At 46.3% G+C, this 144,179-nt stretch overlaps 1 protein-coding gene across 1 annotated transcript; it reads right to left on the bottom strand.

The window, feature by feature from the left end:
- Positions 1-50,593: 50,593 nt before the first annotated feature.
- LOC138663782 (oocyte zinc finger protein XlCOF6-like) lies at positions 50,594-106,574 on the bottom strand. Its single transcript, XM_069750116.1, has 7 exons — positions 106,533-106,574; positions 101,190-101,324; positions 100,888-101,067; positions 100,681-100,804; positions 100,526-100,614; positions 100,239-100,329; positions 50,594-52,510 (listed from the first exon to the last, which is right to left on the bottom strand). Exons 2-7 carry the CDS (start codon positions 101,259-101,261, stop codon positions 50,916-50,918), a joined length of 2,151 nt encoding a protein of 716 aa, XP_069606217.1. The 5' UTR covers positions 101,262-101,324; positions 106,533-106,574; the 3' UTR covers positions 50,594-50,915.
- Between the last annotated feature and the right edge of the window lie 37,605 nt (positions 106,575-144,179).

Raw genomic sequence — 144,179 nt, forward strand, 5'->3', positions numbered from 1 at the left:
CGGTAATTATCAATATTTACATATGATGTAGCTGCACGTAAAATGTTTTTTTATCACTATATACCTTTATTATGTTTCACAGGAAGCTGAAGCTGAATCTGCCGAGGGACTCTCACAAGGAGACGAGAGGGGTGGAGAGACACAAGGAGAGGGCGCACAGAGTGTAAGTTTTGTCAAAACAGCTTCACGCATCACTGAGCAACCAACACATAAAAACCATGACATCATACATAACAGTACACATGCAACATATGCATAACTTTAACGTAATTCTTGTTAATGTTTTCCAGTCTGCTGCACAGCAAGATCCTCCCAGCCGCTCCCGGAGCCGACGTTCTCGTGGCCGCGGTCGCCGTCAGGTGTGTGGTTTTTTTTTGGGGCCTCTATTATAATCTTTTTTGGATTCAGTGTAGTAATGTTCTTGATTTTTTTTTTATAAATATCAACAGCGCGCTGCCGATTCAGACACAGAGGACACAATGGGCATCGATGTTGACCGTCTTATTGAGGATGTCCACGAACGGCAGCCGCTCTGGCATATGGGTGACCGCCGCCATGCAGACACATATGTGAGACGTCGGCTTTGGGAGGAAGTATGCCTTAATGTTTTGCCAAGGTGGGAGGACCTTGATCCAAGCCAGCAGAGTGAAGAATGTAAGTATGAAGTTTACATTTATGTTTTGAACAGAATGAAATGCGTTATAACTAACACTTGATTGTATTCTTGTCTTTACAGGTGAAAGGGTTATGAAGCGGTGGCGGTCACTCAGAGATCGCTACAAGAGAGAGTTCAACAAGGAGATGCAGGCCCCGAGTGGCTCAGGACGCCGAAGGACAACATACAAACATGGGCCGGCCCTGTCCTTCCCCCGTGAGAGTATGCTGCAAAGAGTAAGTATTCAACAGGGCATCGAATGACCAATTGTACCTTCCTTGTTTGGTTTCAGTCAGGGCTTTACCTCAAATCAATATTAATTGTTATTTGTTGTCTATTTCACAGCACCTTCTCCAGCCACCAAGCGCCTGCAACAACCTCGGACCCCTCTGTAGCGATCTCTCAAGAGTCCGTCACCGAGGGCCACGTCGGTAGGCCACATCCCTCTGACCCTTCATCTGGCCCTTACGGTACCTCTACCCCATCCACAGCCACCAGCGGTGGAGCAGCATCGCAGCCCTCTTTACTGGAATCTGCTGGTCCAGACGTAGTGTTCCCTTTACCACACCCCTCTGATCCTGCTACCTCTAGACCACCATTAGGTTCGTGGTGGCAGCAACAGAGGGGTCCGGAAAGGAGCTATGCTCCTGAGTTCTTGCATCTGAATGCATCCTTTCAAAACTCTTTCAAGATTTTGGGAGAGCAAGTGACTGCTGGTTTCAGCATGGTGTTGATTAAAAAAAAAAGGGGAAAAAAGGAAATTGACATTGTACCCTAAAAAATTTAAAAAACAAAAAATGCAAAAAAAAACAAATGTTGACACTATTTGGTGAGTCAACCAAACTTTATTACATATTTTCAAATGTTTGTTATTAATTTAATGTTTCAATAAATTATGTTTTTGGTTGAAAAAATAATTGCTTATGGTGGGTTCATTTGATATGTTTTTAATAATTGTGAATAAAAACACCCCACACGTTTGAACGTATAAACATTGGGTTTATTACACCACATATACCAAAGTGTATTTAACTAATTATGAAGTTGGTGGTAATAAAAAAACATAATACACAAACATTTATCACCAAGAACTGAAATAAAAGTTCACACAATGTTATCTTGCCATGGCACCCTACCCACAGGTGAAGCAAAATACTCAGCAAAGTTGTCCCTCATTCTGGTAACAGAACCGGCAGAACGTACAGAGCTGCTGTGGTAATCCCACAGGGTGGTCTCCAAATCCTCATCATCCACGGAAACGGGCTCCTTGGAAAGGACATAGTTATGGAGGACCACGCAGGCCTTCACAACCTCATCCACAGTTCGTATGTGCAGAGTTATGGCGGTGAGCAGTACGCGCCACTTTGCAGTGAGAATGCCGAATGCACACTCCACCACTCTACGTGCTCTAGTTAAGTGATAATTGAACACTTTTGTCGTTCTGGTCAAGTTTCGGCTAGAGTACGGTTTGAGGAGGTGTGGGGACAACTGAAAGGCCTCATCACCCACACAGACATACGGCATAGGTGGTCCTGTTGTTCCTGGGAGTGGTCTGGCTGGTGGAAAGTCGTATGTATTGCCTTACAAACAACGGCCCATCGGTGAAGTTTTGAACACTTGGGAGTCGTTGGACCGTCCATAGGCTCCAATGTCCACAGCCAGAAATTTGCAGTTGGCATCTGCTATGGCCATGAGTACGATAGAAAAGTACTTCTTGTAGTTGTAGTACTCCGAGCCTGTTCTTGCTATATGGATGTGTTTCCCATCCACTGCCTCCAAGCAATTAGGGAAATGGCACACTTTTTCAAACTGTTCTGCGCTCTGCAGCCAGATGTCCCTTGTTGGTTCTGGAATGTACTCCATGTGCAAGGTATCCCATATCGCCAGGCAGGTCACTTTCACTATTCCTGAAATGGTCGATATTCCAAGTCGAAATTGGTAGTGTAGTGACGTTAGGGATTCTCCTGTAGACAAGAAGCTGTGAAAAAGCAAGACAAGAGTAATAAAAGATTGTAAAGACAGCTAAATGACATTTGAAAGCAATTTAAATAAATTTATTTATTTGTTTGTAACCAATTTAAAAATGCCACTTTTTTGGGGGGTGAGGATGTTGCAGTGCACATTAAACATCAACATTTTTACATCTCTGCATACATGGGCCCATACATGGTAAATATTTACATGGTCCAGAAAATGCAACGCTGTGTACAGCGCTGTATTTTGGGGACCATGCTCACTGCTGATGTTGTTTTCTATTCGTTAAAATATGTTGGCATGGCATTACATATGAGCAATTTAATTAAAAAAATTTAACTTACCGCAGGGTCACCATCAGCCACTCCGCCGGTGTAATGGAAGACCTCATGCCCTGAGGGGCAGAGGGACGCCGAGGCATCTACCCGTTTGGCTGACTTTGAGGTAATTTACCCATCCCTGTACAATACATGTTACTTTTTGGAGAGAATCATGTGCCACACTAGAGGACTAGCGTAGCTTACCTCTAGATAGTATGGATAATGTGAGTACACTATGATAAGATGGTTTTCTCATTACATGCACTATACATCTAGGTTGTTATGTATATATGGGATGTATCCAATTGGTATATATATCATGCCTATATGTCATGTCGGCCCACTGTTTGGGTTTAGCCTATGGCAGTTTTGTCCCTCGTTTATATGGTCCAGTACCCTCTTTTTCTACAGACATACTTTTATGAGTACCATGGTCTGGTTCACTTTATTTTGTGTGATCAAACCTTATGTGAAATATTAGTTGTTATGGTACCAAGTCCCCCAGTTGGGAAGGACATTGATAGTTAATTATTGAGCGAATCATTGTGAATATACGACTTTTGTACGTGCAGTGATTCCGCATGTGTTCAATGAACCGTGCGGAATCATCGCATCCTATACATAGACTGTATAATTTATCTTGCAGAGACTGAGCGTCTCCACAAGATAAATAGACATGCGGATAATAAAGACGCGCCACATGTGCATATACGCAGGTCTGCCACTGGCATCTTTGAACGCCTAGTGGAGATGAGATTTCATAAAATCTCCTCCACTATGCTGTAACATCTGGCCGCTGCGGATTGGATGCTGCTGCTGTACGCAGCGCCCAATCCACAGCATTTCCTGACCTTGGAAACATACCCTAAGGCCAGGGTCACACTTGCAAGATACTCTTGCGATTCTCTTGCATGAATTCCCAGCACTGCCACCAGCACTTAGACCGGAGCGTTTGCCTGCATAGAAATACATGCAGCTGCACACTTCGGTCCCGAGTGCCAGCAGCAGTGACGGGTATTGAGGTGCAAGACTCATATGAGTTTCTTGCAAGTGTGACCCCGGCCTTAAACGCAATATCTGTTTAATTTAAAAAAAAATTGTGTGAGTTCCCGCGCAATTTTCAAAACCAGCAGAGGGAAAGTCAGTGACTGGGGGCCAATGTTTATAGCCTGGGAAGGGGATAATGCCCATGGAGCTTCCCAGGCTATTAATATCAGCTCACAGATGTATATTTAGCCTTTACTATTAAATAGGGGAGCCCCCCCAAAAAATTGCATGGGCCCCCCCTATAAGTATTAACCAGCAAAGGCTATGTAGACAGCTGCGGGCTGATATTAATAGCCTAGGAAGGGGCCTTGGATATTGGCCCCCCTGGCTAAAAACACCAGCTCTCAGCTGTCCCATAAATGGCACATCTCAAAGATGTGCCAATTCCAGCACTTAGCCTTGCTCTTCCCACTGCCCTGTAGCGGTGGCATATGGGGTAATAGTTGGGGGGTTGATGTCACCTTTGTATTGTAAGGTGACATCAAGCTCGGCTTAGTAATGGACACCTAACACCTATGCATTACTAATCCTATAGTTGTTATAGGTTAAATAAAAACACAGCCAGAATAAAATCTCTTAATTAAATAAAACACAACAGAGTTTGCCATCTTTATTGTACTCCTAATCCATGCGATGCCCTCAATCACCTGCAAAAAAAATAAAATAATAAACCAACAGTATAATCCCTGTTCCGATGTAATCCATTTAATAACGAGTGTCCACGACGATCTCCCCTGTCACATTAGGAGATGTGACTGCCCTCCTCGGTCTTCAGTGACACACTGACAGGAGACAATGGCTCCTGCAGTGTTATCACTGAGGATTCACTGGAGTTCATATTCTCACTTTACGGCACTGCTGCATGAGAATTTTCCCACACAGCGGTGCCGCAAGTGACAGGACGAACTCCAGTGACCTCTAGACGGTGGAGGGATACACTGTGGGAGGATACCTCCTGTCATTTTACACCGGAGGCCCCTGGAAAGCAGTCACATATCAGGATGTGACAGCTCTACACGGGAGATCGTCGTGGGACACACAGACACCCGCACACAGACACACATCTCTGCTCAGACACAGTCTCCGCCCACACACATAGTCTTCGCCCATACCCTTTTCCTCCTCCCGATCTGCAGCGTTTCTCACAGGCAACACTGCAGCAAAACCTCAGATCTTTTTAAACCTGTGGTTTTGCTGCAGATTTGACTGACACAATGGAAGTCAATGGGTGCAGAAATGCTGCAGATCCGCAAAATGAATTGACGTGCTGTGGAAAATAAAACGCTGCAAATCCGCACTGACTTTTCCGCAGCATGGGCACACCAATTCTGAATTTCCCATTGACTAACATTGGTTGTGCACTACATGCGGATTTTATGCAATTCCATGTGTCCAAAAACGCTGCGGATCCGCATCAAAATCCACAACATGTGCACATATGCACATAGCATTAGGGTGCATCACCCAGTTGTAATCAAGGTTACCTGGTTAAGGGCCCACTCAGAAATTTCGCCTCCCTGAACAAAAACCTTAGCTACACCTCTACCTTAACCTCATCGTCAAGGAACAACTGGATTTGCTTGTTAACTGGTTAGGCCCAGAATCAGTGGAGCACATGAAGACGATAAAAGAACTTAATGTGGACCATTTAGATGCAGGTCTTGTTGCAGCATGGCAGGGAATGGAACAAACCTATGTCAGCTCAGAAACCATATACAGTGGGGCAAAAAAGTATTTAGTCAGTCAGCAATAGTGCAAGTTCCACCACTTAAAAAGATGAGAGGCGTCTGTAATTTACATCATAGGTAGACCTCAACTATGGGAGACAAACTGAGAAAAAAAAATCCAGAAAATCACATTGTCTGTTTTTTTAACATTTTATTTGCATATTATGGTGGAAAATAAGTATTTGGTCAGAAACAAAATTTCATCTCAATACTTTGTAATATATCCTTTGTTGGCAATGACAGAGGTCAAACGTTTTCTGTAAGTCTTCACAAGGTTGCCACACACTGTTGTTGGTATGTTGGCCCATTCCTCCATGCAGATCTCCTCTAGAGCAGTGATGTTTTTGGCTTTTCGCTTGGGAACACGGACTTTCAACTCCCTCCAAAGGTTTTCTATAGGGGTGAGATCTGGAGACTGGCTAGGCCACTCCAGGACCTTGAAATGCTTCTTACGAAGCCACTCCTTCGTTGCCCTGGCGGTGTGCTTTGGATCATTGTCATGTTGAAAGACCCAGCCACGTTTCATCTTCAATGCCCTTGCTGATGAAAGGAGGTTTGCACTCAAAATCTCACGATACATGGCCCCATTCATTCTTTCATGTACCCGGATCAGTCGTCCTGGCCCCTTTGCAGAGAAACAGCCCCAAAGCATGATGTTTCCACCACCATGCTTTACAGTAGGTATGGTGTTTGATGGATGCAACTCAGTATTCTTTTTCCTCCAAACACGACAAGTTGTGTTTCTACCAAACAGTTCCAGTTTGGTTTCATCAGACCATAGGACATTCTCCCAAAACTCCTCTGGATCATCCAAATGCTCTCTAGCAAACTTCAGACGGGCCCGGACATGTACTGGCTTAAGCAGTGGGACACGTCTGGCACTGCAGGATCTGAGTCCATGGTGGCGTAGTGTGTTACTTATGGTAGGCCTTGTTACATTGGTCCCAGCTCTCTGCAGTTCATTCACTAGGTCCCCCCGCGTGGTTCTGGGATTTTTGCTCACCGTTCTTGTGATCATTCTGACCCCACGGGGTGGGCTTTTGCGTGGAGCCCCAGATCGAGGGAGATTATCAGTGGTCTTGTATGTCTTCCATTTTCTAATTATTGCTCCCACTGTTGATTTCTTCACTCCAAGCTGGTTGGCTATTGCAGATTCAGTCTTCCCAGCCTGGTGCAGGGCTACAATTTTGTTTCTGGTGTCCTTTGACAGCTCTTTGGTCTTCACCATAGTGGAGTTTGGAGTCAGACTGTTTGAGGGTGTGCACAGGTGTCTTTTTATACTGATAACAAGTTTAAACAGGTGCCATTACTACAGGTAATGAGTGGAGGAAAGAGGAGACTCTTAAAGAAGAAGTTACAGGTCTGTGAGAGCCAGAAATCTTGATTGTTTGTTTCTGACCAAATACTTATTTTCCACCATAAAATGCAAAAAAAATGATAAAAAAACAGACAATGTGATTTTCTGGATTTTTTTTTCTCAGTTTGTCTCCCATAGTTGAGGTCTACCAATGATGTAAATTACAGACGCCTCCCATCTTTTTAAGTGGTGGAACTTGCACTATTGCTGACTGACTAAATACTTTTTTGCCCCACTGTATAGCTGTAATACACTCCGGTGGTTTGTTCAATAAATGTATTTATTGAATAAACCACCAGACTGTATTATAACTATATCTGGATTCGTTTTGTCACAACAGCGCGGATATCATCCACACACATTTATTATAACGTCTCTGAGAGGTTGTTTTGCCGACCAGTGGATCTGCAGCAGCTGACATCTACAGTACATGCTTTTACTCTGCAACAACAGGTGAGCAGTTCTCTAACACTGATTGGAATAATCTGTGGGATAAGACCCTATTTGTGCTTTTTTGTTTCCTATCATTCTGCTAGCTCAGAAACCATAGAATGTGCGTTATTTAACCCCTTTATCACCAAAGGTGGTTTGCCCATTTGTAAGGAGACAGACCGGTCTGCGGGTACCTGTATTCAGCCGGGTCCGGAACTGTCAAGGCTGTGTCCCATGTTGCCCAGGGGAAGAAATAGGGGACCTTAAAGACACAATAAGTTTGATTACTAGACTGTTGTTACATTGCAATTTCTCTTTTTCAAATTAACTGTTTTCTCCCTGCGAGGAGTTACTCTATTGTTCCAAGTAAATTGCTAATTTTTTAACCCTTGCTCTGCCTCCCTTGCCTCATTGCATCCCGCAACCTGCTTACATTTGATGTAGTCTTCAGGATGCAGTCTACGAGTGCAGAGGCAGCAGAACAGGTGGTCATGGGTGCACCAAGGGCCAGCTTGCCACTGGGGGCCATGCTCAGCAATCTCCCAAAGTTTACGGGGAGCAATTCACTGCTGTGGGAAAGGACTGAGGGGGTTAAAGGTATGCTGAGGATGCACCATATGACCCCAACTATGCAAGCAGAGATTGCTGTGATGGCCCTGGATGGGAAAGCTAGATGTTTTGTGATGTTTCGACTCCCGCATGGGCGGAAACACCTTCACAAAGTTGTTGCAAATTTTGGAGGAGATGCATGGGGACCCCACTGATGTCGGAGAATTGCGGATGTGATTGTTTAGCCACATTCAAAGGGAGGGGGAAACTGTGACCCAATATATGAATGTGTTGCAAGAGGTGCATGCAGAGGTCGCTAAGCGGGACGATGTGGGTGTGGGACCCCCTGATGTGATCTTGAGAAACCAACTTGTAGCAGGCCACAGGGATGTGCTGCTTAAGCAAGCTTTGCGGGAGTGCCTGCCTCCTAATCCGCGCTTGACTTTCTTAGGAATTGGGGCTGAAGCGCACACGTGAGAGCAGGAGCAGGGGACGGCCGCCTCGGCAGGGAAGGTACGGAGCAGGGAGCTACCACCTTGACTGCGGCAGAGCCAGGATGGGACAGCAAGATCTAAAAGGAAATACAGGAAGTGCGGGAAGAGTGGTCTGGCCTCAGAAAGGCCCCCCTGTGGCTCCAAATCCATCCAGAGACAGGACTTACCCCGAGCCTCACTTACCTACTGCACAGCGTCAGGAGATGGGGCAACCCCGAGAAGAGAGAAACCCGATCTGTTTCAAGTGTGGTGACATTGGACACTATGCCTGAGGATGGGCAAGACGGGGGCGACCACCTACCCAGCGGCCGTTAAACTAGTCGGCTCTGTGGCTGGGGGATGTTGCCCGGAGCCTGAACAACCAAGAGGAGAGAAGGCAGCCCCGAAAGTTAATTTCCCTGAGCCCCCTCGTGTGGACTGAAATGAACGGTCGAACCATCCGCTGTCTAGTTGATATCAGTTCCCAGGTGACCACCAAGCCCAAAGCGTATTTTAGACATCATTTTTCTGAGGCGGCATGGCCCGAGTGGGGTCCAGTGATCAAGTTAATGGAGGCCAATCAGTTGCCCATCCCGGTAGCAGGGGTGGTCTGGATGCAAATTATAGTGTGCCGCAAAGATGTGGGCCGGAAAGGAGTCGTGTTGACCACCAGGGACCCTGGCAATGGCCTTGCAGTGACCTTGGGGATGAATATGCTGAAAGAATTTGGAACTCTTTTGATCAGCGAGTCGCCAGATGCTTTTCTGGACAGATGGAGCCCACAAACCCCCCAGAGGAAGATGTTACAACAATTGATTTGAGTTGCCCAGGCCCAAGAAACATCGAGTGAGGGGAAAGTATTAGGAAAAGTGATAGTCCCTGCCACTGCTAAACTCGTTCTACTGGAGCGCCCCCAGACACAGGGCCACGAGTTCTCGGTACCGGGCCTCTCTGGTTCGGTTCTGAGGCTGTCACGGTGGCTAGACCCGGTCCGCGACCCTGCTAAGGGGCGTCCAATAAAGGTGGTGCAGTCTGTCAGGGGTTCGTGACGCCACCTGTGGTGTTCAGTCAGAGTGACCGACGCTGCTGTGGGGTCCACTGGGGTGATGGAATGGCAGCTGGATGGTATACCTTCCCACAGGTGAAGTATGTCCCCAGGGCTTCCCAGTAAGGTAGATGGTAATGGTGTAGGGTGCAGTCAATAACGAGGACACAGGGTTGCAGTCTCTTTACCTCTTTACTGAAGACTTCAGGATCCTCAATCCAGAGCACGCTTAACAGGGCTATCTGAGACCGGCCGGTCCTTATGGGCACATCCAGAGTTTACTTCGCAGATGGAAATCGTTGCCTACCACTAGTGCCTGTGTGTTGTAGTCCTACCCTGCTGAGCATTTGGAATAGTCCTCACAACTGCTGTTCTCGTTCGTTCGTTTTCTACAGCTCTCTCTCTCTTTGGTTCCAGATGTTTCTAGTTCAACGTCCCCCAGATATGTTATGGCTAGGACGCACCCGTATGACGGGAAGACCTGGAGGTCTTCCGGGACCCTAGAGACGCCCCTCTCCCACTGTTGCCCCCTATGTCTTCGTAGCTGTTTAGGTGAGACAGCCAACCTATAATTAACTGTCCTAGTAAGGCCTAGAGTCAGTTACTCCCGCGGTGTTCCGGCCACCGGCTATGCGCCTCAATAGGATGTTGCCTCGGTCTCACGGCACGACTCCTACTGGTACTCCTTTGTGCTTGATCTCGTTTACACTGTTCCACAATATCCTTCCCTTCGTGTCTCTCTCTTGGATACCGCCGCAGGGTGTGCAGGCGCGGTTCCGTTACGTTCTGCTCTGTTCGCTAGGCACCTGCCAGGTTCCCACACCTGACAGGGACCCCCCCGTGTCTTCTCCCTGCAACGCCCCCTGTCACGGGATGTTGCCTGAATCCAACCCAGTCAGCTTCTAACTAACTTCCTCCCCAACCCCTAGTTTTACCAGTGTGAGGAGTGGCCCAATAAATAAAGCCTTTTGCTCCCCCTAGTGGCCGGAGTGTGAAGTGTAATGTGTTCTGGTGATACCTGGTCAGGAGAACTCTTTTAGTGCCATCAGACATACCATCACTCCCCTTAGTGGCAGAGCGTCATACTGCAATGACCAGGTCTCTGGGGTGCTGCACTACCACCTGCTCAGACTGTGCTCACACTGCATGTACAAGCCTGTACACCACTCGAATGGGTGGAAGTCCAGATAGAGCCAACCATGATGGACCAAATACCCTCGGGACTCTAGGACTTGCTAGGACACTGGCCAACACCCATGAGAACAATCTTACTCTCTCGCCCAAGAGTGAAGTGGCACAGGTGCTGGGCTTGCCAAAATAACTGGTGCAACCAGAGGCCATCCAGGTGGCAGTAAAACAAGGAGACCCTTGGACTGTAGCCATTACCATGACCCCGGAGCACTCGTCTGGAAGCATGAAGGATCTTGGAACAGAAGCGGGCTGAATTGATGGGACTCTCACCGCAACAAGTGCAACAGGTGGAAGCTGTGCTGGAGCGTTACTGGGATGTCTTCGCCCATCATGACGACAACTTTGGATGTACTATGGATATGGCCAGCAAGATACCCACAGGAAGTGCTGCACCGATCCGGGAGAGCTATCGGCAGAATCCGCCGCACTTGTACAAAGAAGTGAAAGAAATGTTGGCCCACATGCTGCAGAGTGGAGTCATCCGGGATAGGCAAAGCCCGTGGGCAGCTACCAGCTACCAAGGCCTTCTTGGGGCTTACAGGTTACTACCGAAGGTTCGTGAAGAATTTCACTTGTGTCGCAAATCCGCTGTTGGAACTTAAAAGGGGTGCTGTCTGGTGCAAAGAATCGGACCATTCAGTGGGGAGATAGTCAAGAGGAAGCCTTCCGAGCCTTGAAGATGTCCTTGACTAAGGCTCCAATGCTCAGCTGCGCAGAGTTTTCCCAGCCCTTCATTCTACACCCTGATGGAAGTCTCCATGGTCTGGGGGCTGTGCTATCACAAATGCAGGAAGGGAAAGAACGAGTAATTGCCTGCGCGAGCCGGTCCCTCCACGACTCAAAATGGAACCCGGACAATTACAGTTCCTTCAAGTTGGAATTGCTGGCATTAGTGTGGGCAATGACTGAAAAATTTGCTGAATACTTGTAGGGGTCCGAAGTCTTGGTGCGCACCGATAACAACCCCCTGGCACACCTAGGAAATGCAAAACTGGGGGTCTTGGAGCAACGATGGGTGGCCGGCATGGCAACGTAGTAATGATATAATGTTGCATATCGGAAAGGAGCTGAGAATATGAATGCTGATGTTCTATCCCGAGTGACTCATGAGCGACTGGTATGCAATCGAGATGAAGAGTTGGAGTCAGAATAGATTCCTGGCTTCCGGGATCTCGCCAGGTCGTTGGCGGCGACGCAGGGACAGATCGGAGAAGCGTCTGGAGAACAAGTGCTAGGACGACCTCTAGATGACTGGGTGTGGCTCCAACAGGAATATAGGGAAATTGCCCAATTGAGACAGTGGGTGGCTTTGAAGCGACTCCCCAGCCGGAATGAAAGAGATGCTCTGTCCCCGGGGACCCAGCAGATTGTCAGACAGTGGGAAAGGCTCCAATTAGAAGACAGCTTGCTGTATAGAAAAGTGCAGTTGGTACGGGAGTTGGGGATCACCTGTCAAGACTTCATCTGAGTGTACGGTTGCCAGAACAGGATTTTTTCCGACCAAAGTTCGTGTTTTCAAGGCTGAGTGATGGAGGAGTTTCATCATCTGTACCAGATTGAAAAGTCAAGGATGACACCTTATCATCCTCAGGGGAATGGAGCATGTTAAAGCTTCAATCGGACACGAATTCAGATGCTGAGAACATTGGAGGAAGATCGGAAGATAAGATAGCCTGAGTACGTAGCTGAATTGGTCTGGGTGTACAACAACTGAGAGCGCAGTACAGCTGGATACACTTCGTATACCTTGCTGTTCAGGCAGAAAGGATGGGAGATCACAGAGTTGGAATTGGATCCAGAAGAAGACTTCCCACGGATGGGGTGTCTTCCTGGGTCCGAGAACATCGACATCGGCTGCAGACTCTTCATCGACTGGTGCAACCACCATGAAGCACCACCCCTTTGAGGGACAGCTCTTAAGGCAGGAGATCGAGTGCTGGTCTGAGACAAGCGGCCTCTGGGCAAGTTAGCAAATTGATGGGAAAGACCCCGTATCGGGTGCAATGCCTAGTTGGAACCGATGGTCCTAGAGGGGGTGCCTACCCGAATAGTCCACCGTAGCATGTTGCGTCCTTTTCTGTCTCTGGACCCTGGAGAAGAGAAGAGAGAGTCAAGCCCCACCGAAACACTCACTCCTGCGGTTCTCGATTGTGATGAGGAAGAGCCACCAGCATCGTTCTCAAACTTGGATAGTCTGCCACCCGCCAGTCCAAGAGAAGTGCGTAGGCCTGAAACCTCAGAGATGGCTGGTTCTTTGGAAACGGACGAGCTCCCGTCGTCCACCACTCAACCTAGCTCCACCACTCAACCTGAACCACGCTGTACTAAGCAGGCGACAGCAGGAATACCTCCCACTCGTTATGAACAAGGTCAGTTTATTTGGCAGTGAATTGTTTGAGAAATGCAGGAGTGTGAAGGTCTGATGAAGGAACTCTCGCCTATGGAATGGTGAGCTAAAGGAGAGGAGGAGTGTAAGGAGGTGGAGCGGGATGCAGGTACCTGTATTGAGCCAGGCCCAGAACTGTCGAGGCTGCGTCCCATGTTGCCCAGGGGAAGAAATAGGGGACCGGACATGCCCCATGACCCAGGATGAGGGGGCGTGTTTAAACCAGAAGCAGAGCTGAAAGCGCGCAAAGCTGCAGTCCGTTTCCCACCGTCAGGGAGAATTGGAGAGCACCGTACACCCAGCTGAAAGCGAGACTGCGCTCGCAGGGGGGAAACGAGCGACGAGTGCAGGACATTAAGTTGCCATCTTCCCTGCCGGCCAAAGTGCAGCAGCCCCAGCATGACACCGGGATTTTGGCAGCTCTCTTTGCTTTAACTGCACAGGCTTATGGACTAGGGGCTCAGCGGGTAAAACCGGTGACCCACAGAAGTTGGAGCATAATAAGTGGGACCCCATCTCAGGACACTCCACCGGCTGTTGCCAGTACAACTCCCAACGGATAACCTGCAGCTGAGGACCTTAAAGACACGATAAGTTTTATAACTGCACTGTTACATTGCAGTTTCTCCTTTTCAATTTAACTGTTTTCTCCCTGCGAGGAGTTACTCTATTGTTTCAATTAAATTGTTAATTTGTTAACCTTTGCTCTGCCTCCCTTGCGTCACTGCATCCCGCAACCTGCTTACACATTAATGACCAGGACAATTTTTACAATTCTGACCACTGTCACTTTATGAGGTAAAAACTCTAGAACGCTTCAACGGATCCCGGTGATTCTGAAACTGTTTTTTCGTGACATATTGTACTTCATGATAGTGGTAACATTACTTTGGTATGACTTGCATTTTTTTGTGAAAACTGAAATTTGGCAAAAATTTTGAAATTTTGCAATTTTCCAACTATGAATTTTCACACCCTTAAATCACAGAGAGATGTCACACAAAATAGTTAAGATGAGTAATATGATTCTGGCTTTCCTTTATCTATATTGACTTTTTATTATCAGATCTCACTATTGAGATCATGTTCTGTCATCTTGAGGCCTAAAGGTACCTTCACACATAACGATATTGTTAACGATATCGTTGCTATTTGTGACGTAGCAACGATATCGTTAATGAAATCGTTATGTGTGACAGCGACCAACGATCAGGCCCCTGCTGGGAGATCGTTGGTCGCTGAATAAAGTCCAGAACTTTATTTCGTCGCTGGACTCCCTGGAGACATCGCTGGATCGGCGTGTGTGACACCGATCCAGCGATGTCTTCACTGGTAACCAGGGTAAACATCGGGTAACTAAGCGCAGGGCCGCGCTTAGTAACCCGATGTTTACCCTGGTTACCATGCTAAAAGTAAAAAAAAACAAACAGTACATACTTACCTACAGCTGTCTGTCCTCCAGCGCTGCGCTCTGCACTCCTCCTGTACTGGCTGTGAGCCGGAAAGCAGAGCGGTGACGTCACCGCTCTGCTTTCCGGCTCCCAGACAGTACAGGAGGAGAGCAGAGAAGCAGAACGCAGCGCTGGAGGACAGACGGCTGTAGGTAAGTATGTACTGTTTGTTTTTTTTAACTTTTAGCATGGTAACCAGGGTAAACATCGGGTTACTAAGCGCGGCCCTGCGCTTAGTTACCCGATGTTTACCCTGGTTACCAGCATCGTTGGTCGCTGGAGAGCGGTCTGTGTGACAGCTCTCCAGCGACCAAACAGCGACGCTGCAGCGATTCGGATCGTTGTCGGTATCGCTGCAGCGTCGCTAAATGTGAAGGGGCCTTTACTACTACTACTCACACCGCATTCTTAATGGGATTGCTATAACGGACTTTTTTGTACCATCGATTCATTGTAAATGTACATATTTTGTATAATACAGATTTTCTATGTTACAGTAGGGTAGTGCAACACTAATGTACAGGTACCATGCATATCTCAATATAGCACCTGTATAGTACTTTGTTATTTTTGCCATCCTAGAAATCTGACCAGTTATTTTTAACTGGTCTTTTTCCAGGGCTATCCCAATACTATATGCGTTTGAGATTGTTATATACTATCGCTATATATATATATTGTAGGGATTGTACTCGCTCAGGTGCAGCGGATGACACTCTGGAGGCACGTTTCATTAAAAGGTCACAGGTTTATTGCTCCATAAACCACATAGCAACAGGAACAACAGGTAAACAGTCTTACTTCAGACAGTTGAATCCTCAATGTATAATATTAGAGCTCCGCTCTCTCTCAGACCTGTAGGCATACAGGCTGTGCCATGTCCAGCACATAGGCTCTCCAGCCTAAATATGGTCTCTGTGTGCTGTTCAGGACGTCTGTCCCCACTTAGAACCGTCCAACACACAGGTGTTATGCACCTGGTGGTTAGGAGCACCCGGAACGACCTGATGGTTAAACTCACACAAGACAAGCTCTGGGAAGTGGGAACTCTGCTCACCGCAACCCCTAATCCTATCACACAACTAGAAATAACCGTGGAGTGTACCTAACACGGCCTAGATGCCTCTTCACAGCCTAAGAGCTAACTAGCCCTAGAAATAGAAAATAAAGCCTACCTTGCCTCAGAGAAATTCCCCAAAGGAAAAGGCAGCCCCCCACATATATTGACTGTGAGTAAAGATGAAAGTCACAAACACAGAAATGAAACAGGTTTCAGCAAAGAGAGACCCGACTTACTAAACAGACTGAGGATAGGAAAGGTATCTTTGCGGTCAGCACAAAAAACTACAAAAAAGACCACGCAGAGTGTGCAAAAAGACCTCCGCACCGACTCACGGTGCGGAGGTGCCACTCTGCATCCCAGAGCTTCCAGCTAGCAAAACAAAATCATGATAGCAAGCTGGACCAGAAAACAATGAACAAATAATAACTAACAGGGACTTAGCTTCTGCTGGAGTAGACAGGACACCAGAAAGATCCAAGAGCGAACTGAACCAGTACAAGAACATTGACAGCTGGCATGGAGTAACGATCTGAGTGGAGTTAAATAGAGCAGCCAGCCAACGAATAAACTCCGTCACCTGTGGAAGGAACCTCAGAAGCAGCAGCACCACTCACAGCCACCAGAGGGAGCCCATGGACAGAACTCGCCGAAGTACCATTCATGACCACAGGAGGGAGTTCGATAACAGAATTCACAACAGTACCACCCCTTGAGGAGGGGTCACCGAACCCTCACCAGGGCCCCCAGGCCGATCAGGACGAGCCAAATGAAAGGCACGAACTAGATCGGCAGCATGAACATCAGAGGCAAAAACCCAGGAATTATCTTCCTGACCATAACCCTTCCACTTGACCAGGTACTGGAGCTTCCGTCTCAAAATACGAGAATCCAAAATCTTCACCACATACTCCAACTCCCCCTCGACCAACACCGGGGCAGGAGGATCAACGGAGAGAACCATAGGCGCCACGTATCTCCGCAATAACGACCTATGGAACACATTATGGATGGCAAAAGAAGCTGGAAGGGCCAAACGAAATGACACAGGATTGAGAACTTCAGAAATCTTATACGGACCAATGAAACGAGGCTTAAACTTAGGAGAGGAAACCTTCATAGGAACATGACGAGACGACAACCAAACCAAATCCCCAACACGAAGTCGGGGACCAACACAGCGCCAGCGGTTAGCGAAACGTTGAGCCTTCTCCTGGGACAATGTCAAATTGTCCACCACATGAGTCCAAATCTGCTGCAACCTGTCCACCACAGTATCCACACCAGGACAGTCCGAAGACTCAACCTGCCCTGAAGAGAAACGAGGATGGAAACCAGAATTACAGAAAAAGGGCGAAACCAAAGTAGCCGAGCTGGCCCGATTATTAAGGGCGAACTCAGCCAAAGGCAAGAAGGACACCCAATCATCCTGATCAGCAGAAACAAAGCATCTCAGATATGTTTCCAAAGTCTGATTAGTTTGTTCGGTTTGGCCATTTGTCTGAGGATGGAAAGCCGAAGAAAAAGACAAATCAATGCCCATCTTAGCCCAAAAGGAACGCCAAAACCTCAAAACGAACTGGGAACCTCTGTCCGAGACGATGTTCTCCGGAATGCCATGCAAACGAACCACATGCTGGAAAAACAATGGCACCAAATCAGAGGAGGAAGGCAATTTAGACAAGGGTACCAAATGGACCATCTTAGAGAAGCGATCACAAACCACCCAAATGACCGACATCCTTTGAGAGACAGGGAGATCTGAAATAAAATCCATGGAAATATGCGTCCAGGGCCTCTTCGGGACTGGCAAGGGCAAAAGCAACCCACTGGCACGAGAACAGCAGGGCTTAGCCCGAGCACAAGTCCCACAGGACTGCACAAAAGAACGCACCTCCCGTGACAAAGAAGGCCACCAAAAGGATCTAGCCACCAAATCTCTGGTACCAAAGATTCCCGGATGACCCACTAACACCGAACAATGAACCTCAGAGATAACTCTACTAGTCCATCTATCACGGACAAACAGTTTCTCCGCTGGACAACGGTCAGGTCTATCAGCCTGAAATTTCTGCAGAACACGCCGCAAATCAGGGGAGATGGCAGACAAAATTACCCCCTCTTTGAGAATATCCGCCGGCTCAGGAACATCCGGAGAGTCAGGCACAAAACTCCTTGACAGGGCATCAGCCTTCACATTCTTAGAGCCCGGAAGGTACGAAACCACAAAATCGAAACGGGAGAAAAACAGCGACCATCGAGCCTGTCTAGGATTCAACCGTTTGGCAGACTCGAGATAAGTCAAATTCTTGTGATCCGTCAAGACCACCACGCGATGCTTGGCTCCTTCAAGCCAATGTCGCCACTCCTCGAATGCCCACTTCATGGCCAACAACTCTCGATTGCCAACATCATAATTGCGCTCAGCAGGCGAAAATTTTCTAGAAAAGAAGGCACATGGTTTCATCACCGAGCAATCAGAACTTCTTTGCGACAAAACAGCCCCTGCTCCAATCTCAGAAGCATCAACCTTGACCTGAAACGGAAGTGAAACATCTGGCTGGCACAACACAGGGGCAGAAGAAAAACGACGCTTCAACTCCTGAAAAGCCTCTACAGCCACAGAGGACCAATTGACCACATCAGCACCTTTCTTGGTCAAATCAGTCAACGGTTTAGCAACACTAGAAAAATTAGCGATGAAGCGACGGTAAAAATTAGCAAAGCCCAGGAACTTCTGCAGGCTCTTCACAGATGTCGGCTGAGTCCAATCATAAATGGCCTGAACTTTAACAGGGTTCATCTCGATAGTAGAAGGTGAAAAAATGAAACCCAAAAATGAAACCTTCTGAACTCCAAAGAGACATTTCGACCCCTTCACAAACAAGGAATTTGCACGAAGGACCTGGAACACCATTCTGACCTGCTTCACATGAGACTCCCAATCATCTGAAGAGACCAAAATATCATCCAAATATACAATCATGAATCTATCCAGGTACTCTCGGAAGATGTCATGCATAAAGGACTGAAACACAAATGGAGCATTAGAAAGCCCGAATGGCATAACCAGGTACTCAAAATGGCCCTCGGGCGTATTAAATGCTGTTTTCCATTCATCGCCCTGTTTAATTCGCACAAGATTATACGCCCCTCGAAGATCTATCTTGGTGAACCAACTAGCCCCCTTAATCCGAGCAAACAAATCAGACAGCAGCGGCAAAGGGTACTGAAATTTGACTGTGATCTTATTAAGAAGGCGGTAATCAATACAAGGTTTCAAAGAGCCATCCTAATTGGCCACAAAAAAAGAACCCTGCTCCCAACGGTGATGACGACGGGCGAATATGACCTTTCTCCAAGGATTCCTTTATATAACTCCGCATAGCGGCGTGCTCTGGCACAGATAAATTAAACAGTCGGCCCTTAGGAAACTTACTACCAGGAATCAAATTAGTAGCACAATCGCAATCCCTATGAGGAGGTAGGGCACCGGATTTGGGCTCTTCAAATACATCCCGGTAATCTGACAAAAACTCAGGGACTTCAGAAGGAGTGGAAGACGAAATTGACAGCAATGGAACATCACCATGTACCCCCTGACAACCCCAGCCGGACACAGACATAGATTTCCAATCCAAAACTGGATTATGGACCTGTAGCCATGGCAACCCCAAAACGACCACATCATGCAGATTATGCAACACCAAAAAGCGAATATCCTCCTGATGTGCAGGAGCCATGCACATGGTCAATTGAGTCCAGTACTGAGGCTTATTCTTGGCCAAAGGCGTAGCATCAATTCCTCTCAATGGAATAGGATGCTGCAAGGGCTCCAAGAAAAAACCACAGCGCCTGGCAAACTCCAAATCCATCAAATTCAGGGCAGCGCCTGAATCCACAAATGCCATAACAGAATAGGACGACAGAGAGCAAATCAGAGTAACGGACAAAAGAAATTTAGACTGTACCGTACCAATGGTGGCAGACCTAGCGAACCGCTTAGTGCGCTTAGGACAATCGGAGATAGCATGAGTGGAATCACCACAGTAAAAACACAGCCCATTCCGACGTCTGTGTTCTTGCCGTTCAACTCTGGTCAAAGTCCTATCACACTGCATAGGCTCAGGCCTATGCTCAGAGAATACCGCCAAATGGTGCACAGCTTTGCGCTCACGCAAGCGCCGATCGATCTGAATGGCCAAGGACATAGACTCATTCAGACCAGCAGGCGTGGGAAATCCCACCATGACATCCTTAAGGGCTTCAGAAAGACCCTTTCTGAAAATTGCCGCCAGGGCACACTCATTCCATTGAGTAAGCACAGACCACTTTCTAAACTTTTGACAGTACACCTCCGCTTCATCCTGACCCTGGCACAAAGCCAGCAAGATTTTCTCTGCCTGATCCACTGAATTAGGTTCATCATAAAGCAATCCAAGCGCCAGAAAAAACGCATCAACATCACGCAATGCAGGATCTCCTGGCGCAAGGGAAAATGCCCAGTCTTGAGGGTCACCACGCAACAAAGAAATAATGATTTTTACTTGTTGAACGGGGTCACCAGAGGAGCGGGGTTTCAAAGCTAGAAACAATTTACAATTATTTTTGAAATTCAGGAACTTAGATCTATTCCCAGAAAACAAATCAGGAATTGGAATTCTAGGCTCTAACATCGGATTCTGAACCACAAAATCTTGAATGTTTTGTACCCTTGCAGTGAGATGATCTACACAAGAGGACAGACCTTGAATGTCCATATCTACACCTGTGTCCTGAACCACCCAAAGGTTAAGGGGAAAAGAAATACAAAACACACTGCAAAGAAAAAAAAATGGTCTCAGAACTTCTCTTATCCCTCTATTGAGATGCATTAATACTTTGGGCCAGCTGTACTGTTATGGACCTGGTGGTTAGGAGCACCCGGAACGACCTGATGGTTAAACTCACACAAGACAAGCTCTGGGAAGTGGGAACTCTGCTGACCGCAACCCCTAATCCTATCACACAACTAGAAATAGCCGTGGAGCGTACCTAACACGGCCTAGACGCCTCTTCACAGCCTAAGAGCTAACTAGCCCTAGAAATAGAAAATAAAGCCTACCTTGCCTCAGAGAAATTCCCCAAAGGAAAAGGCAGCCCCCCACATATATTGACTGTGAGTAAAGATGAAAGTCACAAACACAGAAATGAAACAGGTTTCAGCAAAGAGAGGCCCGACTTACTAAACAGACTGAGGATAGGAAAGGTATCTTTGCGGTCAACACAAAAAAACTACAAAAAGACCACGCAGAGTGTGCAAAAAGACCTCCGCACCGACTCACGGTGCGGAGGTGCCACTCTGCATCCCAGAGCTTCCAGCTAGCAAAACAAAATCATGATAGCAAGCTGGACCAGAAAACAATGAACAAATAATAACTAGCAGGGACTTAGCTTCTGCTGGAGTAGACAGGTCACCAGAAAGATTCAAGAGCGAACTGAACCAGTACAAGAACATTGACAGCTGGCATGGAGTAACGATCTGAGTGGAGTTAAATAGAGCAGCCAGCCAACGAATAAACTCCGTCACCTGTGGAAGGAACCTCAGAAGCAGCAGCACCACTCACAGCCACCAGAGGGAGCCCATGGACAGAACTCGCCGAAGTACCATTCATGACCACAGGAGGGAGTTCGATAACAGAATTCACAACACACAGGCCACTCTGCAGTGTCCAGCCAGGACACATGGAAGTCTGTCCACTCTTGCAGACTCCCAAACACACTCTCACCACATGGGCTACACACACCTCTTTACATAAGTGTAACCACACCCAGATACCTGTCACATGGCCAGTCAGGTGAGTGTGACATCACCACAGGTCCTTCAACACAAAACCATCTTAGGTATTCAAACACGCCTCTTAGGGTGGGTTTGTAGGTGACTGAACCCACCCATCTCTCCAATCACCTGGAAGCCTTCCCAATGTAAACAAATCCCTCAACAGTAGATCTGCTTGAGCAAAACATACCCAGGCTTCCATCACAGGGCCACCCACCTCTGCGATACATACCGTCCATTAATCACATGACCTTTAGCCACGCTACATACCTCCCCCTCTGCCTAAAGCCGTGGGGCTTGGCACTTGTCCTAAACTGACTAGAGACCCCTCTGTCGTCCCTGACAGTCAAACCGTCTCTCCAAGTCAGAGCCTGTTACTGAACCCTTTCGTCGGCATTCGTCATCCCTTTCCATCACATCCTTTGATAACGATGACCCCTTGTCATCTCGTCTGCTATAGGGTTTCCCGTTTAGGTCACTGACCCCTGAACTAACTGAGGAGTCACTACTTCTAACTCTTCCATCTGACCACCTTTGGTTCTCTCTCGGTTCTTGATCTCTCCTATTGTCTTTCTTCGGAGAGCAGCTCTTCACTTTACCTCTATATCCTCTGTTAACTTCTGCTTGAGGACTTCCAGTCTTTAGAGAACCTCTTTGCCTCTCTAGACCACGAGTTGAAGGTGGTGGCAACCTGTTTGCCAATCCTTGCAGCTCTATCTTGATCTGCTCCCTCTCACGTCTTAGCTGCTCTATCTGTTTCAGGTATGCCACACGATACGCCAGGAGCATTTGGATATTCCCAAGGCTCTCCATGGATCCGACGACAAGGAATGGAACCATCTCATCTTCACCCACGACCTGGGCTTCATCATCAGCCGGAATGCTCACTCTCATAACACCGGACCTATTCACCATCTCTTGCATCACCTTGCCAAATCTTCCAATGACTTTCCCCACCAGACCTCTGGGCACTTGCACGACATCTTCTACAATACCCAACCGACTTTGAGCTTCTCTTGCTAGCTCCAGACGTCGAGCGGCTTCCTTATTCTTCAACATGATCATTTGTTTTGTGCGGAGGCATTGTAAATGCATCTCTCTCAGGACAGCCACCCGCTTCACTGTGACTTCTTTAGTGGACAGTATGACCAGTTGATGGGTCTCAGGTGCCCAGTGCACCCTACACGCGTCGACCGCCTTTTTAAACACTTCATGCACCTCCTCACTGGCACACGCTTCTTGCATGTCTTTGGGTACGTCTATTACGCACTTGAAAATCGAAGTCAGCTTCTTGGTCATATCGTTGGACCTCCTCGTCCTCAGCGTCAGCGCAGTTTTTCAAGACTTCGATGTCCTTTGTTCGGCCATTTGCGGGGCACTTCCCTTGCTGGATTTCTTCCTCCGTGGAGGCCCCTTCTTTGGTCAGCCTCTCCAGCTTATTCTCATTCACCGCGATCAAATCGGGAGAGCGCAACAGTCTGATTTCCCGGTCATCTGTGGATTTCTGGAGAACTTTATCTTGCTCTTCTACCAAGCAGCGATGCTCATCCTCTCTCTGGAGAAGCTCCTGCTGATTCTTCTCTTGGGCCTCTCTGAGCACCTCCATATCTTTTAATACAGCCTTATTTATGGTTTGACATGCTGACAGGTGACCTCTGAGCTCAGTGACTTCATTTTCCAGCTCACCCACTCTGTGCTCAATCACCTCTCTCAGGACCCTTTCTCGCTCAACTATTTCTTTAAGCAGCTCTATCTCATGGTCCTGCTCTCTTTTGGCCAGCACATGTCGCACCATCACCTCTTTAATTAGATTTTCAGATGGGGTCTCTTGCCCACCCACACTCTGTCTCTTCAGAGTTCCACCTGTTTCCTCAGCATCAGGTACTTCATCATACTGAGCCACTTCACTCTTTGCGGGCATTGCAGATGTGGGTCTGCTACAGGTCTGTTCTAACCCCAGCTCGTCACTAACCACCTCAGTGCTAGGGTTTGTCAGAGATAAAGTGACCCCCTCATCAAGGACAATAACGTTATCTGCACCTGACCCTGTCTGTTGTGAATTCCGCTCTTGGGCTCCCTCCGGTGGTTGTAAATGGCACTTTTGTGAGTTCTGCTCTTGGGCTCCCTCTTGTGGTTTCTAGTGGTATGGCTGCTCCTTGGAGTTAGCTATCATCAGCTGCCTCCACTTATCGTCTCTTCTGCTCTGCTATTTAGGCCTGGCTCTTTCTTCAGCCAGTGCCACTTTTAAATGGTTCCTGGTTGGATTCACATCTCTTTGGAGTTCCCTGTTATCCTGACCAGTTCAGCAAAGCTAAGTTTTTGCTTGCTCTTTTCTGTCCATAGATTGTGGACTTATCCATTCTGTGCTTTCTATGTTTGTCCAGCTTATCTGTATGAATTAATTCTGTCTTGCTGGAAGCTCTGGGAGGCAGATTTGCCCTCCACACCTTTAGTCAGGTGTGGAGATTTTTTGTAAACTCTGCGTGGATTTTTGTAGTGTTTTATACTGACCGCACAGTATTCCATCCTGTCCTATCTATTTAGCTAGACTGGCCTCCTGTGCTCATCCTGGTTTCATTCTGTGTATGTCTTTTCCCTCTCCACTCACAGTCATTATTTGTGGGGGGCTAATCTATCCTTTGGGGATTTTCTCTGAGTCAAGATAGCTTTCCTGCTTCTTTCTTTAGGGGTAGTCTTAGGCTGTGACAAGATGCCTAGGGAGAGTTAGGAGCATTCCACGGCTACTTCTAGTGTTGTGTTGAGCTTAGGGACTGCGGTCAGTACAGTTACCACTTCCTTCAGAGCTCGTTCCATGTTGCTCCTAGACCACCGTATCATAACAGTACAAGTGGCCAAAAATGAATTAAATGCATCTCAAAAGAAGGAAAAGAAAGTTCTGAACCATTTTTTTTTCTATGCTCTGGTTTGTCTTTTTTTTCCTCTTGATATCTGGGTCGTTCAGGATATATGCTTTGGCATGGATGTTCAGGGTTTGTTTTCTCGTGTGGATCAACTTGCTGCAAGAGTACAGAGTATCCAGGACTATGTTGTCCAGACTCCGGCTTTAGAGCCTAGAATTCCTACTCCTGATTTGTTTTTTGGGGACAGATCCAAGTTTCTGAACTTTAAAAATAACTGCAAATTGTTTTTTGCTTTGAAACCCCATTCTTCTGGTGATCCCATTCAGCAAGTAAAAATCATCATATCCTTGCTGCGTGGTGACCCTCAAGACTGGGCTTTTTCTCTTGAAACAGGGGATCCGGCATTATTGAATGTAGATGCATTTTTTCAAGCGCTTGGATTATTGTATGACGAACCTAATTCAGTGGATCATGCAGAAAAAACCCTGTTGGCCTTGTGTCAAGGTCAGGAAGCGGCAGAGTTATACTGCCAGAAATTTAGAAAATGGTCTGTGCTCACTAAATGGAATGAAGAGGCTCTGGCTGCTATTTTCAGAAAAGGTCTTTCTGAAACCCTTAAAGATGTTATGGTTGGCTTTCCTACGCCTGCCGGTTTGAGCGAATCTCTGTCTCTAGCCATTCAGATTGATCGGCGTCTGCGCGAGCGCAAAGCTGTGCACCATATGGCAGTATCCTCTGAGCAAAGTCCTGAACCTATGCAATGTGATAGGATTTTGACTAGAATAGAATGGCAGGAATTCAGACATCAGAATAGGCTGTGTTTTTACTGTGGTGATTCGGCTCATGTTATCTCTGATTGCCCTAAGCGTACTAAGAGAGTCAATAGGTCTGTTACCATTAGTACTATACAGCCTAAATTTCTGTTATCTGTGACCCTGATTTGCTCATTGTCATCCTTTTCTGTCATGGCATTTGTGGATTCAGGCGCTGCCCTGAACTTAATGGACTTAGAATTCGCCAGGCGCTGTGGTTTTTCCTTGCAGCCTTTGCAGAGCCCTATTCCTTTGAGGGGTATTGATGCTACACCCTTGGCCAAGGATAAACCTCAGTACTGCACACAGATGACTATATACATGGCTCCTGCACATCAGGAAGATTGCCGTTTTCTGGTGTTGCATAACCTGCATGATGTTGTTGTACTGGGATTTCCATGGTTACAGGAGCATAATCCGGTGCTGGATTGGAAAACTATGTCGGTGACTAGTTGGGGTTGTCGAGGAGTACATAGTGACGTTCCTTTGATGTCAATTTCCTCTTCCCCCTCTTCTGAGGTCCCTGAGTTTTGTCGGATTTCCAGGATGTATTTGATGAGCCCAAGTCCAGTTCCCTTCCTTCGCACAGGGATGTTGTGAATTCTGTGGCTGAATTCACTCCTGTGGTCACAAGTGGTACTGCAGCTTCTGAGCTTCCTCCCTCAGGTGTTCTGGTGAGCTCGTTGGCTGCTTTGTTATTTAACTCCACCTGATTCTGTCTTCCTTGCTCCTTGTCAATGTTCCAGTGTTGGATCTGAGCTTCTGGATCTTTCCTGTGGCCTGCTGCTCTGCTTAGATAAGTGCTTTTTGCTTTTGTTGCTTCTTTTTCTGTCCAGCTTGTCATTTCGTTTTGCTGGAAGCTCTGAGACGCAAAGGGTGTACCGCCGTGCCGTTAGTTCGGCACGGTGGGTCTTTTTGCCCCCTTTGCGTGGTTTTTTGCTTTAGGGTTTTTTGTAGACTGCAAAGTTCTCTTTGCTATCCTCGCTCTATCTAGAATATCGGGCCTCACTTTGCTGAATCTATTTCATCCCTACATTTGTCTTTTCATCTTGCTAACAGTCATTATATGTGGGGGGCTGCCTTTTCCTTTGGGGTATTTCTCTGAGGCAAGTCAGGCTTGTTTTTCTATCTTCAGGCTAGTCAGCTCCTCAGGCTGTGCCGAGTTGCATAGGTAGTGTCAGGCGCAATCCACAGCTGCCTTTAGTTGTGTTTAGGTTAGGTTCAGGTATTGCGGTCTACAGAGATTCCACGTCTCAGAGCTCGTTCTATTGTTTTTGGGTTATTGTCAGATCACTGTATGTGCTCTGATTGCTGGCACACTGTGTCACTGGATTGCCTACATAACAGTACAAGGAGCCAACCTAATGATTCTCAATAGAGGGAAAAAAGAAGTTCTGACATCATTTTTTTTTCTCAGCTCTGTGTTCAGTCTTTTTTTTCCCCTAGACATTTGGGTGTTTCAGGACACAGGTGTGGACATGGATATTCAGGGTCTGTGCTCTTCAATGGATAATCTCGTTACACATGTACGAAGGATTCAAGATACTATTGATCAGAAATCTATGTTAGAACCAAGAATTCCTATTCCTGATTTGTTTTTTGGTGATAGAACTAAGTTTCTTAATTTCAAAAATAATTGTAAGCTATTTCTGGCCTTTAAACCTCATTCTTCTGGTAATCCTATTCAACAGGTTTTGATTATTATTTCTTTTTTGCGCGGCGACCCTCAGGACTGGGCATTTTCTCTTGCGCCAGGAGACCCTGCATTGAGTAATGTCAATGCGCTTTTCCTGGCGCTCGGATTACTTTACGATGAGCCTAATTCAGTGGATCAGGCTGAGAAAAATTTGCTGGCTTTGTGCCAGGGTCAGTATATTGTCAGAAATTTAGGAAGTGGTCAGTACTCACTCTGTGGAATTAATCTGCGCTGGCAGCTTTGTTCAGAAAGGGTCTCTCTGAGGCTCTTAAGGATGTCATGGTGGGTTTTCCTATGCCTGCTGGTTTGAATGAGTCTATGTCTTTGGCCATTCAGATCGGTCGACGCTTGCGCGAGCGTAAATCTGTGCACCATTTGGCGGTATTGTCTAAGATTAAACCTGAGCCTATGCAGTGCGATAGGACTATGACCAGAGTTAAACGGCAAGAACACAGACGTCTGAATGGTCTGTGTTTCTACTGTGGTGATTCCACTCATGCTATTTCTGATTGTCCTAAGTGCACTAAGCGGTTCGATAGGTCTGCCGTCATTGGTACTGTACAATCCAAATTCCTTCTGTCCATTACCTTGATATGCTCTTTGTCATCGTATTCTGTCATGGCGTTTGTGGATTCAGGCGCTGCCCTGAATCTGATGGATTTGGATTATGCTAAACGTTGTGGGTTTTTCTTGGAGTCTTTGCGGTGTCCTATTCCATTGAGAGGAATTGATGCTACACCTTTGGCCAAGAATAAACCTCAGTACTGGACCCAGCTGACCATGTGCATGGCTCCTGCACATCAGGAAGTTATTCGCTTTCTGGTGCTACATAATCTGCATGATGTGGTCGTGTTGGGGTTGCCATGGCTGCAAACCCATAATCCAGTATTGGATTGGAACTCTATGTCGGTATCCAGCTGGGGTTGTCAGGGGGTACATGGTGATGTTCCATTTTTGTCTATTTCGTCATCCACTCCTTCTGAGGTCCCAGAGTTCTTGTCTGATTATCAGGATGTATTTGAAGAGCCCAAGTCCGATGCCCTACCTCCGCATAGGGATTGTGATTGTGCTATCAATTTGATTCCTGGTAGTAAATTCCCTAAAGGTCGATTATTTAATTTATCCGTGCCTGAACACGCCGCTATGCGCAGTTATGTGAAGGAATCCCTGGAGAAGGGACATATTCGCCCATCGTCATCACCACTGGGAGCAGGGTTCTTTTTTGTAGCCAAGAAGGATGGTTCGCTGAGACCGTGTATTGATTACCGCCTTCTTAATAAGATCACTGTGAAATTTCAGTATCCCTTGCCATTGTTATCTGACTTGTTTGCTCGGATTAAGGGGGCTAGTTGGTTCACTAAGATAGATCTTCGTGGTGCGTATAATCTGGTGAGAATCAGGCAAGGAGATGAATGGAAAACTGCATTTAATACGCCCGAGGGTCATTTTGAGTATCTAGTGATGCCGTTCGGACTTGCCAATGCTCCTTCTGTGTTTCAGTCTTTTATGCATGACATCTTCCGTGAGTATCTGGATAAATTCCTGATTGTTTACTTGGATGACATTTTGATCTTCTCAAATGATTGGGATTCTCATGTGAAGCAGGTCAGAATGGTTTTCCAGGTCCTGCGTGCTAATTCTTTGTTTGTGAAGGGATCAAAGTGTCTCTTCGGTGTGCAGAAAGTTTCATTTTTGGGGTTCATCTTTTCCCCTTCTACTATCGAGATGGATCCGGTTAAGGTCCAAGCCATCCAGGATTGGACTCAGCCGACATCTCTGAAAAGTCTGCAAAAATTCCTGGGCTTTGCTAATTTTTATCGTCGCTTCATCTGTAATTTTTCTAGCATTGCCAAACCATTGACCGATTTGACCAAGAAGGGTGCTGATTTGGTTAATTGGTCTTCTGCTGCTGTGGAAGCTTTTCAGGAGTTGAAGCATCGTTTTTGTTCTGCCCCTGTGTTGTGTCAACCAGATGTTTCTCTTCCGTTTCAGGTCGAGGTTGATGCTTCTGAGATTGGAGCAGGGGCGGTTTTGTCACAGAGAGGTTCTGGTTGCTCAGTGTTGAAACCATGTGCTTTCTTTTCCAGGAAGTTTTCGGCTGCTGAGCGTAATTATGATGTGGGCAACCGAGAGTTGCTGGCCATGAAGTGGGCATTCGAGGAATGGCGTCATTGGCTTGAAGGAGCTAAGCATCGCGTGGTGGTATTGACTGATCATAACAACCTTACTTATCTCGAGTCTGCCAAGCGCTTGAATCCTAGACAGGCCCGTTGGTCGTTATTTTTTGCCCGCTTCGATTTTGTGATTTCGTACCTTCCGGGCTCTAAAAATGTGAAGGCGGATGCTCTGTCTAGGAGTTTTGTGCCCGACTCTCCGGGTTCATCTGAGCCGGCGAGTATCCTCAAGGAAGGAGTCATTGTGTCTGTCATCTCCCCTGATTTGCGGCGAGTGTTGCAAAAATTTCAGGCGAATAAACCTGATCGTTGTCCGGCGGAGAAACTGTTCGTCCCTGATAGGTGGACTAGTAAAGTTATCTCTGAACTTCATTGTTCGGTGTTGGCTGGTCATCCTGGAATCTTTGGTACCAGAGAGTTAGTGGCTAGATCCTTCTGGTGGCCATCTCTGTCACAGGATGTACGTACTTTTGTGCAGTCCTGTGGGATTTGTGCTAGGGCTAAGCCTTGCTGTTCACGTGCCAGTGGGTTGCTTTTGCCCTTGCCGGTCCCAAAGAGGCCTTGGACACATATTTCGATGGATTTCATTTCTGACCTTCCCGTTTCTCAAAAGATGTCAGTCATTTGGGTGGTCTGTGATCGCTTTTCTAAAATGGTCCATCTGGTGCCCTTGGTTAAATTGCCTTCCTCCTCTGATTTGGTGCCTTTGTTCTTCCAGCATGTGGTTCGTTTGCATGGCATTCCTGAGAATATTGTTTCTGACAGAGGTTCCCAGTTTGTTTCAAGGTTTTGGCGAGCCTTTTGTGGTAGGATGGGCATTGACCTATCTTTTTCCTCGGCCTTCCATCCTCAGACTAATGGCCAGACCGAACGAACCAATCAGACCTTGGAAACATATCTGAGATGTTTTGTTTCTGCAGACCAGGATGATTGGGTGTCCTTTTTGCCGTTGGCTGAGTTCGCCCTTAATAATCGGGCCAGCTCGGCTACCTTGGTCTCTCCATTTTTCTGCAATTCTGGGTTCCATCCTCGTTTCTCTTCAGGACAGGTTGAGTCTTCGGACTGTCCTGGTGTGGATTCTGTGGTGGACAGGTTGCAGCAGATCTGGACTCAGGTAGTGGACAATTTGACCTTGTCCCAGGAGAAGGCTCAACTTTTTGCTAATCGCAGACGCCGTGTGGGTCCCCGACTTCGTGTTGGGGATCTGGTTTGGTTATCTTCTCGTCATATTCCTATGAAGGTTTCCTCTCCTAAATTTAAACCTCGTTTTATTGGTCCGTATAGGATTTCTGAGATTCTCAATCCTGTGTCTTTTCGTCTGACCCTCCCAGACTCCTTTTCCATACATAATGTATTCCATAGGTCGTTGTTGCGGAGATACGTGGCATCTATGGTTCCATCTGTTGAGCCTCCTGCCCCGGTTTTGGTGGAGGGGGAATTGGAGTATATTGTGGAGAAGATTTTGGATTCTCGTGTTTCTAGACGGAAACTCCAGTATCTGGTTAAATGGAAGGGTTATGCTCAGGAAGATAATTCCTGGGTTTTTGCCTCTGATGTCCATGCTCCAGATCTTGTTCGTGCCTTTCATGTGGCTCATCCTGGTCGGCCTGGGGGCTCTGGTGAGGGTTCGGTGACCCCTCCTCAAGGGGGGGGGGGGTACTGTTGTGAATTCTGTGGCTGAATTCACTCCTGTGGTCACAAGTGGTACTGCAGCTTCTGAGCTTCCTCCCTCAGGTGTTCTGGTGAGCTCGTTGGCTGCTTTGTTATTTAACTCCACCTGATTCTGTCTTCCTTGCTCCTTGTCAATGTTCCAGTGTTGGATCTGAGCTTCTGGATCTTTCCTGTGGCCTGCTGCTCTGCTTAGATAAGTGCTTTTTGCTTTTGTTGCTTCTTTTTCTGTCCAGCTTGTCATTTCGTTTTGCTGGAAGCTCTGACACGCAAAGGGTGTACCGCCATGCCGTTAGTTCGGCACGGTGGGTCTTTTTGCCCCCTTTGCGTGGTTTTTTGCTTTAGGGATTTTTGTAGACTGCAAAGTTCTCTTTGCTATCCTCGCTCTATCTAGAATATCGGGCCTCACTTTGCTGAATCTATTTCATCCCTACGTTTGTCTTTTCATCTTGCTAACAGTCATTATATGTGGGGGGCTGCCTTTTCCTTTGGGGTATTTCTCTGAGGCAAGTCAGGCTTGTTTTTCTATCTTCAGGCTAGTCAGCTCCTCAGGCTGTGCCGAGTTGCATAGGTAGTGTCAGGCGCAATCCACAGCTGCCTTTAGTTGTGTTTAGGTTAGGTTCAGGTATTGCGGTCTACAGAGATTCCACGTCTCAGAGCTCGTTCTATTGTTTTTGGGTTATTGTCAGATCACTGTATGTGCTCTGATTGCTGGCACACTGTGTCACTGGATTGCCTACATAACACAGGGACTGTGTTCCCTAGGGGCCGACTTTTCAATCTGTCTGTGCTAGAGCATGCCGCCATGTGGAGTTATGTTAAGGAGTCTTTGGAGAAGGGGCATATTCGGCCCTCTTCGTCACCATTGGGACCGGGTTTCTTTTTTGTTGCTAAGAAGGATGGCTCCTTGAGACCCTGTATTGACTATCGTCTTCTTAATAAGATCACGGTCAAATTCCAATACCCCTTGCCTTTGCTTACTGATTTGTTTGCTCAGATTAAGGGGGCTAGTTGGTTTACTAAGATTGACCTCCGAGGGGCATATAATCTTGTTCGTATTAAACAGGGTGACGAATGGAAAACTGCATTTAATACGACCGAAGGCCATTTTGAATACCTTGTGATGCCATTTAGGCTCTCTAGTGCTCCATCTGTGTTCCAGTCTTTCATGCATGATATTTTCCGCAATTATCTTGATAAATTCATGGTCGTATATTTGGATGATATTTTGATTTTTTCCGATGATTGGGAGTCTCAGGTGAAGCAGGTCAAGATGGTGTTCCAGATCCTTCGTGATAATGCTTTATTTGTGAAGGGGTCTAAGTGCCTATTTGGAGTTCAGAAGGTCTCTTTTTTGGGTTTTATTTTTTCTCCCTCGTCTATAGAAATGGATCCTGTTAAGGTCCAAGCTATTCATGACTGGATCCAACCCACATCTGTGAAGGGTCTTCAAAAATTTTTCGGCTTTGCTAATTTCTATCGCCGTTTCATTGCCAACTTTTCCAGTGTGGTTAAGCCCCTTACTGATTTGACGAAGAAAGGCGCTGATGTGACGAATTGGTCCTCTGAGGCTGTTGAGGCCTTTCAGGAGCTTAAACGCTGATTTACTTCTGCCCCTGTGTTGCGTCAGCCGGATGTTTCTCTTCCTTTTCAGGTTGAGGTCGACGCTTCTGAGATTGGGGCAGGGGCCGTTTTGTCTCAGAGGGAGTCTGATGGTTCTTTGATGAAACCGTGTGCTTTTTTTCCAGAAAGTTTTCGCCTGCGGAATGCAATTATGATGTCGGCAATCGGGAGTTGTTGGGTATGAAGTGGGCGTTTGAGGAGTGGCGACACTGGCTTGAGGGAGCTAAACACCGTGTTGTGGTCCTGACCGATCATAAGAATCTGATTTACCTCGAGTCGGCCAAGCGGCTGAATCCTAGACAGGCTCGATGGTCCCTGTTTTTCTCCCGTTTTGATTTTGTGGTCTCGTATCTTCCGGGATCTAAGAATGTTAAGGCTGATGCCCTCTCTAGGAGTTTTTCGCCTGATTCTCCTGGAGTCCTTGAGCCGGTTGACATTCTTAAGGAGGGGGTGATTCTTTCTGCTATCTCGCCTGATTTGCGGCGGGTGCTTCAGGAATTTCAGGCTGATAGGCCTGACCGCTGTCCAGTGGGGAAGCTGTTTGTTCCTGATAGATGCACAAGTAAGGAAATTTCTGAGGTTCATTGTTCAGTGTTGGCTGGTCATCCTGGGATTTTTGGTACCAGAGATTTGGTTGCTAGGTCCTTTTGGTGGCCTTCCTTGTCGCGCGATGTGCGTGCTTTTGTGCAGTCCTGTGGGACTTGCACCCGGGCCAAGCCTTGCTGTTCCCGCGCTAGTGGGTTGCTTTTGCCTTTGCCGGTCCCTGAGAGGCCCTGGACGCATATTTCCATGGATTTTATTTCGGATCTTCCTGTTTCCCAGAAGATGTCTGTTATCTGGGTTGTTTGTGACCGGTTCTCTAAAATGGTCCATCTGGTACCTTTGCCTAAGTTGCCTTCCTCCTCAGATCTGCTTCCATTATTTTTTCAGCATGTGGTTCGTTTGCATGGCATTCCGGAGAATATTGTGTCTGACAGAGGTTCTCAGTTTGTCTCTAGATTTTGGCGGGCCTTTTGTGCTAAGATGGACATTGGCGTTTCATCCTCAGACTAATGGCCAAACTGAGCGAACTAATCAGACCTTGGAGACCTATTTGAGATGCTTTGTGTCTGCTGATCAGGATGATTGGGTGTCTTTCTTGCCGTTGGCCGAGTTTGCCCTTAATAATCGGGCTAGTTCGGCTACTTTGGTTTCACCTTTCTTTTGTAATTTTGGTTTTCATCCTCGTTTTTCTTCTGGGCAGGTTGAGCCTTCTGATTGTCCTGGTGTTGATTCTGTGGTGGACAGGTTGCACCAGATTTGGACTCATGTGGTGGACAATTTGACGTCTCAGGAAAGGGCTCAACGTTTTGCTAACCGCCGTCGGTGTGTTGGTCCCCAGCTTCGTGTGGCAGATTTGGTTTGGTTGTCTTCTCGTCATGTTCCTATGAAGGTTTCTTCTCCTAAGTTTAAGCCTCGGTTAATTGGTCCTTATAAAATGTCTGAAATTATTAATCCGGGGGTTTTTTCGTTTGGCTCTTCCAGCCTCTTTTGCATTCATAATGTTTTCCATAGATCTTTGTTGCGGAGATATGTGGTGCCCGTTGTTCCCTCAGTTGACCCTCCTGCCCCGGTGTTGGTTGAGGGAGAGTTGGAATATGAGGTTGAGAAGATTTTGGATTCTCGTTTTTTTGAGGCGGAGGCTTCAGTATCTTGTCAAGTGGAAGGGTTATGGCCAGGAGGATAATTCTTGGGTTGTTGCCTCTGATGTCCATGCCACCGATTTGGTTCGTGCTTTTCACTTGGCTCGTCCTGATCGGCCTGGGGGCTCTGGTGAGGGTTCGGTGACCCCTCCTCAAGGGGGGGGAGGGTACTGTTGTGAATTCCGCTCTTGGGCTCCCTCCGGTGGTTGTAAGTGGCACTTTTGTGAGTTCTGCTCTTGGGCTCCCTCTTGTGGTTTCTAGTGGTATGGCTGCTCCTTGGAGTTAGCTGTCATCAGCTGCCTCCACTTATCGTCTCTTCTGCTCTGCTATTTAGGCCTGGCTCTTTCTTCAGCCAGTGCCACTTGTAAATGGTTCCTGGTTGGATTCACATCTCTTTGGAGTTCCCTGTTATCCTGACCAGTTCAGCAAAGCTAAGTTTTTGCTTGCTCTTTTCTGTCCATAGATTGTGGACTTATCCATTCTGTGCTTTCTATGTTTGTCCAGCTTATCTGTATGAATTAATTCTGTCTTGCTGGAAGCTCTGGGAGGCAGATTTGCCCTCCACACCTTTAGTCAGGTGTGGAGATTTTTTGTAAACTCTGCGTGGATTTTTGTAGTGTTTTATACTGACCGCACAGTATTCCATCCTGTCCTATCTATTTAGCTAGACTGGCCTCCTGTGCTCATCCTGGTTTCATTCTGTGTATGTCTTTTCCCTCTCCACTCACAGTCATTATTTGTGGGGGGCTAATCTATCCTTTGGGGATTTTCTCTGAGGCAAGATAGCTTTCCTGCTTCTTTCTTTAGGGGTAGTTAGCTCTTAGGCTGTGACGAGATGCCTAGGGAGAGTTAGGAGCATTCCACGGCTACTTCTAGTGTTGTGTTGAGCTTAGGGACTGCGGTCAGTACAGTTACCACTTCCTTCAGAGCTCGTTCCATGTTGCTCCTAGACCACCGTATCATAACACCTGTCTCTTCCTCATCATCTTTCTTCTCAGAGGGTATAACTTGTCCCGCTTTTCTGCGGCCCCCGCGATGTGATGAAGATCTGTGGTTTTTACTCGGCTCCTCCTTACTGCACTCCTTTCCCTTTGTGCTCAAGTCACAGTCTGAATAGGAGTCACCCCCTCTCACTCTGTCATCCTGGAACAGCAATTCCCCATTTAAACACGTGTCAGACCCACACTTTCTTCCAGTCACCCGGAACTCTGGACTATCGACCTTAGGTGTCCCTATCTCCTTTTCACACATCACACAATCCGTAATCACTACAGCCGCTTGTTGTGGTGGGGCTTCAATATGACCATTCCGTCTCTCCTCTGAACAACCCCACACTGCATCAACTTCCCATATGTCTTCAAAGATCACAAAGTCTCGGCCCCTCTCAAAGGGGTAAAACAAGTCTGGTGTTATACTGCCATCTTGGCACTTTACATTTTTGGACATATCAATGATCACTCTGTCCACAGTATAGTCAACAGTGACCCCATGAATGCAGCGAACATTGACCTTGTTCTCAGTTAGACAGAAGATGAGAGGAGTTCCTGTCAGAGTCACCTGACTCTTTGAGTCCAGCAGTCCAGATACTCCTTCTTGGTGTAACATAACAGTACACACCTGCGCCCTGTCATCAAACGGGAAGTCTATGCCCGCATTCTCCACCAATTGTAGGGATTGTACTCGCTCAGGTGCGGCGGATGACACTCTGAAGGCACGTTTCATTAAAAGTTCACAGGTTTATTGCTCCATAAACCACATAGCAACAGGAACAACAGGTAAACAGTCTTACTTCAGACAGTTGAATCCTCAATGTCCATATTAGAGCTCCGCTCTCTCTCAGACCTGTAGGCATACAGGCTGTGCCATGTCCAGCATGTAGGCTCTCCAGCCTAAATATGGTCTCTGTGTGCTGTTCAGGACGTCTGTCCCCACTTGGAACCGTCCAACACACAGGCCACTCTGCAGTGTCCAGCCAGGACACATGGAAGTCTGTCCACTCTTGCAGACTCCCAAACACACTCTCACCACATGGGCTACACACATCTCTTTACATAAGTGTAACCACACCCAGATACCTGTCACATGGCCAGTCAGGTGAGTGTGACATCACCACAGGTCCTTCAACACAAAACCATCTTAGGTATTCAAACACGCCTCTTAGGGTGGGTTTGTAGGTGACTGAACCCACCCATCTCTCCAATCACCTGGAAGCCTTCCCAATGTAAACAAATCCCTCAGCAGTAGATCTGCTTGAGCAAAACATACCCAGGCTTCCATCACAGGGCCACCCACCTCTGCGATACATACCGTCCATTAATCACATGACCTTTAGCCACGCTACAATATATATATATATATATATATATATATATATATACTAGCTATTGAACCCGTTCTACGCCCGGGTGGCGAGCATTTATATTGGTATATGGTCTCCATCCTGGTATGTGCTGCTCCATCCTGCGTCCCCATCCTGTCATGTGCTGCACCCATCCTGCGCCCCCATTCTGTCATGTGCTGCTCCCATCCTGCTCCCCCATTCTGACATGTGCTGCTCCCATCCTGCACCCCCATTCTGACATGTGCTGCTCCCATCCTGCGCCCCCATTCTGTCATGTGCTGCTCCCATCCTGCGCCCCCATTCTGACATATCTTGCTCCCATCCTGCGCCCCCATTCTGACATGTGCTGCTGCCATCCTACGCCCCCGTTCTGTCATGTGCTGCTCCCATCCTGCGCCCCCGTTGTGTCATGTGCTGCTCCCATCTTGCGCCACCGTTCTGTAATTTGCTGCTCCCATCCATATGCCCCATACGCTGCTCCATAAAGGTTTATGGCCCCCATAAGATGCTCCATATTATATGCCCCGTACACTGCTCCATAAAGGTTTATGGCCCCCATAAGATGCTCCATAGTATATGCCCCCGTACACTGCTCCATTATGGTTGATGGCCCCATAAGATGCTCCATAGTATATGCCCCCGTACACTGCTCCATTATGGTTGATGGCCCCCATAAGATGCTCCATAGTATATGCCCCCGTACACTGCTCCATTATGGTTGATGGCCCCCCATAAGATGCTCCATAGTATATGCCCCCGTACACTGCTCCATTATGGTTGATGGCCCCCATAAGATGCTCCATATTATATGCCCCCGTACACTGCTCCATTATGGTTTATGGCCCCCATAAGATGCTCCATATTATATGCCCCTGTACACTGCTCCATTATGGTTGATGGCCCCCATAAGATGCTCCATATTATATGCCCCCGTACACTGCTCCATTATGGTTGATGGCCCCCATAAGATGCTCCATATTATATGCCCCCGTACACTGCTTCATAAAGGTTTATGGCCCCCATAAGATGCTGCATGGTATATGCCCCGTATACTGCTCCATTATGGTTTATGGCCCCTATAAGATGCTCCATTGTATATGCCCCCGTACACTGCTCCATTATGGTTTATGGCCCCATAAGATGCTCCATTGTATATGCCCCGTATGCTGCTGCGATATATAAAAAAAAAAATACCATACTCACCTATCGTCGCTGGGCGCTGAGTGCTTGGGGGCCTGAGCATGCGGGAACACCGGCGCTCTGTGGGGGTCAGGTGCCGATATCGCCGCCAGCTCAGGCCCCCCAGCATTTGCTATACTCACCTGTTTGTCCCGTTCCAGTGCTGCCCGCCGCTTCTTCCGGCTCCTCTGGCTGTGACTGTTCAGTCAGAGGGCGGCGCACATTAAGCACGTCATCGCGCCCTCTGAACTGTGAACGTCACAGGCAGAGGACCGGGACACGGAGACGGAGCCGCACGCAGCGCTGGAACAGGGGACAGGTGAATATACTTACCCTCCTGGAGGTCCCTGCCTCTCCTTTGGAGATCACGGTGTGCATTCAGTGTTTACGCATACTGCGATCTCCTGGGAGCGTCACTCTGTGGGGTCCAGACTGCGCCGGCGCTTGCGCAGTCTATAAAGGCTTCGGACAGAGTGACGCTGCCAGCGTTATATTATATATATATATATATATATGTATGTATATATGTATGTATATGCATATATATATACTTACCATGGTACTTTATTCATCCTCTACTATCTACCAGCACATTCACTAGGGGGAACCCCTAATGTGACCTCATACCTTCCCTTTTTTCACATTGGTCCACTCTGTACCCTCTAACTATAGGTCTTTATTTAGGTACTAGATGGTGGCCCGATTCTAACGCATCGGGTATTCTAGAATATGCATGTCCACGTAGTATATTGCCCAGCCACGTAGTTTATTGCCCAGCCACGTAGTATATTGCACAGTCACGTAGTATATTGCCCGGCCACGTAGTATATTGCCCAGCCACGTAGTATATTGCCCAGTTACGTAGTATATTGCCCAGCCACGTAGTATATTGCCCAGCCACGTAGTATATTGGCCAGCGACGTAGTATATTGCCCAGACACGTATATTGCCCAGTGACGTAGTATATTGCCCAGCCACGTAGTATATTGCCCAGTCACGTAGTATATTGCCCAGTGATGTAATATATTGGCCAGTTACGTAGTATATTTTGCCAGTCATGTAGTATATTACCTAGTGACGTAGTATATTGCGCAGCCACGTAGTATATTGCCCAGTCACGTAGTATATTGCGTAGCCACGTAGTATATTGCCCAGTGACGTAGTATATCGCACAGCAACGTAGTATACAGCACAGAGCCACGTACTATATTGGCTATTAACGTAGTATATTGCCCAGTGACGTAGTATATTGCCGAGTGATGTAGTATACAGCACAGAGCCACGTAGTATATTGCACAGCGAAGTAGTATACAGCACAGAGCCACGTAGTATATTGGCCAGTCACGTAGTATATTGCCCAGCTACGTAGTATATTGCCCAGCCAGATTTGTCACAGGTGAAAAAATTAAAAATAAACATACTGTATACTCACCTTTCCGAAGGCCCCTTGTAGTCCACGGCAGCTTCTGGTCCCAGCGTTGGTATGGGCGCAGGACCTGTGATGACGTCGCGGTCACATGACCGTGACGTCATGGCAGGTCTTTCTAGCGCAGGCGCGCAGGGCCTGTGATGACGTTGCGGTCACATGACCATGACGTCATGGCAGGTCCTTGTCACGCATGCGCGCAGGGCCTGTGATGACGTCGCGGTCACATGACCGTGACCTCATGGCAGGTCCTTCTGACATACCATCTTTGCCACCGGAAAGTGCAGCGGAAGATGGCGGCCGGCGCCAACGACTACGGAGGGTGAGTATAGCAGGGGTTTTTTTATTATTATTTTTAACATTACATTTTTTACTATTGATGCCGCATAGGCAGCGTCAATAGTAAAAAGTTGGGGACACACAGGGTTAATAGCGGCGGTAACGGAGTGCGTTACCCGTGGCATAACGCGGTCCGTTACCGCCGGCATTAACCCTGTGTTAGCGGTGACCGGAGGAGACTATGCGGGCGACAGGCACTGATTGCGGGGAGTAAGGAGCGGCCATTTTCTTTCGGACTGTGCCCGTCGCTGATTGGTCCCGGCAGCCATGACAGGCAGCTGGCGAGACCAATCAGCGAATGAAGAACCGTGACAGAAGGACAGACAGAAAGACGGAAGTGACCCTTAGACAATTATATAGTAGATACCTAGGGGAGACTAGGATCAGTCACCGCACGACTAGGGGCACCATTTTTCATCGTCTTAGGGTGCCAACTTCCACAAGCAGGAAGTTACGCATTAAGCCCCAGTTATAGGGACAGAACGTTTCCCACTCCGGCCTTTTGTGTGTTTTGAGGTATTCTGGTTGTATTTTGCATCTACCTCACTCAGTCCTACCTTCAATATATATGGAGGCTCCATTGCTGTTATATTTATTGTTGAAATCCCTCTACTGTGCATCTCATACACCCTGGACAATCTGTTGTACTTATTTTCTTCCCTGCAGTTGAGGAGCCAAGCATCAGAGATATAGTCGACTTTCATCTGTCCTTGAATTGGGGCTTTCAAGATTAGGTTAGGGACAGTAGACGTGATGGGTGCGCAATTTCTCATCTCTTTAACCCCTTAATCCCATATGACGTACTATCTCGTCGAGGTGACCTGGGACTTAATTCCCGAGGGGAGCGCGGCCGATCGCGGCCCGGTGTCAGTTGACTATCGCAGCTGACATCCGGCACTATGTGCCAGGAGCGGTCTCAGACCGCTCCTCGCACATTAACCCCCGGGACACTGCGATCAAACATGATCGCAGCATTCCGGGCGCATAGGGAAGCATTGCGCAGGGAGGGGGCTCTCTGCGGGCTTCCCTGAGACCCTCGGTACAAGGCGATGTGCCTTGTACTCACCAAGGCGATGTGCTCACCTTGTACCGAGCGTCTCCTCCCTGCAGGCCCCGGATCCAAAATGGCCGCGGGGCTGCATCCGGGTCTTGCAGGGAGGTGGCTTACCAAGCGCCTGCTCAGAGCAGGCGCTGGTAAGCCAGGAGCGGAGCAGTGTATGTCAGATCGCTGATCTGACATAGTGCATTGCAAAGTGTCAGATCAGCGATTTGACCTTATAACATGATGCCCCCCCCCTCCCCTGAGGCAATGTTATAAAGTAAAAAAAAAAATATTTAGATGTCTAAAAAAAAAAAAAATTCCTAAATAAAGAATAAAAAAATATTGTTCCCATAAATACGTTCCTTTATCTAAATAAAAAAACAGTAAAAGTACACATATTTAGTATCGCCGCGTCCGTAACAACCCGAACTATAAAACTGTCCCACTAGTTAACCCCTTCAGTGAACACCGTAAAAAGACGAGGCAATAAACAACACTTTATTATCATACCACCAAACAAAAAATGGAATAGCACGCGATCAAAAACACAGATATAAATAACCATGGTACCGCTGAAAACGTCATCTTGTCCTGCAAAAAATGAGCTGCCATACAGCGTCATCAACGAAAAAATAAAAAAGTTATAGTGCTCAGAATAAAGCGATGCAAAAATAATTCTTTTTTCTATAAAAAAGTTTTTATCGTATAAAAGCGCCAAAATATAAAGAATGATATAAATGAGGTATCGCTGTAATCGTACTGACCCGAAGAATTAAACTGCTTTATCCATTTTACCAAACGCGGAACGGTATAAACCCCCCAAAAGAAATTAATGAATAGCTGGTTTTTAGTCATACTGCCTCACAAAAATCGGAATAAAAAGCGATCAAAAAATGTCACGTGCCCGAAAATGTTACCAATAAAAAGTCTACCAAAATATGGAAAAATTATAGCTCTCAAAATGTGGTAACGCAAAAAAAATATTTTTGGGAAAAACCCGCTATAAAAGTAAATCAAACCTCCCTTCATGACCCCTTTAGTTAGGGGAAAAAAAAAAATGTATTTATTTCCATTCTCCCGTTAGGGTTGGGGCTAGGGTTAGGGTTGGGGCTAGGGTTTGGGTTAGGGCTAGGGTTAGGGATTACATTTACAGTTGGGATTAGGGTTAAGGGTGTGTCAGGGTTAAGGGTGTGGTTAGGGTTATGGTTGGGATTAGGGTTAGGTGTGTGTTAGAGTTAGGGGTGTGGATAGGGTTGGGGTTATGGGTGTGTTTGGGTTAGAGTTTTAGTTAGAATTGGGGGTTTCCATTGTTTAGGCACATCAGGGGTTCTCCAAACGCGACATGGCATCCGATCTCAATTCCAGCTAATTCTGCGTTGAAAAAGTAAAACAGTGCTCCTTCCCTTCCGAACTCTCCCGTGTGCCCAAACAGGGGTTTACCCCAACATATGGGGTAACAGCGTACTCAGGACAAAGTGGACAATTTGGGTCCAATTTCTCTTTTTACCCTTGGGAAAATAAAAATTTGGGGGGCTAAATAAACATTTTTGTGGAAAAAAAATGATTTTTTATTTTCACGGCTCTGCGTTATAAACTGTAGTGAAATACTTGGGGGTTCAAAGTTCTCACAACACATCTAGATACCAGTTCCTTGGGGGTCTTTCCAGTTTGGGGTCACTTGTGGGGGGTTTCTACTGTTTAGGTACATCAGGGGCTCTGCAAATGCAACATGATGCCTGCAGGCCAATCCATCTAAGTCTGCATTCCAAATGGCGCTCCTTCCCTTCCGAGCTATGCCATGTGCCCAAACGGTGGTCCCCCCCCACATATGGGGTATCAGCGTACTCAGGACAAATTGTACAACTTTTGTGGTCCAATTTCTCCTGTTACCCTTGGGAAAATACAAAACTGGGGGCTAAAAAATAATTTTTGTGGAAAAATATTTATTTTCACGGCTCTGCGTTATAAACTGTAGTGAAACACTTGGGGGTTCAAAGCTCTCACAACACATCTATATAAGATCCTTAGGGGGTCTACTTTCCAAAATGGTGTCACTTGTGGGGGGTTTCAATGTTTAGGCACATCAGGGGCTCTCCAAACACAACATGGCGTCCCATTTCAATTCCAGCCAATTTTGCTTGAAAAGTCAAATGGCGCTCCTTCCCTTCCGAACTCTGCCATGCGCCCAAACAGTGGTTTACCCCCACATATGAGGTATCTGGGTACTCAGGACAAATTGTACAACAACTCTTGCGGTCCATTTTCTCCTGTTACCCTTGGTAAAAAAAAAGAAATTGGAGCTGAATTACATTTTTTGTGGAAAAAAATTAAATGTTCTTTTTTTTTTAAACATTCCAAAAATTCCTGTGAAACACCTGAAGGGTTAATACACTTCTTGAATGTGGTTTTGGGCACCTTGTGGGGTGCAGTTTTTAGAATGGTGTCACACTTGGTTATGTTCTATCATATAGACCCCTCAAAATGACTTCAAATGTGATTTGGTCCCTAAAAAAAATGGTGTTGTAAAAATGAGAAATTGCTGGTCAACTTTTAACCCTTTATAACTCCCTAACAAAAAAAAATATTTTTGGTTCCAAAATTGTGCTGATGTGAAGTAGACATGTGGGAAATGTTGCTTATTAAGTATTTTGTGTGACATATTTCTGTGATTTAAGGGCATAAAAATTCAAAGTTGGAAAATTGCAAAATTTTTAAAATTTTCGCCAAATTTCCGTTTTTTTCACAAATAAGCGCAGGTAATATCAAAGAAATTTTATGACTGTCATGAAGTACGATATGTCTTGAGAAAACATTGTCAGAATCACCGGGATCCGTTGAAGCGTTCCAGAGTTATAGCCTCATAAAGGGACAGTGGTCAGAATTGTAAAAATTGGCCCGGTCATTAACGTGCAAACCACCCCCGGGGCTTAAGGGGTTAAAGGGTGCCAACCTCCGCAGTTAGGAAAGTGTGTAAAAGACTTCGTTGTTGGGGACATATCACCTTTCTGACCTTTCATGATATAGCACCTTGTACTTTGGCACATTTTCAGTGTTCACACCTTCTTAGGATTATTCTTTTCATGTTTACTTAATAAAGGTTATTTTCTACATAATGGTTTATTTTGTGAGCAGTTTGACACCCTTACTTTATCGCTTTTCTGTTAGCGAGATAAAGGGCCGAGGCAGAAGAGGCTCCATCTCCAAAATCTACAAAACAGGGAGGATTGGCAATTCGGAATTTCCTTGTCTATTTTTTTTTTATTTGGGAGCTTGGAAACTTCTTAATCAGAAGGTTTGGATGAAATGGGCAACTCATCAGGTTCCATGTCTTGTGTTGAAGGGAATCAGTTCCCAATGATGGAAAGGGAACTAATAAATGGATCACATCAGATGTTCCTACAATGAAGGAACGGATCGTAGAGCTAACTAGGAATGTCTAATATGAACAGGTTTATTACTGTAGTGTAGAGAAATTACAGACTTTGATCAGACATGGAGATTGTGCGCTGAAAGTAACACTAATGAATGGCAGATCGCTGAGATTGGGAGTCAGGAAGAAGAGGGAAGAAGATATTTGCGGTATTTTCATTAAGGGTGGTGGGAAGGGCTGATGTAATTGTCCATATAGTGCATACACATATAAATATTTAACAATGTGAATTATTGAATGCACATAGAATATTGGTTTTTATTCGCTTATTACATGAAAAACATTAGCAATTGCAGATATTTTAAATACTAATTATATAATTCTAATTCTGTATTTTTTGGACTGTAAGACACACTTTACCATAAGACGCACCCCAGGTTTACACAGTAGAAAATAGGAAAACATTTTTCCTACTAATTAAATTTTTTCCTGGTGTACGGTGGAGGGTCAATATCACTAATTGTAATGCACTGAGGTAGAATAGGGAAATAATAAATCTATTGTTAGGCCATGTTCACACAGTGCGTTTTTTTGCCGCTGCGGTTCCGCAGCTGTTTTCCATGCAGGGTACAGTACACTGTACCCTATGGAAAACAGGAACCACTGTGCACATGATGCGGGAATCGGGAAAAAAAGCCGCGCTGAATAGCCGCGGTAAAAAAGAAGTACCATGTCACTTCTTTTTTCGGAGCCGCAGCGGTTCTGCACCCATAGACCTCCATTGTGAGGTCAAACCCGCAGTAAAACCCGCAGATCAAAAATATATCTGCGGGTTTTATTGCGGTTTGTGGTGCCGAACCGCTGCAGCAGGAAGTGCGGGGAAGCGGGCGGAAGTGCGTGGGCGGAGTGTGGCTGCCCCGATCCCACCCCCCCATGCTCCGATGCCCCCCCGTGCTCCGATGCCCCCCCCGTGCTCCGATGCCCCCCCCCCCCGTGCCCTAATCTCCCCCCCTTATACTTACCCGGCCTCCCGGTGTCCGTCCGGCCGTCTTCTCCCTGGGCGCCGCCATCTTGCAAAATGGCGGGCGCATGCGCAGTGCGCCCGCCGAATCTGCCGGCCGGCAGATTCGTTCCAAAGTGCATTTTGATCACTGAGATATAACCTATCTCAGTGATCAAAATAAAAAAAATAGTAAATGACACCCCCCCCCCCCCTTTGTCACCCCCATAGGTAGGGACAATAAAAAAATTAAGAATTTTTTTTTTTCCACTAAGGTTAGAATAGGGTTAGGGGTAGGGCTAGGGGTAGGGTTAGGGGTAGGGGTAGGGTTAGGGGTAGGGTTAGGGTATTTTCAGCCATTTTAACCCTAAAAAACTTCCTAGAAAACACACAGACTCTGCATAGAAAACTGCATAAAAAAAACGCATCAAAAAACGCATCAAAAAACGCACCAAAAAAGCACCAAAAAAAGGACCTGCGTTTTCTGCAAAGAGCTGCGCTTTCAGTCCTGAAAAAAAAAGGATGGAAATCAGGAACGTGTGAACATACCCTTAGGGTTTCTCTGCACCACATGTTACATGTAGAAATGACAAAGAACACATTGGCACTCACGGGCTGTGTGCAGGTTGAAGCTGCTGGTGTTTTGACAGGCTCTTTGTGCAATCCTGTCTAAATACTGCATGCACTTAAAAATAAATCATAAAGTTACCTGCTGAAATGTGAAAGATAGTGCGTGTAAAGTGCGGACCAACCCTTTGCTGGAATCTACACATGGATTGCAGTACTTTCTCTTTCCTAGATGAGTGTGGCTTGCATTCCTGTTGTCCTGTACTAAAGCAGTCCTCGTGGAGCGGGCGGTATGCCGTGGGAGCGTTCTCCCATTGCTATGCCTCCCTTAGTGCTACAAAATGATACAAAAATGGCGTGCTCAGGCCGGAAGGGATGCGGGGGGCATGGTACTGGTGACGTCAACTGCCCTATCCAATGGGCTCGTAGATGGGCCGTAAACCGATGCGTTTCGGAGAATGCAGTCCTTCATCAGGGTGTGGTCCACCTGATTGAACCATCTAGATATACCCCTGCGTACCCCCCACCGCTAGGCACTAGTGACAGATGGAAGCCCCTAGGCGGAGTTAAATGCCTTAGTCATTAAATGTATGGTGGAAATGGGATAAAGTACATTATCACTTGATTTATGGTGAGAATAGGAATGACAACCGTGTTGCAATCCAAATTTACAAATCCTGCTAGAGGCCTTTTATATATTTACTAGATGGTGGCCCGATTCGAACGCATCGGGTATTCTAGAATATGCATGTTCACGTAGTATATTGCCTAACCACGTAGTATATTGCCCAGCCACATAGTATATTGCCCAGCCACGTAGTATATTGCCTAGCCACATAGTATATTGCCCAGTGACGTAGTATACAGCACAGAGCCACGTAGTATACAGCACAGACACGTAGTGTACTGCCCAGTCACGAAGTATATTGGCCAGTCATGTATTATGCACCATATCCCTGTTAAAAAAAAAAAAAGAATTAAAATAAAAAATAGTTACATACTCACCTTCCGGAGCCTCCGGATCGAAGGGGCCGTTACCGATGCTCCTCGCGCGCTCCGGTCTGAAAAGTGCATTGCGGTCTCGCGAGATGATGACCTAGCGGTCTCGCGAGACCGCATGTCATCATCTCGCGAGACCACAATGGAGCTGTCACCGGGGTGTGCTTCCTGGCCCTACTGCTACATCTCAATAATACATATATGATTTAAATTAAAAAAAATACATGTAACTTTTTTACTTTATTATTAAAAAACTTTTTTTTCCCCCAAAAAATGTTTGTTTTTAAACATGTTTTCTTTTTAAAACTTTTTTTAATCCGGAAAAAAATTGGTCAAGAACATCCTTTCCTATAATAAAGCAGATTGCTCTAAAAAAAATTAGTTTTTAATTTGTATTTATTTTTTGTTTGTGTAGTTTATGAAGTTTGTATTTATTTGTTTTTATTTTGTATTATTTATTTTTCATGTTTTTTTATGTTCTGTATGTACTTTATGTAGCTGTGTCAAAAAGAAATGATTATTGCAAGGCTAAAAGAGACCAACACAAAAAATTTAGGAGTTTTTTTTTTACAATGGTACTTGGTGGAACCCATTTGATTGAAGAGATTTAGGTGCTGAAGGATAGAAAATTGGGGGGGAAAAAGGGATTTTGTCCAAAAATGTAAGATCGAAGCCATGATGAGTCTATGCGATCTCTCTTTGCACGTATGTTGGGGACAGTATAATACAGACAAAATGGCTGTCCACCCAGTCAGCGTAGGGCATTAACATTATTTACAATTTGCCAAAGAAGGCAACTGATCGCTAACTAAAGACGGTTAACAATTAACTTTTAATGAACTATTTAAAGAATAAGATTAAAGGTAAGTTCACACAGGGCGTTTTTGCTGCTTTTTTTTTCTGCAGCAAAACCTGATCATCTTGACAGGAAAGAAGCTGTGCCAAAACAGAGGTTTAGGTGCGTTTTTGCTGCATTTTTTCATGCGTTTTTTTTTCTCTTTGTGCATGCCAATAAAGTTGAGTGCACACAGAGGAAAAAAAACAACTTCCTGAAGATAGATAGAATGAATATATAGAATAGATAGATTGATAGAATAGACACATTACCTGCGATATCCTCTTCCCTGCCATTTTCCCACGGTGCAGAGGTTACCTCAGGTCAGGCTGTGAGGGAGCGCATGCTCGGTGACGTCACCGCTCGTTACTGAGCCTGCGCCCGCTGCGTCTCAATCATTCCCCAGTAGCTTACAGCCCATTGCAGCCGCATTAGCAGCGCTCCTGCTTGTAAGCTTTATCTCCCCCAGATACTCCCCCAGAGTGGGACACTCAGTATATTGGACTACGACGGATCAGGGAGTATACTGTACTTTTACTTTTTTATTTTATTTTTATTACAGAAGACCGAGGGTTTCCCTTTGGAATGGCAGAACAATAAAAAGATGGTCAAAACTGTGTGGTGATTTATTTAATTAAAATACTTTTTTTCTGCATGTGTGTGTTTATTTAACCCTTTAACCGCTATAGGATTAGTAATGGATAGGTGTCCTATTGATACCTCTCCATTACTAAGCCGGCTTAATGTCACGTTATAATAGCAAGGTGACATTAACTCCTCATTACCCCACTTGCCACTGCTACAGGGCAAGTGGGAAGAGTCGGGCAAAGCGCCAGAATTGGTGCATCTAATAGATGAGCCTTTTCTGGGCAGCTGTGGGCTGCTATTCTTAGGCTGGGGGCCTATAACAATGGCCCCTTACCAGCCTGAGAATACCAGCCTCCAGCTGTGTGCTTTAGCAAGGCTGGTTGTCAAAAATGAGGGGGAACCCATGCCGTTTTTTTAAATTATTTATGTAAATAATTTTTTTTTAAAAGCGTGAGGACCCCTCTATTCTTGATAACTAGCCTTGCTGCAGCCCCCAGCTGGGAGTTTTGTCAGGCTGGTTATCAAAATTAGGGGGGAACCCACACCGTTTTTTTTATTTATTTATTTATAGTGCAGGTGGGGCAGATGAAAACTTCCATCCGCCGCTCCTGCTATCACTGTAATTAGCGGCTGTAGGTGTCAGATGATGGGAACAGTAGTCCCATCAGCTGATACCAGTGATCGGAGGTGAAGTTTACACCTCAGATCACAGCTTTCAGAAGACAGCGGGGAGCCACGGCTCTCTGACCTACAGGGAGGATTTCATGCAGCATGCCATCTAGATGTAGCAGAGCCGATTGAAAAGTCAACCTCGCATATTTGCAGCGTTTTTTTCACTATCCATTCAAGTCAATGGGTGGAAAAACGCTGGAAAAACGCTGAAAGAAGTGACATGCCCTATGTCAAAAAATGCTGCAAAGCACAAAATACTGATCAAACAAAAACCCAATGTGTGTGCATGAGATTTCTGAAATCTCAGAGGCTTTGCTGGTACCGTAAAAAGCAGCTGAAAATTACCATAAAAAAAGCAGCAACAAAAAGCAGCAAATACGCCCTGTGTGAACTTACCCTTAAAGATATGACAGTCAGTGTGTATGACGGGACATCGGGATATAACCCTTTTTTTCCACTATGCTCACAATATAGTAAGTCCCTATATCCCACACTAGTGAGCATTGATAAGTAGTGTTGAGCGATACCGTCCGATACTTGAAAGTATCGGTATCGGATAGTATCGGCCGATACCCGAAAAATATCGGATATCGCCGATACCGATATCCGATACCAATACAAGTCAATGGGACATCAAGTATCGGAATGTATCCTCATGGATCCCAGGGTCTGAAGGAGAGGAAACTCTCCTTCAGGCCCTGGGATCCATATTAAAGTGTAAAATAAAGAATTAAAATAAAAAATATTGTTATATTCACCTCTCCGGCGGCCCCTGGACATCAGCGGGAGGATCCGGCGTCCGGCACGGCTTCTTTCTTCAAAATGCGCGCCTTCAGGACCTGTGGAATGACGTCCCGGCTTCTGATTGGTCGCGTGCCGCCCATGTGACCGCCACGCGACCAATCAGAAGCCGCGACGTCATTCCTCAGGTCCTAAAAGGCGCTCATTCTAGGACTTTAGCTGAGGAATGACGTCGCGGCTTCTGATTGGTCGCGTGGCGGTCACATGGGCGGCACGCGACCAATCAGAAGCCGGGACGTCATACCACAGGTCCTGAAGGCGCGCATTTTGAAGAAAGAAGCCGTGCCGGACGCCGGATCCTCCCGCTGATGTCCAGGGGCCGCCGGAGAGGTGAATATAACAATATTTTTTATTTTAATTCTTTATTTTACACTTCCGATACCGATACCCGATATCACAAAAATATCGGATCTCGGTATCGGAATTCCGATACCGCAAGTATCGGCCGATACCCGATACTTGCGGTATCGGAATGCTCAACACTATTGATAAGTATTAGCTTGGTGCGGCCGCTACCAACTGCCCTCTAATATTGTTCCCAATAACACAGAATGACTGAAGCTAGTAAAACCTTTAGATTTTTTGCCCTCATGAAGAGGTCGTGTGAGACCTTGAAACGCGCGGACCTATAAACCTTTACAATAAAATACTATTGATTTCACCTTGCCATCGAGCTTCCTTCAGCATCACACTGAATGACACCTCCTTCCTCTTCTTCATTTCTCCAACAATGGCAACTTAAAGCCTTTATGAAGGAATTGCTGTTTGAGATGTTCTGTCTCGGTATTATAATCTTTCATATTAGTGCAATCTCACCGAATTCGTGTGAACTGGGCTTTATGGATGTTGGTTAGCCATACTGGTAAATGGCAACTGCTAATGTGGCTAAAGCTAATGGAATCAACCTATTTACGATAGCACTTAATTATCAGACGATGTTGTTCTACACAAACATTCTTTGTATATACGTCATATTTACCTATAACGTCAAACTACGGACATTAATGAACACTCTGCAGTGCACATATACACACAACACTGCACATTTACACACACACTCAACTCTGCTACATCTGCACATTTACATACACTCAGCTCTGCTACATCTGCACATTTACATACATTAACAGTTCCTTCAGTTCATGTGAAAGGTCCTGTAGCAAGTCAGAAGTCAGGTGGAAAGTTCATCAGCTGCTCTCTCAGAACATTCAGCCTCTGTGCAGGTCCTGGTATCTTCCTCTCCTGCTCTGCAGTGATCACGTAGATCAATGTTGTGCAGGAGGAGAGAACACATCTCACAGTGATCGGGAAGGATGATGTTTGCTCCATCGCAGGAAGCTGCTTCCAGACTAAAAGTGGCTATCACTTATTAACAATAATTTTTACTGTTAAAAATGCATCTAACAGTACAAAAAATACAGGAAGTTCTAATGTAATTTCCCTATTTTGTTTATACGACTAATATGGTTTTTGAACAATTTCTCCATAAAACATATAGTTTCTCCCCTTGTGCGTTTTTTTTTATTTTTATGTTCAACAAAATATATTTTCTATTAATTCATTTTCCACATTCCAGATATGATAATGACTTCTCCCCTTGTGGAATTTAAAATGTTCAACAAAATAGCATTACTGTTCAAAATATTTCCCACATTTCCCATCATATGAACATTGCTTCTCACTTGTGTGAATTCTCTGGTGCTTAACCAAATATGATTTATATGAAAAACATTTTCCACATTCTGAACATGAATATCACTTCTCCCCTTTGTGAATTTTTTGGTGCTTATTAAGACTTAATTTATCTGACCAACATTTTCCACATTCTGAGCATAAATATGGCTTCTCCCCTGCATGAATTCTCTGGTGTATAACAAGGTATGCTTTCCATGCAAAACATTTTCCACATTCAGAACATGAAAAAGGTTTCTCTCCTGTGTGAATTTTCTGGTGTAAAACTAGATATTCTTTCGATGCAAAACATTTTCCACATTCTGAACATGAATATGGCTTCTCCCCTGTATGACTTCTCTGGTGTATAACAAGGTATGAATTCCATGCAAAACGTTTTCCACATTCAGAACACAAAAAAGGTTTCTCCCCTGTGTGATTTTTTTGGTGAGAAACAAGCGCTGTTTTTCGTACAAAACATTTTCCACATGTTGAACAAGAAAAAGGCTTCTCCCCTGTGTGAGTTTTCTGGTGAAAAACTAGATAGTCTTTCGATGCAAAACATTTTCCACATTCTAAACATGAATATGGCTTTTCCCCTGTGTGAGTTCTCTGGTGTAAAACTAGGTATCTTTTCAATGCAAAACATTTTCCACATTCTGAACATGAAAAAGGCTTCTCCCCTGTGTGAGTTCTCTGATGTTTAACAAGTTCTGATCTCACTCCATAACATTTTTCACATTCTGAACATGAGAAAGGCTTCTCTCCTGTGTGAGTTCTCTGATGTCTAACAAGTTGTGATCTCACTCCATAACATTTTTCACATTCTGAACATGAAAAAGGCTTCTCCCCTGTGTGAGTTCTCTGATGTTGAACGAGTTGTGAGCTCACTCTATAACACTTTCCACATTCTGAACATGAAAAAGGCTTCTCCCCTGTGTGAGTTCTATGGTGATTAAGAAGTTCTCGTTTACATAAAAAACATTTCTCACATTCTGAACATAAATATGGCTTCTCCCCTGTGTGAGTTCTCTGGTGAATTACAAGATTACATTTATGTTTAAAACATTTCCCACATTCGGAACATGAATATGGCTTCTCCCCAGTGTGAGTTCGCTGATGTGTGTTAAGATTTGATTTCTCTGTAAAACATTTCCCACATTCTAAACATAAATATGGCTTCTCCCCTGTGTGAGTTCTCTGGTGAATAACAAGATCTGATTTCCAGTTAAAACATTTCCCACATTCTGAACATGAGTATGGCTTCTCTACATCATGAATTATTTTATGCCTAACAAGATCTGATTCATAGTGAAAATACCTCTCACATTTGGAACAAGAAAATCTTTTTTCCTCTGTGTGAATTTTTTGATGCTTAACAAAAGATGTTTTGAGGGGAAAAGTATTTCCGTATTCTGAATGTGTAATTTGCTTCTTTGCTTTAAGAGAAGTTCGTTTTTTAATGCCTCTTTTCTGATTTTTATTTTCATTAGTAGACTGTAATGAATCAGAGGATAGGACCTGTTTCAAAGAAGGAGATGATAAATCTTTGCTGTGAATAGATGATGGTATATCTGGAGTAATGGCATTCACTTCAATTGTATCCTGTGACATCTCAAGGTCATCTGACTTAAAAACTGAAGATGTCAGTTGTCCCTCTGATCTCCTGGTACTGTCATCTGCCAAGAATAAAACCAATTATTATTTTTGAATAAAATATTGAAACTTATATTTTTGAACATTTCTACTCAAAATGTCCATAGAAATGGAAAAAGTTATGTAGTAAAACTGAATTATTCACTAAGACAATGACAGTCCACGATCTAATAGAAGAACTCATTGCATGAACCAGTGAAGCGTGGTGTTCAACTGTTCGTTCATTTTGCCTCCAAAATATAAGAATAAAGAGCCACAAAAAATGTTCTGGAGGTGAAAATGATACAAAAACTTTTACTGCTCCTGTAAAACAAAAAGAAAACATTCATGTGTCAAAAAGTCAATACTCCTATATATTAATTCACTGATTGTTAAATTCACAAAATAGAGTAACTTTATGGAGTTTTCTGTCTTTCTGTAACACTAGGGCCTCTGCAAATGGTATGTCTGATCTCCTCTGGGGTCTGATCTTGCGATGTCTGCTTCTATCACCAGTCGCCGCCATCATTCCTTCTGCAGGTGGCACTGGTGATAGAAGACACATTGTAACCAGAAGCTCTGGGCAGCACAGGCTCTGTCCAGCCACTAAGAATAGGGTGGCTGGGACCAGTAGTACCACCCAGTGTGGCAGTATGGGTGTGTGTGCAGTCCAGCTGGAATAATCAGCTTCCTACTTCAGGTAATTGTAAAGCACCACACCCTACTAAAGCTAGAAGCATATTGCCAGAAGCTGCCAGATACAGCCTTGTTCTCCTCTAGTTCAGTCCTGTGTGATCAGGACTAGTTGATCCTGTTCTGACCATGCCCCTTTTCCGGACTACTCTTCTGTCTTCTGATTTTTTTATTTTCTCTGCCCTTTTGGTTCTAGCTAAATTCTAGGCCCCTTAAAGTAATTTAAAAAAAAGATTTGTTACCCAAAAACTAGCTTATGTAAATTTAGTTAAACATATAAAAACGTTTTCCTAAGCTCCACTGACTGAGGTGCATGGCAGCTTATTTTTTTGTGGGACAAGAAGTTTTCAGCTATACCATTTTTATTTACATTCAACTTTTTATCACGTTTTATTCTACTTTTTGTTCATTAGTATAATGAAAAAGAATAGTTTTTTTTTGCCACGATTTTTTTTTTTTTTTATGGTGTTCACTGAAAAGGATAATTAGTGTGACAGTTTTATATATTGGGTCATTCTGGATGCGGTGATACCAAATGTGTACTTTTTTTGTTTTTTTTTTGTTTGTACATAAATATACCTATTTATCGGTATATGTTTTTCAAATTTTTAAAAACTTTTTTACTTAGACTCTCTGAGACTTTAACTTTTATTACTCTGATCGCTGATATAATGCATTGCAATGCATTATTCCTGTCAGAATTACACTGACAGAAGCCTCTTATAGACCTTGCCCGTCATGGTCTAACATGCATGCCATAGGTCTCAATGACGTCCTCGCATTGCCATAACAATTGGGCCCTCTCAATTATGTCACAGGGGCACCGACCAGATGGGAGTGTGAGCACCCTCCTTCCTCTAGCCTCCCAAATGCTGCAATCGATTGTGGCATTTAAAAGACTGAATAGTCGGGAGTGGTGCTGCCACTGGATCTCAGTCATCACGTTACTGAAACTGCCGGCGGCGATCATGCAGGCACAGCTGCTGTGCCGCGCACGATCGCCATGATTTAAGTCAGAGGTCGGGAACCTCTATTCTACCATGATAAATGGGTACAACAAAGTTTGTGAAGGGGTTAACCCCTTTACCACCCAAAGTGGTTTGTATGTTAATGACCAGGCCAAATTTTACAATTCTGACCAGTCATTTTATGATGTAATAACTCTGGAACGCTTCAATGGATCCCACTGATTCTGGGAATGTTTATTGTGACATATTGTACTTTATGATAGTGGTAACATTTCTTTGATATGACTTGTATTTATTTGCAAAAAAAAACCTGAAATTTGGCGAAAATGTGGAAAATTTAGCCATTTTCAAAATTTGAATTTTTATGCCCTTAAATCAGAGAGATAAGTCACAAGAATAGTTAATAAATAACATTTCCCACATTTCCCACGGCACAGCTTGGAAGGAGCGCCATTTGACTTTTTGAATGCAAAATTTGTTGGAACGATTAGCAAACACCATGTCGCGTTTGGAGAGCCTCTGATGTGCCTAAACAATGTAATCCCCCCCCACAAATTACCCCGTTTTGGAAACCAGAACCCTCAACAAATGTATTTAGATGTGTGGTGAGCATCTTGAATCCCAGGTGCTTCACAGAAGTTTATAATGTTGAGCCGTGAAAATGAAAAAAATATATTTTCTGCACAAAAATGTTTTTTAGCCCCAAATTTTGCATTTTCATAAGGGTAACAGGAGAAATTTCACCATACAGCTTGTTGTGCAAAGATACACAATATGAGGGAGAAAACTACTGTTTGGGCACACGGCAAGGCTTGGAAGGCAAGGAGCCTCATTTGACTTCTTGAATGCAAACTCGGCTGGAATCATTAGCAGATGCCATGTCCCGTTTGGGGAGCCCCTCATGTGCTTAAACAGTGGAAACTCCTCACAAATTAACCCATTTTGAAAACTAGATCCCTCAAGGAATGTATTTAGATGTGTGGTGAGCATTTTGAAACCCCAGATGCTTCATATAGGTTTATAGCGTTGAGCCAATAAAAAAAAAATAAAAAATCATATTTTCCCAACAAAAATGTTATTTTAGCCCCAATTCTTTTATTTTCATAAGGGTAACAGGAGAAATCGCACCACACAATTTGTTGTACAATTTCTCCTGAGTATGTCGATACCCCATATGCGGGGAAAACTATTTTTGAAGCACAGTGCAAAGCTCAGAAGGGAAGAAGCGCTATATTGGAGTTCACATTTTGCTGGAATGGTTTGAGGGTGCCATGTCACATTGGCAGAGCCCCTGAAGTGCCAGAACAACATATGTAATCTCATTTTATAAACTACACCCTCCAATCTGGAGTGCAGTGATCATACTGACACCACATGTGCCTCACAGAATTTTATACCATTGAGACTATAATAAAGAATAAATTACATTTTTACCAATAAAATGTTGTTTTAGCCCCAAGTTTTTAATTTTTCTAAGGGCTAATGGGGAAATTTTTACAACAAACTGAGGTCAATTTTTTCCTGAGTGCACCAATACCCTACATGTAATGGGGGAATACTTTTGAGGCACAGTGAAAAGCTCAGAAGGGAAGGAGTGCCAAATTGCAGTTCAGATTGTGATGGAATGGATTGAGGGTGCCATGTCACATTGGTAGAGCCCCTGGGGTGCCAAAACAACAGAATCCCCCCATAAATGTTACATACTAAAACCCCTCAACTAATTCATATAGGGCGCAGTAATCATATTGATGTAAGGGGTGTACTGGGAATGTGTAATACTCCACTCTCTTCTTTTATTCTAATTGTATATTTGATGTACATTAATTTCTGTGATGTTCTGTTATGCTGCTATGTCCTGTGTTATGGCTGGCAATCAGGCAACACAGCGTGCAGTAATCAGCGCACATACAGAGATCTGGCAATAACCAAAAACAATAGGACGAGCTCTGAGACGTGGAATCTCTGTAGACTGCAGTACCTGATCTATCCTCACACAACTATAAGCAGCAGTGGATTGCGCCTATCACTACCAATGCAACTCGGCACTGCCTGAGGAGCTGACTAGCCTGAAGATAGAAATACAAGCCTGACTTACCTCAGAGAAATACCCCAAAGGAATAGGCAGCCCCCCACATATAATGACTGTTAGCAAGATGAAAAGACAAACGTAGGAATGAAATAGATTCAGCAAAGTGAGGCCCGATATTCTAGACAGAGCGAGGATAGCAAAGAGAACTATGCAGTCTACAAAAAACCCTAAAACGAAAACCACGCAAAGGGGCAAAAAGACCCACCGTGCCGAACTAACAGCACGGCGGTGCACCCCTTTGCTTCTCAGAGCTTCCAGCAAAAGTTAATAGCAAGCTGGACAGAAAAAACAGAAAACAAACTAGAAGCACTTATCTAGCAGAGCAGCAGGCCCAAGGAAAGATGCAGTAGCTCAGATCCAACACTGGAACATTGACAAGGAGCAAGGAAGACAGACTCAGGTGGAGCTAAATAGCAAGGCAGCCAACGAGCTCACCAAAACACCTGAGGGAGGAAGCCCAGAGACTGCAATACCACTTGTGACCACAGAAGTGAACTCAGCCACAGAATTCACAACAGTACCCCCCCCCCTTGAGGAGGGGTCACCGAACCCTCACCAGAACCCCCAGGCCGACCAGGATGAGCCACATGAAAGGCACGAACAAGATCTGGGGCATGGACATCAGAGGCAAAAACCCAGGAATTATCTTCCTGAGCATAACCCTTCCATTTGACCAGATACTGGAGTTTCCGTCTAGAGACACGAGAATCCAAAATCTTCTCCACAATATACTCCAATTCCCCCTCCACCAAAACAGGGGCAGGAGGCTCCACAGATGGAACCATAGGTGCCACGTATCTCCTCAACAACGACCTATGGAATACATTATGTATGGAAAAGGAGTCTGGGAGGATCAGACGAAAAGACACCGGATTGAGAATCTCAGAAATCCTATACGGACCAATTAACCAAATCAGCACCCTTCTTGTTCAAATATGTCAATGGTCTGGCAATGCTAGAAAAATTACAGATGAAGCGACGATAAAAATTAGCAAAGCCCAGGAATTTCTGCAGACTTTTTAGAGATGTCGGCTGAGTCCAATCCTGGATGGCCTGAACCTTAACCGGATCCATCTCGATAGTAGAAGGGGAAAAGATGAACCCCAAAAATGAAACTTTCTGCACACCGAAGAGACACTTTGATCCCTTCACGAACAAGGAATTAGCACGCAGTACCTGGAAAACCATTCTGACTTGCTTCACATGAGACTCCCAATCATCTGAGAAGATCAAAATGTCATCCAAGTAAACAATCAAGAATTTATCCAGATACTCACGGAAAATGTCATGCATAAAAGACTGAAAAACAGATGGAGCATTGGCAAGTCCGAACGGCATCACCAGATACTCAAAATGACCCTCGGGCGTATTAAATGCCGTTTTCCATTCATCTCCCTGCCTGATTCTCACCAGATTATACGCACCACGAAGATCAATCTTAGTAAACCAACTAGCCCCCTTAATCCGAGCAAACAAGTCAGAAATCAATGGCAAGGGATACTGAAACTTAACAGTGATCTTATTAAGAAGGCGGTAATCAATACACGGTCTTAGCGAACCATCCTTCTTGGCTACAAAAAAGAACCCTGCTCCCAATGGTGACGACGATGGGCGAATATGTCCCTTCTCCAGGGACTCCTTCACATAACTGCGCATAGCGGTGTGTTCAGGTACGGACAAATTAAATAAACGACCCTTAGGGAATTTACTACCAGGAATCAAATCGATAGCACAATCACAATTCCTATGCGGAGGTAGGGCATCAGACTTGGACTCTTCAAATACATCCTGAAAGTCCGACAAGAACTCTGGGATGTCAGAAGGAATGGATGACGAAATAGACAAAAATGGAACATCACCATGTACTCCCTGACAACCCCAGCTGGTTACCGACATAGAGTTCCAATCCAATACTGGATTATGGGTTTGTAGCCATGGCAACCCCAACACGACCACATCATGCAAATTATGCAGTACCAGAAAGCGAATAACTTCCTGATGTGCAGGAGCAATGCACATGGTCAGCTGGGCCCAGTACTGAGGCTTATTCTTGGCCAAAGGTGTAGCATCAATTCCTCTCAACGGAATAGGACACCGCAAAGGCTCCAAGAAAAATCCACAACGTTTAGCATAATCCAAATCCATCAGATTCAGGGCAGCACCTGAATCCACAAACGCCATGACAGAATACGATGACAAAGAGCACATTAAGGTAATGGACAAAAGGAATTTGGACTGTACAGTACCAATAACGGCAGAGCTATCGAACCGCCTAGTGCGTTTAGGACAATTAGAAATAGCATGAGTAGAATCACCACAATAGAAACACAGTCTGTTCAGACGTCTGTGTTCTTGCCGTTCTACTTTAGTCATCGTCCTGTCGCACTGCATAGGCTCAGGTTTACTCTCAGACAATACCGCCAGATGGTGCACAGATTTACGCTCGCGCAAGCGACGACCGATCTGAATGGCCAAGGACATAGACTCATTCAAACCAGCAGGCATAGGAAATCCCACCATTACATCCTTAAGAGCTTCAGAGAGACCCTTTCTGAACAAAGCTGCCAGCGCAGATTCATTCCACTGAGTGAGTACTGACCATTTCCTAAATTTCTGACAATATACTTCTACATCATCCTGACCCTGGCATAAAGCCAGCAGATTTTTCTCAGCCCGATCCACTGAATTAGGCTCATCGTAAAGCAATCCCAGCGCCTGGAAAAATGCATCAACATTACTCAATGCAGAATCTCCTGGTGCAAGAGAAAACGCCCAGTCCTGTGGGTCGCCGCGCAAAAAAGAAATAATAATCAAAACCTGTTGAATAGGATTACCAGAAGAATGAGGTTTCAAGGCCAAAAATAGCTTACAATTATTTCTGAAGCTCAGGAACTTAGTTCTGTCACCAAAAAACAAATCAGGAATCGGAATTCTTGGTTCTAGCATCGATTTCTGATCAATAGTATCTTGAATCTTTTGTACATTTACAACTAGATTATCCATTGAGGAGCACAGAGCCTGAATATCCATGTCCACAGCTGTGTCCTGAAGCACTCTAATGTCTAGGGGGAAAAAAAGACTGAAGACAGAGCTAAGAAAAAAAAATGCTGTCAGGATTTCTTTTTTCCCTCTATTGGGAATCATTGGTGTGGCTCCTTGTACTGTTATGGCTGGCAATCAGGCAACACAGCGTGCAGTAATCAGCGCACATACAGAGATCTGGCAATAACCAAAAACAATAGGACGAGCTCTGAGACGTGGAATCTCTGTAGACTGCAGTACCTGATCTATCCTCACACAACTATAAGCAGCAGTGGATTGCGCCTATCACTACCTATGCAACTCGGCACTGCCTGAGGAGCTGACTAGCCTGAAGATAGAAATACAAGCCTGACTTACCTCAGAGAAATACCCCAAAGGAATAGGCAGCCCCCCACATATAATGACTGTTAGCAAGATGAAAAGACAAACGTAGGAATGAAATAGATTCAGCAAAGTGAGGCCCGATATTCTAGACAGAGCGAGGATAGCAAAGAGAACTATGCAGTCTACAAAAAACCCTAAAACGAAAACCACGCAAAGGGGCAAAAAGACCCACCGTGCCGAACTAACAGCACGGCGGTGCACCCCTTTGCTTCTCAGAGCTTCCAGCAAAAGTTAATAGCAAGCTGGACAGAAAAAACAGAAAACAAACTAGAAGCACTTATCTAGCAGAGCAGCAGGCCCAAGGAAAGATGCAGTAGCTCAGATCCAACACTGGAACATTGACAAGGAGCAAGGAAGACAGACTCAGGTGGAGCTAAATAGCAAGGCAGCCAACGAGCTCACCAAAACACCTGAGGGAGGAAGCCCAGAGACTGCAATACCACTTGTGACCACAGAAGTGAACTCAGCCACAGAATTCACAACAGTCCTGTTTGTATGTTTACAATGTATGCTTTATTATAGGGAAAGTGCAGTACCCTAGTTTGGACACTGGATGGGGTATGATAACATAAATAGTTAATTATAGGAGGGGCCAGCTGCAGTTGAGATAGGGAAGATTTCCTGTTTTGAGTCAGGCAGGCCAGGGTGCCCAAAACCGCCTGCACGGGCTTAGGTGCACAGAATGATATATTTTATTTTGATATTGGTTTGTGGCTGACCACCACTGTTGCCGTGCGCACTGGGTCATGCACGCCATTCTTTCTGTTTTCATTGTGATTGATCTAGGCTGCTGTACACACATACAGCAGTCCTGCCCTGCCCCAGGCTCTGTTTGATTTGTGCACCTGTGCCTGGGCCTGTCTCATTCTTTATCTGTGGTGCTGGCCAGGCAGTGCGCAGGTCAGATCTGAAATGTCTATGTCTGGACCTGGTCGACCTTTATCTACGCGTACCCTTTCTGGCGCCATGGAAGTGATTCTGAAACACTACAGGCACAGTTTGCATTCAATATGGTCCCGCTTTTAATACATTTAGGAGGCCGTAATGGCACAGCAAATATAAAAAACTTAAAGTGGGATTAATGTGGTCTTGCTTCCAACACATTTAGGAGGCCGTAATGGCACAGCAAATATAAAAATCGTAGAGTAGGACTGCCCCTTATGAGAATACCTTGGTGTGGTGAGGTGGCTCAAAGAATTGATCAATTGTTTGCTAAATGTCTCATTTTGATATACAGTTAGAAATTAATCTGTGCATGTGCATTTTTGTATTGCGTTCTGACCACAAGCAGCGCTGGTTTCTCCCTTTATTTTGCACAGAATGATAGCTGTGGCCATGCAACATTCACCAAGGGAGAAGTCCAGCCATCCATAGCACCAGGCCTGAACAGCAGTAGGCCAGTACAGCAGCAGAAAAAAAGAGCCTCCGGCTCTCGCTATGCCTTGTGGGATGGATCACATGGGGCCCGTGTGTTTCCGGTCCTGCAGGCCGTGCGGACCGGATGTGGATGTTGCGGTGCGGCTGTGCATGCGAACGCCGCTACTTCCGGTCTGTAAGCTATTTAATCGGTGCCCCCCTTGTCTCCGGCACCCCCCCTGAGGAAGGCCACCCGCCGAAACGCGCGTCGGGGAGGACTGGACTGCTGTGCACATATTTTGTGACTCACCATTTTGGTATGTACTACATATTGGACACTTGTTTAGAGGGTCACATACATTGTGGATAAACGTCTCGGTATTATTGTTGCTACTATAGCATATATGGACTTTCTATGTATATGGTCCATAATAAATATTGTTGCGCTGCAGCCCGGTCCCTTTATGTGAGATGTGTGTGCGGGCTTGTGTAGGGGATTTGTTTGCCTGCCATGCTGTATACCTGTGTTTTTATTCAATAAAGCTGTTTTCTATTTTGCATTAACTGGACATGTTTTGACTGCGTTTTTGGTGCTTTGTTTGGTTAGTATATATATATGCAGTTGTCCATTTGAGGTCCTAGGTCTGCCTCGGTTGATATGTCTGGTATAATTAATATATGATTTACATAACCAAGACGGACTATGTATGCTATTGAATTCTGTCTAATTGTTACTGTGTTATGCACAGGTTTCGTGGTCTACACTATGGACTATCGGGCCAAAGAGAAAATTTGGCTAAACCAGGTTGACCAGGTGTTCGGTGATGGTGGGACTGGTGCGCAGCAGTCGGGTGACTCGGGATGGGACGATAGACTGCAGTCCATTAAAACTATGCTACTAAAGCGTTCACGTTTTTGGTGGAACAGACTGTTCTTGGAAAAGTATATCAGGAATAAGATGATTCCTAGGGGCCTTAGAGTTAGGGTAATACCTTCGTTTGTAGTGGAGGATACGAACTTTATAGCACAATGGGAGGATGCATGTACGTTATGCTCCCTTACTCTGATGCAATTACTCGTCAATCTTAATACCACAGGGATCACCGATCTGGATATAAAGATAGATATGGCACAGACAGAGGTGAGGGCCGGGTGTCCTCCGGATAAACTTCAATCATTTGACAGTGATCTAGATAAATCTATGGACGCTTTAGCCAAAAAAATCCAGGATAGTCAGTTGACTAAATTTGGGAGAGACACGAAGGACTATGAGTCAAAGAGAGTTTATCTGTGGAGGAATAGTGATAATCAACATCTGCATCGGACTGCATCAAATATGTCATTATCATCTTTGAGTGGACGATCGGATCTTTCATCTACATCTGTGTCCACCACTGATGTGACGGATAGTGGTAGATTACGGGATCATTCATACCATCCATATAGGAGAGGCAATTTAACATCTACAACATCTAAAAAGGATAATAAGGTGATTAACCTAAGTAATCATGTATTGTCTGAGGTGGATCTTCAACTCTTGGAGAAGGGTCTTTCTTTTTCCCCCACATCTGGGTTTAATCTATTTAATACTATTAAAGATCTTCATTTGTTTGCCAGATCGTTGTTGTTCAAGAGGTACTATTTTAACAATGAATTACATCTATTGTTTCCTACAGAAGAGGAACAGAATGCGTTATTAATTCTGGAGGAGTTGGCGGTGGAGCATGTACATCCGGGAGGTAAGGTTCCTCCATCTATTCGTCCACGCTCCAGTAGATTTCCCCCTCTATCGTCATGCTCTAGCATTGACTTATTCGTCCGGGTGGTGACGGAAGATTTGTCTAATATTCATAATTTTGGTGGACGGGATAATCTTTCCTTACAAGAGAGGGAAAGATTGACATACATTAAAAATCTTCCTGATATAGTTGTGAAACCAGCTGATAAAGGTGGTAACGTCGTTCTTTGGCCCGTGGATATGTATGAGAGAGAGGCATATAGGCAGTTGAACAACAACATCTGTTATAAGAAACTTACATACAATCCTCTGTCAGCATATAGTGCCCAATTAGACTCCATTATCCAGCGGGCCTTACGGAACAACGTTATCACCAAAGATCTGGCTACAGCTTTGGTGGTTACGGAACCTACGGTTCCGACCCTATACCTGCTCCCCAAGATTCACAAAAATATCTCGTCACCCCCGGGTCGACCTATCATTTCTGGAAGGGGAAATCTACTGGAGCATGTTAATAGGTGGATAGATTTCCACCTACAACCGCTAGTTACCAGCCTTCCTTCCTTTCTCAAGGATACAGGGGATGTGCTGCGCAGGGTTGACGGACTGTGTTTGGAGGGTGATTCTCTATTGGTTTCGGCAGATGTCGAATCTCTATATACCAATATTAGGCACAGAGACGGTATTGGTGCCGTTAGATATTTTTTGGAGTCATCTACTTTATCCATTGGTATGAGATCGCTTCTGCTGGAGCTTTTAGAGTTCACCCTCACGCATAACTTTTTTGTTTTTAAGGGGTCCTTCTACCTACAGCTCCAGGGGACTGCTATGGGAGCGGCCTTTGCGCCCTCCTATGCCGGTCTTTTCCTGGGGCTGTGGGAGAGGGACCTCCTCCTGTCGGGCGAACAGGGATCAATTGACCGTGTCCCTTTATGGACACGGTATATTGATGATATCTTCTTCGTCTGGCAGGGCACGTCCGTCGACCTTGCGCAGTACATCTCCTCCTTGAACAGCAACGATATGAACATTCACTTGACATTTGTGTGGAGCGATATATCCATTGATTTTCTAGATGTGACGATTAAGAGGGACCCTAATGGTACCCTTTGTACGGATATTTTCCGTAAACCAACTTCTACCAACACGCTGTTGCACGCCTCCTCAGGTCATCCCCAGCACATGATACGTTCTATTCCGGTGGGGCAGTTCCTTCGTTTACGTCGTATCTGCTCCACTGATAGTGATTTTGAGAAAAGAGCTGGGGAACTGAGGATGCGTTTTGCGGCACGGGGATATAGTGGGAGATCCATCAAGAGGGCATACCAGAGGGCGAAACATGCTACACGCCACAACTTGCTTTATGGCAGCCATTATGGACAACAGAATAGGACTAATAACACCAATAATATTAGGTTTATCACTACCTATAATTCTAAGGCTAATCAGATTAGGAGAGCCTTGGATAAGGCTTGGCCTATACTTCAAGTTGATCCTATAATCAAGAAGTTTATCCCAAAAAAATCATCTATCACATTTAGGCGTGCCACTAATCTTAGAGACCAATTGGTCCATAGCCACTATGAGGGACGGCCTCCTGTAACCTTCTTGGATAAGTTTATACCTAGTGTTGGTTGTTTTCCATGTGGTCGGTGTGTCGCCTGCCCCAACATTGAAAAAAGTGATTTTTTCTGTAACTCTAGTGGTACAAGGAGGTTCTCTATTAGACAACGGATCACCTGTACCACTAGGTATGTTATTTATTATGCTACATGCCCCTGTGGACTTATATACGTTGGCCTTACCACCCGCCAGTTGAAAGTCCGCGTGAGGGAGCACGTGTTGGGGATACAGGCGGCCGCCGGCCACGTGGATGCGACCACACTAAAAACACTGCCGAGACATTTTAAGGCATACCACAATTGCGATGCCACGATGTTGAAAGTGAGGGGAATTGATGCCCTCAGGATCAACATCAGAGGTGGCCGTCTTTCCAAGAGACTTGGCATGCTAGAAACACGCTGGATTTGGCGTTTAGGGACTGTTCAACCGCATGGACTTAATGAGGGATTGTCGTTCGCCCCGTTCCTATAGTCGCCGGACTGCTGCGCATCGTTTCCCTTGTACTACTCCGCATCCGCTATCTTTACTTGTTTTTAATTGCGTTTTATTGTTTTCTAATTTTAGCCTGTTTCCGGTTTGTGACCTGGGTATGGGACTTTCACCCTGGCTACTTATAAGAAGAACCTGCATCTATTCTGAATATAGTTGAATATTCCAACGGACATCAACACCCTTCTTTGTACATCATCCCGAGATATTTATATCATGGACTATGCGATTCAGCGGCTACGCGTTATTTACTATTTATTACTATATAATTGGTGCTGATATTCTTATGCATATGTATTGATGTATTACTGTATTTATGCGGCTTTGTATTCTGATATGGGCAGGGATGAGGGCTGTGGGTGTTCTATCTATTTTTTTCTATGGCCGATCTGTATGTATATATTGGTGTCATCTTGATATGTGTCTATCCACTCGCCATATACCTGTATTAGGTCCCGCATCGCTGGTCACTATAGCGATTTAAGTAGGTTATTTGTATTGGTTTATTTTTGTTTATTGTCTGTTATGTTTGTTTTTATAAGCGGCGGCCAGAGGTATGCGTGCTTTTATTTGAGCCGTTTTGGCTCTATCTATATGCCAGCACACTTGCCCCTTTGTAATATGGCTGCGGCTGTTGTTCGCGCTTGCGCAGTCGCGCCGCGCTTCTCTCCGGCTCTCGCTATGCCTTGTGGGATGGATCACATGGGGCCCATGTGTTTCCGGTCCCGCAGGCCGTGCGGACCGGATGTGGATGTTGCGGTGCGGCTGTGCATGCGAACGCCGCTACTTCCGGTCTGTAAGCTATTTAATCGGTGCCCCCCTTGTCTCCGGCACCCCCCCTGAGGAAGGCCACCCGCCGAAACGCGCGTCGGGGAGGACTGGACTGCTGTGCACATATTTTGTGACTCACCATTTTGGTATGTACTACATATTGGACACTTGTTTAGAGGGTCACATACATTGTGGATAAACGTCTCGGTATTATTGTTGCTACTATAGCATATATGGACTTTCTATGTATATGGTCCATAATAAATATTGTTGCGCTGCAGCCCGGTCCCTTTATGTGAGATGTGTGTGCGGGCTTGTGTAGGGGATTTGTTTGCCTGCCATGCTGTATACCTGTGTGTTTTTATTCAATAAAGCTGTTTTCTATTTTGCATTAACTGGACATGTTTTGACTGCGTTTTTGGTGCTTTGTTTGGTTAGTATATATATATGCAGTTGTCCATTTGAGGTCCTAGGTCTGCCTTGGTTGATATGTCTGGTATAATTAATATATGATTTACATAACCAAGACGGACTATGTATGCTATTGAATTCAGTACAGCAGCAGGAAAGGAGAATCAGGACAGAAATAGTGACAGAATGGGGACACAGGTAGCTCCATGATGTGGCAGATTATAGCTTGGGCAGATGCCCTCAGTACCAGTGTGAAACAGCCGAGGGAATCCTCAGATACAGTGAGCTTGGACCAGGAGTATGTTGAGTCACCGCAAAGTGACAGAAAAATAAAAAAAAGTTATGGCTCTGGGAAGGAGGGGAGTGAAAAACGAACACGGAAAAACGAAAAATCCCAAGGTCATGAAGGGGTTATACAATAAAAACCATTCTATAGAAACAATAATTATTTTTGCATCGCTTTATTCTGAGAGCTATAACTTTTTTATTTTTCCGCTGATGAAGCTGTATGACAGCTTGTTTTTTGCGATACGTTTTCAGCGGTACTATTTTTATTTATATTCGTCTTTTTTATCCATTTTTTGTTCAGTGGTATGAGAATAAAGCTTTATTTTTTGCCTTCATTTTGTTTTAATGCTGTTCACTAAAGGGGTTAACTTGTGGGACAGTTTTATACGACAGGTGGTTTACGACTCGGCAATGTCAAATATGTGTACTTTTATCTTTTATTTATTTTTTTCATAAAAAATATTTATTTATGGGAACAATATAGTTTTATTTTTTTATTATTTTTTTTTAATTTTACCATTTTTTCACTTTTATTTTTTACTTTTTTTTTTTTATAAATTTTTTTTTTACTTTGTCCATGAGACTTTCATTTTTTGCAGGCTGATTGCTTGTAAAGCATAGAGATGCAGGAGCATTCCTATGCTATGAAAACTTTCAGTACTGCACTGACAGTCAAACCTGCTCTGAGGAGCTTTCTTCCCTTTGCCTGCTCTCGGAATGCTCGGGGGTTAAAGTGCCGGAAGATAAATACTTTGTCATCTAATGGTTAGACGGAGACCTGGAGAGGCGTACAAGCCACAGTGTCTTGCACTCACTGTGAAATTTGGTGGAGGATCGGTGATGATCTGGGGATGCTTCAGCAAGGTCGGAATTGGGCAGGTTGTTCTTTGAGAAGGACGTATGAACCAAGCCGCATACAAGGTTATCCTGGAAAAACAGTTGATTCCTTCTGCTCAGGCAATGTTCCCCAACTCTGCGGACTGTTTTTTTCCAACATGACAATGCGCTGTGCCACATAGCTAGGTCAATCAAGGTGTGGATGAAGGACCACCACATCAATCCCTGTCAAGGCCAGCCCAATCTCCAGACCTGAACCCCATTGAAAACCTCTGGAATGTAATCAAGAGGAAGTCACAAGTGGATAGTCACAAGCGATCAAAAAGAAGAAACTGCTTATATTTTTGTACCAGGAGTGGCATAAGGTCACCTAAAAGCAGTGTTAAAGACTGGTGGAAAGCATGCCAACTCTTGCTGAGCTATAACATTAGTATTGTTGTTTCTAAATGATTATGAACTTGTTTTTTTTTTTGCAGTATTTGAGGTCTGCAAGCAATGCATTTTTTTGTTATTTTGACCATTTCTTATTTTCAGAAAATAAATACAAAATATATTGCTTGGAACTTCAGAGACATGTTGTCAGTAGTTTATAGAATAAAAGAACAATTTACATTTTACTAAAAAATTTACCTCTAAAGAGAAATATCAGATAAACTGAACATTTTGCAGTGATCTCTTTATTTTGCCAGAGCTGTATATGACAAGGGGGTGAATTATACTATGGGGGTGAATTATACTATGGGGTGCATTATACTACTATGTGGGTGGTAAGGGGGTCATATGTGAGGGTCGATATGTATCCCCCAGAATGTGGACAGAGTCCTATTAAAACCGCTGGAGTGCCTTGTGTTCATAGCAGGATGCCTGTGAGTCACAAAGCAAAATAAAAGAAATAATGGACTGGGTCCAAGTAGTGACTCAGTCAGTTTGTTAGGAAAACCAGTTAAGGGCTGTTATTTTTAGAGGGATTTGCAGGTTTGGCAGTGGGGCGAATTCCTCTCTCCATACCGGCGTCTTTTCCCTGCCGTGGTGGGTTTGTGTATGTGGTACTGCTCATATGATTCCATGTGGGCGTGGCTTGATGACTTGGACCCTCCTGACTGATGACGCTCTCAGTGAAGTTAACTTCCGGGAGCAGCCGGCGTCACATGTGCCACTGATGTGCAGCGTTACTAACCTCTTTGTTATACTTATCTGGATAGGCTCACCCAGCATATTTAAGGCTTACATTTCCTATTGATGCCACTTCCTCGGACGAAGGCACAGCGCCGAAATGCGCGTTGGGGCGGGTGGCACCATAGATGCTCAGTAAGACCAGTCTTGGAGGAGGCGGACTACCCCACTACCATCCTATAGTCCGCTTCACAAATAAAAACCCTTACCGGGTTTTGCTGAACATTACCTTGGTCAAATAGCTTGACCCAGGTTAACACTTACTTTTGAAAAAAACAGAAAAACTTTTCCGCTCACCCAGTAGAAACATTTGTCTGTAGTGCGCATAATGTCCGAGCAAGGAAAAAACATCTCTGTCTGACGTTGAAACTTGTGCACATGGAAAGAAAAATCCATCTCCAGGAATGAAAAGTATCAAAAATTTATTTAAACATATTAAAATATGGAAAACTGCTGACAAGCGAAAAATTACATCATTTGGATGGAAGCTACCATGTAGTCGCTGGACACGTTTCGAGCACAAACGACGCTCTTAGGGCTTGTTTTCACTTGCGAGGAACACGTCCGAGTCTCGCATGTGGAAACGAAGCTCTGGTGCCGGCACTGTGGAGCGGAGCGTGCGGCCGCATAGGAACACATGGAGCCGCACGCTCCACTCCGGAGTGCCGGCACCAGAGCTTCGTTTCCACATGCGAGACACGGACGTGTTTCTCGCATGTGTGATCCCGGCCTTAGACTTCAGCCACTGAAGTCTAAGAGCGCCGATCAGGTACTCCAAGTACCGGGCTTTCTCGAGCCCTAATTGCATATTTTTGGGGATTCCGCCATTAAGTCCATGGCTCTGAACTAATCGCTTCTACCTGGGACAAGTGGGTGTGCCACTCATTACTAAAGATGATGATGTCATCTGTGGATCCTGATGCGTACTTCCAATGGGTTCCAGCAGGGCCGAACTGGCCATCGGGCACTTCTGGGAAATGCCAGAAGGGCCAGTGCCAGTAGTGGGCCGCTCGATCCCTGCACGCTGTGCCGCTGTCAGCGGCGCCAGCGCTGACTCACCCCCCCCCCCCAGCACCGCCACATTCAACTGTAACAGCATCTATGATGCCAGTACAGTTAAATGCAATGATGGAGAAGAGAGCGTCTGCTGACGCTCCCTCTCCTATCATTCCTCACGCTGCCTCTGACACTGCGAGTGCGCGATGATGTCATATCATCGCGTACCTGCTGTGTGCCAGGAGCAGCGTGGGGCACGAGGAGAGGTGAGGATTGTATGTTTTTTTTTTTTTTTAATATATCAATGAGTAATAACTGGATTGTGGGGCTATTGGGGGGGCTGTATTACATTCTATGGGGGGGCTGTATTACATTCTATGGGGGATTGTATTGCATTCTATGGGGGGGCTGTATTACATTCTATGGGGGGGCTGTATTACATTCTATGAGGGAGGATTGCATCATACTCTTTTATGGGGCTACATTATATTCTATGGGGAGGTAGGCTGTATTATATTCTATATTAAATGTATTCTATGTATTAAATTTATTATACTCTATGAGGGGTGATTGCATCATACTCTGTGAGGGGGCTACATTATATTCTATGGGGAGCTGCATTATACTATATGAGGAGGGTAGCATTGTATTCTATGGAGGTGCTACATTATATTCTATGGGGGGCTGCATTATGCTCTATGAGGGGGCTACCATATATTATATATGCAGGGGCTGCATTATACTATATGAGGGGGGCTGCATTATATTCTCTGGGGGTTACATTATATTCTGTGGGGTGGCTGCATTATACTCTGGGGTGGCATCATTATACTATATGTGGGCTGCATTATACTGTGTCGAGGACTATGGGGAATACATTATACTATATGAAGAACTATGGGGTGCATTATACTATGGGAAGTGAATTGTACTACATGGATGACTATGAGTAGTGTATTATACTATATGGAGGACAGAGCAGTGTATTTTAGTATATGGAGAACTATGAGGAGTGTATTTTAATATATGGAGAACTATGAGGAGGGTATTATACTATATGGAGGACTGAGGAGTGTATTATACTATATGGAGGACTGAGGAGTGTATTATACTATATGGAGGACTGAGGCAGGGGTGGACTAAGGGTAGCCAGGGCCCCGGGCTGTTCACACACTGTGGGCCCCCCCGATCATGTGACGGGGGTCATGTGACGGGGGTCATGATATACCCGAACCAGATTATTCCAGAAAAATGGCCGGGCCCTACTCTACTGTAACCTATTAAATATTTGTTAAAATCTGCAATACAATTTAGGTATATCTTGACCAATAATATCACATACAAGGAACAAATACCACCGCACCACGACCAGACCACAAATTACAACCACAGTGATCGAATAATATCACATATAAGGAACAAATACCACCGCACCATGTCAAGACCACACATTACCACTTGGTGACCAAATAGCACATACAAGGAACAAATACCACCGCACCATGTCAAGACCACATATTACCACTTGGTGACCAAATAGCACATACAAGGGACAAATACCACAACACCATTTCCAGACCACATATTACCACCACATAGTGACTGAATACTACAATACTGATCAGTAATAAAAAAAAAAAAAACACAATACTATCACCATAAGTGCCAGTATTCACAGGAGATCTGTACTTAGTATGCAGTGTCTGTGTAGAGGTAATACAGTGATCACTGGTAACATTGTACACAGGACCTCTGTATATAGTATACAGTGTATAGTGTCAGTGTATAGGTAACACTGACTCACCAGTGACGTCTCTAGGTGAAGTCCTTCATCTTTCATCCAGCACAGACCACCATCATTTCTTCCAGCCAGGACTCGTTTCTGCAGGAAATAACACAGTTATCTCGAGCTCCGCTTGCAGAACACATTACTTAATTTTTCACAACTTCTAAATTACACCACATGAAGAAAAAAAGGCGATATAGTGTCACTCTGCACAGTAACAGGACCGCCCCCCCCCATTTAAAACAGTATACTCAAAAAATAAAATAAACACATCACTGCAGTAATAATATCCCTTAATTAGCCCCTATGGTAATACTATTCCCCACCCTGGCCCCGTGTGTCTCATTCCTGGCTCCAGCCATATGTTCTCCCATCCTGCACTCATGAGTATCCATTCTACCCCATATGATCTCCCCATCCTGCCCCATCTGTCTCCATCGTATCCATCCTGCCCCATGATCCAATCCTGCCCCATGTGTTTCATTCTACCCTGTGTCTCCATTCTGCCCATGCCTCCAGTCCTGCCCCCAGTGTGTCCAGCATATTACCCCCAGTGTGTCCAGCATATTACCCCCAGTGTGTCCAGCATATTACCCCCAGTGTGTCCAGCATATTACCCCCAGTGTGTCCAGCAATCTGCCCCAGTATGTCCAGCATATTGCCCCCAGACAGTGTGTCCAGCAATCTGCCCCAGTGTGTCCAGCATATTACCCCCAGTGTGTCCAGCAATCTGCCCCAGTGTCTCCAGCATTGTCCCAGTGTCTCCAGCATTGCCCCAGTGTCTCCAGCATTGCCCCAGTGTCTCCAGCAATCTGCCCCACTGTCTCCAGCAATCTGCCCCACTGTCTACAGCATTGCCCCACTGTCTCCAGCAATCTGCCCCACTGTCTCCAGCAATCTGCCCCACTGTCTCCAGCAATCTGCCCCACTGTCTCCAGCATTGCCCCACTGTCTCCAACAATCTGCCCCAGTGTCTCCAGCATTGCCCCAGTGTGTCCTCCAGCAATCTGCCCCAGTGTCTCCAGCATTGCACCAGTGTGTCCTCCAGCATTGCCCCACTGTCTCCAGCATTGCCCCACTGTCTCCAGCATTGCCCCACTGTCTCCAGCATTGCCCCACTGTCTCCAGCAATCTGCCCCAGTGTCTCCAGCAATCTGCCCTAATGTCTCCAGCATTGCCCCCAGTGTGTCCTCCAGCAATCTGCCCCACTGTCTCCAGCATTGCCCCACTGTCTCCAGCATTGCCCCACTGTCTCCAGCAATCTGCCCCACTGTCTCCAGCAATCTGCCCCATTGTCTCCAGCAATCTGCCCCACTGTCTCCAGCATTCCTCCAGTGTGTCCTCCAGCAATCTGCCCCACTGTCTCCAGCAATCTGCCCCACTGTCTCCATCAATCTGCCCCACTGTCTCCAGCAATCTGCCCCACTGTCTCCAGCAATCTGCCCCACTGTCTCTAGCAATCTTCCCTAGTGTCTCCAGCATTGCCCCCAGTGTGTCCTCCAGCAATCTGCCCCACTGTCTCCAGCATTGCCCCACTGTCTCCAGCACTGCCCCACTGTCTCCAGCAATCTGCCCCAGTGTCTCCAGCAATCTGCCACAGTGTCTCCAGCATTGCCCCACTGTCTCCAGCAATCTGCCCCAGTGTCTCCAGCAATCTGCCCCAGTGTCTCCAGCATTGCCCCCAGTGTGTCCTCCAGCAATCTGCCCCACTGTCTCCAGCATTGCCCCACTGTCTCCAGCATTGTCCCACTGTCTCCAACAATCTGCCCCAGTGTCTCCAGCAATCTGCCCCAGTGTCTCCAGCATTGCCCCCAGTGTGTCCTCCAGCAATCTGCCTCACTGTCTCCAGCATTGCCCCACTGTCTCCAGCATTGCCCCACTGTCTCCAGCATTGCCCCACTGTCTCCAACAATCTGCCCCAGTGTCTCTAGCAATCTGCCCCAGTGTCTCCAGCATTGCGCCCAGTGTGTCCTCCAGCAATCTGCCCCAGTGTCTCCAGCACTGCCCCAGTGTGTCCTCCAGCATTGCCCCCCAGTGTGTCCACCGTTAACTGATAAAAAAAAAAACAACCAAAAAAACAAACAGTCTCCTCACTTGTCTGCGCTCCAGGCGGCGAGCTCCCTTCAGCAGCGCACACTCGCCGGCGACTGACAATGACATCAGACGCCGGCGACGTGTGCGCTGCGGCCGACATCAGCTGCCAGCCTCCAATTGGCTGGCGGCTGTTGTTGTTAACTAGAAAACCGCCGCAGCGCCGGAAAGGGCCCGGTGAGCAGATGAGAAGGGGCCCAATGCGGGCCCCCTCTCTCTGCCCACCGGGTCCGGGGGGCACACAAATGCCGGCAGGCATTCAGACGATTAGCGGAGCGTCAATCTGTAGCCCAGGGCCCCCCCAGACCACTGGGCCCTGGGCTACCGCCCATATTGACCCTCTGATAATCCGCCCCTGGACTGAGGAGTGTATTATACTATATGGAGGACTGAGGAGTGTATTATACTATATGGAGGACTGAGGAGTGTATTATACTATATGGAGGACTGAGGAGTATATTATACTATATGGAGGACTGAGGAGTGTATTATACTATATTGAGGACTGAGGAGTGTATTATACTATATGGAGTACTGAGGAGTGTATTATACTATATGGAGGACTGAGGTGCACATTATAATATATGGAGGACTATGGGGTGTATTATACTAAACAAGCAAAATACTGCCTATTCATCGAGTTATTGGATTGTTTATGTGGGAACAGAAATCCTTGTTCTCAGCAGCACATCGCCGGTGTAAATTGTAGTTGTGCGGCTGATAACATGATACTGTATGGGGACAGATTGATCTAATTGTGATTGTTCTGTTCCATTCATTCTTCTCAGTTGGTGTAAAGAGGCCGGGAAACAAGAGAACGACTTCAGTATTTTTGATCACACTCGTTTAGTGGCCTGAGATCAGTTGTAGTTAGCACCTGGCGACTGGGAATAGCGCTAGCTCTACTGCTTTTCCCAGCCGCCAGAGGATTTAATTCTGGTATGTGTAATGATTTTTAGGGTTGATGTCAGCTGCGTAATGTCAGCTGCTATCAATCCCTGGTGTAAGTAATGGAGAGGTGACTATCAGACACCCCCACTGCTAGCCCAGATCTGGCGAGACCCAGCGACTCTGAAGAGCGGTGACGGTAGTAACAATACCGCTCTTCACAGTCGCCGAGCTCAGCGCAAGACCCAGAATATCTGATGAGTGGTGACGTTACTGATGTCACCGCTCTTCAGAGTCACAGGAACTCGTGCTGCGCAGCGGAACCAAAAGTGGCTGTAGGCAAAGTATATGGAGCATCAGAATAAGGTTTCATAGCCTTTGGTCATCTCAATCCCTTCATTATCTACGAGATCCAGTTATGTAGGTAAAGTAGCGGCTTTTCTTGGTGCTGCAACTAAAAGCAATAAATAGGACTGAGCTGTAATGATGGATACAGCTGTGATTATATGTTATATAGTCGTGTTACACTCCCCTCACTTCTTGTAACCTACAAGTGTACAAAGATATTATACAGTCACCATGTGACAAGTGGGCCTGTGTAACTTCAAATGCCAGGGCTGAATTTTAGTCCCAGTCCGGCCCTGGGTTCCAGCACTATGTCCATCAGCCTCTGGAACGTGTCTGGGGCCCTATGTAGTCCAAAGGGCAGGACGACATAGTGGTACAGACCCTTGGGTGTTATGAATGCGGTCTTTTCTTTTGCCGACTCCTTAATAGGCACCTACCAATAACCCTTGGTCAGATCGAGCATGGTAAAATATTGGGCCTGACCCAGTCGCTTGATCAGCTCATTTACCTGGGGCATTGGGTACACGTCGAACTTCGACACCTCATTTAATTTAAGAAAGTCATTACAGAATCATAATGATCCATCAGGCTTCAGGATTAGCACAATTGCGCTAGCCTAGTCACTCCGGGATTCCTCGATTACACCCAGTTGGAGCATTTGTTTTACCTCACTCATGATGACTTGTCACCGGGCCTCAGGCACACGTTTCATTCGTACCCTTACGTGAGGTTCGGTGACAATGTCATGCTGGATGACAGATGTACGACCGGGTAATCCCGAGAATTCATCCGTATTCTCCTGTAGCAATTTCTGCACCTCGCGCTGCTGCTGTTTTGAGAGGGTGTCTCCTATTTTTACCCCTCCCTCAGCTTCCATCCGCACCGACATTGGAGGGTCCCCAGATTACATGGCGGCAGTCACCTCGGTAAGCATACACTCCCAGTCCTTCCACGCTTTCAACAAATTAACGTGATACAACTGTTTAGGTTTCCTTTTCCCGGGCTGGTAAACTTGGCAGTTTACTTCCCCCACATTTTCCTGGACTTCATAAGGCCCTTGCCACTTGGCCATAAGCATGCTTTCGGTGGTGGGCACCAACAATGCTTATGCATGCCCTAATCATCTCCCGCCTCAACTATTGCAACATCCTCCTCTGTGGCCTACCTTTTAACACTCTCGCTCCTCTCCAGTCCGTCCTAAACTCTGCTGCCCGACTAATTACCGTATATACTCGAGTATAAGCCGACCCGAGTATAAGCCGACCCCCCTAATTTTGCCACAAAAAACTGGGAAAACTTATTGACTCGAGTATAAGCCTAGGGTGGAAATGCAGCATTTACCGGTGAATTTCAAAAATAAAAATAGATCATTATTTCCCCATAGCTGTGCCATATAGTGCTCTGCACCGTTCATATTGCCCCATAGATGCTGCACAGATGCCCCATACAGTGCTCTGCACCGTTCATATTGCCCCATAGATGCTGCACAGATGCCCCACAGTGCTCTGCACCCTTCATATTGCCCCATAGATGCTGCACAGATGCCCCATACAGTGCTCTGCACCGTTCATATTGCTCCATAGATGCTGCACAGATGCCCCATATAGTGCTCTGCACCGTTCATATTGCCCCATAGATGCTGCACAGATGCCCCATATAGTGCTGTGTGCCGTTCATACTGCCCCATAGATGCTGCACAGATGCCCCATATAGTGCTGTGTGCCGTTCATACTGCCCCATAGATGCTGCACAGATGCCCCATATAGTGCTGTGTGCCGTTCATATTGCCCCATAGATGCTGCACAGATGCCCCATATAGTGCTGTGTGCCGTTCATATTGCCCCATAGATGCTGCACAGATGCCCCATATAGTGCTGTGTGCCGTTCATATTGCCCCATAGATGCTGCACAGATGCCCCATATAGTGCTGTGTGCCATTCATATTGCCCCATAGATGCTGCACAGATGCCCCATATAGTGCTGTGTGCCGTTCATACTGCCCCATAGATGCTGCACAGATGCCCCATATAGTGCTGTGTGCCGTTCATATTGCCCCATAGATGCTGCACATATATCTGTGCCATGGCCGCTGCTGCTGCTGCAAAAAAAAAACAAAAAAAAAAAACACATACTCACCTCTCTTGATTGCAGCTCCCAGCGTCCGGTCCCGGCGCCTCCATCTTCCCGGCGTCTCTGCTCTGACTGATCAGGCAGAGGGCGCCACGCACACTATACGCGTCATCGCGCCCTCTGCCTGAACAGTCAGAGCGCAGACGCCGGGAAGATGGAGGCGCCGGGGAGATGGAGCGGCGCCCGGCGGCTGGAACGGGGACAGGTAAGTATGATATACTTACCTAGTCCCAGCGATCCTGACGCTCCCCGCCTTCCTCCCCGTCTTCTGTGCTGCAGCCTCTTCCTGTCACCGGTCATTGGCACCGCTGATTGGAGAAATGAATAGGCGGCTCCACCCCTATGGGAGGTGGAGCCGCCTATTCATTTCTGTAATGAGCGGTCCCACATGACCGCTGAAGAGGGGAAGAAGCTGCAGCACAGAAGCCCGTGGGACGGCAGGGACAGCGCGAGGATCGCTGGGACTAGGTATACCTCAGCGACCTCTCCCCCTCACCCGCCGACCCCACCGCTACCGTGACTCGAGTATAAGCCGAGAGGGGCACTTTCAGCCCAAAAATTTGGGCTGAAAATCTCGGCTTATACTCGAGTATATACGGTAATCTCTCTCCTCGCTGCACTCCTGCTTCCCCTCTTTGCAAATCCCTTCACTGGCTCTCAATTTCCCAGCGTATCCAGTTAAAACTAATTACTAACACTGACCTACAAAGCCATCCATAACCTTTCTCCTCTGTACATTTCCGAACTAATCTCTCAATATCTTCCCTCATGTAATCTCCGGTCCTCCCAAGATCTCCTTCTCTCCTCCACGCTTATTCGCTCCTCACCCAATCGCCTCCAAGACTTCTCCCAATTATCCCCCATTGTCTGGAATTCTGTGCCCCAACACATCCGGTTATCCACCACATTTGGATTCTTCAAACGGAACCTGTAAACCCACCTCTTCAAAAAAGCTGACAACATGTAATCAACACACGGCCAACTCAACACCATCAGAGCTACTGCATCCCCCGACCTACTGTCTCCGTCCCGATATTCCTGTAGAATGTAAGCCCGCAAGGGCAGGGTCCTCTTACCTCTGTATCAGTCTGTCATTGTTAGCTTTGTTTACTGTAAGTGATATTTGTATTTTGATGTAACCTCGTCTACTGTACAGCACCATGGAATTAATGGTGCTATATAAATAAATAATAAATAATTAACAGAAGCATACAGTCTAGATCACGTGAAGTTATTATTGCCCTCTACTTCTCCTTGGTCAGACCTCATCTGGAATACTGTGTCCAGTTCTGGGCACCAGAGAAGAGTGATCAGAATGGTGACCGGACTGCAAACAATGTCATATGAGGAACGGTCACAGGATTTGGGAATGTTTAGCTTGCAAAAAAGAAGACCGAGAGGAGACTTAACCCCTTTCTGACATACTATCCTGTCGAGGTGGGGTGGGCCCGTATGACCACCGACGGGATAGTACGTCATAGCGATAGGCCACGCTCACGGGGGGAGCGCAGCTGATCGCGGCCGCGTGTCAGTTGACTATCGCAGCTGACATCCGGCACAATGTGCCAAAAGTGGTCACGGACCGCCCCCGGCACATTAACCCCCCGGCACACTGCGAACAAACATGATCGCAGTGTTCCGGCGGTATAGGGAAGCATCGCGCAGGGAGGGGGCTCCCTGCGTGCTTCCCTGAGACCCCCAGAGCAACGCGATGTGATCGCGTTGCTGCGAGGGTCTCTTACCTCCTCCTCCCTGCAGCAGGCCCGGATCCAAGATGGCCACGGGGCTGCATCCGGGTCCTGCAGGGAGGTGGCTTACCAGCGCCTGCTCAGAGCAAGCGGTGGTAAGCCTGCATAGTGCACGTCAGATCGCTGATCTGACACAGTGCACAGCAAAGTGTCAGATCAGCAATCTTACACTATAACATGATGCCCCCCCGGGGCAATGTTATAGTGAAAAAAAAATATTCACATGTGTAAAAAAATTTAACAAAACATTCCCCCCTTCCAAAAAAAAAAATATATATATATATATATATATATATATATATATATATATATATATATATACATATATATATATTGTTCCTATAAATACATTTCTTTATCTAAATAAAAAAAACAAACAATAAAAGTACACATATGTAGTATCGCCCCGTCCATAACGACCCCACCTATAAAACTGTCCTGCTAGTTAACCCCTTCAGTGAACGCGGTAAAAAAAAAAACAGGGCAAAAAACAACGCTTTATTATCATACCGCCAAACAAAAAGTGGAATAACACGCGATCAAAAAGTTGGATATAAATAACCATGGTACCGCTGAAAACATCATCTTGTCCCGCAAAAAACGAGCCACCATACAGCATCATCAGCAAAAAAATAAAAAAGTTATAGTCCTCAGACTAAAGCGATGCAAAAATAATTCTTTTTTCTATAAAATAGTTTTTATCGTATAAAAGCGCCAAAACATAAAAAAATGATATAAATGAGGTATCGCTGTAATCGTACTGACCCGAAGAATAAAACTGCTTTATCAATTTTACCAAACGCGTAACGGTATAAAAGCCTCCCCCAAAAGAAATTCATGAATAGCTGCTTTTATGGTCATTCTGCCTCACAAAAATCGGAATAAAAAGCGATCAAAAATTGTCACATGCCCGAAAATGTTACCAATAAAAATGTCAACTCGTCCCACAAAAAACAAGACCTCACATGACTCTGTGGACCAAAATATGGAAAATGTATAGCTCTCAAAATGTGGTAACGCAAAAAATATTTTTTGCAATAAAAAGCGTCTTTCAGTGTGTGATGGCTACCAATCATAAAAATCCTCTAAAAAACCTGCTGTAAAAGTAAATCAAACCCTCCTTCATCACCCCCTTAGTTAGGGAAAAATTAAAAAATTTAAAACATGTATTTATTTCCATTTTCCCATTAGGGCTAGGGTTAGGGTTGGGGCTAGGGTTAAGGCTACAGTTAGGGTTGGGGCTAAAGTTAGGGTTAGGGTTGGGGCTAAAGTTAGGGTTAGGGTTTGGATTACATTTACGGTTGGGAATAGGGTTGGGATTAGGGCTAGGGGTGTGTCAGGGTTAGGAATGTGGTTAGGGTTACCGTTGGGATCAGGGCTGCCACTAGAAATTTTGGGGCCCCATACTGGCAAAAGTTTCGGGGCCCCCTTGAGACTCCGCCCAGGCTCCACCCCAGCCCTGCCTCCAGGCTCCACCCCTCGAACTGTCCACAGTCCCACCGCTCTCTCTTGGAAAATCTCCACGTCCTCACCAATCACACATTGACAGTTCCCATCACCAGATCACATACATAGCTGGCAGCTTTTGTTTTGGCCAAAAGATTTTTTAAGCCGCCACCATAACACGGTAGACACTTTTGGCCGGGCCCTACTCTACTGTAACCTATTAAATATTTCTTAAAATATGCAATACAATTTAGGTATATTTTTATTTATTTTTCAATTTTTAAAATGACCTATAATACTACATACAAGGAACAAATACCACAACACTATGACCAGATGACATATTACCACCACAGTGATCGAATATAATATCACATACAAAGAACAAATACCGCTACACCATGACCAGACCGCATATTACCACCACAGTGATCGAATAATATTGAATACAAGGAACAAATACCACCACATCATGACCAGACCACATATTACCACCAATGACTGAATACTACAATACTGATCAGTAATAAAAAAAAAAACACAATACTATCACCATCAGTGCCATTATACACAGGAGATCTGTAATTAGTATGCAGTGTCTGTGTAGAGGTAATACAGTGATCACCGGTGACATTATACACAGGAGCTCTGTATATAGTATACAGTGTATAGTGTCAGTGTATAGATAACACTGACTCACCAGTGACGTCTCTAGGTGAAGTCCTTCATCTTTCATCCAGCACAGACCGCCATCACTTCATCCAGCCAGGACTCGTCTCTGCAGGAAATAACACAGTTATCTCGAGTTCCGCTTGTAGAACACATTACTTAATTTTCCCAGCCTCTACATTACACCACATGAAGAAGGCGACATAGTATCACTCTACACAGTAACAGGACCGCCCCCCATTTAAAACAGTATACTCAAAAAATAAAATAAATACATTGCTGCAATAATAATATCCCTTAATTAGCCCCTATGGTAATATTCCCCATCCTGGCCCCCGTGTGTCTCATTCCAGGCTCCAGCCATATGTTCTCCCATCCTGCCCTCATGAGTATCCATTCTGCCCCATATGATCTCCCCATCCTGCCCCATCTGTCTCCATCGCATCCATCCGGCCCCATCTGTCTCCATTCTGCCCCATCTGTGTCCAGCACTCTGCCCCATCTGTTTCCAATCCTGCCCCATCTGTGTCCAGCACTCTGCCTCATCTGTGTCCAGCACTCTGCCCCATCTGTGTCCAGCACTCTGCCCCATCTGTGTCCAGCACTCTGCCCTATCTGTGTCCAGCACTCTGCCCCATCTGTGTCCAATCCTGCCCCATCTGTGTCCAGCACTCTGCCCCATCTGTTTCCAATCCTGCCCCAATCTGTGTTCAGCACTCTGCCCCATCTGTGTCCAATCCTGCCCCATCTGTGTTCAGCACTCTGTCTCATCTGTTTCCAATCCTGCCCCATCTGTGTCCAGCACTCTGCCCCATCTGTTTCCAATCCTGCCCCATCTGTGTCCAGCACTCTGCCCCATCTGTTTCCAATCCTGCCTCATCTGTGTCCAGCACTCTGCCCCATCTGTGTCCAGCACTCTGCCCCATCTGTGTCCAGCACTCTGCCCCATCTGTGTCCAGCACTCTGCCCCAACTGTGTCCAGCACTCTGCCCCAACTGTGTCGAGCACTCTGCCCCATCTGTGTCCAGCACTCTGCCCCATCTGTGTCCAATCCTGCCCCATCTGTGTCCAGAACTCTGCCCCATCTGTTTCCAATCCTGCCCCAATCTGTGTCCAGCACTCTGCCTGCCCCATCTGTGTCCAGCACTCTGCCCCATCTGTTTCCAATCCTGCCCCATCTCTGACCAGCACTCTGCCCCATCTCTGTCCAGCACTCTGCCCCATCTCAGTCCAGCACTCTGCCCCATCTCTGTCCAGCACTCTGCCCCATCTCTGTCCAGCACTCTGCCCCATCTCTGTCCAGCACTCTGCCCAGCACTCTGCCCCATCTCTGTCCAGCACTCTGCCCCATCTCTGTCCAGCACTCTGCCCCATCTCTGTCAAGCACTCTGCCCCATCTCTGTCCAGCACTCTGCCCCATCTCTGTCCAGCACTCTGCCCCATCTCTGTCCAGCACTCTGCCCCATCTCTGTCCAGCACTCTGCCCAGCACTCTGCCCCATCTCTGTCCAGCACTCTGCCCCATCTCTGTCCAGCACTCTGCCCCATCTCTGTCCAGCACTCTGCCCCATCTCTGTCCAGCACTCTGCCCCATCTCTGTCCAGCACTCTGCCCCATCTCTGTCCAGCACTCTGCCCCATCTCTGTCCAGCACTCTGCCCAGCACTCTGCCCCATCTCTGTCCAGCACTCTGCCCCATCTCTGTCCAGCACTCTGCCCCATCTCTGTCCAGCACTCTGCCCCATCTCTGTCCAGCACTCTGCCCCATCTCTGTCCAGCACTCTGCCCAGCACTCTGCCCCATCTCTGTCAGCACTCTGCCCCATCTCTGTCCAGCACTCTGCCCAGGACTCTGCCCCATCTCTGTCCAGCACTCTGCCCCATCTCTGTCCAGCACTCTGCCCCATCTCTGTCCAGCACTCTGCCCCATCTCTGTCCAGCACTCTGCCCAGCACTCTGCCCCATCTCTGTCCAGCACTCTACCCCATCTCTGCCCAGCACTCTGCCCCATCTCTGTCCAGCACTCTGCCCCATCTCTGTCCAGCACTCTGCCCCATCTCTGTCCAGCACTCTGCCCCATCTCTGTCCAGCACTCTGCCCCATCTCTGTCCAGCACTCTGCCCCATCTCTGTTCAGCACTCTGCCCCATCTCTGTCCAGCACCCTGCCCAGCACTCTGCCCCATCTCTGTCAGCACTCTGCCCCATCTCTGTCCAGCACTCTGCCCAGCACTCTGCCCCATCTCTGTCCAGCACTCTGCCCCATCTATGTCCAGCACTCTGCCCCATCTCTGTCCAGCACTCTGCCCCATCTCTGTCCAGCACTCTGCCCCATCTCTGTCCAGCACTCTGCCCCATCTCTGTCCAGCACTCAGCCCCATCTCTGTCCAGCTTTTTGCTTCTGTGTCCAGCGTTCTTCCTTCATTCCCTGGGCCCCCCGGATCGCCGCTCTCAAGAAAAAAAAAAAAGTTCTTCTTACCTGGCCGCGCTCCTGCGGCGGGCGAAGATCTCTGTCTCCACGCAGCTGCAGCGTGCACTCGCCGGCGACTGACAATGATGTCAGACGCCGGCGACATGCACGCACGCTGCGGCTGACGTCAGCTGCCAGCCTCAGATTGGCTGGCAGCTGTTAACAGCTGCAGCGTCGGCGCTAAGGGCCCGGTTAGCCTGCGGCTGCCGGTAGGGGCCCGGTGAGCAGATGAGACGGGGCCCGATGCGGGCCCCCTCTGCCCACCGGGCCCCATACGCCAGTCACGGCCGTCATGCCCTGATGGCGGCCCTGTTTTTACATCAGCACGATTTTGAAAACATTTTTGTTTGCAAGTTATAAGGGTTAAAAGTTGACCAGCGATTTCTCATTTTTCCAACAAAATTTACAAAACCATTTTTTTAGGGACCACATCACATTTGAATTGACTTTTGCAAGGCAACAGGAGAAAATAGACAATATATTTTGTTGTGCAATTTCTCCTGAGCATGCCGATACCCAAAATGTGGGGGAAATCTACTGTTTGGGCACACGGCAGGGGTCCGAAGGGAAGGAATGCCATTTCACTTTTTGAATGTAAAATTTGCTGGCATAATTAGCGGACGCCATGTCATGTTTGGAGAGGTCGTGATGTGCCTAAACAGTGGAAACCCCCAACAAGTGACACTGTTTTGGAAACTAGACCCCTTAGGGAACTTATCTAGATGAGTATTGTGGACCTTGAACCCACAAGGTGCTTCACAGAAGTTTATAAAGTTAAGTTGTGAAAATAAAAAATAAAAATCACATTTTTCCCAAATAAATCTTTTTTAGTTCTATATTTTGCATTTTCATAAAGGTAACAAGAGAAATTGCTCGATACAATTTGTTGTGCAGTTTCTCCTGAGTACACCGATATTCCATATGTGGGGGAATACTACTGTTTGGGTACATAGCAAAGCTTGGAAAGGAAGGAGCGCCATTTGACTTTTTGAATGCAAAATTTGATGGAAAAATGAACGGACGCCATGTTGCATTTGAAGAACCCAGTGGCGTATCCAGGGGGGGCAGCCGACAGGGGGGCGCCAGCGGGCCACATGATGATGCAGCGGTACAAGGAGGCTCCTCGTCGGTGGTATTGTGCCGCCCCCACACTGAGATAGTCCCGTTTTCTGAGCTGGCTGTCAAATTGACAGCCGGCTCAGAGAAAGTGCTGCGCGTCAGCGGCATAACTACCGTGGTCACAGGGGTCGCAGCTGCGACGGGGCACGGAGTACTTAGGGGCCCGCCCAGTCCAGCAGAGACTGGGCGGACCCGTATGCACTCTGAGCTACAAAATGGGCCGACAGCCCATTAAATCTTCTTTACAGGCCCTGGTGCGCGTGCAGTCTCTCAGTGTGTGCGAGATCACGGGTGGGACTGCACTTCTCCCACAGCAGAGCCCCTCCACCGCAGAGAGCCGCACACCACAACTATGGCTGCTGCTACTCTGTGCGCACAGGACCTGTGATGAGGTCACAGGAGGGGAGGAGTCAGGAGTCACATGATCAAGGGCCTCCGTGTAGTGCAGGACTCTGCTGGTTTTCATGGTGCTGGATGAGGGTAAGCTTTTGTGTAGGGTCAGGAGTGGTTTGTGTGGATGTAGCAGAGCTGTGTGTGTACGAGGTGTACAGAGCGGAAGCCGTATGTGCAAGGTGTATGGAGCGGAGCTGGGTGTGTACGAGGTGTATGGAGCGGAAGCAGTGTGTGCAAGGTGTATGGAGCGGAGCTTGGTGTGTACGAGGTGTACAGAGTGGAGCCGTGTGTGTACGAGGTGTATAGAGCGGAACTGGGTGTGTGCAAGGTGTATGGAGCGGAGCTGTGTGTGTACGAGTTGTACAGAGCTGAGCCGTGTGTGTACAAGGTGTACATAGCGGAGCCGTGTGTGTACGAGGTGTACAGAGTGGAAGCCGTGTGTGCAAGGTGTATGGAGCGGAGCTGGGTGTGTACGAGGTGTAAAGAGCGGAAGCCCTGTGTGCAAGGTGTATGGAGCGGAGTCGTGTGTGTCTATGAGGTGTACGGAGCAGAGCCGTGTTGTGTACAAGCTGTACGGAGCAGAGCAGCATATGTACAAGGTGTATGGAGTGGAGCCACGTGTGTATGAGGTGTACGGAGCGGAACCGTGTGTGCAAGGTGTACGGAGCTCAGCCACGTGTGTAGGAATAACTAGGTGGGGCCATTACAGTATACTGTACGCAATATGTGTGTGTGTGTTTGTGCATGCATGCGCAGCACTGCGGGTAAATTTGCAGAGACGTAAATGGTTGTGTGTGTGTTAGTACGGGGAGGAAAGGCGAGGGCAATGATGGGGCTGACGGGGACAGGGCAATAATTGGGATGGAGGAGGAAATGATGGATGTGGTGGAATGGGCAATGATGGGGTGGGGGGAGGAAATGATGGAGGTGGTGGAATGGGCAATGATGGGGGTGGGGGGAGGCAATGATGGAGGTGGAAATTGGAATGGGCAATGATGGTGGTGGGGGGAGAATGCAATGATGGTGGGGAGGAGGAAATCATGGAGGTGGTGGAAAGGGCAATAATGAGGGGGGAAGAAATGATGTAGGTGGTAGAATGGACAAGGATGGTGGTGGTGGAAAGCACACTGATGATATTGGAGGGGGAGAAAATGATGGAGGTGGTGGAATGGGCAAGTATGGTGATGGCGGTGGAAAAAACAATGATGATGGTGGTGGAAAGGGCAATGATGGGGATGGTGGGGGAAGAAAAAATGATGGATATGGTGGAAAAGGCAAAGGAGGAAGTGGTGGAATGGGCAATGATGCGAGTGCTAGGGAAGGAGGAAATGATGGAGGTTGTGGAATGGGAAATTATGGGGTGGTGGGGGAGAAAGCAATGATAGTGGTGGTGGAGAAGGCAAAGATGGAGGTGGTGAAGAGAGCAATGATGGGGTGGGGTAGAGGAAAATAATGGGCATATATGAGGAAACAGTACAGGAGAATGGGGGGCATGTATGAGGAAACAGTATTGGGGAATTGGGGGCATGTATGAGGAAACAGTACTGGGGAATAGGGGGCATGTAGGAGGAAACAGTACTGGGGAATTGGGGGCATGCATGAGGAAACAGTACTGGGGAATAGGGGGCATGTATGAGGAAACAGTACAGGAGAATGGGGGCATGTATGAGGAAACAGTACTGGGGAATTGGGGGTATGTATGAGGAAACAGTACTGGGGAATAGAGGGCATGTATGACGAAACAGTACTGGGGAATGGGGGGCATATCTGATGAAACAGTATGGGGGATGGGTGCAGACAGTATGAGGAGCGAACGGGGGAATGTATGCGGGCACAGTATGAATAGCGATGTGAAAAATGTATGTGGACAGAGTACGGGGAGTGAGGGTGCTGGGATGTGTGCAGACACAGTATGGGGAGTCAGGTGAGCAGGCAGTGTAGAAAGTGAGGGGGTAAATATATGAGGAGACAGTATGGTGAACAGGGGGATGTGAGAGGAGACAGTATGAGGAGGGAGGGGAATTGTGTAAGGAGACAGTATGGGGGGAGAAAAGTGAGTGGGCACAGAATAGAAACTGAGCAGTGGGTTCATAGCATGGGGGGACAGTGTAAGGGCACAGCCAGGAGGAGACAGTATACCAAGGAGGGGAGAGTGTGATGATAGAGTACAGTATAAATACTGGGCCCTATAGAGGGGGACACAGTATGAGAGGACAGTGTGAAGAGGGGGCTGGTATGGAAAGATCAGTGTGAAGAGCATGTACCATAAGAGGGACAGTGTGGGGGTCATATTTTGTGCAGACAATATAGTGAGGGGCAATTTTTTATTCAGGAGCATTATAATGACACTTGTATCTTTAAGGGCATCGTGGAGATTTTCTGCAAAAGAGCAGAGAAGATGGAAGTCTGCAGAGACGGCTGTGGATGAGAAAACTCATCATGGGGTCTGGACAAGATGAGGAAAAGGAGAACGGCTCGAGAGACAACATCATCTATAAGGTACCTGGATATAAATGTTATTTGTGATACTGACTAACTCTCATGTTTTTATTTATGTTAGGAGATTTGAAGGGGATGTCCAGATTTGTAATGAGTCTGCAGTCATCCTTTGTGATTGCAGACTTCTGAGTTCTCACAGTGCGCACTGCACACTGTCAGGATTCTCTCATGCTGGCGATTTACATACATGCGGTCACGTGCTGACTAGACATGTGTGACCTCACTCTATGAAAATGAACTGAGTGAGGCCGGGCACGTCTAGTCGGAATGTGGTCAGAAATATACAAATCACATGCTTGTGCTGACATGACTGTCCACTGGCAAGGGAGAATCCTAAATGTGTGCAGTGCATGAGTTGTGAGAATTCAGAAGCTGCGATGTCAGGATTCAGCTCTGCAGGTTCCACTAGTTGTCACATGGACACTTCACTCATATGAGATTTTCATACTTATGGTCCTGTGACAACGAGCTTCTCTTCTGCTTCTCTCAGTTTTTCACTGAATATTGAGAGCATTAGGGAGAGGAGCTCGTGGGTACAAGACTAAGTGTGCAAATCGCTTATGTCCTGGGGGGGCACCAAAATATATTCTTGCCCCGGGTGCCAGAATCCCTAGATATGCCTCTGGAAGAACCCCTGATATGGAGTGCCCGTTAGGACCCTGGGATATGTGGGCCGTGTCCGGTGGTTGTTTAAAGGGGTGGTAATGGTGGCAGAGACCCGGTCCATGGCCTTGGTCGTCCAAGTAAAAGGAAAGGACTTTTAAGGGTTATTTGAATAAAGAGCGTTCATGACGGAACCTGTGGTATTCGGTCAGGGATGACCGACGCTGCTTAAAAGGGTCCTCTGGGGGTGATGACACTGCAGCAAGGATGTATGGCTTCCCACAGGTAAAGCTGGGTCCCCAGGGCTCCAGGTGTAATAGGCAAAGAGGGTGTGGTGCCAGAAAGAATCAGAGGACACAAGGTTGCAGTCTCTTTACCTGTTTACTGGTGGTGAAAAGCCACAGTCCAGGGTACTGGTAACAGGTAATGGTGAGGTCCAGGCAGCTTGGAAACTATTTGGGATCCCCTTAATGGGTGGGGTTAGGAGCCTTCCTTGTTGCGCTGTAAGGTGCATCCCTTGTTGCCTATGGTGTTGTGAATTCTGTGGCTGAATTCACTCCTGTGGTCACAAGTGGTACTGCAGCTTCTGAGCTTCCTCCCTCAGGTGTTCTGGTGAGCTCGTTAACTGCTTCATTACTTAACTCCGCCTGATGCTGCTATCCTTGCTCCTTGTCAATGTTTCAGTGTTGGATCTGAGCTTCTCCTGATTGTTCCTGTGACCTGCTGCTCTGTATAGCTAAGTGCTTTTTGCTTTTTTTGTTGCTTTTTTTCTGTCCAGCCTGTCTTTTGTTTTGCTGGAAGCTCTGAGACGCAAAGGGTGTACCGCCGTGCCGTTAGTTCGGCACGGTGGTTTTTTTTTGCCCCCTTTGCGTGGTTTTGCTTTAGGGTTTTTTGTAGACTGCAAAGTTCGCTTTACTGTCCTCGCTCTGTCCTAGAATATCGGGCCCCACTTTGCTGAATCTATTTCATCCCTACGTTTTGTCTTTTCATCTTACTCACAGTCATTATATGTGGGGGGCTGCCTTTTCCTTTGGGGAATTTCTCTGGGGCAAGTCAGGCCTATTTTTCTATCTTCAGGCTAGCTAGTTTCTTAGGCTGTGCCGAGTTGCCTAGGTAGTTGTTAGGCGCAATCCACAGCCGCTTTTAGTTGTGTTTAGGATAGGATCAGGTGTGCAGTCTACAGAGTTTCCACGTCTCAGAGCTCGTTCTTGTATTTTTGGGTATTTGTCAGATCACTGTGTGCGCTCTGATCGCTATGCACACTGTGTTTCTGGATTGCCTTCATAACACCTGTCATTAGCAAACATAACAGTACAAGGAGCCAAACTAATGATTCTCAATAGAGGGAAAGAAAAAGTTCTGACATCATTTTTTTTTTTTTCTGCTCTGTGTTCACTTTTTTTTTCCCCTAGACATTTGGGTTATTCTGGACACAGGTGTGGACATGGATATTCAGGGTCTGTGCTCTTCAATGAATAATCTCGTTATAAATGTACAAAAAATTCAAGATACTATTGATCAGAAATCTATGTTAGAACCAAGAATTCCTATTCCTGATTTGTTTTTTGGAGATAGAACTAAGTTTCAAAAATAATTGTAAGCTATTTCTGGCCTTGAAACCTCATTCTTCTGGTAATCCTATTCAACAGGTTTTGATTATTATTTCTTTTTTGCGCGGCGACCCTCAAGACTGGGCATTTTCTCTTGCGCCAGGAGACCCTGCATTGAGTAGTGTCGATGCGTTTTTCCTGGCGCTCGGATTGCTGTACGATGAGCCTAATTCAGTGGATCAGGCTGAGAAAAATTTGCTGGCTTTGTGCCAGGGTCAGGATGATATAGAAGTATATTGTCAGAAATTTAGGAAATGGTCAGTACTCACTCAGTGGAATGAATCTGCGCTGGCAGCTTTGTTCAGAAAGGGTCTCTCTGAGGCTCTTAAGGATGTCATGGTGGGATTTCCTATGCCTGCTGGTTTGAATGAGTCTTTGTCTTTGGCCATTCAGATCGGTCGACGCTTGCGCGAGCGTAAATCTGTGCACCATTTGGCGGTACTGCCTGAGGTTAAACCTGAGCCTATGCAGTGCGATAGGACTATGACTAGAGTTGAACGGCAGGAATACAGACGTCTGAATGGTCTGTGTTTCTACTGTGGTGATTCCACTCATGCTATTTCTGATTGTCCTAAGCGCACTAAGCGGTCCGCTAGGTCTGCCGTCATTGGTACTGTACAGTCCAAATTCCTTCTGTCCATTACCTTGATATGCTCTTTGTCGTCGTTTTCTGTCATGGCGTTTGTGGATTCGGGCGCTGCCCTGAATCTGATGGATTTGGATTATGCTAAACGTTGTGGGTTTTTCTTGGAGCCTTTGCGGTGTCCTATTCCATTGAGAGGAATTGATGCTACACCTTTGGCCAAGAATAAACCTCAATACTGGGCCCAGCTGACCATGTGCATGGCTCCTGCACATCAGGAAGTTATTCGCTTTCTGGTGTTGCATAATCTGCATGATGTGGTCGTGTTGGGGTTGCCATGGCTACAAACCCATAATCCAGTATTGGATTGGAATTCCATGTCGGTATCCAGCTGGGGTTGTCAGGGGGTACATGGTGATGTTCCATTTTTGTCGATTTCGTCATCCACCCCTTCTGAGGTCCCAGAGTTCTTGTCTGATTATCAGGATGTATTTGAAGAGCCCAAGTCCGATGCTCTACCTCCGCATAGGGATTGTGATTGTGCTATCAATTTGATTCCTGGTAGTAAATTCCCTAAAGGTCGATTATTTAATTTATCCGTGCCCGAACACGCCGCTATGCGCAGTTATGTGAAGGAATCCCTGGAGAAGGGACATATTCGCCCATCGTCATCACCACTGGGAGCAGGGTTCTTCTTTGTAGCCAAGAAGGATGGTTCGCTGAGACCGTGTATTGATTACCGCCTTCTTAATAAGATCACTGTTAAATTTCAGTATCCCTTGCCATTGTTATCTGACTTGTTTGCTCGGATTAAGGGGGCTAGTTGGTTCACTAAGATAGATCTTCGTGGTGCGTATAATCTGGTGAGAATCAGGCAAGGAGATGAATGGAAAACTGCATTCAATACGCCCGAGGGTCATTTTGAGTATCTAGTGATGCCGTTCGGACTTGCCAATGCTCCATCTGTGTTTCAGTCTTTTATGCATGACATCTTCCGTGAGTATCTGGATAAATTCCTGATTGTTTACTTGGATGACATTTTGATCTTCTCAGATGATTGGGAGTCTAATGTGAAGCAGGTCAGAATGGTTTTTCAGGTCCTGCGTGCTAACTCTTTGTTTGTGAAGGGATCAAAGTGTCTCTTCGGTGTGCAGAAAGTTTCATTTTTGGGGTTCATCTTTACCCCTTCTACTATCGAGATGGATCCAGTTAAGGTCCAAGCCATCCAGGATTGGATTCAGCCGACATCTCTGAAAAGTCTGCAAAAGATCCTGGGCTTTGCTAATTTTTATCGTCGCTTCATCTGTAATTTTTCTAGCATTGCCAAACCATTGACCGATTTGACCAAGAAGGGTGCTGATTTGGTTAATTGGTCTTCTGCTGCTGTGGAAGCTTTTCAGGAGTTGAAGCGTCGTTTTTGTTCTGCCCCTGTGTTGTGTCAGCCAGATGTTTCTCTTCCGTTCCAGGTCGAGGTTGATGCTTCTGAGATTGGAGCAGGGGCGGTTTTGTCACAGAGAGGTTCTGATTGCTCAGTGATGAAACCATGTGCTTTCTTTTCCAGGAAGTTTTCGCCCGCAGAGCGTAATTATGATGTGGGCAATCGAGAGTTGCTGGCCATGAAGTGGGCATTCGAGGAGTGGCGTCATTGGCTTGAAGGAGCTAAGCATCGCGTGGTGGTATTGACTGATCATAAGAACTTGACTTATCTCGAGTCTGCCAAGCGCTTGAATCCTAGACAGGCCCGTTGGTCGTTATTTTTTGCCCGCTTCGACTTTGTGATTTCGTACCTTCCGGGCTCTAAAAATGTGAAGGCGGATGCTCTGTCTAGGAGTTTTGTGCCCGACTCTCCGGGTTTATCTGAGCCAGCGGGTATCCTCAAGGAAGGAGTCATTGTGTCTGCCATCTCCCCTGATTTGCGGCGGGTGCTGCAAAAATTTCAGGCGAATAAACCTGATCGTTGTCTAGCAGAGAAACTGTTCGTCCCTGATAGGTGGACTAATAAACTTATCTCTGAACTTCATTGTACTGTGTTGGCTGGTCATCCTGGAATCTTTGGTACCAGAGAGTTAGTGGCTAGATCCTTCTGGTGGCCATCTCTGTCACGGGATGTACGTACTTTTGTGCAGTCCTGTGGGATTTGTGCTCGGGCTAAGCCCTGCTGTTCTCGTGCCAGTGGGTTGCTTTTGCCCTTGCCGGTCCCAAAGAGGCCTTGGACACATATTTCGATGGATTTCATTTCTGACCTTCCCGTTTCTCAAAAGATGTCAGTCATTTGGGTGGTCTGTGATCGCTTTTCTAAAATGGTCCATCTGGTGCCCTTGGCTAAATTGCCTTCCTCCTCTGATTTGGTACCTTTGTTCTTTCAGTATGTGGTTCGGTTGCATGGCATTCCTGAGAATATTGTTTCTGACAGAGGTTCCCAGTTTGTTTCAAGGTTTTGGCGAGCCTTTTGTGGTAGGATGGGCATTTTCCTCGGCTTTCCATCCTCAGACTAATGGCCAGACCGAACGAACCAATCAGACCTTGGAAACATATCTGAGATGTTTTGTTTCTGCAGACCAGGATGATTGGGTGTCCTTTTTGCCGTTGGCTGAGTTCGCCCTTAATAATCGGGCCAGCTCGGCTACCTTGGTTTCTCCATTTTTTTGCAATTCTGGGTTCCATCCTCGTTTCTCTTCAGGACAGGTTGAGTCTTCGGACTGTCCTGGTGTGGATTCTGTGGTGGATAGGTTGCAGCAGATCTGGACTCAGGTAGTGGACAATTTGATCTTGTCCCAGGAGAAAGCTCAACTTTTCGCTAATCGCAGACGCCGTGTGGGTCCCCGACTTCGTGTTGGGGATCTGGTTTGGTTATCTTCTCGTCATATTCCTATGAAGGTTTCCTCTCCTAAATTTAAACCTCGTTTTATTGGTCCGTATAGGATTTCTGAGGTTCTCAATCCTGTGTCTTTTCGTTTGACCCTCCCAGACTCCTTTTCCATACATAATGTATTCCATAGGTCGTTGTTGCGGAGATACGTGGCACCTATGGTTCCATCTGTTGAGCCTCCTGCTCCGGTTTTGGTGGAGGGGGAATTGGAGTATATTGTGGAGAAGATTTTGGATTCTCGTGTTTCTAGACGGAAACTCCAGTATCTGGTTAAATGGAAGGGTTATGCTCAGGAAGATAATTCCTGGGTTTTTGCCTCTGATGTTCATGCTTCCGATCTTGTTCGTGCCTTTCATGCGGCTCATCCTGGTCGGCCTGGGGGCTCTGGTGAGGGTTCGGTGACCCCTCCTCAAGGGGGGGGTACTGTTGTGAATTCTGTGGCTGAATTCACTCCTGTGGTCACAAGTGGTACTGCAGCTTCTGAGCTTCCTCCCTCAGGTGTTCTGGTGAGCTCGTTAACTGCTTCATTACTTAACTCCGCCTGATGCTGCTATCCTTGCTCCTTGTCAATGTTTCAGTGTTGGATCTGAGCTTCTCCTGATTGTTCCTGTGACCTGCTGCTCTGTATAGCTAAGTGCTTTTTGCTTTTTTTGTTGCTTTTTTTCTGTCCAGCCTGTCTTTTGTTTTGCTGGAAGCTCTGAGACGCAAAGGGTGTACCGCCGTGCCGTTAGTTCGGCACGGTGGGTTTTTTTTGCCCCCTTTGCGTGGTTTTGCTTTAGGGTTTTTTGTAGACTGCAAAGTTCGCTTTACTGTCCTCGCTCTGTCCTAGAATATCGGGCCCCACTTTGCTGAATCTATTTCATCCCTACGTTTTGTCTTTTCATCTTACTCACAGTCATTATATGTGGGGGGCTGCCTTTTCCTTTGGGGAATTTCTCTGGGGCAAGTCAGGCCTATTTTTCTATCTTCAGGCTAGCTAGTTTCTTAGGCTGTGCCGAGTTGCCTAGGTAGTTGTTAGGCGCAATCCACAGCCGCTTTTAGTTGTGTTTAGGATAGGATCAGGTGTGCAGTCTACAGAGTTTCCACGTCTCAGAGCTCGTTCTTGTATTTTTGGGTATTTGTCAGATCACTGTGTGCGCTCTGATCGCTATGCACACTGTGTTTCTGGATTGCCTTCATAACACCTGTCATTAGCAAACATAACACTATGGCTTCTCACAAGGTCATCTCTCTTTCTATCTCTGTGTCCTAGGACAGTACCCTCACGGCAGGCAGTGCGAGCCTTTTTACAGGTGTCTGTATTTACTGTGACTCCGGGCTCTGGATGCTGCTGTGCTTCGGGTATAGATGTGGGCAAGCAACTTTCAATCTCCAGCCCTCCGGTTTCTGCTGTGGGGCATACAGTCCCACAGAGCCTCAGACTCCCGGTGTCCGGTTCCTGTGCTTCAGCATGGAGGGAGCCCAGTCTCAGCTCCCCTCCAGCTCCTCACTTCTCCTGTGCTCCTTCCTCCTTCATTGTCTGCTACAGACTACACTATCTCCTCCTCCAAGCCAGAATATATATATCTATATATATAATTGTCTAAGGGTTTTTCTGTCTGTCTGTCTGTCCTGGAAATCCCGGCTCTCTGATTGGTCGAGGCCGCCAGGCCTCGACCAATCAGAGACCGGCACAGCATCGACGTAGAAATCCCGCGTCTCTGATTGGTCGAGGCCGCCAGGCCTTGACCAATCAGCAACGGGCACAGCGACGATGATGTCATAAAGGACGTAGACATCTCACGTTTCTGATTCAGCGACGGGCACAGTATCGACGTAGATGTCATAATGGTTGCCATGGCGACGATGATGTCATAAAGGTTGCCTCGACCAATCAGCGACGGGCACAGTCTGCCGCGAATTCTGGAATCATCATTGTCCATATACTACGGGGACATGCATATTCTAGAATACCCGATGCGTTAGAATCGGGCCACACTCTAGTATATATATATATATATATATATATATATATATATACATACATACATACATACATACACATATATATATATATATATATATATATATATATACACACATATATATACATATATATATATATGTATATAAAGGAGTTCCCCTGAAACCGTGTCTAGAGCGAGCTCCCCCTTCTGGCCTGGTGTCAGAACATGTTGCATGTATTGTGCTACCTGTTAAAGGGATCCTCCTCATTTCCAGGCATGGCATCACCCTCCCTGAAAGGAAGGCAATACCACTGTGGTACCCGAACTCCTGGGGTGCCACAGATGTGCCTAAACAGTGGAAACCCCTCAAATCACACCATTTTGGGAACTAGACCCCTTTGGGACCTTATCTAGATGTGTATTGAGCACCATGAAACCCCAGGTGCTTCAGAGAAGTGTAGAACGTTAAGCCGTGAAAATTTTTCCCACAAAAATCTTTTTTAGCTACAAATTTTCACAAGGGCAAAATGAGAAAATGGACCCTAACGTTTGTTGTGTGCAATTTCTCCTGAGTTCACCAAAACCGCATATGTGGTCGAAAACTACTTCTGAGGCACAGTGCAAAGCTCAGAAGGGAAGTAGCGCCATATTACAGTGCAGATTTTGCTGCACTGGTTTGAGGGTGCCATATTACATTGTCAGAGCCCTTGAGGTGCCAGAACAACAGAACCCGCATAAGTGACCCCATTGCAGGGGTGCAATGATTATACTGACACCATAGGTGTGTCAAACCTTTATACCATTGGGCAGTGAATAAAAAATAATTTACATTTTTACGACCAAAATTGTGTGTTAGCCCCAAATTTTACATTTTCACACTGGTAAATGGGTAAAAATGGCAACAGAACTTGCCCCACAATTTTTGTTGAATGTAGAAATACCGCATATGTGGCTGTACAATACTACTTTGCGATACGGAGAGACTCGGGAGGGACGGAGCGCTATTTGCCTCCTGGAGCCCAGATTTTCCTAGACCAGTTTGCGGATTCCATATAAAGAGACCTTAGGAGCTAGAAAAGCAGAATCCCCCTCAAGTGACCCCATTTTGGAAATTATACCCCTTTGGGAATTTATGTACAGTTGTAGTGAAGATTTTCACTCCATGGTGTTTTCCAGAAACAGGGAGCATTGGATGTTGCCGAGAGAAAATTGCAAACTGCAGTTATAGTGACCAAAATGCTGTAGTGACCAGGACATTATTCCCATTTCGTGCTTCTGGAGACAGGCACCTGTAAATTAGGCGGGCTCTCATCACTACAGAAATGCCAAACATGTGGGCACTAAATGTGGTTTAGGCACACTGGAGCTCAGAAGAGAGGGAGAGCATTTGGATTTGGAAGTAGAGAATTTGGTGAATTCCTTTAGGGGAGCGAGGAGCCATTTTGCTTTTCCAGAGCCTTTGTGCTACCAGTAAGGTGTAAGCCCCCTATATTTCCTTTAACAGATGACAAATCTGAGTGGGAACTTGCTTTTTTATGTGGATTGAGTTGAAGCTTTTATTTGGAACATTTTACATAATGCAGGAATATAGAATAACACTGGCGCTCACCCTAGAAAGCAATACTCCTCAGCTGCTGGAATCAAACAAAGTAGTGCCCACCCGTATATGTGTAACTTATAAAACAAAATATATACTACGTCAAATATATACTATGTCACTGGGCAATATACTACGTCGCTGGGCAATATACTAAGTGGCTGGGCAATATACTACGTGGCTGGGCAATATACTATGTAGCTGGGCAATATACTACGTGGCTGGGCAATATACTACGTGGCTGGGCTATATACTACGTGGACATGCATATTCTAGAATACCCGATGCGTTAGAATCGGGCCACCACCTAGTATATATATAAAAAAACATAAAAATCTATGCGAAACTAGTTTGTCACTACTTTCCCCCACTAAAACCCACCAAGTGGTGTATTCATAAATGATGTTAACAAACTATTAAAATGCGAATAGTTCCAGTTCTTGATTTAGACCCTTAGGGGCCAGGCTACCCAGGGTAAAAATCCAGTGCGTTTCCGCCCTGGACATATTCCTAATAAATTCCCCTCTCTTGGGTTTTGATGGACCCTTTGAATGCCAGTAAAGAGCAGCCCTTTAGTTGATTTATTATGTCTGTCTACAAAATGCTGTGATAAAGGGTGTCCTGTATAGCCCTTTTGGATATTCTTCAGGTGTTCCTTAATCCGTGTCATAAGGCAACGTTTGGTCCGTCCCACATAAAGTTTATTGCAGGGGCATTGGATCAGATAAATAACACCTGTTGAAAAGCAAGTGATGTTTTCCTTAATAGTAAATTTATTATTTCCATTTGCATCCTTGAATGTGAGCTGCCGTGCTTTTTTAAAACTAAACTGGCCATAGGCAATAGGGCAAGGCGGCCATGGACATCCTCACAATCGAATGTAAAATATTAGTTTTAAAACCGCAGCCCCGGTCATCTGCAATCAGCAAGTAAACCTTCAGCAGCGCACCGCACGCTGCAGCACCCAACACATATAGGTAAGCTGATAGCTACAGGTGTCTCTTTGGTGACAGGATTACGGGCTTATTATGCGGGCAGTTTGTGGAGTTGTCTCATTTTTAAACCATTGTTACTATCATTCTACTAATTGGAGTAGAACTACTGCTTTGCTTGGCATTTAATCCTTGGGTCACTCTGTAGGGTTTTTTCTTCTTTCTCCTCAAGCGCGGTATCTATTTGGTTTTATATTTTACATAATGTTTGGGATCACATTTATCCGGCGCTGTACGCTGACCATTTACTTTGGGGTTTCCATGTAAATCTCTGAGTTACATTATTCAGACGCAACCACCAAGGGATACATTCAGTAAAATGAGGCAGCAGATTTACTCTGGACTCCATCTGGCCTCTGTTAAGCGGTATACTTTTGAGAAGTGCACAAAACTGTGGCTGCAAGCACTTTTATTCAATCCTAAAAAGATGGACACCGCCAGATCACAGGTCAGACGACATCCACAGTGCCTCCATCTGCCTCATTATAGGGAATCTTCCGCCGGGGGTTCTGTCTGAATCATGGATTTTAGAGATTTACATGGAAACCCCGGTGTAAGTGCTCAGTGCAGAGTACAGGATAAATGTGCGCCAAGCCTTACTGCGATCTTTGGGAGGCAGAATGAAAAAATCTACATGTGAAGAACTGGTTTTATTTATTTTTTACACCGTACCTCGTGCGGTATAAGTGATTAGGCGATTTTATTCTTTGGGTCGGTGCAATTGCAGCGATACCAGATTTATATTGAGTTTTTATGTTTGGCTGCTGTCACACACTAAAAGACACTTTTTATTTCGAAAACTAGTTTTTGCATCACCATATTTTGAGAGCTATAATATTTTTATATTTCAGCCAACAGAGTCATCTGAGGGCTTGTTTTTTGCGGGACCAGCTTTTATTGGTACCATTGGTACCATTTTCGGGCACATAATTGCTTTCTATTCTGATTTTTGGGAGACAGAATGAACAAGAAACAGCAATTTAGGAATTGCTTTTTGTTTTTTTTAATCCGTTCCACGTGTAGTAAAATTGGTAAGACCGCTTTTTTCTTGGGGTCAGTACCATTACAGCGATATTTCATTTATATCTTTGCACTTCTTTATTCTGAGAGCTATAACTTTTTTATTTTTCGGTTGACGGAGCTGTATGGTGGCTTGTTTTTTGGGGGACAAGATGTCGTTTTCAGCGGGACCATTTTTATGTACATCCGTCTTTTTGATCACATTTTATTGCACGTTTTGTTTGGCGGCATGATGATAAAGCATTGTCTTTTGCCTCTTTTTGTTTTTACGGTGTTCACTGAAGGGGTTAACTAGTGGGACAGTCTTATAGAGTAGGTCATTACGAACGCGATGATACCAAACGTGTACTTTTACAATTTTTTTATTTACATAAATAAATGCATTTATTGGTAATATATATATATATATTTTTTTTCCTTTATTTACGGATTTTGTTTTAAAAAAATATCTTTAAACATTCTAATATTTTTTACTTTTCTACGTTGTCCCAATATGGAACATTACTATAATGCATCAGATAGCATTGCAGAGTATCAGATCAGGATCTGACACGCAGGGAAGGAGGCATGCTCACAGCAGACACTCACAAACCACCTTCCCTGCAGGACCCAGAATTACCTGGCAGCCAACTTGGTGCTGGAGGTCTCAATGGAGACCATCAGGACAACATGATCACATCACGTTGTCCTGATGGAAGTGTGCAGGGAGCCCCGTCCCTGTGCGATGCTCCTCTATGCTGCTGTCACAACTGACAGCAGCATCAGAAGGGCTAAATGCTCAGATTCAGTGCTAGCACCGATCGTGGGCGTTGCTGCAGGATGTCAACTGTTACATGCAGCTGACACCTGCAAGCGATCGCTGCAGCGCTCAGCGTGTGGCCGCACCGTACATATATTTCTGTTTGCGGGAACGCACCTCCCACAGAGCAGTATATGTATGGCGCATGTCGGGAAGGGGTTAAAGTTAACCTGTCACCAGGTTTGGCTGAAATGAGATACGGCCACCACCTTTCAGGGCTGGTTTGCAGCATTTTATTATGCTGTTAGTCTGTTCTAACCCGACCTGTAAGAGAAGAAAAATAACTTATTCTACTCACCTGTAAGGTGGTCTGGTCCGAGGGGTGTCGCTCTTCTTGGTTTGGTGCCTCCCATCTGCTTACAATCGCCATCCTCCTTCTTGCTTCGTATGGACGACATGTCCCTGCATCATCCACAGCTTCCCCGGCATCGTGCTCCTGTGCAGACGTACTTCTCTGACCTGTTGAGGGCAAAGCAAAGTACTGCAGTGCGCAGGCGCTGGGGATCTCTGACCTTTCCTTGTGCTTGCGCACTGCAGTACTTTGCTCTGCTCTCAACAGGGCAGAGAAGTACGCCTGCACAGGAGCGTGATGCTAAGAAGACTGTGTGGATAACACAGGGATGTGTCATCCACACGAATAAAGAAGGATGGCGACCATACGAAGATGGGAGGCAGCAGACGAAAAAGAGCGACACCCCTCGGACCACCCTGCAGGTGAGTGTAATAAAAGATATTTTTAATCTCTTACAGGTTAGGGACAGATATACAGCATTATAGAATGCTGTATATCAACCCTGAAAGGTGGTGGCTGTATCTCATATCGGGCAAACCTGGTGACATTATGTGTTGTGGATCATAATAGCAAAGTTTGCTCAAAAAGACTGGACTTGGTCTTGTAGGGACCATATGAGCACAGAAGTGAGAGAAGGTAGATTCATTCAGTAAGATATAAGGAAGGTAACAGCATTACCCTCAGCTTTCTCTTAGAGGCCATCATATTTTTCTTCAAATGATTTTCTAACTTGTTAGCTTTTTCTACATACGCAGTCATTAGACTTTGTAGTTTACAGATCAGGGCAGGTAAGGTGAGCATCTTCTAATTTCAAGGGGACGGTGGATACTCCAGTTTGTAAGCTCCATATAAGAAGGAATTTCAGTGCCAAAGTAATTGGAAAAGTTTAGAGTGGAGGAACATGTACGGGGTCTAACGGCACAATGGTGAACATATGATTGTGATATGTCTGGACTACACCACCGATAAAGCAGTGAAAGCTGATGACTAAGACAAATCTCTGACTGTATTTACTACTCACCTTGGTGATTATCTGTAGGAATCTGCTCTTTGCTCTGCTCATCCCCCCTCACACATTTTTCAGTAGTATTAATGTTGGTCAGATCGTTACCCTGAAACAAATTTTGCACAAGTCACAGACAGATGGAGAAGTCACATCAATGATCAGCTCTAATCCTGCCATCGCCACCGTTCTCATTACACAAGTATAAAACATATAATACTGGTGGATAAAACAAGACTGAGCACAAGACCTTCACAGCCAACTATATATCATAGGGGAGATCTCATAACACCTTCTCTACCTACCTGATGAACATTGGGATCTTCTTGTTTACAGTCCTGTGGAAGAAGAGGACGGGGACATCTCTCTGGTGTTGTCCTCTTACTGGATAGATCTGAAAGAAACACATTTGTGACATACAAATAATTATAGGCTGTGTGTATTTAGTTCTGTCTATTACCTGGTGATGAGAGGGGCTGGGGAACCTCCATCATAACATCCTTGTACAGATCTTTGTGTCCTTCTAAATACTCCCACTCCTCCATGGAGAAATAGACGGTGACATCCTGACACCTTATAGGAACCTAACACATACAATGATACCGTTACCCCCCCGATCCATTTATAGGGTTACTGTATAAGGCCCGAGTATTCCCAGCAGTGTCACCTCTCCAGTCAGCAGCTCAATCATCTTGTAGGTGAGTTCTAGGATCTCCTGGTCATTGATGTCCTCATATATCAGGGGGTGAGGTGGAGGCCCCGTAATTGGGCTCAGGGGTCTTCCCCATCCCTCAGAAGTAGGGACCTCACAGTACTCACTAGAGGTTTTCTTCACTACTGTGTAATCCTGGTTATGGAGAGACACATTAATAATTCTCACTACAGACATTTCCAGAGTCCTCACCTCTCCAGTTCTGTCCATCTGTTATAGATAATATGATATAATGTGGCATTATCAGAATCTCTCACCTCTCCAGTAAGCCTGAAGAGAATCTCTAGGTTAAGTTGTAATAGCATGTCCACCATTTTGTCCTTGTCCATATCCAACCTTTATTGGTAAATCAGGAAAAGATCTCCACTGAGAGGATCCAATATTGTAGAGACCTAGATGTGAAGAAGATAAGATCAATATAACATCATAAAGAATCCCATGTAATAATACAAATAATGTAAGAGGAAACATATGATGAGATATAATTTGCAGTTGTATTCTCTAGTCTCGCACGGACTGCAACATAAGTTGAATTGCTGATCAAGTAATCTCCTCCATGTTCCCAATCACTGGCTATGATGGTCATTGCTTCAGCAACTAATTGGCCATAGGTATCACAAGTTTGTTGAAGCTGACCAGGAAATACAGAGACTGATGGAGGACTTGAGCAGTGGTGGCACAGGAGTAGTGTGGAGTCATTAATGTGTTACTTTCTTTACTACGTTCTGGGTTTTTTTTTCCTCACATCTGCTAATAAAACCTATATACTTTAGATCAGACATCAAACTAGTAAAAGAGAAATGATTATGAGCCCATTTTTCTGTAGAAAGAACCTAAATCTTTATTAGGTAAAATAAGTCTAGGTCCAAAAGATGAACATAGCAGTTTAAACTGTGCCATCCATAGTCCACACACAGAGCAAGGCAGGGCTGGCGCCATTCCAGCAAGAGGACAATTATGGGTCGGTGTATGTCTCTACTTCCCAACACTGTTATTACTATTGTTGTATATACAGCTAATAAAGAAATCCCCTAATATATAAATATCTATTAATCCATTTAAAAACAAATCCAAGCAATATGAGATATAGAAAAACACACAATGGTGAGGAGATATGTCGGCTAATATCTGTAGACAGCGGAAATAGATGCCCAGCTGATAATGTGTATAGCTGAAGACTTTTTTTTTTAATTCTATAAAAGGGACCATGTTCATGACATCACACACTCCCAGAATGCTAGAAGGCTCATGCAGTGAGATAAAAACTATCCCCAAATGGTTTATCGCGCATGTATGGCAGCAGCAAGACCTTCCAGGGCGCATGTGCTTGTATTCGAGAGACAAGAGTTCAAGATCGATCTTCGCGCATGTGCACTGGGCCTCAGATAATGTCAGGATGTCTAAACAGTGCCCCGTACTGGTGCATGCGCAGTACGAGTCCATCGACGCTGAGCACACGCCCCAGCTGTCACAGCAACAGTCGGTTGCCTGGTGGAGGCGCCCATACGGCAAAGCAAAAGATGAGATATTGCTGCAGTTTATAAATAATAAGCCACAGCGGGAACCAATAAATGTCGCAGCAGGTGCGATATTATTACCTATAAGGTGTAGTGGGGTGGTGTTCACACCGTGTGATAATGAGGCAGTGACTCAGTAAAGTTCAAAGCAAATGTCTTTGTTGTTCAAAACTCACAAATTAAAAGCAAAGGGTATTGTCCGAATCACAGCCGGGCCAAGACCGGTTGACGTTGGCGACTGCACCACCGTGTCATGCTGAGGGGGCGCCAGGCGTTTGCTTCGTTTGGCTCTGTGTTGCCTTTACACACAAGCTGGACCTTATGGGTCCAGCAAACCAACACTAGCACACCCAACCTTTGCTGCAGGTTTTGTAAATGAGGTCTGTGGCCATGGGCCACTTGTAAGACCCTGCTGGAGGGAGTGAACTGTCCTACTGCCATCCTGTAGTTCACTCCAACAATATAAGCCCATGCCAGGTTTTTTTAAATCTGCCTTGGCGAAATAGTTTGACCAAGTCCAAACTTAGGCAGGGAAGAGGGACAGGGAGTCTTTAAGTGAGTAGTATCCAGCTGGAATTCGAGCGAGTTTGCTCGCATGTGTTTGGTGGGCACCGATCCTGCTAGTGCATTCAGCAAGTGTAGGATAAGATAAGAATATGTTTCCAGCACACCAAACAGTTAAAATGAAAAAAGTTTATTTGGACGTGATTAAGAATAAAACAATAATATACAACCTTACGCATTTCTGGCGCAACCGTGCACCCTTAATGATAGGATATAGTGAGAACACACAGACAGATATAAATAAGGAACAAGCACCAATCAGAGCAAAGAAAAATAATTGATTAATGAAAAACAGCAGCTTTAACCCCTTTCCAACGACAGGTGTAACAGTACACAGATGTCGGACTCCCTCCCTTGGATGTGGGCTCCGGCAGTGAGCCCACATCTTTCACAGGACATGTCAGCTGTTTTGGGTCTTAAGAGCCCTGAGAGTCATGGTTGCAAAACCTGATGTTTAGGGTGCTGCAAAATGACAGTGCGTAGATCTGCCACCTTCATGGCAATGGTCCTGTCAGAGAAGTGATAAGATCCATAATGGATCAAAAAACAGTTTTGATCAGAGCTAATGTCACGAAACTCTTGTCGGGTGTCCCGGAAGCAGAAGCTCCTTTCCTGTCCCTACCACTAGGGGCACCCTAGCTCGCCCTGTTCTCCGGATTACTTCTGATGGTGAAGACACCAGGGCCACGTACCTTGCCTTAGCTCCTGAATCTGCCATCAGTCTGTACCCTTCCCCCACCCAGGGAAGAAGGGAGTAGTAGTGTACCGTAATACACCATCCAGACTAACAAGGTATTTTGAACAGGGATAATGGAAAATACCAAACATATAAATATACTCACACAAACTACAGAAGAATGCACCAGGGAGCGGAGGATGGGGTTAAACTAAAGTAGGAGACGAAAGGGAATAATCACACACTCAAAACCCAGCAACAGTCACAGATACATCCAAAAGCCTTCTCCAATAATAACCACTAACAACCTCCAGCCGTGCAGCATAAGCTATCTCTGACAAAGAGTGATTGCACGTGACCATTACATAGGAGAACTGAGCAGATTAATCCCTGCACTGCTAAAAGAAATTTACACCATTTAAAAGGAATCCGTCACCCCCCAGGATGCATATGACCTATTAATATGGTCATACAGGTAATACAAATGTTACACTAGTCCTACCTGTATGCCTCATATTAATAGTCTTGTGGCTGAGACATCTTATAATCTTTCTTTATGTTAATGATTTATTCCAAACTGCGGGGCATGCGGTGCCTGGATGAAATCACTGACTCTTGTTTTCATTGTAATACTACTCCACCTCCCAAGCGCAGCAGTTCTGGCCCTTGAATCCTACGCCTGCTCCCTGCACTCTAAGAAATACATACCTCATCCTCCCTTCTATGTGCAATACACTCAGGGATCTTCTGCACAGGCGTGGGTGACTACCGCTCCAGTGACCTTCAGTGTGTGCGCCAATAAGGTGCTCTCCTCACTTCCTCCATTCACAGTCATCGCTAGGAACCACGTGTACATTGTGATGACTATGCAGGGAGGAAGGACGTGGGGAGAGCACCTTATCGCCACGCACATAGGAGGTTACTGGAGTGGAAGTCGCCGGCGCCTGGGCAGAAGATCCCTGAGTGCAGCGCCCATAGAACGGAGGATGAGGTATGCATTTCTGAAGGAGCACAGGGCGCAGGTGCGGGAATCCGGGGCCATAACTGACACGCATGGGAGGGGAGTCATAGAGAATGGAGGATGGCAGTACTGTGGGAACATTATACTGTGTGTGAGGGGAATGACGGTACTGGGGGTACATTATACTGTGTAGGGGAATGGCAGTACTGTGGGAACATTATACTGTGTATGGGGGGATGGCGGTACTGTGGGAACATTATACTGTGTGTGGGGGGATGGCGGTACTGTGGGAACATTATACTGTGTGTGGGGGATGGCAGTACTGTGGGAACATTATACTGTGTGTGAGGGGAATGACGGTACTGGGGGTACATTATACTGTGTAGGGGAATGGCAGTACTGTGGGAACATTATACTGTGTGGGGGGGGATGGCGGTACTGTGGGAACATTATACTGTGTAGGGGAATGGCAGTACTGTGGGAACATTATACTGTGTGTGGGGGGATGGCGGTACTGTGGGAACATTATACTGTGTAGGGGAATGGCAGTACTGTGGGAACATTATACTATGTGTGAGGTGATGACGATACTGTGGGAACATTATACTGTGTGATGTGGGATGGCGTTACTGTGGGAACATTATTTTGTGTGTGGGGGGATTACGGTACTGTGAGAATATTATTTTTTGTGTGGGGGATTACGGTACTGTGGCAACATTATAATGTGCAGGTGCATGGCAGTATAAGGAGAACATTATATTGTGTGAGGGATTCCAGTGCTGTGAGAACATTATACTGTGTGTGGGGCATCATACATACTGCATAATGGGCATAATGTCGTCATTACATTGTGTGAGGGCAAAGAAAGAGTCACCGTACTATTAGAGCATATGGTTTGCTAAGGCCTCTTTCACACTTCAGTCTTCTTGCATCAGTCAAAATCCGTTTTCGCAACGGAGCGATGGATCCGTCAAAAATAGTGAAAAACGGAAACAATGGATTTTGTTGCATTCGTTTTTTCATCTCTTTCTTCCGTTTTTTTCGACTGATATGTTTTTTCATATCTCCAAATGGGAGGCTCCCAAACGTGATTGGCTACTGGAAAATAATGGAAACCTATATATTGAGTGTTTTACCACCCCATCTTTGAGAGGTTGTAGAGCAAGTGGCAGAAATGGAAGGAGTTCTAGCAAATATTGTGACCATCTATGCGGATTTTGCTTTTGAGGCCAATAGGCAGGCTGGTAGGCTTCTTGCTTGTATGCTTCTTGCTGGCACATTGAGGAATGAAGCTACATGGCAGGTGTATATAGATTTTGGCTGTCTGGCCAATTGGCTTCTATATACAGATTTTGAGCATGCTCAGTGTAAAAAAACGGAATCCGTCACTGGATTCCGTCATTTGATGGACAGCGACAGATCCTGCGCCCATAGGCTTCCATTCTAGCCAACGACGGACGCCGCTGGATCCGTCGCTGTCCGACTTTTCGACGCAGACAAAAAACGTTACTTTGTCCGTCCTCTCCAGACGACGGATAAACAAATTCCGGACGGATCCAGCGCACGACGAATGAAACGTGAGGCCATCCGTCATAATCCGTCACTGATACAAGTCTATGAGAAAAAGACGGATTCAGCGGGCAAATTCGCTGGATCCGTTTTTTTTTCACAAAACGACGGATTTTGACTGAAACAAAAAGACTTGAAGTGTGAAAGAGGCCTTACATCCTGTTTTTCATAGGTGGGTCGTATAAACCTATTACAGGAAACAGAGCAACAACTTTATGATTTTTATAAAGTGACTTCACCAACCCCCCCAAATAATCTCAGTACTGAAGGGGTTAATGCCCCTTGCGCCCAGTAATGAGGAACCTCCACATACCTCAACCTGCAGAGCCGCACACCACATATACAGTCCAGTCTGGAATGGAATTGTTCCTGTGAGGGGACGGTCCCAGGAAGGTGCAAGGTGCAGGGCCACCTCCATCACCAGATATGAGGAAGCAGCTGTGGCTGCTGGTGAGGAGATAAGGCTTTTCTATATTGACAATGTGAGGAGGCTGCATAATGGAGCTGTGTGGAGATGTGAATGATGAGCGTGACGGCTACATAGAAATACATTACACTGTCATGCTGAAGTCATGACATAGGGTATACGTGAGTTCCGTGACCTGGAAAAAATTACCCCAACCCCCTTAAACAGATCTCTTAACAATCTAAAGAATAAACTTCTAACGTACTCAAAACAGCAGACGGAGACATATGTTGGATTTAATTGGCCACAGCAGCCATTTTATTAAATAAAAGATAACAGAACTTTTATGACAACCCAGAATAGGAGGGGCGGTCCTCGAAGCCCCAAAGTTATAAAAAACTCAGTATCCCAAAAACTCCACAATGTTCAGCCCAGGATGAGTCTTACCCCCAGCCGTAAAGCACCAGCTCAGGGATAGATAACAACCAATCCTGGTCCACCGAACCCACCCCCATGCCAGGGGTCCATAAATCCACCTCACGCGGAATAACCGTACCGCGCCTTGTTAAATTCTCTCATGGGGTGTCCAGGACCTCTCAAGATCCCCACCCCATTGAACCACGATTTACCATTTCCACCGACTTCGAGGACCTCCACCCCTGCCACGAACACGAATGGCCTGACACCTTAGCCATTCATGTCCCTCCACACCTTCAAGCTTAATTCAATGCCACTACGGATAGCCAAACACCACATATCATTACCCACCGCGTTCAGGTGCACGCCATCAGCTCTCCAGTAAGCTCCTTGACCCGATTCCAAGTCCACATGTCTCACGGCCAACGCGCCATTCCTCACCATAAACCGAGATATGGCCCTGTTTATTTTAATCCGGGCCCTGTTCACCCCCTCGTGTGATCTAGCACCTCTCCATCTTTTACGGGGAATGATGTCGGACCACACCAACAACACTTTTGGAAACATGACCCAGAACCTCAGGATATCGAATTTGATATCCTTAATCAGCTCCCTACAAGACCGTTTAGCCAAATCATTCCCCCCTAAATGTATCACCACGATCTCCGGCACTCTATCCAGTCTAACAAAACGATGAAATTCAGGTAACCATTCCTTCCACACCATCCCCCTTTTACCGATCCATCGTAAAGTCACTGTCTCTCGAGAAAGACCCAACTGACGACCGTCCGGACGAACCGCAGCACGCAACGCAGCCCATACAACATACGAATGCCCCATGATCCAGACGAGCATCGGATCAGGCCCTGCAACACAGAAAGAAAGGCAACAAACAATTAACTTAACACAGCTTCTAACTCACAATAGGTTTCGGCGAACATACGACTGGAATCTTGAAGATTCCCACCTCCCAATTCTCCGAACCACATCCTCACCAAGGCCCCACCTAGCGGCCTCAGTCGCTGCCCCGATCCTGAAGGAGTGACCACTATATTGTGTTGCAGGTAAGCCCGCTGCCGCCAAACATTTCCTAAAAACAGAAATAAACTGAAAACGGGACAAGAAAGACCCATTTTCGTGCACCAAGAATGGCTCGTCTAACACCCCGCCCTTTGCCATGTACTTCTTCACGGATGCCAACGGGGACACCGGGGATCCTTCAACATTGAACAACACCACTTTGCACCCTTTCCCATACACGTCCGTTTTGGAAGCCTTAATAAACACTACCACCTTATTCCCTTCGACATCCACGTTTTCTCTTAACAAAATACCTTTTTTACTAACGGACGGGCTAACCAACTCACCTAACCGAAATGCCCCAAAGAAGGCCAAAGAAAAGGCTGCACAGAACAGAACCACTTCCCATTCGGAAAAACACACCTCTTGCAACTTCCGCTCAATGGCTGAGAGCACCTCATAATATACGGGTCGGCGACCGTCCGAAGCCTTCCAGCCTTTCTTCCAACCCCGAACAACTTGCCGAACCAAGAAGGATTTCGTTATATCCTTACCCCCCCTCCATTTAAGGTTGAAGGCTAGCCCCGCCAGAAACTTATTCAAACGTGTCACAGACCAACCTGCCTCCCAATGATGACCTAAGAACAACAACAAACCATACTCCTCCTCCATATCCTGGTCCATACTTGACATCCAGGATTCCCACAAGCTCCAAGCCTGATTATAATGAGACCAAGATGAATCCGCGAGCGATTTGGTAAATAACTCTGTTACGGCCCTCGCGGCAGGTTCCACAACTCCACTGGACAATCCCGGCCGGCGCTCTCCGCCTGTGGTGCCAAATCCCGGAAAAGCTGCCACTGAAATTGAGAAAGAGCAACAACTATTGGATCAGGCGCTGACAAGCTAACTTCAGATACAATCCATAAGTTAAACTTAAGACCCAGGAAAACCAAGTGCTGCAAGACCTTCACTACTGCAGGCGTAGCCGCTGACAACGAGTTTACCGCCGTCACCGTTCCAACATGCTCACAATGAAAAGAAATCTTCAAATTCCTCAATTTGTCACCCCACAGGGCCAACGCAACTACCCTGGGGAACAAATGCAACAGTAGCCGGTTGTTTGTTAACCCCTCCTCCTTCCATTCTTCCGGCCAAGCCGCTGCTGACCAGCTACCATGAAAGAAAAGACCAAAGCCACTCATTTCAACGACATGCACCAAAATGCCCAAGGAGGTAGCATCTGCCACCGGCTGAATCCACAGAGATCTGCCATTGTACTCGTCCAGAAAATCCGCCCACATCTTCAAATCGTCCCGAAACTCTTTCTTTATCCTGATGAAATGCAAAGGGGACTTTACCCCTACTGTTGCCAAGGATAGGCGGCGGCAGAACGCTCGACCCATCGGCATGATCCTACATGCAAAGTTCAGTTTCCCTAACAACGATTGCAAACTGCGCAAATTTATCTTCTTCAAACCAATCGTATTAACCACATCTTGGCGCAACGCGGTAACCTTGTCTGCAGGTAGCCTGCATTCCATTGCTACCGTGTCGATTTCAATGCCTAAGAAGCTCAACACTGTCACCGGACCAACTGTTTTATCCTCCGCCAAAGGCACCCCGAAGTTTTTTGTCACACTCTCCATTGTATGCAACAAAATCGAACAATCTGCTGATTCCGCTGGCCCTATAAACAGAAAGTCATCCAGATAGTGCGAACATGAGCGTATCCCAGACACATCTTTCACCACCCATTCTAGGAACGTGCTGAAGGCCTCAAAGTAAGCACATGAAATCGAGCAACCCATGGGAAGACAACGATCAACAAAGAAGCCGCCATCCCAAAAACAACCCAATAAATGCAAACTGTCAGGATGAACTGGCAACAAACGAAAGGCCGCTTCGATGTCGGTCTTAGCCAGCTTAGCCCCCTTTCCACATGCTCTAACCCACTCCATCGCTGAATCGAATGATAAGTACGACACCGAACTCAACTCGGGATCAATACCATCATTAACCGAAGATCCCTTCGGAAATGACAGGTGATGGATTAACCTAAATTTATTAGGTTCTTTCTTAGGGACCACGCCAAGAGGTGACACCCTCAGATTTGCAATCGGAGGGGCGACAAACGGGCCTGCCATTCTTCCCAGAGCAACTTCCTTATTCAACTTCTCCGACACGACCTCCGGGAATTGTAACGCCGATTTCAAATTTTTTCTTTTTAAACTAACATCCTGCTCAACATAAGGGATTTTGAAACCCTCCTTAAAATCGTCGCGCAATAAAACTGCAGCTGACCTATCAGGGTATCTACTTAGAAAGGCCTCCATCACGACCCACTGCACCGGAGTCACCCCTTTTGTCAGCTGAATCTCCAACTTTTTGCCTGTTACCCCTGAAACATTTTGAAGCGCTATGCACCCCCCCGCAGGTTGAACACTCGTGCCTATATTTACACTTGCTCCCGAATCTGCATATGCCATCATTGAAGGCGAAACACAGTCCCTTCTGCAAAGCCGCCGAGTGTCCTGACTGCCCTGAACTCCCGGCGCCCCCGTGAAAAGGCTGGCTAGTCTGACCTAAACGGGACGGGACCATAACTCTCATCCACAACGCTATGTCCTTGTGATCCCACCTGATACTTGGCCTAAAAGCCTTACGCTGACGAAACTGTTCGTCATAGCGTAACCAACCCTGTCCCCCATAGGTCCTGTAAGCCTCCCCTATGGCATCTAAGTAACAAAATAATGCCGAGCAATTTTCCGGGGCCTTCTCCCCGATTACGCTAGCCATAATAGCGAAAGCTTGCAGCCAATTTGAAAATTATCTGGGAATCAGCCTATATCTCCGTTTCTCCTCATCTTCTTTTTTAGAGTCCTCCCTTCTAGGTCTATCCAAATTAAATCTCTCTAGGGGTAAAAGAGAAAATATTTCTATGTACTCCCCTTTCCAGATTTTTTCCCTAACCTCTTGTTTTAAATGTGCCCCTAACGGGCCCTCGAAGCAGACATAGACCTCCCCCCTAGCCGCATCGTCTAGTTGCGGTACATCCTCCTTTTCCTTATCCTGCAAAGCTCCCTCACCTGGTGCATCAATTCCTGACCCAGGCCCTGGTGCTGTTCCGTCCTTCTCCCTTGATGAGCTCCCCGTGTCTGCCGCAGGACCCGCACTGCTGGATGTACCCGTAACTTCAGACAACTGTCTAGACCCCTCAAACGACCCCGTATTTCCCAACCAAGCAGCTGACGGCAAAGACCCCCTGCTAAGACCGGACCCCCACAAGCCCGCTAGCTCCCCTAAACCTCTAAGGATTAAACCCATACCCCCGCTAGCAACTCCCGAAGTAATGTCACTATTCCTAGCTTCAGGGGAAACTATGCCTGGCAAATTAAAGATAGGGAAAATGTTCTCACCTAGCTGCCTGGGTGCTGTGAGCCCAGCAGCCGAAGATCCAGCTCCCAGCCGAAGGTGTACTGCATCCCGACCGGCTTGATCCGCGATGTTGCCCGCCGAACTCCTGGCGGCCGTATCCGTGTCCTGGCGACTCGGTGATGCCGTCGACTGCCCTGGTGCTGCGGAAAGGGAAAAGGCCGAGCCAGCATCCTGCCGCCCGATGGAAGATGTGCGGCTCCTTGCCACGGATACGTCCCCGGCACTGCGTACCGAAGCGACGGAATGTCGCCTGCCGGAATCCGGAAAATTTCCGCCACCACCAGCAGAGGACGCAGATCCAGGAAAGTTCCGGCCATCACCAGCAGAGGGCGCAGATCCAGGAAAATCCCGGCCATCACCAGCAGAGGGCGCAGCTGCAGGAAAATCCCGGCCAACACCAGCAGAGGGCGCAGAACTTGCAATATCCAGGCCACCACCAGCAGAGGGCGCTGCTGCGTTGAAGACTCCAGAGCTGTGCACTGCAGAAGGCCGCACGCTGATGCCAGGGCCAGCCGACTGCCGCCCGCATAATCCTCGGCGCTGAGGGGCCACCGCACCTGACCCCCGTCTCCTCGGCTGTCGCTGCCTCCCACGCTGAGCGGCGCCAGCGGGCATGCTGGCGGCCGCCGTACCGGCTCCTGCTCCTGCCGCCCCACGTCGCCCGGACACTGAAGGAGGGGAGGAAGGATCCACCCCCCGTTGTAGGCCCCGCCGCACTGGAGGATTCCTCCCGGCGCCGCGCTGTGAGGTGGAGGGAACAGCGCTGCTTACCGGAGGGTCCGCAGAGGGGCTCCTATTTCGGCGCCGGGCCCTGGGGATGATGTCCGGGCTTAGGCGCGCCGGAGGCCTAGTCCTCCGCGGCCGGCGCCCATCCTGCGGTGCCTGCGATGGTGCTCCCGATGTCCCCTGGAGAAGGCTGTTAACGGATGCATTCAGCCAATCTGTCCCCTGGGAGCTGGCTGCTGTCCGGAGACGCTGGAGGATCGCTTCAACGTCCATTCTGGTAAGTGTGACAGAGATTCCTCACTTGTCACGCAGGCACCTAAAATGGATGCCTGCGTGAGGAGCGTGCCCCTTTTTATGTGCCCCCTCCCCACAGTCCCCTAGTTCCACCCCTTATTTTCAAAAAATGCCCCTAAAGCCACCCCTCAAGTTCCCAGTTAACCCCTTACCACCGTATTCCTTCTAACTGCTCCAGCTCCCCAGGTCCCACGTAACCCCGTCATGGCGGCCTCCCTTTACGTGCCGTGGGCCCCCAGTACGGCCTTTCTGGAGAGCCGCCTGCCAGTCCAAGCATTGCATTTCGATCTACATCACATATATACTGCCATCTGACTGAGCCCTATGTGTGAGTGGTCTGAGACTGTATTATCACTGAAACGTGGTTAATCTTACTTGCATGGGGCTTAAAGTCGGTGGACTTACACAGGGGATGTCCCGATGCTGCATGTTGGGGGGCTTGCACAGAAAAGAGGGTGATGCTGCATGCATGAGGCTGTATGTTGGGGGCTTGCACAGCTAATGGGGTGATGTTGCATGTTGGTGGTCTTGCACAGGGAATGTGCTGATTTTGCATGCATGACACTGCATATTAGGCCGGCTTCACACTCAGTGTATGAAAATACGGTCTGTATATTTCAGCCGTAATACGCTGAAAAGTCCCGAAAATAGTGGTCCGTAGCTCCTCCGTAGGCAGGGTGTTTCAGCGTTTTTTGCGCATGGCATCCTCCGTATGTAATCCGTATGTCATCCGTACTGCGTGTTTTTATCGCAGGCTTGCAAAACCGACATACGGCTATACAAGGGATCCATGTGTAAAAAAAAAAAAAAACAAACATATATACTGTCTATATATATATATATATATATATATATATATATATATATATATATGTCAGTAGACACATATATGTATATATATTAATATTTCACCCAGCGCGATATAGCAGAAAGCCGGTAATTCAATTACCGGCTTTTGCTTTCTCCTTCCTAAACCCGACATGATATGAGACCATGATAAGAGGCGCCCTCTGCTGGTTGTCCTCATATGAACTCGAGCCAGGGAGCTTTCTAGGAAAGTTCCCACGATCTAGGAACAGCCAGCAGAGGGCGCCTCACCGCAAATGCAGGTAAATATAGGTCATTGACCTACTTTACCTACATTCTCCGGGGTTTTGCAGACATGAGCAACGTTGCATTAGCAAAGCTCGTGCCTGCAAAATATTTTAACCTCTTCAGATGGATTTACATCGTTGGACTTTACAGATCTGCGGAAGGTAAGGATATTGTTTGTTTATTATGTTTTTTTTGTTACAGAACGAGGGTCTTCAGTGATTGGATTGGGCGTTCAATAAAATATTAAAACAACCTTTGCTTTTATTTCATTAAAATCATTTTTAATAATGTGTTTGTGTATTTTTTAACCCTTTACTAGTATTGGATTAATAATGGATAGGTGTCATAATTGACGCCTCTCCATTATTAATTTGGCTTAATGTCACCTTACAATAGCAAGGTGGCATTAACCCTTCATTACCCCATATCCCACCGCTACACGGGAATGGGAAGAGAGTGGCCAAGTGCCAGAATAGGCGTATCTTCCAGATGCGCCTTTTCTGGGGTGGCTGGGGGCAGATGTTTTTAGCCGGGGGGGGGGCCAATAACCATGAACCCTCTCCAGGCTATTAATATCTGCCCTCAGTCACTGGCTTTACTACTCTGGCTGAGAAAATTGTGCGGGAGCCCACGCCAATTTTTTCCGCCATTTAACCCCTTAATTTGCTAGCTAGAACGGCCAAATTTTGCATAGACACACTACTAACATTAGTAGTGTGGAATATGCAAAAAAAATGGTGATATGAGATGGTTTACTGTATGTAATCCAGGTCTCATATCATGTCGGGTTTAGGAAGGAGAAAGCAAAAGCCGGTAATTGAATTACCGGCTTTAAAGCTGTCTAGCGCTGGAAGAAATATTTATATATATATATATATGTGTCTCACTGACATATATATATATATATATATATATATATATATATATATATATATATATATATACCTATTCTATGTGTACACATTTATTTTACCTATTCTACTGGAAGCTGTCAGTGTGATTTTACTGTACACTGCAATGAATTACCGGCTTTTCTCGCTAACACCGCTGCGTATTTCTCGCAAGTCACACTGCTGGTCCGTGTGTGATCCGTATTTTTGGGTCTTCCATAGACTTTCATTGACGTTTTATTTGCGCAATACGGTGACAAACGCAGCATGCTGCTATTTTCTACGGCCGTAGAAAGCCGTATAATACTGATCAGTTTAATACGGCAGATAGGAGCAGGGGCATAGAGAATAATTGTGCCGTATGTTTTGCGAGTTTTACGGACGTAGTTTCTGCGCTCTTACGTCCGTAAAACTCGCAAGTGTGAAGCCGGCCTTAAGGGGATAAGGGCCGGACTAGTGTAATAGAGTGCAGGGTTGAGTATGTCACCACGGAACAGACAGACCAACTGTTGGGGGGAATTTATTAACAGGAGTAAGATTCTCCTCGCAGGGAGTAAACAGGGGGTTAATAGAGATAAAGCAAACAGTAAACAGTTAAGCGGAATCGCAACGGTTAACGAATGTTATTGTAACTTATCAATCCAGGGAGGTCCTGACTGGAGGGTCCTCTCATCTCCTCTCCTCACCAGCCTCTCATCTCCTCACCAGCCTCCCCTCTCCTCATCAGCCTCCCCTCCCCTCACCAGCCTCCCCTTTCCTCTCCTCACCAGCCTCCCCTCTCCTCACCAGCCTCTCCTCAGCAGCCTCTCATCTCCTCAGCAGCCTCCCCTCTCCTAACCAGCCTCTTATCTCCTCAGCAGCCTCTCCTCTCCTCACCAGCCTTCCCTCACCAGCCTCTCGTCTCTCCTCACCAGCCTCTCATCTCCTCTCCAGCCTCTCATCTCCTCACCAGCCTCCCTCCTCAGCAGCGTCCCCTCTCATCTCCTCTCCTCAGCAGCCTCCCCTCACCAGCCTCTCATCTCCTCTCCTCAGCAGCCTCTCATATCCTCCCCTTCGCAGCCTCCCCTCTCCAGCCTCTCCTCTCTCCTTAGCAGTTTCCCCTCTCATCTCCTCTCCAGTCTCCCCTTAGCAACCTCCCCTCTCCTCACATCAGCAGACTCCCGTCTCCTCTCTCACCTCACTCCTCTCTGCAGCTTCCTCTCACACTGCTCTCCCTGCTCACCGCCGACTTCAGTATCTTCTCCCACGAACATGACATGCTGCTCAGCTCTGCAGTCTGCTCCTACATTAAAGGGAGCCTGTCACCCCGAAAATCGCGGGTGAGGTAAGCCCACCGGCATCAGGGGCTTATCTACAGCATTCTGTAATGCTGTAGATAAGCCCCCGATGTTACCTGAAAGAGGAGAAAAAGACGTTATATTATACTTACCCAGGGGCGGTCCTGCTGCTGGTCAGGTCAGATGGGTGTCTCAGGTCCGCTGCGGCGCCTCCCATCTTCTTTCCATGACGTCCTCTTCTGATCTTCAGCCACGGCTCCGGCGTACTTTGTCTGCCCTGTTGAGGGCAGAGCAAAGTACTGCAGTGCGCAGGCGCCGGGCCTCTCTGACCTTTCCGGCGCCTGCGCACTGCAGTACTTTGTTGTGCCCTCAACAGGTTGGTACTCATCGTTAGGTGCCGTGTCCCTCCATCAACCCGCTGTCATTAATCGCCTTAATGACAGTGGGTTGATGGAGGGACACGGCACCTAACGATGAGTACCAACTGTGCAGTTGTATTTTTCAATCTACTATGATAGTGGATCTTTGGCTATAACATTGGCATTTGCCTAGGCAATGTAGTTTACTGTCTATTAGGCAGGTACCCATTGAGAGACTTATAATTTTGTCCAGGGGTTATATTGTTGCCTGTGATCCACTGTTTTGCTGCTTTCTGCGTGCTATCATCAGTCTATATATAACAATAATGCCTGCTTTGAGATATAGTCATTAGGCGTTTATTGTGCACCCCTCATACGTCCCATCAGCCCTCTACATGTTCTCATTTGTTTTTATCTTCACGGTGCTGGGGTTGAGGATTCCCTTAATATAGGAGTGTCATTTGTATAGCATTTGAGGGGTACCCTTAGTTTACATTTACTGTGTGGGGAGAGGGACCCATTGGCTGTATTAGGGCCTTATAGGGACCCCAGGGCTAGCCTTCGTGGAGCGGGGGCGCCACAACGTTCCCCCTAGGGCGCCAACCCCCGCTGATAGGCAGACACCAGCATAGGTATCTATAGGGTTTCTCTCTTCCCCTTACACTAGTTTTTTTCACGGTGTGTTTTGTTGTTGTTGTTTTTTTGGTGTAGCCACAGGTTGGTGGCATTTTAGAGATTGTATACTAATAAAGTTTTGGGCGTTTTATGATTACTCTATTTAAGAATCCCAAAGTCTTACATACTATATTAAAATTGAGGCTGGTGAGTAGATGCGAGGCTGGTGAGGAGATGCGAGGCTGGTGAGGAGAGGAGAGGCTGGTGAGGAGAGGCTGGTGAGGAGAGGGGAGGCTGGTGAGGGGAGGAGATGAGAGGCTGCTGATGGGAGGCTGCTGAGGAGAGGAGAGGGGAGGCTGCTGAAGAGAAGAGATGAGAGGCTGCAGAGGAGATGAGAGGCTGGTGAGGAGAGGGGAGGCTGGAGAGGAGATGAGAGGCTGGTGAGGGGAGGCTGCTGAGGAGAGGGGAGGCTGGTGAGGAGATGAGAGGCTGGTGAGGAGATGAGAGGCTGGTGAGGAGAGGGGAGGCTGGAGAGGAGATGAGAGGCTCGTGAGTGGAGGCTGCTGAGAGAGTGGAGGCTGGTGATGGGAGGCTGGTGAGGAGATGAGAGGCTGGTGAGGAGATGAGAGGCTGGTGAGGTGGCTGCATCTGGCAGGGGGAGGCTGCATTCGGCAGGTGGAGGCTGCATCTGGCAGGTGGAGGCTGCTTACGGGAGTGAGGAGATGCTGCTGAGGGAAGTCTGCATCCTGCATCCAACAGGGTGAGGCTGAAGAGGGTGTTCCCTTTAGAAATCTGTCAGCCAAACCTTGCAACCATGGCAGAATCAACTGACCATGTAATGTGTATGAGATTCACCAGATTCTCACATGACAACTGGAAAGGTTTGCTAAGGCTACTTTCACATCAGCGATTTTCTCAGTTCGTGGCAGATACTGCAGTTTTTCCGCATCTGCCGCGTAACGTATCAGTTACGGGCCGGCAACTCTGCGTTCGGCCTCATTCATTCCCTATGGGACTTGCGGACATGTGCGGCACTTGAGGTCTTGCACTTGAAGCGAGACAAAAAAACACTGCTAGCAGCATTTTTTTTTTCCTGTTGCTGCAAGTACCGCATTTGCCGGATCGCGGCAAAACCGCAAGTGCCGCACATGTCCGCAAGTCCCATAGGGAATGAATGAGGCCGAACGCACTATTGCCGTAAGTGATCCGTTACGGATGTGGAAAAAACTGCCGCAAATGTAAAAAATCGCTGATGTTAAAGTAGCCTAAGTCACTGCCCATAGTGTCATACTCACCAATGGGGAGGCAGCACGAAAAGTGCCTAGGGCAGCATAAACTCTAAATACGGCCCTGGCCCTGATAGCGGGCGGCCCTGCACCCGAGACCCCCTCCCCCCACAGCAGCCAAGGCTGAGGTGGGTGAGTGGGCGTTGTGACCCCGGCCTTAAAAAAAAAATTAAATTTTTTTTTTTTAAAACTTGCTCAGGTGCCGCCCCCTCACATCGCCCCGCCCTAGGCACGTGCCCTCAAGTGCCTAGTGGCAAATACGGCCCTGGGTACAGTCACCAGCAGTGCTTGAGATCTTGAAGTCTCTCCTCTGTCTCTTGGGAACTGGAGGGTTAAGTCTTTTCTTCCTGTGAAGCTGAAAGCAGGAAGTAACTCAGCCACTCTAGCTGCTAGTCTCTGTATATCAGGCTGGCAGGCTTTCTGCAGTTGCAATGCTACACACACACACTGAGCAGTTTACTTGTCACACTCAGGGGTTCTGGCTTGTCACTGCGGTCACCGGGGCTGCGCGCTCAGGTCACTGTCAGGAGATGCGTCTTTTCGGATTACGGAGGCTGCCAAGTCCACACTCTCACATCCAGCCTTCACTATGGTGGGTATCTCAGCCTCAGTGCCCTCACGGGGAGCACTACCTTTAGGGGAGCACGGCGCTGCAGCCTGCCCTCTCTTAGGCGCGCTGCCCTCTCTCTGCTCTCCCGCTCTTTTCTGACCACACCCCTCTCTCTTCCCAGCAGTCACCTGGTCCCCTCTGTCCAGGGCAGAAAGTCTTCCCCCCAACAACCCAGCTGTCTGACTAAATGGTTCCAGGCAAGGAGCAGGGAAAGCAACCTCCTTACATTAGGACAAAAAAGCAGCCCTGCCACACAAACCCCTCCAGCACACATACTTTAACACTCCCCACCCCGATCAGTGAACTCTTTGGGCCAGTCTCTTCCTCCTTTCTGCTTCATAACCTATTTCTGTACTTTCTTGTTGCTTTTCGGCACCTTTTTTGTACCATCCCAGGAAGTGAAGTGGTACAGGGACCACCCAAGTCCTCTTTTCTCTGACCAGTGGCTACTCTTTTTCTAGTCTCCGGTCAACCTTCACCTGTTCTACCCAAGGGTGCTGAATTGCTGGGTAATTTTGTTCTGCCTATAGGGTGGCATGATATCACTCCAATCTCCCCCACTCGCTTGGGGGCAGTGGTGGAGTAGTGTAAAGGGGGAAGTATAGGTGAGGGGGGATCAAAAAGTGAGATTTTACTCTCTTCAAACAGTTTTTGCAGTGTTTATTTGTGGAGAGGCTTATTTTCCTCCATTTTCTTTCCCAGGCACTAGACTGTGTTTGCACTTCTGCAGACACCCTTGCTTTCTCTCTTCTCCTGTCTTGGCCCTCTTACTTTTCAATAGCCTCAGCAAGTATCCAGACAGAAGACCCAAGTACCATTGTCATTTCAGAATACAGTAGTGTGCTTTCACAACGCCTGCAACTTTACTGGTAAGCAATAGGTGAATTTCTGGCCCTATTTTTATTCTTTCCAGACACCATGTCCTCTTTCTCTGAGCCCAATAGGTAGCCTCATGTGGCACCACACTGGTTATTTATTGTGTTTGCTCACACTGGGAAAGATGTTTGTCATACATTTAGCCAGGCTCCCTCTATGCTCTGTGAAATATAGGTGCTCCCTAGGACATCTCAAACTTCCAACTCCAGGCAGCTCTCATTCAAGCCTAGACCTTACTTACATGCCCATTTCAAAGCCACAAAGCCCTCCCCCCACATCCAGATACTCCACCATAAGAAGGTATCTTCTAACTCATCCTCCCCATTACCACTCATTTTACCTTTTCCGATGGGGGAACATCACTTCTTCACGGAGATCTGAATAGCTCATGTGGACAACACCACCTCCTTAACCCTGGTATCTCAGGACAACAATATCAAATTTGCCTCTCTTTCTCTAACCAGGTTCTTTCTTTTCTTCCATCCAAAGGTTCAACCTCATGCTCTTGCCTCTTACCTATGTATCCACAACCTTCAGCTGCAAGGAGTCATTGTTTCCATTCAAGATGTGGATTGTTTTCATGTATATTAAACCAACATATTCGCGTTATCCCTGGACAACTTGATCAGACCCATCTTTAACTTCAAGACACTCAGAAGATTTGGACATGTTGTGACGGAGTCACTGGCAGGATGATAGAGGGAAGATATGTGTCATCTGCGTTTAAAGGCATCAGTGATGTGAAACCAGAGCATTTTACTCCAGCACACTACGTGCTGTGAGGGTTTAGTTGTGTAAAAAGGGCTGACTTTATGTGGACCTTCATAGAGAGGTGGGAGAAGGTCCACTTTATCTTCCCTGGCAGACCTGCCAGGACCTGTGTGAGGTCATGATCATGTGGTCAATCACATGATGGGAAAGTCACAGGCTTGGGTTTAAATAACTAAGCTCTACAGGCATCATATGAAAAAACATGGCACTCAGGAAAGTTACTTGTAGGTGCTCAAGTAGGGTATCCAGCCCTTCGTATCAAATGTTCAAAATAACTTGGCATTCAGTGTTTTTGAAAAAAAAACAAAAAACGATGTGTTCATTTATTATGCATCCAGACAATGAGTTGAACATTTTCAGTCCAACAAGGACCTTCATCAGAACAATCTTTGTCCAAGTGAAAAATTTACATATGGGTGAAAAAGAAAACAGAAAATAAATTATCAGTCAATAATGCACAGCAATCATATGTGGTTGAGTGATCTCATAATAGAATATATATGTAAAAAATTTATAACAATAGCATTATAGGTTGCTGCTGTGGTAACTATGTTCCAAGGAAGAAAGCATCAGGTTGTCAACATTATATATACTGCAGTATATTATATATCATTTAATCTAAGAAAGAAAACTCAAAAGGTGTGCAGTACTATACTTAAAGGGAATCTGTCACCCCAAAATTCGCCTATAAGCTAAGGCCACCGGCATCAGGGGCTTATCTATAGCATTCTGTAATCCTGTAGATAAGCCCTACCTGAAAGGTAAGAAAAACAGGTTATATTATACTCACCCAGGGGCGGTCCCGGTTTGGTTCAGGTCCGATGGGTGTCGCGGTTCGGGTCCGGCGCCTCCCATCTTCATACGATGTCGTTCTCTTTTCTTCCTGCCGCGGCTGCTGCGCAGGCGTACTTTATCTGCACTTTTGAGGGCAGAGCAAGGTACTGCAGTGCACAGGCGCCGGGCCTCTCTGACCTTTACATAGTAACATAGTAACATAGTTAGTAAGGCCGAAAAAAGACATTTGTCCATCCAGTTCAGCCTATATTCCATCATAATAAATCCCCAGATCTACGTCCTTCTACAGAACCTAATTGTATGATACAATATTGTTCTGCTCCAGGAAGACATCCAGGCCTCTCTTGAACCCCTCGACTGAGTTCGCCATCACCACCTCCGCAGGCAAGCAATTCCAGATTCTCACTGCCCTAACAGTAAAGAATCCTCTTCTATGTTGGTGGAAAAACCTTTTCTCCTCCAGACGCAAAGAATGCCCCCTTGTGCCCGTCACCTTCCTTGGTATAAACAGATCCTCAGCGAGATATTTGTATTGTCCCCTTATATACTTATACATGGTTATTAGATCGCCCCTCAGTCGTCTTTTTTCTAGACTAAATAATCCTAATTTCGCTAATCTATCTGGGTATTGTAGTTCTCCCATCCCCTTTATTAATTTTGTTGCCCTCCTTTGTACTCTCTCTAGTTCCATTATATCCTTCCTGAGCACTGGTGCCCAAAACTGGACACAGTACTCCATGTGCGGTCTAACTAGGGATTTGTACAGAGGCAGTATAATGCTCTCATCATGTGTATCCAGACCTCTTTTAATGCACCCCATGATCCTGTTTGCCTTGGCAGCTGCTGCCTGGCACTGGCTGCTCCAGGTAAGTTTATCATTAACTAGGATCCCCAAGTCCTTCTCCCTGTCAGATTTACCCAGTGGTTTCCTATTCAGTGTGTAATGGTGACATTGATTCCTTCTTCCCATGTGTATAACCTTACATTTATCATTGTTAAACCTCATCTGCCACCTTTCAGCCCAAGTTTCCAACTTATCCAGATCCATCTGTAGCAGAATACTATCTTCTCTTGTATTAACTGCTTTACAAGAGAAGATAGTATTCTGCTACAGATGGATCTGGATAAGTTGGAAACTTGGGCTGAAAGGTGGCAGATGAGGTTTAACAATGATAAATGTAAGGCACTGTAAGTGCCAGGCACTTTCCCAGTGCCTGGCACTGCAGTATTTTGCTCTGCCCTCAACAGGGCAGACAAAGTACGCCTGCGCAGGAGCCACAGCAGGAAGAAAAGAAGAGGACGTCATCGTATGAAGAAGGAAGAACCGGACCCCGACACCCATCGGACGCTGTAGATAAGCCCCTGATGCCGGTGGTCTTAGCATATAGGCAAATTTTGGGGTGACAGATTCCCTTTAAAAAAGATGGATATGAGTGCTCCAAGGTAGAGGAAAGAGAAGTTCCAATAGCACCTGGTTCAGTGGTGTGGAATATTTTCTCCTCAAGTAAGAGTGTCTCAGAGGTGAGATTTAGGCTATGTGCACACGTTGCTGATTCCTGTGCGGATTTTTCTGCGCAGATTTTGAAAAATCTGCAGGTAAAATGCACTGCGGATTTACAGCATTTTTTGTGTGGATTTCACCTGCTTTTTACCACCTGCGGTTCCTGTTAAGGAACAGGTGTAAAACACTGCGGAATTCGCACAAAGAATTGACATGCTGCAGAAAGCACAAAGCAGCGTTTCCACGCAGTAGCATTCTAGGGGGGCACGTGTGCAGGTCAGGCATGCGTCTCCCGGCAGCAAAGTATCACGGCAGCTAAAGTATCGTGAAGTGCAGTTATTTCAACGGCAGTTAGTCATAGCAGGAGTTAGGACTCCACACTATGTACTGTATGTGTCTCTTTTGGGTATGCCTGCTGAATAAGCACTTTTTATTACTTGGATCTAGCTTTTGTTTTAACCCATCTTACTGCTTCACCATGTTTAAATATGCTCTTACAGTGTTTGCTCCACTAATCCTCTCTCTCCTTCGAAGGAGGGCATGCACAGCTCCTTTATCCTTCAAAGGAAAAGGAAGAGGAGTACAAGGCCCAGTGTAGAGCCTTTGATGAGCGGGACTTGCAAACTAAGGCCCAGACCCGAAAAGACTACCAAGCCAACCAGGCCCCGCTTAAGCAGGGCACCGTGGTAGCTTTCAGACTACAAAAAGGTTGGGGTTTTATTCAGGAATCCGGGCTACCGACGAAGGTCTATGTCACCCGCAGTGATGTGGAATCTCATCTCCGGAAAGGACATCCTGACCAAAATGACTGTACATAGTTCACTGTTAACTTCTTGCTGCTAAAGTTTATTGAATCCGGCCAGGGTTATTCCTTAAAGGGGTTCTCAGTTTTAAGAGGATCCTAAGTTTTGCACATGTTTGCACAAGTTGCCTTAACGAACTGGGAATCATGAACTGTGCATAGTCAAAAACTTTCCACTGTAAATAGTTTGCACCTTCTTAAAAGTGCTTCCTACTGGTTTTACAAAATAAGCTTCTAAAGAGACTGCTTCTAAGGAAACTGCTTCTAATGTTACTCGAAAGTGTTTGTTTTCCAGAGACCTGAAGAAAAACCCATCTGGCGCGGCAGGATTCCGGGTCTGGATACATGCCTTGCAGCCCGCCAAAGGCCAACATTGAGGGTTAATAACGGGTCCCTCGCTTCGTTGCTGCTGTACTAAAGTTTTTATTGACTTGAATATTAACGCGATTGATACATTTGCACTACCTCATTAACAAACTTGAAGATTGTTTGAACCCTTAAAGGGGATGTTTAATCGTTGGAATTTGGCTAGAATATATTAAATAACTAATATAGTTAATAGTACTGGAATCTGAAACTTGAATTTAGTTGGAATGGTGTTTCAATATAGCCGATAGTGAGTACTGATAACCTGATGCACTTTTGATAAAGTAAAGAGAATAAAGTAAAGGTACCGTCACACTAAGCGACGCTGCAGCGATACCGACACCAATGTCGATCGCTGCAGCGTCGCTGTTTGGTCGCTGGAGAGCTGTCACACAGACAGCTCTCCAGCGACCAACGATCCTGAAGTCCCTGGGTAACCAGGGTAAACATTGGGTTACTAAGCGCAGGGCCGCGCTTAGTAACCCGATGTTTACCCTGGTTACCATTGTAAATGTAAAAAAACAAACACTACATACTTACATTCCCGGTGTCTGGTCAGGTCCCTCGCCTTCAGCTTCCAGCACTGACTGATCGCCGGCCGTAAAATACAGCGGTGACGTCACCGCTGTGCTGTGCTTTACGGCTGGCCGGCGCTCACCAGTCAGTGCGGGAAGCTGAAGGCGAGGGACATGACCAGACACCGGGAATGTAAGTATGTAGTGTTTGTTTTTTTACATTTACAACGGTAACCAGGGTAAACATCGGGTTACTAAGCGCAGCCCTGCACTTAGTAACCCGATATTTACCCTGGTTACCAGTGAAGACATCGCTGAATCGGCATCACACACGCCGATTCAGCGATGTCAGCGGGAGATCCAGCGACAAAATAAAGTGCTGGACTTTCCCCAGTGACCAACGATCTCCCAGCAGGGGCCTGATCGTTGGTCGCTGTCACACAGAACGATTTAGTTAACGATATCGTTGCTATGTCACAAAAAGCAACGATATCGTTAACGATATCGTTCAGTGTGACGGTACCTTAACCCATGGGGGTTGATAGATAGTTCTGTATTTGAATAAAGGTCTGCACTTAAAGGAGAAAGCCGAAAAGTAATCATTTTGCACTTAGCAGATAGTATACCAATGAGGGCCATAGCACTTAATAATCAGTTAATAATTATATTGTTTTATTAAAGTTTTATATCCGTGAAAGTATGCATACAATGTACATAGTTCATGCAACGTTCAAGTGTCCTCACCTCCCATAAAGGGAAGCTTAGATATAGTATTAACTTGTTTTACAGCATTTCAAAAAAATTGTATGTCTTTGCTAACCTGTAACTGCTGCTTTCTTTTCCCAGTCTGGGAGTACTGGATATAATGGGGGGAGTGCGGCGCCCCAGGGGACAGTGGTATTGCTTTCTTCTCGGGGAGAGTGATGCTTCATTTGGAGGCAAAGAAGGATAACTGCATCCAGGTATCACAAACATGTAAGTTCGAAGGACAGCGCAACTGCGCATGCCCGAAAAAAAAAATAACAGTGCAGGCGCCGGAAACACTAATGAAGGAAGAGGAGGCGGCGCCCGGCGTGCAGAGGCCATGAGTGACGGCTGTGAGGCATCTGGATTAGGGGAGAAAGACCTGCCCCCGTGGCGGTTTCAAGGTATGAGGGACAAAATTCAAAAACGATTATTTCAGCAGTGCCAGGAACAAGAACTAAAAGAACCACCTTGTCAGAATGCAGCATTAGTGCTGCACAAGGTGGCTCTTTTAGTTACAAACGTCTGGCGGGGGGTGACAGGTTCACTTTAAGTGTTTTATATTCACAACATTAATGTCTTTGCTTCATTTCTAGGTCCCACAATGGGAGGATTTTATAGACAATGACCTGCTCATCACCTTGGTGCAGGATCGAGTTCCGTTGTGGGACACCCGGGAGCATCAGCACTCGGACGCTGTGGGGATTCAGCGTCTGTGGACTGAGGTGGCAGAAGATGGACGACTGGGACAACGCCACATCATGAGTCAGAAAGGCTTTTCATTAAGTATTGCAGTGTAGTCTGATGCGGCAGTGAACCTGAAGGCCGGGATCACACAACCGTGTGTGATGCGAGAACCTCCTGCGAGGTTCTCGCATCACACACGGTTGTGTGATCCCATCCTAAAGTGCATTGTTTAAAGGGAACCTGTCACCCCCAGGCATTAGTAACTAAAAGAGCCATCCTGTGCAGCACTAATGCTGCATTCTGACAAGGTGGCTCTTTTAGTTATTGTTCGTTGCACTGCAGAAGTAATCGCTTTTTAAATTTGTCCCTCATACCTTCAAATCGTCCGGGGGGCAGTGCAACGAACAATAACTAAAAGAGCCACCTTATCAGAATGCAGCATTAGTGCTGCACAAGATGGCTCTTTTAGTTACTAACGCCTGTGGGGGGGGTGACAGGTTCCCTTTAACAATTTTTCCATTAAGTCCCTCCAGACAGCACCATGGAAGTCGTCCTTCCTTGACCTATAGCGTGACAGGATCACAGAGAGGTTAAAAGGACCCTTATACCTCCACCCTCCTGTGTTTCTCCTGTCCCTACAGGGACGGTTGTATGAGAGGTTGCTGCTAGAGTGAAGATAGCCTGTGGACATCTACGGCCTTCTCTTCCCCCTGTCAAGCGGTTCGTGGCCGACACCTCACTGGGTAGAAGTCCCTCAGCTATCAGTTCTGTAAGAGATGGACTCTGGGTTCGGGAATCTCAGACTTCCCTTCCCCCGGTCAGACGGACTGTGGCCGACTCCTCTTTGAGAGGTTCCTCAGCCAACAGCCAGCCTGTGCAGTGGGCTCACGGGGATCGTGCTGCATGTCCAATCCTTCCCCTTGTCAAGTAGCACAGGGTGGAAACTCCCTGGAGGTGAGTCCCTCAGCCCCAGAGACCAGTCGAGCGGACAGGCTCCTGGGTAGAGCCGCTTCCTCCCAGTGGGGGGGCTCTCAGCTCGGAAGCCGGCCGGCAAAACATCGCTACTTCCGGAAGTCACGTGGTGGAGAAGGCCGTTGCGCTTCCGGTGACATCAGAGCAGGGTGCTGGGACATAAGGTTGGCGTGGGTTCCACGGTGGAATGCGGAAGGGGGCACAGGAGAGGAAATCATTGGCAGTAATGCAGCATTCCTGATGAGATGCCGCTTCATCCCACGGTAGGCTTTCGGCGTTATCAGCTCCTCTGTTTTCTAGCAGGTATGGAGCCAGCACAGGTGAGTGCATGGTGGAATGTTACGTTGATGGCCTAGGCCTCTGGGCTCATTCTAGTCTCAGGCCTTTGTGCCAAAGCTGTACCTGGAACCCATGTGCAGAGGTATGTTTCCACATATATGCAGCTAGGTCTTGGACCTCTAGGCTATGGTAGGGCCATATATCCAGGCTACATCTCATTACTGGACTTCAGTTAGTTGCATGTCTTGTCTGCACAGAGCCTTATGATTGGGCTTCAGAGTGACTTTTTGGAAGCATGTTTTCCATTTTTTGGTTCAATAAACAAGTGTTTCACTTTTCTTTGCAACTTAACTACTCCATCCATAGGAGGACACAGGGTGTTAATTCAGCACATTTTCTTTATGAAGACTGCCCTCCAGCTGCGGCTCATTAATTAGCTCCTTCGGGTGGAGTCAGCCTGACAAATGAGATGTACTATGCAGAGTGGAGATTTATCTGGAACTCTGATAGATTGCTCTTTTGCTTGAAAGTGTAAGTCTGGTCTCTTGTTTGGCACCTTCAAGCATGGCCTAGTCACTCTGTGCATCTCTTTGCATCATACTGCCTCTATGCATCATATTGAGTGCCTTTTTGCATCATACTGCATCATAGTGCCTCAATGCATCATACTGATTGCCTCTGTGCAACATACTGCATCATAGTGCCTCTATGCATCATACTGAGTGCCTCTGTGCATCATACTGCATCATTGTGCCTCTATGCATCATATTGAGTGCCTCTGTGCATCATACTACATCATAGTGTTTCATAGGGACTTTGTGCATCATATTGTATCATATCGCTTCATTGTTCCTATATGCATCATAGTGCTTCATACTGCCTTTGTGCATCATATTTTGTCTAATTTCTTCATGTTCCTATATGCATCATAGCGCTTCATAGGGACTTCGTGTATCATATTGCATCATATTGCTTCATTGCTCCTATATGCATCACAGTGCTTCATATTGCCTTTGTGCATCATATTTCTTCATAGTTACTATATGAATCATAGCGCTTCATAGTGACTTTGTGCATCATATTGCATTATAAATAGTTAGTATTTACTTCATATTGCTTCATACTGCTTCATATTGCATCATATTGCATCATAGTGCTTCGATGCCTTGTGCCTCATGGGGTATCATTAGTGTGTCGGGCTTGGTGCCTTTTTCTCCTCTGGCTGTGGGCCACTGGGTTAGACCTTCTTTCTGGTGCTGTTGTGAATTCCGCTCTTGGGCTCCCTCCGGTGGTTGTAAGTGGCACTTTTGTGAGTTCTGCTCTTGGGCTCCCTCTTGTGGTTTCTAGTGGTATGGCTGCTCCTTGGAGTTAGCTGTCATCAGCTGTCTCCACTTATCTTCTCTTCTGCTCGGCTATTTAGGTCTGGCTCTGTCTTCAGCCAGTGCCACTTGTAAATGGTTCCTGGTTGGATTCACATCTCTTTGGAGTTCCCTTTTATCCTGACCAGTTCAGCTAAGCTAAGTTTTTGCTTGCTCTTTTCTGTCCATAGATTGTGGACTTATCCTTTCTGTGCTTTCTATATTTGTCCAGCTTATCAGTGTGAATTAATTCTGTCTTGCTGGAAGCTCTGGGAGGCAGATTTGACCTCCACACCTTTAGTCAGGTGTGGAGATTTTTTTTGTAAACTCTGCGTGGATTTTTGTAGTGTTTTATTCTGACCGCACAGTATTCCATCCTGTCCTATCTATTTAGCTAGACTGGCCTCCTGTGCTCATCCTGGTTTCATTCTGTGTATGTCTTTTCCCTCTCCACTCACAGTCATTATTTGTGGGGGGCTAATCTATCCTTTGGGGATTTTCTCTGAGGCAAGATAGTTTTCCTGCTTCTTTCTTTAGGGGTAGTTAGCTCTTAGGCTGTGACGAGATGCCTAGGGAGAGTTAGGAGCATTCCACGGCTACTTCTAGTGTTGTGTTGAGCTTAGGGACTGCGGTCAGTACAGTTACCACGTCCTTCAGAGCTCGTTCCATGTTGCTCCTAGACCACCGTATCATAACAGTACAAGTGGCCAAAAATGAATTAAATGCATCTCAAAAGAAGGAAAAGAAAGTTCTGAACCATTTTTTTTTCTGTGCTTTGGTTTGTCTTTTTTTTTCCTCTTGATATCTGGGTGGTTCAGGATATATGCTTTGGCATGGATATTCAGGGTTTGTTTTCTCGTGTGGATCAACTTGCTGCAAGAGTACAGAGTATCCAGGACTATGTTGTCCAGACTCCGGCTTTAGAGCCCAGAATTCCTACTCCTGATTTGTTTTTTGGGGACAGATCCAAGTTTTTGAACTTTAAAAATAACTGCACTTTGTTTTTTGCTTTGAAACCCCGTTCTTCTGGTGATCCCATTCAGCAAGTAAAAATCATCATATCCTTGCTGCGTGGTGACCCTCAAGACTGGGCTTTTTCTCTTGAAACAGGGGATCCGGCATTATTGAATGTAGACGCATTTTTTCATGCGCTCGGATTATTGTATGACGAACCTAATTCTGTGGATCATGCAGAAAAAACCCTGTTGGCCTTGTGTCAAGGTCAGGAAGTGGCAGAGTTATACTGCCAGAAATTTAGAAAATGGTCTGTGCTCACTAAATGGAATGAAGAGGCTCTGGCTGCTATTTTCAGAAAAGGTCTTTCTGAAACCCTTAAAGATGTTATGGTGGGCTTTCCTACGCCTGCCGGTTTGAGCGAATCTATGTCTCTTGCCATTCAGATTGATCGGCGTCTGCGCGAGCGCAAAGCTGTGCACCATATGGCAGTATCCTCTGAGCAAAGTCCTGAACCTATGCAATGTGATAGGATTTTGACTAGAATAGAACGGCAGGAATTCAGACGTCAGAATAGGCTGTGTTTTTACTGTGGTGATTCGGCTCATGTTATCTCTGATTGCCCTAAGCATACTAAGAGAGTCGCTAGGTCTGTTACCATTAGTACTATACAGCCTGAAGTCCCTGGGTAACCAGGGTAAACATTGGGTTACTAAGCGCAGGGCCGCGCTTAGTAACCCGATTTTTACCCTGGTTACCATTGTAAATGTAAAAAAACAAACACTACATACTTACATTCCCGGTGTCTGGTCAGGTCCCTCGCCTTCAGCTTCCAGCACTGACTGAGCGCTGGCCGTAAAGTACAGCGGTGACGTCACCGCTGTGCTGTGCTTTACGGCTGGCCGGCGCTCACCAGTCAGTGCGGGAAGCTGAAGGCGAGGGACATGACCAGACACCGGGAATGTAAGTATGTAGTGTTTGTTTTTTTACATTTACAACGGTAACCAGGGTAAACATCGGGTTACTAAGCGCAGCCCTGCGCTTAGTAACCCGATATTTACCCTGGTTACCAGTGAAGACATCGCTGAATCGGCATCACACACGCCGATTCAGCGATGTCAGCGGGAGATCCAGCGACAAAATAAAGTGCTGGACTTTCCCCAGCGACCAACGATCTCCCAGCAGGGGCCTGATCGTTGGTCGCTGTCACACAGAACGATTTAGTTAACGATATCGTTGCTATGTCACAAAAAGCAACGATATCGTTAACGATATCGTTCAGTGTGATGGTACCTTAACCCATGGGGGTTGATAGATAGTTCTGTATTTGAATAAAGGTCTGCACTTAAAGGAGAAAGCCGAAAAGTAATCGTTTTGCACTTAGCAGATAGTATACCAATGAGGGCCATAGCACTTAATAATCAGTTAATAATTATATTGTTTTATTAAAGTTTTATATCCGTGAAAGTATGCATACAATGTACATAGTTCATGCAACGTTCAAGTGTCCTCACCTCCCATAAAGGGAAGCTTAGATATAGTATTAACTTGTTTTACAGCATTTCAAAAAAATTGTATGTCTTTGCTAACCTGTAACTGCTGCTTTCTTTTCCCAGTCCGGGAGTACTGGATATAATGGGGGGAGTGCGGCGCCCCAGGGGACAGTGGTATTGCTTTCTTCTCAGGGAGAGTGATGCTTCGTTTGGAGGCAAAGAAGGATAACTGCATCCAGGTATCACAAACATGTAAGTTCGAAGGGCAGCGCAACTGCGCATGCCCGAAAAAAAAAATAACAGTGCAGGCGCCGGAAACACTAATGAAGGAAGAGGAGGCGGCGCCCGGCGTGCAGAGGCCATGAGTGACAGCTGTGAGGCATCTGGATTAGGGGAGAAAGACCTGCCCCCGCGGCGGTTTCAAGGTATGAGGGACAAAATTCAAAAACGATTATTTCAGCAGTGCCAGGAACAAGAACTAAAAGAACCACCTTGTCAGAATGCAGCATTAGTGCTGCACAAGGTGGCTCTTTTAGTTACAAACGTCTGGCGGGGGGTGACAGGTTCACTTTAAGTGTTTTATATTCACAACATTAATGTCTTTGCTTCATTTCTAGGTCCCACAATGGGAGGATTTTATAGACAATGACCTGCTCATCACCTTGGTGCAGGATCGAGTTCCGTTGTGGGACACCCGGGAGCATCAGCACTCGGACGCTGTGGGGATTCAGCGTCTGTGGACTGAGGTGGCAGAAGATGGACGACTGGGACAACGCCACATCATGAGTCAGAAAGGCTTTTCATTAAGTATTGCAGTGTAGTCTGATGCGGCAGTGAACCTGAAGGCCGGGATCACACAACCGTGTGTGATGCGAGAACCTCCTGCGAGGTTCTCGCATCACACACGGTTGTGTGATCCCATCCTAAAGTGCATTGTTTAAAGGGAACCTGTCACCCCCAGGCATTAGTAACTAAAAGAGCCATCCTGTGCAGCACTAATGCTGCATTCTGACAAGGTGGCTCTTTTAGTTATTGTTCGTTGCACTGCAGAAGTAATCGCTTTTTAAATTTGTCCCTCATACCTTCAAATCGTCTGGGGGGCAGTGCAACGAACAATAACTAAAAGAGCCACCTTATCAGAATGCAGCATTAGTGCTGCACAAGATGGCTCTTTTAGTTACTAACGCCTGTGGGGGGGGTGACAGGTTCCCTTTAACAATTTTTCCATTAAGTCCCTCCAGACAGCACCATGGAAGTCGTCCTTCCTTGACCTATAGCGTGACAGGATCACAGAGAGGTTAAAAGGACCCTTACACCTCCACCCTCCTGTGTTTCTCCTGTCCCTACAGGGACCGTTGTATGAGAGGTTGCTGCTAGAGTGAAGATAGCCTGTGGACATCTACGGCCTTCTCTTCCCCCTGTCAAGCGGTTCGTGGCCGACACCTCACTGGGTAGAAGTCCCTCAGCTATCAGTTCTGTAAGAGATGGACTCTGGGTTCGGGGATCTCAGACTTCCCTTCCCCCGGTCAGACGGACTGTGGCCGACTCCTCTTTGAGAGGTTCCTCAGCCAACAGCCAGCCTGTGCAGTGGGCTCACGGGGATCGTGCTGCATGTCCAATCCTTCCCCCTGTCAAGTAGCACAGGGTGGAAACTCCCTGGAGGTGAGTCCCTCAGCCCCAGAGACCAGTCGAGCGGACAGGCTCCTGGGTAGAGCCCCTTCCTCCCAGTGGGGGGGCTCTCAGCTCGGAAGCCGGCCGGCAAAACATCGCTACTTCCGGAAGTCACGTGGTGGAGAAGGCCGTTGCGCTTCCGGTGACATCAGAGCAGGGTGCTGGGACATAAGGTTGGCGTGGGTTCCACGGTGGAATACGGAAGGGGGCACAGGAGAGGAAATCATTGGCAGTAATGCAGCATTCCTGATGAGATGCCGCTTCATCCCACGGTAGGCTTTCGGCGTTATCAGCTCCCCTGTTTTCTAGCAGGTATGGAGCCAGCACAGGTGAGTGCATGGTGGAATGTTACGTTGATGGCCTAGGCCTCTGGGCTCATTCTAGTCTCAGGCCTTTGTGCCAAAGCTGTACCTGGAACCCATGTGCAGAGGTATGTTTCCACATATATGCAGCTAGGTCTTGGACCTCTAGGCTATGGTAGGGCCATATATCCAGGCTACATCTCATTACTGGACTTCAGTTAGTTGCATGTCTTGTCTGCACAGAGCCTTATGATTGGGCTTCAGAGTGACTTTTTGGAAGCATGTTTTCCATTTTTTGGTTCAATAAACAAGTGTTTCACTTTTCTTTGCAACTTAACTACTCCATCCATAGGAGGACACAGGGTGTTAATTCAGCACATTTTCTTCATGAAGACTGCCCTCCAGCTGCGGCTCATTAATTAGCTCCTTCGGGTGGAGTCAGTCTGACAAATGAGATGTACTATTCAGAGTGGAGATTTATCTGGAACTCTGATAGATTGCTCTTTTGCTTGAAAGTGTAAGTCTGGTCTCTTGTTTGGCACCTTCAAGCATGGCCTAGTCACTCTGTGCATCTCTTTGCATCATACTGCCTCTATGCATCATATTGAGTGCCTTTTTGCATCATACTGCATCATAGTGCCTCAATGCATCATACTGATTGCCTCTGTGCAACATACTGCATCATAGTGCCTCTATGCATCATACTGAGTGCCTCTGTGCATCATACTGCATCATTGTGCCTCTATGCATCATATTGAGTGCCTCTGTGCATCATACTACATCATAGTGTTTCATAGGGACTTTGTGCATCATATTGTATCATATCGCTTCATTGTTCCTATATGCATCATAGTGCTTCATACTGCCTTTGTGCATCATATTTCATCTCATTTCTTCATGTTCCTATATGCATCATAGCGCTTCATAGGGACTTCGTGTATCATATTGCATCATATTGCTTCATTGCTCCTATATGCATCACAGTGCTTCATATTGCCTTTGTGCATCATATTTCTTCATAGTTACTATATGAATCATAGCGCTTCATAGTGACTTTGTGCATCATATTGCATTATAAATAGTTAGTATTTGCTTCATATTGCTTCATACTGCTTCATATTGCATCATATTGCATCATAGTGCTTCGATGCCTTGTGCCTCATGGGGTATCATTAGTGTGTCGGGCTTGGTGCCTTTTTCTCCTCTGGCTGTGGGCCACTGGGTTAGACCTTCTGTCTGGTGCTGTTGTGAATTCCGCTCTTGGGCTCCCTCCGGTGGTTGTAAGTGGCACTTTTGTGAGTTCTGCTCTTGGGCTCCCTCTTGTGGTTTCTAGTGGTATGGCTGCTCCTTGGAGTTAGCTGTCATCAGCTGTCTCCACTTATCTTCTCTTCTGCTCGGCTATTTAGGTCTGGCTCTGTCTTCAGCCAGTGCCACTTGTAAATGGTTCCTGGTTGGATTCACATCTCTTTGGAGTTCCCTGTTATCCTGACCAGTTCAGCTAAGCTAAGTTTTTGCTTGCTCTTTTCTGTCCATAGATTGTGGACTTATCCTTTCTGTGCTTTCTATATTTGTCCAGCTTATCAGTGTGAATTAATTCTGTCTTGCTGGAAGCTCTGGGAGGCAGATTTGACCTCCACACCTTTACTCAGGTGTGGAGATTTTTTTTGTAAACTCTGCGTGGATTTTTGTAGTGTTTTATTCTGACCGCACAGTATTCCATCCTGTCCTATCTATTTAGCTAGACTGGCCTCCTGTGCTCATCCTGGTTTCATTCTGTGTATGTCTTTTCCCTCTCCACTCACAGTCATTATTTGTGGGGGGCTAATCTATCCTTTGGGGATTTTCTCTGAGGCAAGATAGTTTTCCTGCTTCTTTCTTTAGGGGTAGTTAGCTCTTAGGCTGTGATGAGATGCCTAGGGAGAGTTAGGAGCATTCCACGGCTACTTCTAGTGTTGTGTTGAGCTTAGGGACTGCGGTCAGTACAGTTACCACGTCCTTCAGAGCTCGTTCCATGTTGCTCCTAGACCACCGTATCATAACAGTACAAGTGGCCAAAAATGAATTAAATGCATCTCAAAAGAAGGAAAAGAAAGCTCTGAACCATTTTTTTTTCTGTGCTTTGGTTTGTCTTTTTTTTTTTTCCTCTTGATATCTGGGTGGTTCAGGATATATGCTTTGGCATGGATATTCAGGGTTTGTTTTCTCGTGTGGATCAACTTGCTGCAAGAGTACAGAGTATCCAGGACTATGTTGTCCAGACTCCGGCTTTAGAGCCCAGAATTCCTACTCCTGATTTGTTTTTTGGGGACAGATCCAAGTTTTTGAACTTTAAAAATAACTGCACTTTGTTTTTTGCTTTGAAACCCCGTTCTTCTGGTGATCCCATTCAGCAAGTAAAAATCATCATTTCCTTGCTGCGTGGTGACCCTCAAGACTAGGCTTTTTCTCTTGAAACAGGGGATCCGGCATTATTGAATGTAGACGCATTTTTTCAAGCGCTCGGATTATTGTATGACGAACCTAATTCTGTGGATCATGCAGAAAAAACCCTGTTGGCCTTGTGTCAAGGTCAGGAAGTGGCAGAGTTATACTGCCAGAAATTTAGAAAATGGTCTGTGCTCACTAAATGGAATGAAAAGGCTCTGGCTGCTATTTTCAGAAAAGGTCTTTCTGAAACCCTTAAAGATGTTATGGTGGGCTTTCCTACGCCTGCCGGTTTGAGCGAATCTATGTCTCTTGCCATTCAGATTGATCGGCGTCTGCGCGAGCGCAAAGCTGTGCACCATATGGCAGTATCCTCTGAGCAAAGTCCTGAACCTATGCAATGTGATAGGATTTTGACTAGAATAGAACGGCAGGAATTCAGACGTCAGAATAGGCTGTGTTTTTACTGTGGTGATTCGGCTCATGTTATCTCTGATTGCCCTAAGCGTACTAAGAGAGTCGCTAGGTCTGTTACCATTAGTACTATACAGCCTAAATTTCTCTTATCTGTGACCCTGATTTGCTCATTGTCTTCCTTTTTTGTCATGGCCTTTGTGGATTCAGGCGCTGCCCTGAACTTAATGGACTTCGAATTCGCCAGGCGCTGTGGTTTTTCCTTGCAGCCTTTGCAGAGCCCTATTCCTTTGAGGGGCATTGATGCTACACCCTTGGCCAAGGATAAACCTCAGTACTGGACACAGATGACTATGTACATGGCTCCTGCACATCAGGAAGATTGCCGTTTTCTGGTGTTGCATAACCTGCATGATGTTGTTGTACTGGGATTTCCATGGTTACAGGAGCATAATCCGGTGCTGGATTGGAAAACTATGTCGGTGACTAGTTGGGGTTGTCGAGGAGTACATAGTGACGTTCCTTTGATGTCAATTTCCTCTTCCCCCTCTTCTGAGGTCCCTGAGTTTTTGTCGGATTTCCAGGATGTATTTGATGAGCCCAAGTCCAGTTCCCTTCCTCCGCACAGGGACTGTGATTGTGCTATTAACTTGATTCCTGATTGCAAGTTCCCTAAGGGCCGACTTTTCAATCTGTCTGTGCCAGAGCATGCCGCCATGCGGAGTTATGTTATGGAGTCTTTGGAGAAGGGGCATATTCGGCCCTCTTCGTCACCATTGGGAGCGGGTTTCTTTTTTGTTGCTAAGAAGGATGGCTCCTTGGGACCCTGTATTGATTATCATCTTCTTAATAAGATCACGGTCAAATTCCAATACCCCTTGCCTTTGCTTACTGATTTGTTTGCTCAGATTTAGGGGGCTAGTTGGTTTACTAAGATTGACCTCCGAGGGGCATATAATCTTGTTCGTATTAAACAGGGTGACAAATGGAAAACTGCATTTAATACGCCCGAAGGCCATTTTGAATACCTTGTGATGCCATTTGGGCTCTCTAATGCTCCATCTGTGTTACAGTCTTTCATGCATGATATTTTCCGCAATTATCTTGATAAATTCATGGTCGTATATTTGGATGATATTTTGATTTTTTCCGATGATTGGGAGTCTCATGTGAAGCAGGTCAGGATGGTGTTCCAGATCCTTCGTGATAATGCTTTATTTGTGAAGGGGTCTAAGTGCCTATTCGGAGTTCAGAAGGTCTCTTTTTTGGGTTTTATTTTTTCTCCCTCGTCTACAGAAATGGATCCTGTTAAGATCCAAGCTATTCATGACTGGATCCAACCCACATCTGTGAAGGGTCTTAAAAAATTTTTGGGCTTTGCTAATTTCTATTGCCGTTTCATTGCCAATTTTTCCAGTGTGGTTAAGCCCCTTACTGATTTGACGAAGAAAGGCGCTGATGTGACGAATTGGTCCTCTGAGGCTGTTGAGGCCTTTCAGGAGCTTAAACGCCGATTTTCTTCTGCCCCTGTGTTGCGTCAACCGGATGTTTCTCTTCCTTTTCAGGTTGAGGTCGAAGCTTCTGAGATTGGGTAGGGGCCGTTTTGTCTCAGAGGGAGTCTGATGGTTCTTTGATGAAACCGTGTGCTTTTTTTTCCAGAAAGTTTTCGCCTGCGGAACGCAATTATGATGTCGGCAATCGGGAGTTGTTGGCTATGAAGTGGGCGTTTGAGGAGTGGCGACATTGGCTTGAGGGAGCTAAACACCGTGTTGTGGTCCTGACCGATCATAAGAATCTGATTTACCTCGAGTCGGCCAAGCGGCTGAATCCTAGACAGGCTCGATGGTCCCTGTTTTTCTCCCATTTTGATTTTGTGGTCTCGTATCTTCCGGGATCTAAGAATGTTAAGGCTGATGCCCTCTCTAGGAGTTTTTCGCCTGATTCTCCTGGAGTCCTTGAGCCGGTTGGCATTCTTAAGGAGGGGGTGATTCTTTCTGCTATCTCCCCTGATTTGCGGCGGGTGCTTCAGGAATTTCAGGCTGATAGGCCTGACCGCTGTTCAGTGGGGAAGCTGTTTGTTCCTGATAGATGGACAAGTAAGGTAATTTCCGAGGTTCATTGTTCAGTGTTGGCTGGTCATCCTGGGATTTTTGGTACCAGAGATTTGGTTGCTAGGTCCTTTTGGTGGCCTTCCTTGTCGCGCGATGTGCGTGCTTTTGTGCAGTCCTGTGGGACTTGCGCCCGGGCCAAGCCTTGCTGTTCCCGCGCTAGTGGGTTGCTTTTGCCTTTGCCGGTCCCTGAAAGGCCCTGGACGCATATTTCCATGGATTTTATTTCGGATCTTCCTGTTTCCCAGAAGATGTCTGTTATCTGGTTTGTTTGTGACCGGTTCTCTAAAATGGTCCATCTGGTACCTTTACCTAAGTTGCCTTCCTCCTCAGATCTGGTTCCATTATGTTTTCAGCATGTGGTTCGTTTGCATGGCATTCCGGAGAATATTGTGTCTGAAAGAGGTTCTAAGTTTTTCTCTAGATTTTGTCTGGCCTTTTGTGCTAGGATGGGCATTGATTTTTCTTTTTCTTCGGCGTTTCATCCTCAGACTAATAGCCAAACTGAGCGAACTAATCAGACCTTGGAGACCTATTTGAGATGCTTTGTGTCTGCTGATCAGGATGATTGGGTGTCTTTCTTGCCGTTGGCCGAGTGTGCCTTTAATAATCGGGCTAGTTCGGCTACTTTGGTTTCACCTTTCTTTTGTAATTTTGGTTTTCATCCTCGTTTTTCTTCTGGGCAGGTTGAGCCTTCTGATTGTCCTGGTGTTAATTCTGTGGTGGACAGGCTGCAGCAGATTTGGACTCATGTGGTGGACAATTTGACGTTGTCTCAGGAAAGGGCTCAACGTTTTGCTAACCGCCGTCGGTGTGTTGGTCCCCGGCTTCGTGTGGGGGATTTGGTTTGGTTGTCTTCTTGTCATGTTCCTATGAAGGTTTCTTCTCCTAAGTTTAAGCCTCGGTTTATTGGTCCTCATAAAATTTCTGAAATTATTAATCCGGTGTCTTTTCGTTTGGCTCTTCCTGCCTCTTTTGCCATTCATAATGTTTTCCATAGATCTTTGTTGCGGAGATATGTGGTGCCCGTTGTTCCCTCGGTTGACCCTCCTGCCCCGGTGTTGGTTGAGGGAGAGTTGGAATATGAGGTTGAGAAGATTTTGGATTCTCGTTTTTCGAGGCGGAGGCTTCAGTATCTTGTCAAGTGGAAGGGTTATGGCCAGGAGGATAATTCTTGGGTTGTTGCCTCTGATGTCCATGCCACCGATTTGGTTTGTGCTTTTCACTTGGCTCGTCCTGATCGGCCTGGGGGCTCTGGTGAGGGTTCGGTGACCCCTCCTCAAGGGGGGGGAGGGTACTGTTGTGAATTCCGCTCTTGGGCTCCCTCCGGTGGTTGTAAGTGGCACTTTTGTGAGTTCTGCTCTTGGGCTCCCTCTTGTGGTTTCTAGTGGTATGGCTGCTCCTTGGAGTTAGCTGTCATCAGCTGTCTCCACTTATCTTCTCTTCTGCTCGGCTATTTAGGTCTGGCTCTGTCTTCAGCCAGTGCCACTTGTAAATGGTTCCTGGTTGGATTCACATCTCTTTGGAGTTCCCTGTTATCCTGACCACTTCAGCTAAGCTAAGTTTTTGCTTGCTCTTTTCTGTCCATAGATTGTGGACTTATCCTTTCTGTGCTTTCTATATTTGTCCAGCTTATCAGTGTGAATTAATTCTGTCTTGCTGGAAGCTCTGGGAGGCAGATTTGACCTCCACACCTTTAGTCAGGTGTGGAGATTTTTTTTGTAAACTCTGCGTGGATTTTTGTAGTGTTTTATACTGACCGCACAGTATTCCATCCTGTCCTATCTATTTAGCTAGACTGGCCTCCTGTGCTCATCCTGGTTTCATTCTGTGTATGTCTTTTCCCTCTCCACTCACAGTCATTATTTGTGGGGGGCTAATCTATCCTTTGGGAATTTTCTCTGAGGCAAGATAGTTTTCCTGCTTCTTTCTTTAGGGGTAGTTAGCTCTTAGGCTGTGACGAGATGCCTAGGGAGAGTTAAGAGCATTCCACGGCTACTTCTAGTGTTGTGTTGAGCTTAGGGACTGCAGTCAGTACAGTTACCACGTCCTTCAGAGCTCGTTCCATGTTGCTCCTAGACCACCGTATCATAACAGGTGCCTTGTCATGTGGCCGCACATTGTTTCGTCGGTCTACCACTTCACATTTTTGTCTTGGGCCCCAACTCTGGATATAGAGTCCTCCGTGTTTTGGACCTAGATCCAGCTTCTGTTACTTCATTCTTTACAACAGGGCTTAGCCAAACAAACAGCTATGCTTGAATTAGCTTAGTAAATTAGCATTTCTTCCATTTTGAACAGATCTCTCAGGTGAGCTTCTACCTTGGATGCTAAAGGCAAGTCTATTTCATAATTAGCTTTAAAAGATGACATACATTGTTTTGGTACATCCTATAAAAGGACATACTACTGTCCTGGGAGCGGAAAACCCCATGAGGTGGAAGGAAGGGATCTTTCCGCCCCAGAATGCTCTGCCCCAAAATATTAGGTCCATTCACAATTTGCATAGTTTTAGGTGCACCCTCAAAACACATTTGTTCAGAGCGGCCTATCACATTCCCTAATCAGTCATTTTATGTTTGTGGAGCGACCCCAGACGCAGGGCCGCGGGTTACTCGGTACCGGTCCTCTCTGTCTCAGTACTGGGGTTGTTACAGTGGCTGGACCCGGTCCGTGACCCTGCTAAGGAGCATCCAATAAAAGGGGTGATGAAAGTCGGCTAAGGTTTCGTGATGCCACCTGTGGTATTCGGTCAGGGTGACCGACGCTGCTTGGGGTCCACTGGGGTGATGTGATGGTAGCTAGATGGTATTCCTTCCCACAGGGGAAGTATGTCCCCAGGGCTTCCCAGTAGAGTAGGTGGCAATGGTGTGAGGTGCAGTCAATAACGAGGACACAGGGTTGCAGTCGCTTTACCTTTTACTGAAGGCTTCAGGATCCTCAATCCAGAGCATTGTCAACAGGGCTGTCTGAGACCGGCCAGTCCAAAGGCACATCCAGAGTTCCCTTTGCAGGTGGAAATCGTTGCCTGCCACTAGCGCCTGTGTGTTGTAGTTCTTCCCTGCTGAGCATTCGGGATAGTCCTCACAACTTCTGTTCTCGTTCTTTCTAGTTCTCTCTCTCTGCGTCCCCCAAGTTTGTTATGACTAGGATGCACCCGTATGACGGGAAGGCTCGGAACTATTCTGGGACCCTAGAGACGCCCCTCTCCACGCTTGCCCCCTATGTCTGCTTAGGTGATGTATGGTAGACAGCCAACCTATAATTAACTGTCCTGCGGTATTTGAAGTAAGGCATAAAGTCAGTTACTTCCTCGGTGTTCCGGTCACCGACTACGAGCCACAGTAGGATGTTGCCGTTCTCGGGGCACGACTCCTACTGGCTCTCCTTTGTGCTTGATCTCGTTTCTCACTGTCCACAATATCCTTCGCTTCGTGTCCTCTCTTTAGATGCTGCCGCAAGGTAGTGCAGGCGCGGCTCTGTAACGATCTGTCCTTGTCGCTAAGTCTCTGCCAGGTTCCCACGCCTGACAGGGACCCCTCTGAAGTCTCCCCCGCAACACCCCCTGCCACGGGATGTTGCCTGGGCAAAACCCAGTCAGCTTCTGCCTAACTTCCTATTTAACCCCCAGTTTTACCAAAGTGTGAGGAGTGGCCTAATAAATAGAACCTTTTGCACCCCCTAGTGGCCGGAGTGTGAAGTGTAATGTGTGCCTGTGATACCTGGTCAGGTGAACTCCTTTAGCGCCATCAGACGTACCATCACTCCCCTTAGTAGCAGAGCGACACCACTGCAACAACCAGGTCTCTGGGGCGCTGCACTTGTGTGTGTAGCCCATTCACTACTTCCATCTATCCCCCACCCCCTGAAGAAGTCTGCGCCATCATTGTAAATACAACATTGTTAATACACACCTGTACTTTGTATCTCCTCCACCTCATTGTAGGTTGTAAGCTCTCATGAGCAGGGTCGTTTTATGTTGCTTTAATTATGAAATTGTTGTTACTTATGACTGTTGTGTTTGAAACTGTTAAACTGTAAAGCGCTGCGAATATGTTGGCGCTATATAAATAAAGATTATTATTATTATTTATTATTGTTATTATTATTATTAATCTTTCCCAACTCCACATTCGGCAATCAGACTAGTTGCCTTGATCAACATCCAATAGACAGATTCTTGACCCATAAGTCTGTTGCATTTCGTTTACCAGGGACATCATCACTGCCTTTTGTACCATGTGGTGAAGCAGCAGCACTGTGTCGTGTGGCAGAGGATCCCATACTCGCGGCTCTTACAGCAGTCACGGCTTCTAAAATAAATGAAACTGTATCCAGGGCTCTTACTGTTAAGACCCCATAGTCTCACTGCCTCACAGTAGATAATCTCCCTCTGTGGTGGGAAGAAATCTACTTCTCTAGCCATGGAATATGGTTACTCCCACAATGGCAGTCTGGAGGTATAAATATCCCTGAGAAGATTGCCTCTTTGGATATGTATGTGTGTATATATATATGGACAAATAAGTTGACATACATATAATGTCTGGACTAATGACTCGTATAAATGTAGTTTTGAATAATTTCAAGTGTCTGAAGATTTTTACCAGCACCACCACCACCACCACCACCTTCATCGATTCAGAGTCCAGACTCCCTGTGTCTAACATCAAGTAAAACAGGAGTGATGATCCACGTTTCCCTTTCAGCGCTTCTAATGAGAAGCCCGACGTTGGTAATGGCAGGAGATATTACCTGCCGGATGGCGTATTCCATAGTTTCAATAATATCTAACCCTTACTTGGGGTTAGACATCTAAGGATTCGGAATAGACGTGATCTCCTGGATGAGTAATGTGTGTACATCCCAATGCTCTGCTGTTATCTATGTACTAACTGTTATTGGTTTGATATTCCCGCAGTCCAGGGTCTCTGTCCTGCAGGTTTCCTTGTAGTATGGTAAGCTGGTCTGTAACCAAGGATTAACCTGAGCCCAGAAGGACCAATGAACAGTCCTGGGTTATTAAGCACATGCAGCCAATTACTGGTCTGTACAGCCCTCATTGTGTGGTTGCTGTGACTATCACTATATTTTGCTGGGCAATAAGGTTTTCTAAACCGATTCAGGGGCTGTGATGTTTATAAGTATCTATCACAATAAATAACTCGCTGCGGTTCATTATTGGTATTGGAGTACAATGGATGTATTTCACTCTCTGTTTCCGATGCATATTTCGTTTACCACATTCATACTGAAATTGGTCATTATAGATGTATATCAGACACTCACTTCAGTGATTTTCTTTGCGGATCACTTTAGATATCTATATTTTTTCTGATCTTTTGGATAATTTATATATCTAGTCTGGTTTTTGCCTCGGACTTTGGTTCTTGGGCTTTTGTACCCACCCTGGGAGTTTTTTTGGCGTATTCTCCATGGTGCTGTCCGGAGGGACGTATTGGAAAAAGGAAATTAGACCTACCAGTAATTCGGTTTCCAGGTAGTCTCTCAGGACAGCACCCTTATTTCCCTCCCTTATGTTTCTCTTTAGGCTTGCATGGGATTAATCTTCTGGCAGATCGTTCGTCTGTCGGGTCGCCATAGCTCGAGATTAAGATGAAGCCGTTAAATGGTTTATTACACACGTGTTTGTGAGGGCGCGTTTAGACCATTTCTTTCCATCCTTCTGTGGTACTTTGAAAAAGCACTGGAGGGTGGAGGTGGGAGGGTCCTTTTAACCTCTCTGTGATCCTGTCCCGCTATAGGTCAAGGAAGGACAACCTCCATGGTACTTTCCTGAGGGACTACCTGGAAACCAATTTACCCGTAGGTCTAATTCCCTTTTTTTTTTTCTTCCCCTATTCACAGTGAACAAAGTCAAAACCCGTTGGCGTTCGATGAAGGATCGCTTCAACAAGGACCTGAGACAGGATATCCAAGTTCGCAGTGGTGCTGAATCAAGGATCGGGAAATATAAGTACTAGTGATGAGCGAATGTACTCGTTGGTCAAGTGTTCCCAAGCACGCTCGGTGGTCTCCGAGTATTTGTAACTGCTCGGAGATTAAGTTTTCATCGCCTCAGCAGCATGATTTGTGTCTACTAGACAGCTTGAACACATGTGGGGATTCCCTAGCAACCAGGCAACCCCCACATGTACTCAGCCTGTCTAGTAGCTGTAAATCATTCAGCTGCTGCGATGAAAAGTAAATCTCCGAACACTAACAAATACTCGGAGACCACCCGAGCAACGAGTATACTCGCTCATCACTAATAATTTCCACCAGTTGCTGTCTTTCCTGGGGCCTGTCCTTGCTCAGAGAACGTAAGTATTTTTGTGTTGTATTCCAATGTGTTGTATTCCCTAATCTGAATTTTTCTATTTCTCAGGACTTGGCGCTTTTACAATTGTTATTTTTTGGTAGTAATGTTTTACTTTTCTTTTCACAGAACATTTAGTAGCACCCTCGAACCTGGATTGTCCTTTGGAGTGGTTC

This window comes from Ranitomeya imitator, chromosome 2 (genome assembly GCF_032444005.1).
Source record: "Ranitomeya imitator isolate aRanImi1 chromosome 2, aRanImi1.pri, whole genome shotgun sequence".
In the NCBI taxonomy this organism is placed as follows: domain Eukaryota; kingdom Metazoa; phylum Chordata; class Amphibia; order Anura; family Dendrobatidae; genus Ranitomeya; species Ranitomeya imitator.

What these genes read in the sequence shown, in the direction of transcription:
- LOC138663782 (XM_069750116.1), bottom strand. Translation starts at nt 101,261, where the DNA reads ATGGACAAGGACAAAATGGTGGACATGCTATTACAACTTAACCTAGAG. An exon ending in TTGAGCTGCTGACTGGAGAG is followed by an intron (nt 100,805 to 100,887) that starts GTGACACTGCTG and finishes TGTATGTGTTAG; the next exon opens with GTTCCTATAAGGTGTCAGGA. An exon ending in TCCTACAGATAATCACCAAG is followed by an intron (nt 52,511 to 100,238) that starts GTGAGTAGTAAA and finishes TATTCTTGGCAG; the next exon opens with ATGACAGTACCAGGAGATCA.